The following is a 138817-nucleotide window of genomic DNA, read 5'->3' as shown; positions in this document are numbered from 1 at the left end:
GAGGCACTTTTCCCCAAGAAGCCAAACTCAAGAGCCCACTTGGCAGATGTCATTTTGTAGGGCGCGTTTGGGCCTCTGATGGCAGCCAGGTTAGGAGGAGGGGGCAGCTTTGGTCTGGGAGAAATCCTCGTCCTTATGGAATTTTTGTAGGCAAAAGCCCAGGACGGGCCGCAGGCAAGTTGACTCCGAATGGAGGCACTTTTCCCCAAGAAGCCAAACTCAAGAGCCCACTTGGCAGGTGTCATTTTGTAGGGCGCGTTTGGGCCTCTGATGGCAGCCAGGTTTGGAGGAGGGGGCAGCTTTGGTCTGGGAGAAATCCTCGTCCTTATGGAATTTTTGTAGGCAAAAGCCCAGGACGGGCTGCAGGCAAGTTGACTCCGAAAGGAGGCACTTTTCCCCAAGAAGCCAAACTCAAGAGCCCACTTGGCAGATGTCATTTTGTAGGGCGCGTTTGGGCCTCTGATGGCAGCCAGGTTAGGAGGAGGGGGCAGCTTTGGTCTGGGAGAAATCCTCGTCCTTATGGAATTTTTGTAGGCAAAAGCCCAGGACGGGCTGCAGGCAAGTTAGGCATGTTGGCTTTGAAAGGAGGCACTTTTCCCCAAGAAGCCAAACTCAAGAACCCACAATGCAGATGTCATTTTGTAGGGCGCGTTTGGGCCTCCGATGGCAGCCAGGTTTGGAGGAGGGGGCATCTTTGGTCTGGGAGAAATCCTCGTCCATCTGGAATTTTTGTAGGCAAAAGCCCAGGACGGGCCGCAGGCAAGTTGACTCCGAATGGAGGCACTTTTCCCCAAGAAGCCAAACTCAAGAACCCACTTGGCAGGTGTCATTTTGTAGGGCGCGTTTGGGCCTCTGATGGCAGCCAGGTTTGGAGGAGGGGGCAGCTTTGGTCTGGGAGAAATCCTCGTCCTTATGGAATTTTTGTAGGCAAAAGCCCTGCATGGGCCGCAGGCAAGTTGACTCCGAAAGGAGGCACTTTTCCCCAAGAAGCCAAACTCAAGAGCCCACTTGGCATATGTCATTTTGTAGGGCGCGTTTGGGCCTCCGATGGCAGCCAGGTTTGGAGGAGGGGGCAGCTTTGGTCTGGGAGAAATCCTCGTCCTTCTGGAATTTTTGTAGGCAAAAGCCCTGCATGGGCCGCAGGCAAGTTGACTCCGAAAGGAGGCACTTTTCCCCAAGAAGCCAAACTCAAGAGCCCACTTGGCAGGTGTCATTTTGTAGGGCGCGTTTGGGCCTCTGATGGCAGCCAGGTTTGGAGGAGGGGGCAGCTTTGGTCTGGGAGAAATCCTCGTCCTTATGGAATTTTTGTAGGCAAAAGCCCAGGACGGGCTGCAGGCAAGTTAGGCATGTTGGCTTTGAAAGGAGGCACTTTTCCCCAAGAAGCCAAACTCAAGAACCCACAATGCAGATGTCATTTTGTAGGGCGCGTTTGGGCCTCCGATGGCAGCCAGGTTTGGAGGAGGGGGCAGCTTTGGTCTGGGAGAAATCCTCGTCCATCTGGAATTTTTGTAGGCAAAAGCCCAGGACGGGCCGCAGGCAAGTTGACTCCGAATGGAGGCACTTTTCCCCAAGAAGCCAAACTCAAGAACCCACTTGGCAGGTGTCATTTTGTAGGGCGCGTTTGGGCCTCTGATGGCAGCCAGGTTTGGAGGAGGGGGCAGCTTTGGTCTGGGAGAAATCCTCGTCCTTATGGAATTTTTGTAGGCAAAAGCCCTGCATGGGCCGCAGGCAAGTTGACTCCGAAAGGAGGCACTTTTCCCCAAGAAGCCAAACTCAAGAGCCCACTTGGCATATGTCATTTTGTAGGGCGCGTTTGGGCCTCCGATGGCAGCCAGGTTTGGAGGAGGGGGCAGCTTTGGTCTGGGAGAAATCCTCGTCCTTATGGAATTTTTGTAGGCAAAAGCCCAGGACGGGCTGCAGGCAAGTTGACTCCGAATGGAGGCACTTTTCCCCAAGAAGCCAAACTCAAGAGCCCACTTGGCAGGTGTCATTTTGTAGGGCGCGTTTGGGCCTCTGATGGCAGCCAGGTTTGGAGGAGGGGGCAGCTTTGGTCTGGGAGAAATCCTCGTCCTTATGGAATTTTTGTAGGCAAAAGCCCTGGACGGGCTGCAGGCAAGTTAGGCATGTTGGCTTTGAAAGGAGGCACTTTTCCCCAAGAAGCCAAACTCAAGAACCCACAATGCAGATGTCATTTTGTAGGGCGCGTTTGGGCCTCCGATGGCAGCCAGGTTTGGAGGAGGGGGCAGCTTTGGTCTGGGAGAAATCCTCGTCCTTATGGAATTTTTGTAGGCAAAAGCCCAGGACGGGCCGCAGGCAAGTTGACTCCGAATGGAGGCACTTTTCCCCAAGAAGCCAAACTCAAGAGCCCACTTGGCAGGTGTCATTTTGTAGGGCGCGTTTGGGCCTCTGATGGCAGCCAGGTTTGGAGGAGGGGGCAGCTTTGGTCTGGGAGAAATCCTCGTCCTTATGGAATTTTTGTAGGCAAAAGCCCTGCATGGGCCGCAGGCAAGTTGACTCCGAAAGGAGGCACTTTTCCCCAAGAAGCCAAACTCAAGAGCCCACTTGGCAGATGTCATTTTGTAGGGCGCGTTTGGGCCTCTGATGGCAGCCAGGTTAGGAGGAGGGGGCAGCTTTGGTCTGGGAGAAATCCTCGTCCTTATGGAATTTTTGTAGCAAAAGCCCAGGACGGGCTGCAGGCAAGTTAGGCATGTTGGCTTTGAAAGGAGGCACTTTTCCCCAAGAAGCCAAACTCAAGAACCCACAATGCAGATGTCATTTTGTAGGGCGCGTTTGGGCCTCCGATGGCAGCCAGGTTAGGAGGAGGGGGCAGCTTTGGTCTGGGAGAAATCCTCGTCCATCTGGAATTTTTGTAGGCAAAAGCCCAGGACGGGCCGCAGGCAAGTTGACTCCGAATGGAGGCACTTTTCCCCAAGAAGCCAAACTCAAGAACCCACTTGGCAGGTGTCATTTTGTAGGGCGCGTTTGGGCCTCTGATGGCAGCCAGGTTTGGAGGAGGGGGCAGCTTTGGTCTGGGAGAAATCCTCGTCCTTATGGAATTTTTGTAGGCAAAAGCCCTGCATCGGCCGCAGGCAAGTTGACTCCGAAAGGAGGCACTTTTCCCCAAGAAGCCAAACTCAAGAGCCCACTTGGCATATGTCATTTTGTAGGGCGCGTTTGGGCCTCCGATGGCAGCCAGGTTTGGAGGAGGGGGCAGCTTTGGTCTGGGAGAAATCCTCGTCCTTATGGAATTTTTGTAGGCAAAAGCCCAGGACGGGCTGCAGGCAAGTTGACTCCGAATGGAGGCACTTTTCCCCAAGAAGCCAAACTCAAGAGCCCACTTGGCAGGTGTCATTTTGTAGGGCGCGTTTGGGCCTCTGATGGCAGCCAGGTTTGGAGGAGGGGGCAGCTTTGGTCTGGGAGAAATCCTCGTCCTTATGGAATTTTTGTAGGCAAAAGCCCTGGACGGGCTGCAGGCAAGTTAGGCATGTTGGCTTTGAAAGGAGGCACTTTTCCCCAAGAAGCCAAACTCAAGAGCCCACAATGCAGATGTCATTTTGTAGGGCGCGTTTGGGCCTCCGATGGCAGCCAGGTTTGGAGGAGGGGGCAGCTTTGGTCTGGGAGAAATCCTTGTCCTTATGGAATTTTTGTAGGCAAAAGCCCAGGACGGGCCGCAGGCAAGTTGACTCCGAATGGAGGCACTTTTCCCCAAGAAGCCAAACTCAAGAGCCCACTTGGCAGGTGTCATTTTGTAGGGCGCGTTTGGGCCTCTGATGGCAGCCAGGTTTGGAGGAGGGGGCAGCTTTGGTCTGGGAGAAATCCTCGTCCTTATGGAATTTTTGTAGGCAAAAGCCCTGCATGGGCCGCAGGCAAGTTGACTCCGAAAGGAGGCACTTTTCCCCAAGAAGCCAAACTCAAGAGCCCACTTGGCATATGTCAATTTGTAGGGCGCGTTTGGGCCTCCGATGGCAGCCAGGTTTGGAGGAGGGGGCAGCTTTGGTCTGGGAGAAATCCTCGTCCTTATGGAATTTTTGTAGGCAAAAGCCCTGCATGGGCCGCAGGCAAGTTGACTCCGAATGGAGGCACTTTTCCCCAAGAAGCCAAACTCAAGAGCCCACTTGGCAGATGTCATTTTGTAGGGCGCGTTTGGGCCTCTGATGGCAGCCAGGTTAGGAGGAGGGGGCAGCTTTGGTCTGGGAGAAATCCTCGTCCTTATGGAATTTTTGTAGGCAAAAGCCCAGGACGGGCTGCAGGCAAGTTAGGCATGTTGGCTTTGAAAGGAGGCACTTTTCCCCAAGAAGCCAAACTCAAGAGCCCACAATGCAGATGTCATTTTGTAGGGCGCGTTTGGGCCTCCGATGGCAGCCAGGTTTGGAGGAGGGGGCAGCTTTGGTCTGGGAGAAATCCTCGTCCTTATGGAATTTTTGTAGGCAAAAGCCCAGGACGGGCCGCAGGCAAGTTGACTCGGAATGGAGGCACTTTTCCCCAAGAAGCCAAACTCAAGAGCCCACGTGGCAGGTGTCATTTTGTAGGGCGCGTTTGGGCCTCTGATGGCAGCCAGGTTTGGAGGAGGGGGCAGCTTTGGTCTGGGAGAAATCCTCGTCCTTATGGAATTTTTGTAGGCAAAAGCCCAGGACGGGCCGCAGGCAAGTTGACTCCGAATGGAGGCACTTTTCCCCAAGAAGCCAAACTCAAGAGCCCACTTGGCATATGTCATTTTGTAGGGCGCGTTTGGGCCTCTGATGGCAGCCAGGTTAGGAGGAGGGGGCAGCTTTGGTCTGGGAGAAATCCTCGTCCTTATGGAATTTTTGTAGGCAAAAGCCCTGGACGGGCTGCAGGCAAGTTAGGCATGTTGGCTTTGAAAGGAGGCACTTTTCCCCAAGAAGCCAAACTCAAGAACCCACAATGCAGATGTCATTTTGTAGGGCGCGTTTGGGCCTCCGATGGCAGCCAGGTTTGGAGGAGGGGGCAGCTTTGGTCTGGGAGAAATCCTCGTCCTTATGGAATTTTTGGAGGCAAAAGCCCAGGACGGGCCGCAGGCAAGTTGACTCCGAATGGAGGCACTTTTCCCCAAGAAGCCAAACTCAAGAGCCCACTTGGCAGGTGTCATTTTGTAGGGCGCGTTTGGGCCTCTGATGGCAGCCAGGTTTGGAGGAGGGGGCAGCTTTGGTCTGGGAGAAATCCTCGTCCTTATGGAATTTTTGGAGGCAAAAGCCCAGGACGGGCCGCAGGCAAGTTGACTCCGAAAGGAGGCACTTTTCCCCAAGAAGCCAAACTCAAGAGCCCACAATGCAGATGTCATTTTGTAGGGCGCGTTTGGGCCTCCGATGGCAGCCAGGTTTGGAGGAGGGGGCAGCTTTGGTCTGGGAGAAATCCTCGTCCTTATGGAATTTTTGTAGGCAAAAGCCCTGGACGGGCCGCAGGCAAGTTGACTCCGAATGGAGGCACTTTTCCCCAAGAAGCCAAACTCAAGAACCCACTTGGCAGGTGTCATTTTGTAGGGCGCATTTGGGCCTCTGATGGCAGCCAGGTTTGGAGGAGGGGGCAGCTTTGGTCTGGGAGAAATCCTCGTCCTTATGGAATTTTTGTAGGCAAAAGCCCTGCATGGGCCGCAGGCAAGTTGACTCCGAAAGGAGGCACTTTTCCCCAAGAAGCCAAACTCAAGAGCCCACTTGGCATATGTCATTTTGTAGGGCGCGTTTGGGCCTCCGATGGCAGCCAGGTTTGGAGGAGGGGGCAGCTTTGGTCTGGGAGAAATCCTCGTCCTTCTGGAATTTTTGTAGGCAAAAGCCCAGGACGGGCTGCAGGCAAGTTGACTCCGAATGGAGGCACTTTTCCCCAAGAAGCCAAACTCAAGAGCCCACTTGGCAGGTGTCATTTTGTAGGGCGCGTTTGGGCCTCTGATGGCAGCCAGGTTTGGAGGAGGGGGCAGCTTTGGTCTGGGAGAAATCCTCGTCCTTATGGAATTTTTGTACTCAAAAGCCCAGGACGGGCTGCAGGCAAGTTGGTTTTGAAAGGAGGCACTTTTCCCCAAGAAGCCAAACTCAAGAGCCCACGTGGCAGGTGTCATTTTGTAGGGCGCGTTTGGGCCTCTGATGGCAGCCAGGTTTGGAGGAGGGGGCAGCTTTGGTCTGGGAGAAATCCTCGTCCTTATGGAATTTTTGTAGGCAAAAGCCCTGCATGGGCCGCAGGCAAGTTGACTCCGAAAGGAGGCACTTTTCCCCAAGAAGCCAAACTCAAGAGCCCACTTGGCATATGTCATTTTGTAGGGCGCGTTTGGGCCTCTGATGGCAGCCAGGTTAGGAGGAGGGGACAGCTTTGGTCTGGGAGAAATCCTCGTCCTTATGGAATTTTTGTAGGCAAAAGCCCTGGACGGGCTGCAGGCAAGTTAGGCATGTTGGCTTTGAAAGGAGGCACTTTTCCCCAAGAAGCCAAACTCAAGAACCCACAATGCAGATGTCATTTTGTAGGGCGCGTTTGGGCCTCCGATGGCAGCCAGGTTTGGAGGAGGGGGCAGCTTTGGTCTGGGAGAAATCCTCGTCCTTATGGAATTTTTGTAGGCAAAAGCCCAGGACGGGCCGCAGGCAAGTTGACTCCGAATGGAGGCACTTTTCCCCAAGAAGCCAAACTCAAGAGCCCACTTGGCAGGTGTCATTTTGTAGGGCGCGTTTGGGCCTCCGATGGCAGCCAGGTTTGGAGGAGGGGGCAGCTTTGGTCTGGGAGAAATCCTCGTCCTTATGGAATTTTTGGAGGCAAAAGCCCAGGACGGGCCGCAGGCAAGTTGACTCCGAAAGGAGGCACTTTTCCCCAAGAAGCCAAACTCAAGAGCCCACTTGGCATATGTCATTTTGTAGGGCGCGTTTGGGCCTCTGATGGCAGCCAGGTTAGGAGGAGGGGGCAGCTTTGGTCTGGGAGAAATCCTCGTCCTTATGGAATTTTTGTAGGCAAAAGCCCAGGACGGGCCGCAGGCAAGTTGACTCCGAATGGAGGCACTTTTCCCCAAGAAGCCAAACTCAAGAGCCCACTTGGCAGATGTCATTTTGTAGGGCGCGTTTGGGCCTCTGATGGCAGCCAGGTTTGGAGGAGGGGGCAGCTTTGGTCTGGGAGAAATCCTCGTCCTTATGGAATTTTTGTAGGCAAAAGCCCAGGATGGGCCGCAGGCAAGTTGACTCCGAATGGAGGCACTTTTCCCCAAGAAGCCAAACTCAAGAACCCACAATGCAGATGTCATTTTGTAGGGCGCGTTTGGGCCTCCGATGGCAGCCAGGTTTGGAGGAGGGGGCAGCTTTGGTCTGGGAGAAATCCTCGTCCTTATGGAATTTTTGTAGGCAAAAGCCCTGGACGGGCCGCAGGCAAGTTGACTCCGAATGGAGGCACTTTTCCCCAAGAAGCCAAACTCAAGAGCCCACTTGGCAGGTGTCATTTTGTAGGGCGCATTTGGGCCTCTGATGGCAGCCAGGTTTGGAGGAGGGGGCAGCTTTGGTCTGGGAGAAATCCTCGTCCTTATGGAATTTTTGTAGGCAAAAGCCCTGCATGGGCCGCAGGCAAGTTGACTCCGAAAGGAGGCACTTTTCCCCAAGAAGCCAAACTCAAGAGCCCACTTGGCATATGTCATTTTTTAGGGCGCGTTTGGGCCTCCGATGGCAGCCAGGTTTGGAGGAGGGGGCAGCTTTGGTCTGGGAGAAATCCTCGTCCTTCTGGAATTTTTGTAGGCAAAAGCCCAGGACGGGCTGCAGGCAAGTTGACTCCGAATGGAGGCACTTTTCCCCAAGAAGCCAAACTCAAGAGCCCACTTGGCAGGTGTCATTTTGTAGGGCGCGTTTGGGCCTCTGATGGCAGCCAGGTTTGGAGGAGGGGGCAGCTTTGGTCTGGGAGAAATCCTCGTCCTTATGGAATTTTTGTACTCAAAAGCCCAGGACGGGCTGCAGGCAAGTTGGTTTTGAAAGGAGGCACTTTTCCCCAAGAAGCCAAACTCAAGAGCCCACTTGGCAGGTGTAATTTTGTAGGGCGCGTTTGGGCCTCCGATGGCAGCCAGGTTTGGAGGAGGGGGCAGCATTGTTCTGGGAGAAATCCTCGTCCTTATGGAATTTTTGTAGGATAAAGCCCAGGACGGGCTGCAGGCAAGTTGGCTTTGAAAGGATGCACTTTTCCCCAAGAAGCCAAACTCAAGAGCCCACTTGGCAGATGTCATTTTGTGGGGCGCGTTTGGGCCTCCGATGGCAGCCAGGTTTGGAGGAGGGGGCAGTTTTGGTCTGGGAGAAATCCTCGTCCTTATGGAATTTTTGGAGGCAAAAGCCCAGGACGGGCCGCAGGCAAGTTAGGCAAGTTGGCTCCGAAAGGAGACACTTTACCCCAAGAAGTCAAACTCAAGAGCCCACTTGGCATATGTCATTTTGTAGGGCGCGTTTGGGCCTCCGATGGCAGCCAGGTTTGGAGGAGGGGGCAGCTTTGGTCTGGGAGAAATCCTCGTCCTTATGGAATTTTTGTAGGCAAAAGCCCAGGACGGGCCATAGGCAAGTTGGCTTTGAAAGGAAGAACTTTCCCCCAAGAAGCCAAACTCAAGAGCCCACTTGGCAGGTGTCATTTTGTAGGGCGCGTTTTGGCGTCGGATGGCAGCCAGGTTTGGTGGAGGGGGCAGCTTTGGTCTGGGAGAAATCCTCGTCCTTATGGAATTTTTGGAGGCAAAAGCCCAGGACGGGCCGCAGGCAAGTTAGGCATGTTGGCTTTGAAAGGAGGCACTTTTCCCCAAGAAGCCAAACTCAAGAGCCCACTTGGCAGATGTCATTTTGTGGGGCGCGTTTGGGCCTCCGATGGCAGCCAGGTTTGGAGGAGGGGGCAGCTTTGGTCTGGGAGAAATCCTCGTCCATCTGGAATTTTTGTAGCAAAAGCCCTGCATGGGCCGCAGGCAAGTTGACTCCGAATGGAGGCACTTTTCCCCAAGAAGCCAAACTCAAGAGCCCTCAATGCAGATGTCATTTTGTAGGGCGCGTTTGGGCCTCCGATGGCAGCCAGGTTTGGAGGAGGGGGCAGCTTTGGTCTGGGAGAAATCCTCGTCCTTATGGAATTTTTGTAGGCAAAAGCCCTGCATGGGCCGCAGGCAAGTTGGCTTTGAAAGGAAGAACTTTACCCCAAGAAGCCAAACTCAAGAGCCCACTTGGCAGGTGTCATTTTGTAGGGCGCGTTTGGGCCTCTGATGGCAGCCAGGTTTGGAGGAGGGGGCAGCTTTGGTCTGGGAGAAATCCTCGTCCTTATGGAATTTTTGTAGGCAAAAGCCCAGGACGAGCTGCAGGCAAGTTGGATTTGAAAGGAGGCACTTTTCCCCAAGAAGCCAAACTCAAGAGCCCACTTGGCAGATGTCATTTTGTGGGGCGCTTTTCGGCCTCCGATGGCAGCCAGGTTTGGAGGAGGGGGCAGCTTTGGTCTGGGAGAAATCCTCGTCCTTATGGAATTTTTGTAGGCAAAAGCCCAGGACGGGCTGCAGGCAAGTTGACTCCGAATGGAGGCACTTTTCCCCAAGAAGCCAAACTCAAGAACCCACAAGGCAGATGTCATTTTGTAGGTCGCGTTTGGGCCTCTGATGGCAGCCAGGTTTGGAGGAGGGGGCAACTTTGGTCTGGGAGAAATCCTCGTCCTTATGGAATTTTTGAAGGCAAAAGCCCTGCATGGGCCGCAGGCAAGTTGACTCCGAAAGGAGGCACTTTTCCCCAAGAAGCCAAACTCAAGAGCCCTCAATGCAGATGTCATTTTGTAGGGCGCGTTTGGGCCTCCGATGGCAGCCAGGTTTGGAGGAGGGGGCAGCTTTGGTCTGGGAGAAATCCTCGTCCTTATGGAATTTTTGTACTCAAAAGCCCAGGACGGGCTGCAGGCAAGTTGGTTTTGAAAGGAGGCACTTTTCCCCAAGAAGCCAAACTCAAGAGCCCACTTGGCAGGTGTAATTTTGTAGGGCGCGTTTGGGCCTCCGATGGCAGCCAGGTTTGGAGGAGGGGGCAGCATTGTTCTGGGAGAAATCCTCGTCCTTATGGAATTTTTGTAGGATAAAGCCCAGGACGGGCTGCAGGCAAGTTGGCTTTGAAAGGAGGCACTTTTCCCCAAGAAGCCAAACTCAAGAGCCCACTTGGCAGATGTCATTTTGTGGGGCGCGTTTGGGCCTCCGATGGCAGCCAGGTTTGGAGGAGGGGGCAGTTTTGGTCTGGGAGAAATCCTCGTCCTTATGGAATTTTTGTAGGCAAAAGCCCAGGACGGGCCGCAGGCAAGTTAGGCAAGTTGGCTCCGAAAGGAGACACTTTACCCCAAGAAGTCAAACTCAAGAGCCCACTTGGCAGATGTCATTTTGTAGGGCGCGTTTGGGCCTCCGATGGCAGCCAGGTTTGGAGGAGGGGGCAGCTTTGGTCTGGGAGAAATCCTCGTCCTTCTGGAATTTTTGTAGGCAAAAGCCCTGCATGGGCCGCAGGCAAGTTGACTCCGAAAGGAGGCACTTTTCCCCAAGAAGCCAAACTCAAGAGCCCACAATGCAGATGTCATTTTGTAGGGCGCGTTTTGGCGTCGGATGGCAGCCAGGTTTGGAGGAGGGGGCAGCTTTGGTCTGGGAGAAATCCTCGTCCATCTGGAATTTTTGTAGGCAAAAGCCCAGGACGGGACGCAGGCAAGTTGGCTTTGAAAGGAGGCACTTTACCCCAAGAAGCCAATCTCAAGAGCCCACTTGGCAGATGTCATTTTGTAGGGCACGTTTGGGCCTCTGATGACAGCCAGGTTTGGAGGAGGGGGTAGCTTTGGTCTGGGAGAAATCCTCGTCCTTATGGAATTTTTGTAGGCAAAAGCCCAGGACGGGCCGCAGGCAATTTAGGCAAGTTGGCTCCGAAAGGAGGCACTTTTCCCCAAGAAGACAAACTCAAGAACCCACTTGGCAGATGTCATTTTGTGGGGCGCGTTTGGGCCTCCGATGGCAGCCAGGTTAGGAGGAGGGGGCAGCTTTGGTCTGGGAGAAATCCTCGTCCTTATGGAATTTTTGTAGGCAAAAGCCCTGCATGGGCCGCAGGCAAGTTGACTCCGAAAGGAGGCACTTTTCCCCAAGAAGCCAAACTCAAGAGCCCACAATGCAGATGTCATTTTGTAGGGCGCGTTTTGGCGTCGGATGGCAGCCAGGTTTGGAGGAGGGGGCAGCTTTGGTCTGGGAGAAATCCTCGTCCATCTGGAATTTTTGTAGGCAAAAGCCCAGGACGGGACGCAGGCAAGTTGGCTTTGAAAGGAGGCACTTTACCCCAAGAAGCCAATCTCAAGAGCCCACTTGGCAGATGTCATTTTGTAGGGAGCGTTTGGGCCTCCGATGGCAGCCAGGTTTGGAGGAGGGGGTAGCTTTGGTCTGGGAGAAATCCTCGTCCTTATGGAATTTTTGTAGGCAAAAGCCCAGGACGGGCCGCAGGCAATTTAGGCAAGTTGGCTCCGAAAGGAGGCACTTTTCCCCAAGAAGACAAACTCAAGAACCCACTTGGCAGATGTCATTTTGTGGGGCGCGTTTGGGCCTCCGATGGCAGCCAGGTTTGGAGGAGGGGGCAGCTTTGGTCTGGGAGAAATCCTCGTCCTTATGGAATTTTTTTACTCAAAAGCCCCGCATGGGCCGCAGGCAAGTTGACTCCGAATGGAGGCACTTTTCCCCAAGAAGCCAAACTCAAGAGCCCTCAATGCAGATGTCATTTTGTAGGGCGCGTTTGGGCCTCCGATGGCAGCCAGGTTTGGAGGAGGGGGCAGCTTTTGTCTGGGAGAAATCCTCGTCCTTATGGAATTTTTGTAGGCAAAAGCCCTGCATGGGCCGCAGGCAAGTTAGGCAAGTTGGCTCCGAAAGGAGGCACTTTTCCCCAAGAATCCAAACTCAAGAACCCACAATGCAGATGTCATTTTGTAGGGCGCGTTTGGGCCTCCGATGGCAGCCAGGTTTGGAGGAGGGGGCAGCTTTGGTCTCGGAGAAATCCTCGACCATCTGGAATTCTTGTAGGCAAAAGCCCTGCATGGGCCGCAGGCAAGTTGACTCCGAAAGGAGGCACTTTTCCCCAAGAAGCCAAACTCAAGAGCCCTCAATGCAGATGTCATTTTGTAGGGCGCGTTTGGGCCTCCGATGGCAGCCAGGTTTGGAGGAGGGGGCAGCTTTGGTCTGGGAGAAATCCTCGTCCTTATGGAATTTTTGGAGGCAAAAGCCCAGGATGGGCCGCAGGCAAGTTGGCTTTGAAAGGAGGCACTTTTCCCCAAGAAGCCAAACTCAAGAACCCTCAATGCAGATGTCATTTTGTGGGGCGCGTTTGGGCCTCCGATGGCAGCCAGGTTTGGAGGAGGGGGCAGCTTTGGTCTGGGAGAAATCCTCGTCCTTCTGGAATTTTTGTAGGCAAAAGCCCTGCATGGGCCATAGGCAAGTTGGCTTTGAAAGGAAGAACTTTCCCCCAAGAAGCCAAACTCAAGAGCCCACTTGGCAGGTGTCATTTTGTAGGGCGCGTTTTGGCGTCCGATGGCAGCCAGGTTTGGAGGAGGGGGCAGCTTTGGTCTGGGAGAAATCCTCGTCCTTATGGAATTTTTGTAGGCTAAAGCCCAGGACGGGCCGCAGGCAATTTAGGCAAGTTGGCTCCGAAAGGAGGCACTTTTCCCCAAGAAGACAAACTCAAGAACCCACTTGGCAGATGTCATTTTGTGGGGCGCGTTTGGGCCTCCGATGGCAGCCAGGTTTGGAGGAGGGGGCAGCTTTGGTCTGGGAGAAATCCTCGTCCTTATGGAATTTTTTTACTCAAAAGCCCCGCATGGGCCGCAGGCAAGTTGACTCCGAATGGAGGCACTTTTCCCCAAGAAGCCAAACTCAAGAGCCCTCAATGCAGATGTCATTTTGTAGGGCGCGTTTGGGCCTCCGATGGCAGCCAGGTTTGGAGGAGGGGGCAGCTTTTGTCTGGGAGAAATCCTCGTCCTTATGGAATTTTTGTAGGCAAAAGCCCTGCATGGGCCGCAGGCAAGTTAGGCAAGTTGGCTCCGAAAGGAGGCACTTTTCCCCAAGAATCCAAACTCAAGAACCCACAATGCAGATGTCATTTTGTAGGGCGCGTTTGGGCCTCCGATGGCAGCCAGGTTTGGAGGAGGGGGCAGCTTTGGTCTCGGAGAAATCCTCGACCATCTGGAATTCTTGTAGGCAAAAGCCCTGCATGGGCCGCAGGCAAGTTGACTCCGAAAGGAGGCACTTTTCCCCAAGAAGCCAAACTCAAGAGCCCTCAATGCAGATGTCATTTTGTAGGGCGCGTTTGGGCCTCCGATGGCAGCCAGGTTTGGAGGAGGGGGCAGCTTTGGTCTGGGAGAAATCCTCGTCCTTATGGAATTTTTGGAGGCAAAAGCCCAGGATGGGCCGCAGGCAAGTTGGCTTTGAAAGGAGGCACTTTTCCCCAAGAAGCCAAACTCAAGAACCCTCAATGCAGATGTCATTTTGTGGGGCGCGTTTGGGCCTCCGATGGCAGCCAGGTTTGGAGGAGGGGGCAGCTTTGGTCTGGGAGAAATCCTCGTCCTTCTGGAATTTTTGTAGGCAAAAGCCCTGCATGGGCCATAGGCAAGTTGGCTTTGAAAGGAAGAACTTTCCCCCAAGAAGCCAAACTCAAGAGCCCACTTGGCAGGTGTCATTTTGTAGGGCGCGTTTTGGCGTCCGATGGCAGCCAGGTTTGGAGGAGGGGGCAGCTTTGGTCTGGGAGAAATCCTCGTCCTTATGGAATTTTTGTAGGCTAAAGCCCAGGACGGGCCGCAGGCAAGTTGGCTTTGAAAGGAGGCACTTTTCCCCAAGAAGCCAAACTCAAGAGCCCACTTGGCAGATGTCATTTTGTGGGGCGCGTTTGGGCCTCCGATGGCAGCCAGGTTTGGAGGAGGGGGCAGCTTTGGTCTGGGAGATATCCTCGTCCTTATGGAATTTTTGTAGGCAAAAGCCCAGCACGGGCCGCAGGCAAGTTAGGCAAGTTGGCTCCGAAAGGAGGCACTTTTCCCCAAGAAGCCAAACTCAAGAGCCCACTTGGCAGGTGTCATTTTGTAGGGCGCGTTTGGGCCTCTGATGGCAGCCAGGTTTGGAGGAGGGGGCAGCTTTGGTCTGGGAGAAATCCTCGTCCATCTGGAATTTTTGTAGGCAAAAGCCCAGGACGGGACGCAGGCAAGTTGGCTCCGAAAGGAGGCACTTTTCCCCACGAAGCCAAACTCAAGAACCCACAATGCAGATGTCATTTTGTGGGGCGTGTTTGGGCCTGCGATGGCAGCCAGGTTTGGAGGAGGGGGCAGCTTTGGTCTCGGAGAAATCCTCGTCCATCTGGAATTTTTGTAGGCAAAAGCCCAGGACGGGCCGCAGGCAAGTTGGCTTTGAAAGGTGGCACTTTTCCCCAAGAAGCCAAACTCAAGAACCCACTTGGCAGATGTCATTTTGTGGGGTGCGTTTGGGCCTCCGATGGCAGCCAGGTTTGGAGGAGGGGGCAGCTTTGGTCTGGGAGGAATCCTCGTCCTTATGGAATTTTTATAGGCAAAAGCCCAAGACAGGCCGCCATCCTGTTGGCTCTGAAAGGTGGCACTTTTCCCCAAGATGCCAAACTCGAGAGCCCTCAATGCAGATGTCATTTTGTGGGGCGCGTTTGGGCCTCCGATGGCAGCCAGGTTTGGAGGAGGGGGCACCTTTGGTCTGGGAGACATCCTCGTCCTTCTGGAATTTTTGTAGGCAAAAGCCCAGGACGGCCCGCAGGCAAGTTGGCTCCGAAAGGAGGCACTTTTCCCCAAGAAGCCAAACTCAAGAGCCCACTTGGCAGATGTCATTTTGTAGGGCACCTTTGGGCCTCCGATGGCAGCCAGGTTTGGAGGAGGGGGCAGCTTCGGTCTGGGAGAAATCCTCGTCCTTCTTGAATTTTTCTAGGCAAAAGCCCAGGACGGGCCGCAGGCAAGTTGGCTCCGAATGGAGGCACTTTTCCCCATGAAGCCAAACTCAATAGCCCACTTGGCAGATGTCATTTTGTAGGGCACGTTTCGGCCTCCGATGGCAGCCAGGTTTGGAGGAGAGATGGATTCTTCGTTTCTTTAAGACCCATGGTGTCTCAGTGGCCTCTTTTTTGTGTTAGGAACCATGGTGTCACAATGGATCTTTGCTTCTGTTAGTTCCCATGGCATCACAATGGGCCCTTGGTCCTCTGAGCCCTTATCGTATCAAATTGGTCCCTATGTTCTGTAAGCCTCATTAATATCACAATATCTCCTTGGTTTTGTTCGGCCCTATGGTATCACAGTGGATCATTTGTTCTGTGAGAACCCCTGGTTTCACAATGGAGCCTTAGTCCTATTAGGCATCATGGTATTACAATATATCCTTGATTCTTTCAGGTCCCATGGTGTCACAATGGATCCTTTGTTCTGTTAGGCCCCATGGCGCCACAATGTCCGCTTGGTTCAGTTAGGCCACATGGTGTCAAAATTGATCTTTGGTTCTGTTTTGCCCTATGGTGCCACAATGGCCCCTTTTTTCTCTTAGGCTTCCTGGTGTCCCAATATCCACTTGGTTCTGAGAGCCCTCGTGGTGCCACAATGGACCCTGGATTTTCGCAGGCCCTATGGTGTCATAATGGCCCCCTGGTTCTGGTAAGCCCCATGTTTTCACAATAGCCCATTGGTGCTGTTAGGCCAAATGGTATCACAGTGGCCTTTTGGTCCCATCAGCCCTCATGGTGTTGCAATGGCCCCTTGGTTCTGTTAGGCCCGATGGTGTCACAATGTCACCTTGGTTCTTTGAGGCCCCATTCTGTCACAAGTTTTTTGGGTTCTGATAGGCCCCATGGTGTCACAATAGCCTCTTGTTTCTCTTAGCCCCCATGCTGACACACTGGACCTTTGGTTCTGTTAGGCCCCATGGATTCAAAATGGATCCTGGGTTCTCTTAGGGCCCATGATGTCACAATGTAGCCTTTTTCTGTGAGGCCCCATGGTCTCACAATGGATCCTTGGTCCTGTGAGCTTCTAGGGTGTCACAATGGTCTCTCAATGTCAAGAGACCCCATGTTGCCATAGTGGCCCCATGGTACTGTTAGGGTCCATGGTGTCAGACACTATCCTTGGTAGTGTTAGCCCCCATGTTTACACAATGGCCTCTTGTTTCTGTTAGGCCCCATGGTATCACTATGGCCCCGTGGTTCTCTTAGGCCCCATGGTGTCACAACGGCCCCTAGGTTCCATCAGGCCGCTTGGTGTCAGAATGGCCCCTTGGTTCTTTTAGGCCCCATTTTGTCACAATAGTCCCATGGTTCTGTTATTCCCCATGGTATCACCATATCCTCTTGGTTCTGTTAGGTCCCATCGTGTCACTAGGTCCCCTTTTTCTTTGAGGCCCCATGGTGTCACAATGGCCCCTTATTCCCCTTAGCCGCCAAGGCATCACAATGGCCTTTTAGTCCTGTATGCCCCCAAGATCTCACCATGGCCCTTTGGTTCCATGAGCCCCCACAATGTCGCAATGTCCCCTTGGCTCTGTTAGCCCCCATGGTGTCACAATGGACGCTTAGTTCTGTTCAGCCACGTGGTGTCATAATGTATCCTTGGTTCTCTTAGACCCATGGTTTCACTATGGACTCTGAGTCCTTTTACACCCCATTTTGTCACAATATTCCCTTGGTTCTGTTAGGCTCCATGCTGTCACAATGGTCCCTTGGTCCCATTAGAACCCATGGTGTCACAATATAGATTGGTTTTGAATGCCCCCATGGTGTCACAATGGTTCCTGTGTCCCAAGTTCCCCCTGTTTTCAAAATGGACTCTTGGTTCTCTTTGGCCCCATGGATTCACAATGAATCCTAGGTTCTCTTAGTGCCCATGGTGCCAAAATGTCCACTTGGTTCTCTAAGCCTCCATGGTGTCACAACGTCCCCTTGGTTCAGTTAGGCCACATGTTGCTACTGTGGCCCCTTGGTTCTGTCAAGCCCCATAATGTCACAAGATCCCCTTGGTTCTTTGAGGCCCCAAGGCGGTCCCAATGGATCCCTGGTTCTGTAAGGCCTCATGACATCCCAATAAACATTGATTCAGTTAGCCCTCATGGTGTCACAATGAATCCTTGGTTGTGTAAGGCCTCATGGTGTCACAATGGCCTCCTGGTTCTCTAAGGCACCATAGGGTCAAAATGGCCCCTTGGTTCTCCTAGCCCCCATGGTGTCAAAATATCTCCTTGGTTCTAATAGCCATTGTGGTGTCACAATGTATCCTTGCTTTTGTTAGGCCCCATTGTGTCAGAATTGCCCCTTGGTACTATTAGGCCCCATGGTGTCACAATGGCTCCTTGGTTCTGTTAAACCCCATGGTGCCACCATGGATCCTTGGTTCTTTTAGGCACCATTTTGTCACAATGGATCCTTCAATCTTTTATCCCCCATGGTGTCACAATGCCCACTTGTTCTTTGAGGCCCCATGGCGATCACAATGGACCCTTGGCTCTCTTAGTGCCCGTGGTGCCAAAATGTCCTTTTGGTTCTGTAAACCTCCATGGTGTCACAATGTCCCCTTGGTTCTGCTTACCCCCATGGTGTCTCAATGGAATCTCTGTACTGTGAGACCCCATAGTGTCACAGCAGGCCCTTCTCAGACCAGCCTGATCCTGAGGAGTCTGAAGGAGCAGCAGACACCGAGACAGTCCCTACACGCTCTGTGGTGCTGGCGCTGCTGAGCTGGGGGTCTGTCCTGCCCAGGGTGGGACATTCAGGCAAGACTGATCAGGGACACCCTCCTGCTGATTCACAAGGTGCAGAAAGGACTCCCTGACTTCCTAAAGTCCTTCTCAGAGAAGGCTCAGGGTGTGGCTGGATCCAACCCCAGCCTCAGACTTGGTCAGCACTTTGTGTCTGAAGGGTCATACAGGTGTCATTGAGCCTGGGTATCACTTTGTCCTAAGGATTATGGCTGGTGAACTAACTATAGTTCTGTAAATAAAGTTAGTTTTTTGCTTAAATAACAGCTTTTCAAATTTCTTTTAAGACATCCTAAAGGTACCTGTGGGCAGGTCAGCACACACAGGTATGATGGGGCTGGGTGGGATCGGGCCAGGAATTAGACCCTGATTTTGTGATTTACAGCAGGACTTCTCCTCTGATACCAATTCCCAGTGTTGTGGTGGTGCCAGGTGTGCTGGTGGTGGGTCTGGGACCCTCAAACTGGGATCTGGAACCTCTAAACTGAGGTTTGGGTCCCTCAAATTATGGGTTCAGGTCCTGGACTGCTAAATTGGGTTGACGCACCTTCGAACTGCAATCTGGGTTCTTTAAAGTGGGTCTGGAATTCTCAAACTGAGATCTGGTACCCCCAAACTGTGTACCAAATCAGCAGCCTCCAGCATGATCTGGGATCCTCCCACTGGGGTCACAGCTCTCCACACTGGGACCTGGGCCTCTCAGACTGGGGCCTGGAATCCTCAAATAGGGTCTGGACCCTCCCCCCACCTGCAGTTTGACCCCTGAAAAAACTGGGGGAACAAGTGGGGGATGTGAGGTAGGGGTTTATTTGAGGGTACAAAGGAGGATGGAGAGACCTCAGGGTGGAATTTTGGGTCCACCTTAGGGGGGGGGAGGTGAGTGGGAAGAGCCCAGGATGGAGATTTGGGATCCTCAGGGTTTTGTGAGGTCTCGGGGGGAGAATTTGAGGTTGCCAGGGTGGACTTTTGGGGTCCCAGAGTTGATTTAGCAGGTTCCAAGATAGACTTTGGGGTCCAATATGGATTTTGTGGGTTCCAAGATGGATTTTAGAGTCCCAAGATGTCAGGATTGTCGCCCCCTGGTGGCTGGCAGGACTCCGTGGCAAATTTCACAGACCCCTCAGTGGGCGGCCTTTGGAGTTTGAAGATTCCCAGGGCGGATTTCGGAGTTTCACATACACCACACACCCCCAGGATGGATTTGGGCATCTCTGGTTGGGTTTTGGGCTTCCAGAGTAAGTTTTCAGAGTCCTAGGTTGGATTTTGGGGATCCTAGGCTGGGTTTTCAGGGTCTGGAGATGGATTTTAGGGTTCCAGCACCCGCAGCGCAAAATCCAGAGCGGGGGCACTGTGGGTCAGACACCCCATGGACACCACATCGATGTGGGGCCCCAAAAACTGGGGGAGGGTCCCCAGAACAATGCCCCCGCTGGCCTCCACTGTCACTCCAGGATGTGCAGCCTTGACCTGCGCTGCCACCGCATGCAGCTCCTGGATGGGGACACCGGTTAGCAGGAAGCACTCCCTCCCCAAAATTTGGGTGTACACTGGACATATGGAGGTACAACGAACTCTACATAGTGCAGAATTCCCCCCCAAATAGGCCCAATTCTGCCCAATTTGGGTTCCCCCCACAAGAAACCACCAATTCAGGGATTACTCCACCCACTGAGCTCCAAAATTGGGGTGTCCACCCCCCAAACCCACCAAATCAAGGGTTATCCCCCTTAAACCAGAAACCCAGTAAAAATAGGGGTTTCCCACACAACATTTCCCAATTGCGGCACCGCCCACCACTGACCTCCAGAACAACCCCAAATTTGGGCTCTCCAATCCAAGTGGCAGTCCCCCCACCCAGTATCTCCCAAAATTGTGGCCTCCTATCCAACCCCTCCAATCCAGGCATTTGCCCACTCTCTGACCCCCAAATTACAGTCCTCTCACCTAAACTCCCCAAATCAAGGGTCCCTTCACTCAAAACCCCCCAAACTGGGGTTACCCAACCCTCCAAAATTGGGATTCCCCCTTGTATCTTTGGGGCTGCCCCACATTTACAGCAGATTCACATTTTTCTGGCACAGCCTCACCCTGGGATGTCCCCCATTTTTGCCACTCCCCTCAATTTTGGGGGCTCAGCTGGGAATAACACAACCTGGATCTGTGTGTTTGACCCTCACTTTTTGGGGTGTTCAACCCATTTCACTGTTCCGCCCCCCATTTAAAAGGACCCAGACCCCCATTTTTGGGGTCCAGCCTCACACCTGGAGGATACTCCCATTCTTGGGGGCCCCTGCCAGTCTTTGGGAGCTCACCTGGTGGGGTGCAGAGGTCAAATCTATGGCATTGCCCCCCTGCTTTGGGAGATCTGTGCCCCATTTTTTTAGGGTTTATCCCCATTTTTAGAGTCCAAGCCCCCTTTTTGGGGTCCAGCCACACTTGGGTCCCCACCATTATTGGTCCCCCTCCGAATTTGGGGCTCACCTGGGGGGCCAGGTTGTCCAACAGGACGATGTCAGCCCCAGCCCCAGCAGCTGCCAGCGCCTCATCCACATCTGAGCACTCGACCCCCAGCCGGCGGGTGAAGCCCCCAGCCCGGCGTACCCCCAAAATCATCTGCGGAAGAGGAGGGTCAGAGGGAACCCCAGAGAGACACCCTACTATCAGGCAGGGTAAAATGCGGGCTCCCCCCAGTCATTCACTCAAAATTGGGGTCCCCCCTCTGCCCCCCCCACACTGATCCCCAAAAATGGGGGTCTTGTCCCCCAGAGTCCCCCAATTCAAGGGCGTCTGCTGCCCCCAAAGTTGGGGTTCTCCCAGCTACCGACACCAAAATTTAGTTACCCAACACATGATCCCCCTCCAATTCAAGGGTTACCCCCCAATTTCCCTCACAAATTGGGACTGTCCCACCCATCCTCCCCAATTCAGGGGTCCTCCCACATCAGTCCACACCCAGAATACCCCTATCCAAGAGTCTGTCCCAGACCCCCTTTAAATATTGGTACCCCAAGCCATCACTCCCTCCAAAATAGAGCCCCATCCACCAAAACCCCCATTTCCTCCAAACCTCATATTGCCCCCACCCCACACCCCCAAAATTTGGGTTGTCATGCCTACCACCCAGAACTCACCAATTCAAGGGTCCCCCCTCCCACCTCCCCAAAAACTGGGGTGCTGCTCCCCCAGTCTCCGGGTTTCCCCACCTAGCACTCCATAATCCAGGAGTCCACAAATTCTGGAGTCCTCCCCGCACACCCAGAACCCCGCAATTCAAGCCCCCCTCCCCCATTGTCCCCCCACGTTCGGTGTCCGCACCTGCTCGAGCCCCCCCGCTGCCGCCGCCAGTGCTCGGTGATTGTCCTTGAGGAGGAGGAGTCCCCCCAAACCTCCCCGGTGAGGGTCAACGCCCCCCACGCCCAGCGCGTATTTCTCGGCCAAGCGGAACCCGGGCGTGGTTTTTCGGGTGCCCCCCACGACCCCCGCCCAGCCCTGTGCCCGGGCCACCCCCACAGCCCTCGCGGCCATCGAGGCCACCCCGCTGCAGCGCCCCAAAATATTGAGGGCGACCCTCTCCCCTCCCAGCACCCCCGCGGCCGGACCCTCCACATCGGCCACCAACACCCGCCCAGGGGGCAGCACCGCCCCCTCGGGCACCCTCCAGGTGACCCGGCACCCCGACACCCCGAAAACAGCCTCGGCGAAAGGGACCCCTGCCAGGACACCCCCCGAGTCCCCCCCGCCCTTGCTGAGTAGCTGCGCTCGGGTCGCGGTGTCCCCCACGGTCGCCACCGCGGCGTCCGGCCAGGGCGCGTCCTCGTCCAGCCAGGAGCGCGCCAGGGAGCGCAGGCGGTGCGGGGGCGGTGGGGGGGCCCAGCCCCGAGTGGGGGGCGAGCGAGCCATGGTCCGGGGAAGCCTGGGCAGAGACAGAGGCGTTATTTGGGGGGTTGCGGGAGTGGGATTTAGAGTTATGGGGAGAGGTTGTTGGTGTCCCAGAAGGGTCCCTGAGAGGAAATTTGGCTCCGCAGTGGGATTTTCAGGGAGGTATTTGGGTCTGGAAGGGGTTTGGAGGTGTTGAGGAGGAAATTTCGGTTGGTTTTTGAAGGTTTTGGGGAGGGAATAAAGGGGTCCTTGGGGGAATTTTAAGGGGATGCTGGGGGGGGCTGAGGGTAACAGGAGGGTCCTTGAGGGGATATTGGAATCTGGGAAGGATTTTCAGAGAGATATTTGGGACTGGAGGGGATTTGGGGGGGAGTTCAAGTGTTAAGCGGGAAATTTGAGTTTATCTTTGTGAACCTCAGAGCAACACCTGATCCCTCAGACCCAGATGGAGCAGGGTAAAATGGGGGCTCCCACTTGTCTTTGAATTAAAACTGGGGTCTGATCCCCAGACTGACTGACCCCCAAAAATTGTGGACCTCTCCCCAGAGTCTCCCAATTCGATGGTGTTTTCTGGCCCCAAAGTTGGCATTCAGCCACCTACAAACACCAAAATTTAGAGTTACCCAATATATGATAACACCAATTCAGGCTGTTGAGGAGTTGAAGTGGAAATTTTTGTTGGTCTATGGGGAGTGTGAGGAATATTGGGATACTTGGGGGAATTTTGAGGAGATGCTGGGGAGGCTGAGGTCACAGGAGGGTCCTTGAGGGGATACTGGGTTCTGGGAAGAATTTTCAGGGAGATACTTAGGTCTAGAAGGGATTTGGGGCTTACTGAGGTGCTGAAGGGAAAATTTGGGGCAGTCTTGAGGGGTTTTAGTGTATGTTGGGGTCCTAGGAGGAATTTTGTGAAGGGTCCTGGTGACTCTTTAGTAGGATTTAGGGGGGATCTTCAGGGCTTTTGAGGGTCCCAGGTGGGTCCAGGAGGAGATCTTGGGGTCCTGGGGAGAGCCAGGGGCCATTTGGGAGGTTATTGGGTTTGGGGAAGGGGATTTTGGACAGGTCCTGAGGGGAGGCTGGGGGCCCTAGGAGGGTCCCAGAGGGGATATTGGGGCCCTAAGGGGATTTTGGTGAAGATTTTTGGGTGCAGTGGGGATTTGGGAGGTTATTGTGGTCTTGGGAGTCCAGGAAGGAGATCAAATGTGAATCCCTATGTCCCCTCCTGCCCCTTTCCCCCAGCTCAGGTGGGTCCAAAGTCCTGTCTGGAGTAGCCACATCACCCGCCCCTCCCCCCCTTCCCGAGACTCCCAGGAGAGGGAGGGGTGCCCCACTGACCTGTCCAGAGTTGGAGGCGACTGAAGCCCGAATTGGGAGGTCGGGCGGGTTCTTACCTGGGGTGGGTGTGGCCCGTCTCACCCAAATGCCCGACCCCCGGCTGTGATTGGCTGCCCCGAGGGTCCCCAGACCGTTTGGGGTGGGGGAGGGGAAATTCCCTTTATGGACAGTAAATGAGCGGGTGGGAGGTGTTGGGGACACCTGGGTGGTGCGCCATGGGTGGGGGGGGGGGTGGAGGGGCAGTGTGGTGGTGACAGTGCCAGGGATGAGGTGGTGACAATGTCAGGGTTGTGGTGGCGACAGTGCCAGGTGTGTTCCTGTGGGCGGGGATGGATGGGGCCGAGGGGTGGGGCAAGGTAGGGCTGAGGGCAGAAGATGGAGGTGGGGGGAGGGCAGGGAGGAGATCAAAGTGGCCGAGCCATGGTGGAGGGGACAGCAGAGGTGAGATGGAGATGGCAGTGAGGGCAGGGACAAGATAGAAGACAGACGTGGAGTTGGGGACTTGGAAAGGACATGGACATGGTGTTGGGGTCATGGGGATAGGGATGGCAGCCAGGAGGCGATGGTCAAGGTGACAGATCGTGGAGGTAATGCAAAGATGGCCAATGACACCTGGAGGTGGTGGTGAGAAGAGTGGTCAGATGGCTGAGGTGAGCAGGAGATGGTGGGGGGAGCAGTGAGGGAGGAGACAGGGTCAAGGATACCTGGAGATCACGGTGGTGGCACATGAGCAGGGGACATGGAGGAGGTGGAAGAGACAGGAAGATGGAATTGGGGACACGGAGATGGGCAGTGTAATGTGGAGAGGTGGTGGGGACATGGGGAGGACATGAGGGGGAATGTGGAGATGTTCAAGGTGAACAGGACGTGGTGGTGGGACATGAGGAGGGGACAGGGAGACCATCTCCTTGGGGACATGAAGAGGGTCAAGACCACCTGGAGATGGTCAAAGGGACACAGGAAGTGTGAGTGAGAGGGGACAGGGTGGAGCTGGAGGTGAGGGCAGAGTTCAGGTGGGACATGGGCCCATGGGAATGGGGGAATTGGGGATGCTGGGACAGGGGGCTATGGGGACATAGGGACACATCCTGTCCCCCCTCCCCTTCCAGATAGTTCCTGGCAATGAAGTAACTGGAGGATCCTGCCTGGGAGGACAATGGGTAAAGAGATCTTGAGCACCATCAGACAAGGCATCAGCAACAGCAGCATCAGCTTGAGCGTCATAAGGGGCCACTAGGGGACAAAGGGGGGAACCCCTGGGGCACATCAATACCCCATGGGCACCAACCCAGCTCCCAAGGCCACCAAACCAAATGGCCACCACCCTGAGAGTCACCAGCTTCATGACTACCATTCCAATGTCCATGGCCACCAACTGCACAGCTACCAGCTCTGATGGCAGCCAACCCTTCCATGGCCTCTGTCCCTGTGACAGCTGTAGTGGGGCTAGAGCTGCACAAACAATTTGGCCAGAACAGATAGCCATGCTCCCTGGATTGCAAGAAGTAAGCAAGTCCCCAGGTTTAAAAATTATTATCTGAATTAAAGTTTAAAGGGGGGACCCAGCCAATCCCTTTGAGCCGGGAATGCACCCAGATCATTGGCCAATGAGGTGGGTGGACTTAAGATCTTGGATCAGTCATATCTGTAAGTGTGGGAAATTCAAAGCCATAGTAAAAGAGGGTGAACGTCAATAAATGGGGCTGTTGCTGCACAAACTCGGTGTCTATGTGTGTGTCGCATTCCTGTCGCCACTATCAGCCACACAGGCCCAATACCTGTAGCCAGCAACTCCCCGTGGCCACCAGACCCACATCTTGATGCCTATCAACCCCATGATGACCAACCACCCTGAAGGCCATCAACCATCTCTCCATGGCCACCAAGCCCTATGACCATAATGCTGATGGCTACTAGCCCCCCCAAGGCCATTGACATCCCCATGACCGCCATGCTGATGACCACCAGACCCCATGGCCACCAACTGCACAGTCACCGTGCTGGTGGCCACCATGCCCTGTGTCCCTCCTGTGTCCGCCTGCTCCCCTCTGGCAGGAGGGGCATCGATGCAGAGAATAATGAAGGGCAGGGACACAGAGGCAGATGGAGCCCATCAGCCAGATGTTCACTCAGGGTGGAATCCAGACCAGCAACTGGTTCTCTGACAGGCTTTGAAGGACATGGAGACTTTTGGGGATCACCATGGGGGAAGAGATTGGGAGGTCATCATGGAAAGGGACATGGGGGGACATGGTGGGAACAGAGGATGGATGGAGCCCATCAGCCAGATGCTTACCCAGACCAGCATCTGGCTCTCTGACAGGTTGGGAGGGACATTTGAGGCATTAAGAGGTCACTTTGGGTGGGACAGGGGGGTGAGGGATACCATGAGGGCACAGGAGGACATGGGGTGTGGACACAGGGGACACGTGGGCCAGGGATTGGTTCTCCAAGAGGCCGGGGGGGTACATCAGGGATGTCTGGGGGACACCATGGTGGTGGGACACACAGCGGGACATGGACAGGGGATGGAAGGTGGGGGAGGGGGGTGGGTCGCCATGGGGGAGGACATGAGGGGATGCATTGAAGGGACACGGGAGCATCATGGAGCGCATGGTGGTGATGGTGATGATGATGATGATGATGCAGTTGGGTGTTGAAGATGCTGGTGATGATGATGATGATGATGATAGTATTAAGTGATACAATGGTGATGCTGTTGATGAAGATGGTGTCGAAGTCGAACAAAGGTGTTGGGTGATAATAACGGAGGTGATGGAGTTCACTGTGGTGTTGATGGTGAAGACCAAGATGTGGATGATAGTAATGGTGATGGTGACAGTGATGGTGATGATGGTGTTGTCAGTGTCATGTTGATGGTGTTGGCTGTGTTGGAGTTGACTGTGGTGATGATGGTGTTGATGATGAAGATGATGATGATGCGGGTGGTTTGGTGGTATCAGTGTGGGTGGTGTTGTGTAATGATGATGGTGTTTGTTGGTGTTGGTTGGGGTTGCTGGTGAAGATAATGGTGTGGGTGATGAAAATGGTGGTGACAAAGATGACGGCAGTGATGATGATGATGATGATGGTGATGATGAAGGCGAAGGTGTGGGTGATGAAAACAAAGGTGTTGATGATGAAGATGATGGTGTGGGGGAGTTGCCCTGGTCATGGTGGGGGAGGGAGGGGAGACTCACAGGGTTGAACAAGGGGCACAGAACACACAGAGACACAGGACATGGACATGGGAGCACATGTGGAGATAAGAACACACATGGACATGGGAACTCACACATGGATATGGGAACACGGACATGGACACAGAACATACGCATGGACACAGAACATGGAGATGAACACAGAACATGGAGATGGACGCAGAACACACAGGGACATAGAACGCACACACAGACATGAGAACAAGCACACATGTATACACAGATTTGTTTTGCTGAAAGGGTTTATTGATTATCCCAGGGAAATTCCCAGGACTCCCAGGGGATCAGGAGGATTATCCAGAGATGGTCATCTCCTCATGCTACTGGAGGGGGACGGGACCCGGGTGTCACCACCAGTTCCAGGCCTGAAAGGTAGAACCCAAATCGTGACACCGGTGTTCCCTGGGACATGAGAGGGACCTTGTCCCCACCCCTCTCTTTGCAGGGACCTGCAGCCTGAGAAGGGATTTGGAGCCCTGGGTACACCTGGGACCGAACTTGGCTCCTGAGATCCATGTGACTCCCAGAGCCCCTCACCCTGGAATATCCCAAAACCTCACAGAGCCCTCGCTGCTCTCACAGGGACACTGGGTGTCCCCAGAGCCCCCCAGTACAAGGAAAGCCTTGGGGACAGCTCTGTCCACCTAGCCCCAGGACATGGATCAGGGACAGCCCCCTCCATGTCCCTCTGACATTCCCAAGCTCTTCTCAGCCCAGAGGGCTCAGGGATCTGCCCTGGCCCCCGAGGATTTTTGTGGGGCTGGAGATCCCCCAAGATTTCTCACCAGGGCATCCGGGGGACAGCCAGGAATCACTCCCGCAGAAGCTCCACCTGCTCAGCCACGGGGGGCTGGGGAGAAAGGCAGGGTTAGAGCCACCCTGGAGGATACTGGGGCATGTTGGGAGATACTGGGGCATGCTGGGGTGTACTGGGGTGCACTGGAGGGTGATGACCAGGACAGGGGAAGCTCTGGGCCCAGCAGAACTCTGGGTACCCACCTCAGACCTCTTCACTCGTTGGACGCCGTTCGTTTTCTGTAGAGTGATGGGGAGATGTCACTGGTCACTGGGGTGTCCCCAGTCCCAGCAAGGCATGGGGGGGCCCAACTGGCCCCCAGTTCCCACACTGGTGCCCCAATTCGAGGACTTACCACAATGCATCCACCTATACCTCCTCCTATGACTGTCTGCAGATGGAGAGCAAAGGTTTAGTCTGGAATGGCCCTTGCGGGGCTCAGGGGGTCACAGGTGTACCCAGGCCCTGTGGCTGCCCCCAGTCTGAGGGGGAAAATCCCTTCTGCTCCCCCCAGTCCCACTCCAGGGAGTTTCACCCAATGCTTGTTCCTGCAGAGACCACGGTGGGGATGGAGACAGGGAGAGCGAGAGGAATTCGGGTCCTTCAAGGAGGAGGGGATGGAGTGAGATGTGAGGGCCCCAAAGACAGTGACCTGGGGGGGAGTTGGAGGCCCCACGGAATGGGGCTGGGGGTGTGGAAGGGATGGGAATGGGGGAATGCGGGTGGGGAGGCAGGAATTCCAGTGGGGGAGACCTGGGAGCTGAATTGGGAGGTGGGTGGGGATGGGAGAAAGCAGGGGCAGGGGACCAAAATTGACAGGTTTGGGAGGGGGGTTGGGAGTCCAGGAGGGGGAAGTGGGGACACCACCGTCATGGGCAATGTGAACAGGAAAGGACTGGAGGGAAAGAGGAGAGCAAGTGGACTGGGCATGGTGCTCTTTGCAGGGTGACTGGGGTGCACTGGGTTGGGTGGGAATACAATGGGGTCCCGGGGAAGGGACAGCCTTGGGAAGCTCTGGGGTGTACAGGCACACACTGGGGCACACTGGGATGCCCTGGAGGGTCATGGCCATGAGACTGGAGGGTCTGGGCCCAGAAGAACTGGGGTTACTCACCTTGCCAAAAGCAATGCCACCAGCTTCCTGTGGAGAGACCATGAGATGTCACTGGGGTGTCCCCAGTCCATGTAAAGGCTGGGGACACCAAACTTCCCCTCAGTTCCCACACTGGTGCAGCCAGCTCCAGGACTTACCCCAGCACACAGAGCTCCACTGCCATCCATGGCCTGGGGAAGGAGAGCAAAAGGTTGGTCAGGATTGGCCCTTGAGGTGCTGGGGGGGGGACACAGGTGTCCCCAAACCCCACCCCCCCCACCCCGACCTTGGCTGTCCCCTGCCCTGAGCAGGGGGTGCCTGGGGATTTGGGAACATCACTGCAGGGTGAAAGGCAATGAACAGAGGGGAAAGGCAGGAAAGAAGACCCAGGAAATCATCTAAGGGATTGAGGGGTGCAGGGGATGGCATTTCCCAGTTTGTGCCAGTTCAGACTGGCTTGAGACTGGACCAGTTCATCCCAGTTTGGCTGAGTTCAGCCAAGTGTGCGCTTTAATGAGTTTGGACCTCTTGGTCCCAGTTCAGCCCACTTTGGGATTGGCCTTTGTCCTTATGTGGGAAACTGAGGAGATGCTGGGGAGATGCCCGAGGGGACCAAGATTGGGATGGGATGGGATGGGATGGGATGGGATGGGATGGGATGGGATGGGATGGGATGGGATGGGATGGGATGGGATGGGGAGGCCCAAAAGGACAGGATTTGCGGGAGCAGGACAAGAAATCTCTGGGGCCGTCGCAGGGAGGAGCCAGGTCTGGGCATCCCCTGGGGAAGCCGGACTCTGGCATCGGGAGTTGAATTGCGGCAAGAGGAAGGACAGAGGCAATGGTGGAAAGGAGAAAGCAGCACGGCTCGGGGCTGGGAAGCCCAGCAGAGCCCCTGGATTGGCAAGAGTCCCTAGCCCTGAGTCCACCCCGTGGCCTTGGAGCCTCACCTCGCTCTGTGCTGGGAGGCACAGCAGGATGGAGAAGAGCAGGGCCACGCTGAGCACAGCCACCTTCATCTTCCTCTCGCACTGGGCAGCGCTGGCTGAGGCTGCGGCAGGGCAGGAGCACCTTTATCCCTGCCGGGACTCCTCCCCGGGCCCTCCCTGGCAGCCCCCAGGCCAAAGCCCGGTTTGGCACAGCCCCCAGCCCTGGCCACAAGCCCAGCCCTGGCACAGAGTCCATGCCAGCTGTGGCACGGATCCAGCCCCCCTCCCCGCATCCCTGCAGCTTCCTGCATGGGGCAGCTGCCCCTGGAGGGGACCAGGCACCCGGGGGCCAAGGGGAGCAGGCAGGGATCCAAAGGCAGCTGGGGACCCTGTGGGGACAGCCCCCACTCCAACACAATCCATCCTCCAACAGCCCCCGGCGCCACAAACCCCATTTCCCGCTACCCCTCCCCTCCCAGAGCGTTCCTTGCAGGACACCCCGGAGCTGAGCCCAGCCCCAAACCCGCTGTGGCAGAGCAGGATTGTCCCTGTTCCCACTGCGGCCCCTTGGCTCAACGGGGCTGCACTGACCCCTCTTCCTGGGGCACCAGCACCCCGGGATCAGGGAGAACGGCCAGGGGGGAGCACAGCGGGGGCACGGGCCATGGCAGCAGCTGCGGACCGGCATCTCCAGTCTCTGCAGGTGCACTGGGGAGCACTGGGCACTGGTGGCACTGGGACACCAGGGCTGGCCCTGGGGCAGTGCTGGGGTGGTGGCGCTGCCCGGCTCCAGCCCATTGCTGACCCTGCAGCCCCAGACTGCTCCAGGCCCCCAGGGGAAGATCCCTGCCAGAGCCCCTGGCACAGCCACGACCACCGTGTCCTGCTGGATCAGCCCAATCCCGCTCTGCCGTGCTGGCCCGGCCATCGGCTCCCAGGGGCTCTGTGCCCAGCAGGGCTGTGGCTCCGGACTGGGCTGGCACCGGGACACAGCTCCCGCAGCACCCCCGGCCCCAGGGATGGCCCTGTCCTGTCCTGCCCTCATCCCAGAGCTGGCCCCAAGCTGGAGCTGACCTTCCCAGCCCAGGGCCCTGCTGCTGTCCCAGCTCAGAGGCCCCTGTCAGGGTGACCCCCGAGGGCACAGATCAGTGACAGTCCCTGCCAGGGCTCCCAGGAGCTGCCACTGCCTCCATTCTCCACTGACATTCCGTGACATTTCCAGGAGATGTTCCCTCCTCACGGGACACTGGCCTCACAGAAGGGACCTGTTGTGGGACAGGTGGGAAAATCCTTCAGGCACCTGACTTGACTGTTTGTGTTGGATCTTCCTGAGGAGACAGCAGTGACCTGGAAGATTTTCCTTTTGTCTGTTGGTGCTTTGTGCCTCCTTTGTTGGAGAACTGAGGAGTGTTGATCCTGGATGGATCCAGTGGAGGTAAAGCCACTCACCAGATGGATTTACCTCCCCTGGACACTTAAGGTGCCGTTCCAGATGTTCCCAGCATGGCATCTCTCCATCAGACACCAAACTGGAAATTTTCCATGTTTCAGTGAGCTGCTGATCTGGAAACAGGAGGACGTCTGTGCAGAGTCCATGAACCCCATGCTGGGAACATCTGGAATGGCACCTTAAGTGTCCAGGGGGTGGGATCCTGGACCCCTCCAGGATCAACGCTCCTCAGTTCTCCAACAAAGGAGGCACAAAGCACCAACAGACAAAAGGAAAATCTTCCAGGTCACTGCTGTCTCCTCAGGAAGATCCAACACAAACAGTCAAGTCAGGTGCCTGAAGGATTTTCCCACCTGTCCCACAACAGGTCCCTTCTGTGAGGCCAGTGTCCCGTGAGGAGGGAACATCTCCTGGAAATGTCACGGAATGTCAGTGGAGAATGGAGGCAGTGGCAGCTCCTGGGAGCCCTGGCAGGGACTGTCACTGATCTGTGCCCTCGGGAGTCACCCTGACAGGGGCCTCTGAGCTGGGACAGCAGCAGGGCCCTGGGCTGGGAAGGTCAGCTCCAGCTTGGGGCCAGCTCTGGGATGAGGGCAGGACAGGACAGGGCCATCCCTGGGGCCGGGGGTGCTGCGGGAGCTGTGTCCCGGTGCCAGCCCAGTCCGGAGCCACAGCCCTGCTGGGCACAGAGCCCCTGGGAGCCGATGGCCGGGCCAGCACGGCAGAGCGGGATTGGGCTGATCCAGCAGGACACGGTGGTCGTGGCTGTGCCAGGGGCTCTGGCAGGGATCTTCCCCTGGGGGCCTGGAGCAGTCTGGGGCTGCAGGGTCAGCAATGGGCTGGAGCCGGGCAGCGCCACCACCCCAGCACTGCCCCAGGGCCAGCCCTGGTGTCCCAGTGCCACCAGTGCCCAGTGCTCCCCAGTGCACCTGCAGAGACTGGAGATGCCGGTCCGCAGCTGCTGCCATGGCCCGTGCCCCCGCTGTGCTCCCCCCTGGCCGTTCTCCCTGATCCCGGGGTGCTGGTGCCCCAGGAAGAGGGGTCAGTGCAGCCCCGTTGAGCCAAGGGGCCGCAGTGGGAACAGGGACAATCCTGCTCTGCCACAGCGGGTTTGGGGCTGGGCTCAGCTCCGGGGTGTCCTGCAAGGAACGCTCTGGGAGGGGAGGGGTAGCGGGAAATGGGGTTTGTGGCGCCGGGGGCTGTTGGAGGATGGATTGTGTTGGAGTGGGGGCTGTCCCCACAGGGTCCCCAGCTGCCTTTGGATCCCTGCCTGCTCCCCTTGGCCCCCGGGTGCCTGGTCCCCTCCAGGGGCAGCTGCCCCATGCAGGAAGCTGCAGGGATGCGGGGAGGGGGGCTGGATCCGTGCCACAGCTGGCATGGACTCTGTGCCAGGGCTGGGCTTGTGGCCAGGGCTGGGGGCTGTGCCAAACCGGGCTTTGGCCTGGGGGCTGCCAGGGAGGGCCCGGGGAGGAGTCCCGGCAGGGATAAAGGTGCTCCTGCCCTGCCGCAGCCTCAGCCAGCGCTGCCCAGTGCGAGAGGAAGATGAAGGTGGCTGTGCTCAGCGTGGCCCTGCTCTTCTCCATCCTGCTGTGCCTCCCAGCACAGAGCGAGGTGAGGCTCCAAGGCCACGGGGTGGACTCAGGGCTAGGGACTCTTGCCAATCCAGGGGCTCTGCTGGGCTTCCCAGCCCCGAGCCGTGCTGCTTTCTCCTTTCCACCATTGCCTCTGTCCTTCCTCTTGCCGCAATTCAACTCCCGATGCCAGAGTCCGGCTTCCCCAGGGGATGCCCAGACCTGGCTCCTCCCTGCGACGGCCCCAGAGATTTCTTGTCCTGCTCCCGCAAATCCTGTCCTTTTGGGCCTCCCCATCCCATCCCATCCCATCCCATCCCATCCCATCCCATCCCATCCCATCCCATCCCATCCCATCCCATCCCATCCCATCCCATCCCAATCTTGGTCCCCTCGGGCATCTCCCCAGCATCTCCTCAGTTTCCCACATAAGGACAAAGGCCAATCCCAAAGTGGGCTGAACTGGGACCAAGAGGTCCAAACTCATTAAAGCGCACACTTGGCTGAACTCAGCCAAACTGGGATGAACTGGTCCAGTCTCAAGCCAGTCTGAACTGGCACAAACTGGGAAATGCCATCCCCTGCACCCCTCAATCCCTTAGATGATTTCCTGGGTCTTCTTTCCTGCCTTTCCCCTCTGTTCATTGCCTTTCACCCTGCAGTGATGTTCCCAAATCCCCAGGCACCCCCTGCTCAGGGCAGGGGACAGCCAAGGTCGGGGTGGGGGGGGTGGGGTTTGGGGACACCTGTGTCCCCCCCCCAGCACCTCAAGGGCCAATCCTGACCAACCTTTTGCTCTCCTTCCCCAGGCCATGGATGGCAGTGGAGCTCTGTGTGCTGGGGTAAGTCCTGGAGCTGGCTGCACCAGTGTGGGAACTGAGGGGAAGTTTGGTGTCCCCAGCCTTTACATGGACTGGGGACACCCCAGTGACATCTCATGGTCTCTCCACAGGAAGCTGGTGGCATTGCTTTTGGCAAGGTGAGTAACCCCAGTTCTTCTGGGCCCAGACCCTCCAGTCTCATGGCCATGACCCTCCAGGGCATCCCAGTGTGCCCCAGTGTGTGCCTGTACACCCCAGAGCTTCCCAAGGCTGTCCCTTCCCCGGGACCCCATTGTATTCCCACCCAACCCAGTGCACCCCAGTCACCCTGCAAAGAGCACCATGCCCAGTCCACTTGCTCTCCTCTTTCCCTCCAGTCCTTTCCTGTTCACATTGCCCATGACGGTGGTGTCCCCACTTCCCCCTCCTGGACTCCCAACCCCCCTCCCAAACCTGTCAATTTTGGTCCCCTGCCCCTGCTTTCTCCCATCCCCACCCACCTCCCAATTCAGCTCCCAGGTCTCCCCCACTGGAATTCCTGCCTCCCCACCCGCATTCCCCCATTCCCATCCCTTCCACACCCCCAGCCCCATTCCGTGGGGCCTCCAACTCCCCCCCAGGTCACTGTCTTTGGGGCCCTCACATCTCACTCCATCCCCTCCTCCTTGAAGGACCCGAATTCCTCTCGCTCTCCCTGTCTCCATCCCCACCGTGGTCTCTGCAGGAACAAGCATTGGGTGAAACTCCCTGGAGTGGGACTGGGGGGAGCAGAAGGGATTTTCCCCCTCAGACTGGGGGCAGCCACAGGGCCTGGGTACACCTGTGACCCCCTGAGCCCCGCAAGGGCCATTCCAGACTAAACCTTTGCTCTCCATCTGCAGACAGTCATAGGAGGAGGTATAGGTGGATGCATTGTGGTAAGTCCTCGAATTGGGGCACCAGTGTGGGAACTGGGGGCCAGTTGGGCCCCCCCATGCCTTGCTGGGACTGGGGACACCCCAGTGACCAGTGACATCTCCCCATCACTCTACAGAAAACGAACGGCGTCCAACGAGTGAAGAGGTCTGAGGTGGGTACCCAGAGTTCTGCTGGGCCCAGAGCTTCCCCTGTCCTGGTCATCACCCTCCAGTGCACCCCAGTACACCCCAGCATGCCCCAGTATCTCCCAACATGCCCCAGTATCCTCCAGGGTGGCTCTAACCCTGCCTTTCTCCCCAGCCCCCCGTGGCTGAGCAGGTGGAGCTTCTGCGGGAGTGATTCCTGGCTGTCCCCCAGATGCCCTGGTGAGAAATCTTGGGGGATCTCCAGCCCCACAAAAATCCTCGGGGGCCAGGGCAGATCCCTGAGCCCTCTGGGCTGAGAAGAGCTTGGGAATGTCAGAGGGACATGGAGGGGGCTGTCCCTGATCCATGTCCTGGGGCTAGGTGGACAGAGCTGTCCCCAAGGCTTTCCTTGTACTGGGGGGCTCTGGGGACACCCAGTGTCCCTGTGAGAGCAGCGAGGGCTCTGTGAGGTTTTGGGATATTCCAGGGTGAGGGGCTCTGGGAGTCACATGGATCTCAGGAGCCAAGTTCGGTCCCAGGTGTACCCAGGGCTCCAAATCCCTTCTCAGGCTGCAGGTCCCTGCAAAGAGAGGGGTGGGGACAAGGTCCCTCTCATGTCCCAGGGAACACCGGTGTCACGATTTGGGTTCTACCTTTCAGGCCTGGAACTGGTGGTGACACCCGGGTCCCGTCCCCCTCCAGTAGCATGAGGAGATGACCATCTCTGGATAATCCTCCTGATCCCCTGGGAGTCCTGGGAATTTCCCTGGGATAATCAATAAACCCTTTCAGCAAAACAAATCTGTGTATACATGTGTGCTTGTTCTCATGTCTGTGTGTGCGTTCTATGTCCCTGTGTGTTCTGCGTCCATCTCCATGTTCTGTGTTCATCTCCATGTTCTGTGTCCATGCGTATGTTCTGTGTCCATGTCCGTGTTCCCATATCCATGTGTGAGTTCCCATGTCCATGTGTGTTCTTATCTCCACATGTGCTCCCATGTCCATGTCCTGTGTCTCTGTGTGTTCTGTGCCCCTTGTTCAACCCTGTGAGTCTCCCCTCCCTCCCCCACCATGACCAGGGCAACTCCCCCACACCATCATCTTCATCATCAACACCTTTGTTTTCATCACCCACACCTTCGCCTTCATCATCACCATCATCATCATCATCATCACTGCCGTCATCTTTGTCACCACCATTTTCATCACCCACACCATTATCTTCACCAGCAACCCCAACCAACACCAACAAACACCATCATCATTACACAACACCACCCACACTGATACCACCAAACCACCCGCATCATCATCATCTTCATCATCAACACCATCATCACCACAGTCAACTCCAACACAGCCAACACCATCAACATGACACTGACAACACCATCATCACCATCACTGTCACCATCACCATTACTATCATCCACATCTTGGTCTTCACCATCAACACCACAGTGAACTCCATCACCTCCGTTATTATCACCCAACACCTTTGTTCGACTTCGACACCATCTTCATCAACAGCATCACCATTGTATCACTTAATACTATCATCATCATCATCATCATCACCAGCATCTTCAACACCCAACTGCATCATCATCATCATCATCACCATCACCACCATGCGCTCCATGATGCTCCCGTGTCCCTTCAATGCATCCCCTCATGTCCTCCCCCATGGCGACCCACCCCCCTCCCCCACCTTCCATCCCCTGTCCATGTCCCGCTGTGTGTCCCACCACCATGGTGTCCCCCAGACATCCCTGATGTACCCCCCCGGCCTCTTGGAGAACCAATCCCTGGCCCACGTGTCCCCTGTGTCCACACCCCATGTCCTCCTGTGCCCTCATGGTATCCCTCACCCCCCTGTCCCACCCAAAGTGACCTCTTAATGCCTCAAATGTCCCTCCCAACCTGTCAGAGAGCCAGATGCTGGTCTGGGTAAGCATCTGGCTGATGGGCTCCATCCATCCTCTGTTCCCACCATGTCCCCCCATGTCCCTTTCCATGATGACCTCCCAATCTCTTCCCCCATGGTGATCCCCAAAAGTCTCCATGTCCTTCAAAGCCTGTCAGAGAACCAGTTGCTGGTCTGGATTCCACCCTGAGTGAACATCTGGCTGATGGGCTCCATCTGCCTCTGTGTCCCTGCCCTTCATTATTCTCTGCATCGATGCCCCTCCTGCCAGAGGGGAGCAGGCGGACACAGGAGGGACACAGGGCATGGTGGCCACCAGCACGGTGACTGTGCAGTTGGTGGCCATGGGGTCTGGTGGTCATCAGCATGGCGGTCATGGGGATGTCAATGGCCTTGGGGGGGCTAGTAGCCATCAGCATTATGGTCATAGGGCTTGGTGGCCATGGAGAGATGGTTGATGGCCTTCAGGGTGGTTGGTCATCATGGGGTTGATAGGCATCAAGATGTGGGTCTGGTGGCCACGGGGAGTTGCTGGCTACAGGTATTGGGCCTGTGTGGCTGATAGTGGCGACAGGAATGCGACACACACATAGACACCGAGTTTGTGCAGCAACAGCCCCATTTATTGACGTTCACCCTCTTTTACTATGGCTTTGAATTTCCCACACTTACAGATATGACTGATCCAAGATCTTAAGTCCACCCACCTCATTGGCCAATGATCTGGGTGCATTCCCGGCTCAAAGGGATTGGCTGGGTCCCCCCTTTAAACTTTAATTCAGATAATAATTTTTAAACCTGGGGACTTGCTTACTTCTTGCAATCCAGGGAGCATGGCTATCTGTTCTGGCCAAATTGTTTGTGCAGCTCTAGCCCCACTACAGCTGTCACAGGGACAGAGGCCATGGAAGGGTTGGCTGCCATCAGAGCTGGTAGCTGTGCAGTTGGTGGCCATGGACATTGGAATGGTAGTCATGAAGCTGGTGACTCTCAGGGTGGTGGCCATTTGGTTTGGTGGCCTTGGGAGCTGGGTTGGTGCCCATGGGGTATTGATGTGCCCCAGGGGTTCCCCCCTTTGTCCCCTAGTGGCCCCTTATGACGCTCAAGCTGATGCTGCTGTTGCTGATGCCTTGTCTGATGGTGCTCAAGATCTCTTTACCCATTGTCCTCCCAGGCAGGATCCTCCAGTTACTTCATTGCCAGGAACTATCTGGAAGGGGAGGGGGGACAGGATGTGTCCCTATGTCCCCATAGCCCCCTGTCCCAGCATCCCCAATTCCCCCATTCCCATGGGCCCATGTCCCACCTGAACTCTGCCCTCACCTCCAGCTCCACCCTGTCCCCTCTCATTCACACTTCCTGTGTCCCTTTGACCATCTCCAGGTGGTCTTGACCCTCTTCATGTCCCCAAGGAGATGGTCTCCCTGTCCCCTCCTCATGTCCCACCACCACGTCCTGTTCACCTTGAACATCTCCACATTCCCCCTCATGTCCTCCCCATGTCCCCACCACCTCTCCACATTACACTGCCCATCTCCGTGTCCCCAATTCCATCTTCCTGTCTCTTCCACCTCCTCCATGTCCCCTGCTCATGTGCCACCACCGTGATCTCCAGGTATCCTTGACCCTGTCTCCTCCCTCACTGCTCCCCCCACCATCTCCTGCTCACCTCAGCCATCTGACCACTCTTCTCACCACCACCTCCAGGTGTCATTGGCCATCTTTGCATTACCTCCACGATCTGTCACCTTGACCATCGCCTCCTGGCTGCCATCCCTATCCCCATGACCCCAACACCATGTCCATGTCCTTTCCAAGTCCCCAACTCCACGTCTGTCTTCTATCTTGTCCCTGCCCTCACTGCCATCTCCATCTCACCTCTGCTGTCCCCTCCACCATGGCTCGGCCACTTTGATCTCCTCCCTGCCCTCCCCCCACCTCCATCTTCTGCCCTCAGCCCTACCTTGCCCCACCCCTCGGCCCCATCCATCCCCGCCCACAGGAACACACCTGGCACTGTCGCCACCACAACCCTGACATTGTCACCACCTCATCCCTGGCACTGTCACCACCACACTGCCCCTCCACCCCCCCCCCCCCCCCCCCCACCCACCCATGGCGCACCACCCAGGTGTCCCCAACACCTCCCACCCGCTCATTTACTGTCCATAAAGGGAATTTCCCCTCCCCCACCCCAAACGGTCTGGGGACCCTCGGGGCAGCCAATCACAGCCGGGGGTCGGGCATTTGGGTGAGACGGGCCACACCCACCCCAGGTAAGAACCCGCCCGACCTCCCAATTCGGGCTTCAGTCGCCTCCAACTCTGGACAGGTCAGTGGGGCACCCCTCCCTCTCCTGGGAGTCTCGGGAAGGGGGGGAGGGGCGGGTGATGTGGCTACTCCAGACAGGACTTTGGACCCACCTGAGCTGGGGGAAAGGGGCAGGAGGGGACATAGGGATTCACATTTGATCTCCTTCCTGGACTCCCAAGACCACAATAACCTCCCAAATCCCCACTGCACCCAAAAATCTTCACCAAAATCCCCTTAGGGCCCCAATATCCCCTCTGGGACCCTCCTAGGGCCCCCAGCCTCCCCTCAGGACCTGTCCAAAATCCCCTTCCCCAAACCCAATAACCTCCCAGATGGCCCCTGGCTCTCCCCAGGACCCCAAGATCTCCTCCTGGACCCACCTGGGACCCTCAAAAGCCCTGAAGATCCCCCCTAAATCCTACTAAAGAGTCACCAGGACCCTTCACAAAATTCCTCCTAGGACCCCAACATACACCAAAACCCCTCAAGACTGCCCCAAATTTTCCCTTCAGCACCTCAGTAAGCCCCAAATCCCTTCTAGACCCAAGTGTCTCCCTGAAAATCCTTCCCAGATCCCAGTATCCCTCAAGGACCCTCCTGTGACCTCAGCCTCCCCAGAATCTCCTCAAAATTCCAAGTATCCCAATATTCCTCACACTCCCCATAGACCAACAAAAATTTCCACTTCAACTCCTCAAGAGCCTGAATTGGTGGAATTATGCCTTGGGCAACTGTAAATTTTGCTGTTTGCAGTAGGGGGAACGCCAACTTTGGGGCAGCAGAAATCGTTGAATCTGGGGATTCTGGGGGAAAGGACCCCGACTTTCGGGGGGGGGGGGGGAAGTGACAACATCTGAATTTTAAGTGAATGACTGGGGGGAGCCTCCATTTTACCCTGCTCCATAATGGAGCATCTCACTAGGGTTCCCCCTGACCCCCCACTTCCCCAGATGATTTTGGGGGTATGCCGGGCTGGAGCATTCACTAGCTGGTTGGTGGTCAAGACCTAAATATGGATGAGGCACTGGCAGTTGATGGGGTGACACTGTGCTGCTGGACAACTTGGCCCTGCATGTTGAGCCCCAAAATCAGATGAGGGCCAGTAATTGTGGGACTCCAACAGAATCAGGCCTTTCATCGGGATCATAGACCTGGGCTGGCCAGAACATGCCAGGCTTCACTGGAGACCTGTGAGAAGAAGAAAATATTGCAGGGTTAGGGCCAGGCTGAGCGAAGTGCCAGGTCCCTCCTGCACACTCCCACCTGCAGCGGCACCAGCTCAGCTGCACGGTGCAGAGCCTGCCGGCACACAGGGCTTCAAGGACACCCCGAGTCACCAGTGCCACGGGCACCCGACCACCACCTGCCAAACCATGCAATTCGGGACAGCTGAGAGCCCCTTCTGGCCACAAACCCCACGGCTCAGCCCAGAACCGCACCTGCCCCACGCGGCAACGGGGCAGATCCCAACCCGGGCCCCGCACTCCCCAAACCGCCCCCGAGTCCGGCCCGGCCACTCGGTGCCAGCCTTAGCAAAAGCTCCACTGCTGCACGGACGGACGGCGAGCTTGCCGGGCCTCAGAGTAATTCTAGAGCTAAAGCGGTGAGAGACATCAGCTCCGCTCAGATAATACATGCCAGCGCTCATCCCGGGCCCGGCAAGCGCCTCCTCCGGCCCGGCCCTCCCGGCCCAGAGCCGCTGTTCCCAGCGCGGGCCGCTCCCCGCGCCCGCAGCCGGGCCCCGCCGGCGCAGCCCTTGGCACGGCGCTGCAGCCGGCGCCGCTGCTGCCGGGCCAAAACCGCCCGGGCGGAGCCGCCCTGGCACGGCGCTTCCCGCGGCCCCGGCTCGGCGCTGCCCGTCCTGAGGGAGGCCTGCCCGTCCTCCCGCCCTGGGCCGCCTCGCCCGGCCCGGCCGCTCCGCCCTGGGCCGCGCCGTTCCGCCGCCGCCGCTCCCCAGCAGCGGCCCCTTTTCCACAGCCCCGGCACCGCCACCCGAGGGGGCTCCGTGCCCGGGGGGGGCTCCGTGCCCGAGGGGGCTCCGTGCCCGGGGGGGTTCCGTGCCCGGGGGGGGGGGGGGGGGGGGGGGGGGCTCCGTGCCCGTGGGGGGCTCCGTGCCCGGTGGGGCTCCGTGCCCATGGGGGGCTCCGTGCCCGCGGCTCACCGCCGTTCCCCGCAACGAGACGCCCCCCAGCTTTCCTCGGGACCCCCTCTTTCCCCACAGATCCCCCCTTTCCCCGGGCCCGTTCCTCACCACGCGGCCCCTACCACCGTCGCTTCCGCTCGAAGGGACATCGGCCCGCGCTGCGGCGGGAGGAGCCGCCGGCAGGATCCGCCTCCGTGCGCCCGCATTGGCCTGCATGGCCATCCGCACCGCCTCCATCACCTCCCATCCACCTCCCATCCACCTCCGGGCGGTCGTTCAGCGCCGTCCACCTCCCTCCTTTTTCCCCGTCCCCCTCCTTCCCCCTTTGGCTCCCTCCGTGCACATACCGTCCCCATTCATCCGTCTCCACCCGCCCAGGCGCCCTTTTCCCCATCCGCCTCCACTCTCGTGGCACCCTTCTCCACCCCAGCCGACTCCGTCCGCGCTGTCTCCTTTCCCATTCCCATCCCGATCGCTTTCGTCCCGAGGGGAAAATATCTTCACAAAGGACTCGGTGTGGAAACAATGGCTGTGCGCTTCTTCACTACTGTCATAGAAATGCGTGCTAGTGGCTTCTACATAGATCTTAATGTCTCTGTGAACATGCACCCGGGCAAGTTTGTTACAGGACCCAGGAAACTTGACCCAGACAATTTGAGCTCCTGAACTGGAGGGTAATAAGACAAAGGGGTCCACAAAAAATAGATTGCAGACGGTGTGAACTTCTGGTGGACCCGCAGAACCGAGACAGCCTGAACTTCTGAACTTCAGGGGAAAATGGTGACACAGGTTTAAGGGGGGATATGTGGTTCAGGAAGGTTGTACCTTCCTGGTGGCTCAGCTAGTGGCAAAAGGAAGAGGGCTACATGCCATGGAGTTGAGAATGAAAAGAGGCTGGGCCGCACCCTCCAAAACCCAGAGAGAGATCCCATGGGCAGATGGCCCAGTGGGCTCTCTCCCTTTATTTGAATAAAGTTGCAGGACTCTTCTGTCTCCTTCGTGGACTGAGAGGAATGACGGATTTGTCTTTACAAACAAGCTGTGGTTCTGCTGGTAGGTGAGACTAGCACTGAGACATAAAAGAAACAATTCTACTGATCCATGAACGGAGAATAAAAAAAGATATTTGCCTTTACAAACGAACTGTAGTTTGCTGATAAATAAAATTGGATATTGAATGATGAAAGAAGCAATGGGGGGTGGCAACCATGAATTCTATAAGAATTAAAAATTAAAAGGGAGGGTTGTACATTAGAGGGGAATCTCAGGTATCAGGCGTTCTGAGAAGTCTGTGCCTCACAAGTCTGTGCCTCTCACAGCTCACCTCAGCTCTTGTGGAAAGAGAGGGGGAAATTCAGCCAGGAAATTAGGGTAAAAAGGAGGACTGCATCCCTCAAAAATTGGAGGGATCCCAGGGAAATGCCCCATGGCCTCTCCCTTTATTCGAATAAAGTAGAAGGACTCCTCTGTCTCCTTTTTGGGCATGAACCTCTGGTGTTTGTGGGTCAATTTTCCTGACAGACATCGGCTTTTTGTAGTGCGGCTTTTCTGAACAGTCCCCATCCACTTCCATCCCCATGCCATCCTCCCCTGTCCATTCCCTCCAGCTCATCCCATGCTGGGACTGGCACATGGCAGTGGATCCAACCAGAGCTTCTGAGGAGTGCAGGATCAATTTTCCTGACAAACCTAAAACTTCCCTGACACAGGTCGAGGACGTTTCCCCTTGTTCTGTCCCTTGTTCTCTGGCAGCAGACCCCAATCACTTCCTGCACTCTCCGTCAGGGACTTGTGCAGAGCCAGAAGGTTCCTCCTGAGCCTCCTTTTTCTTAGGCTGAGCCCCCACCCCTCTCCCTCAGCCGCTCCTGGAGTGCAGCCCCTGCCCCAGCACCCCTCCTCTCTCCGGACGCGGCATTCCACTGATCCCAGGGTGAAAATCTAGCAGGATAAAGCCTGTGCGAGACCGCCATCAGTTGCTTTTCCCTGCTGGTTTGAGCCGAGAAGTGTCTGCCCAAGGCAGCGACCCGGGCCCGTTTCTGCCACATTAACCCGAACTCGCCGTGAGAAACCCGCGAGGGAGACCCGAACCCATCAAGAGGTAATTTCACACGGGCAAAGGTTAATGCCAGGGAGATCGAAGCAGCCTATTCTCTGTCATCCTGACAAAACGGGACAGAGGAGGGTGAGGGGCGCGGAAGAGACATCGGACGGCTCCGTTCGGTGGTACCGCTCCGTTCCGGGGGTACCGCTCCGTTCGGGGGGTACCGCTCCGTTCGGGGGTACCGTTCTGTTCGGGGGTACCGTTCTGTTCGGGGGGTACCGCTCCGTTCCGGGGGTACCGCTCCGTTCTTGGGGTACCGCTCCGTTCGGGGGGTACCGCTCCGTTCGGGGGTACCGTTCTGTTCGGGGGTACCGTTCTGTTCGGGGGGTACCGCTCCGTTCGGGGGTACCGCTCCGTTCTTGGGGTACCGCTCCGTTCGGGGGTACCGCTCCGTTCGGGGGTACCGCTCTGTTCGGGGGTACCGTTCTGATGGGGAGGTACCGCTCTGTTCGGGGTCACCGCCTTGTCCTAGGGGCGGGGGATGGTGCGACCTCCCCGTCCCGCCCCTCTCCGCCCCGTCCCGCAGCTCCGGTACCGCCACCGCGATGTCCGCGCTCAGCGCTGGCCGGGTGAGCGGGACACGGGGGGCACAGGGGACACGGGGGAATCAGGGGAGGAGGGACGGGGCTGGGGTCGTGCTGGGGCTGCCAACCTCAATCCCGGGGGTCTCGAATCGGGGTCGGTGCGCGCTGCCCCTCCCGCGCCGCTCCGTTCCTCCCCCCGGGGTCGGTGCCCGTCCCGTTGGAAATTGGGAACTTTCCTTTTATCGGGATCTATCGGTCTCCCTCCCTGGGAACTGCGTCGGCACTTCCAGGTCTCCCCGTCATTCATGAATTAGGGGAAAGGTGAAGGGCGCTGGCTCCGCCGTGTCCATCCGGTGTCCCTCCAGTGCCCCTCCGGTGTCCCCCGGTGGGAGTGGCCACCTGCCTCAAGTGTCACGGTGACAGCGGGAGCGGCGGGGGCAACTGTGCCCGAGGGCAGGGGATCTAATGGATGACATTCCTGGCACTGGGATTTGAGGTTCGGTGCGGTCAGAGCAGCTGAAAGGCACCAGGAGCTGGGTCTGAGCGTGGAGCGGACAGCGAGGCTGATGGAGTGAGCAGGTGCTTGCCCAAATCCTTGCGCAGAATCCCAGACTGGTTTGGGTGGGAAGGGACCTCAGAGACCACCGGTCCCACCTCACTGCCAACTTGGAGCAACTAGACCAGGTTGCTCCAAGTCTGATCCCACCTGTGTGGGAACACTCCCAGCAGTGGGGAACCCCCACTGCTCCAGTTCTCATCCCTGTGTGAGAACTTTGGTCTTTTGTCACTCTGTGTTTCCCCTGGGGAGATCCTCCTGCCCAACCCTGACCTTCAGCTGAGCAGGGGTGTTGGTGTCTCCAGAGTCACCTCAGTGATGTCCTTGACCTCTCCCCGAGACCAAACATCTCCAACACAAACTTGGCAGCTCCTTTGGGGAGTGTGTCACCTTCAGCCTTGTTGAGAATCCTGGGCTTTTCCTAGTTTTGTCTAAACGTTTTGGTGGAAATGCTGCATAGGACTGGATCATCCTTAGGAAAAACAAAAAAACAAAAAAACAAAAACCACAAAAAACAGCAAAACCAAAGCCCAAATAAATAAACTCCCCATGATTACAATACAGCTGTCTTTTTTTCTACCTCATCTTTTTGTCAGTTATATTTCAAACAATGTCTAAAACACCTGGGAGGGTTGTTTCCTGGTGTGGTGTTGTTTTGTTTTCCTTACACACCCGAGGCAGCAGTTTTAGTAAGAAAACTCAGGCAAAAAAAGGAAAAATGGGTGAGAAAGAACAGTTTTGCAACACTTGTGTCTTGTGAAATCCCCAACAGATAAAACTTCACCTTGTGGACACCATGGAATGCTGACTCAGCATTCCATGCTTGCTCCCAGCTCTCCCCACAGCTCACTTTTTGGCTTTACAGATATTTTCAGTGTTTTCTGACAATACCTTTTTTCCCTGTGTGCCACCCGTCACAGCCTGTGTCCCTTGCTGTGCTGTGGGACAGGCTCCTCATTCTGGTCTGGGATATTCCCTCATTCTCATGGTCCTTTCCTGCTGCAGCTGCTCCGGACACTGGTTTGGCCCAGCTGGAGGTCACACTCCAGCAAACCTGCCCAAAACGTGCACCTGAGCAAACCTGGGAACGGGTTCAGCTTCGGTGAGTGCACCAGGGCTGGGAAGGGAGGGAACAGGGAGGGACAAATGGCACAGCAGGGCAAAAAAAAACAAACAAAGGACCAAAATAAACAGACAAAAAAAACCCCCAAAACGCACCACAAACCCCAATGAAAAAACCAACCAAAAACCCCAAGCAACAGTACTACAGTTCAGGAGGAATTTCCAAGACAGATGTTTATTTGGAATAGATTTCTAATCTTTTTGTAAAAACTATTTGAAAACCAAAAGCCCTTTTTCTCTCCAGCTCAGGTCAGTGAGGGCAGTGGGTGATATTTCAGAGACTTCCTTCTTTTTCATTACTGTCTTGAGCTTTTTTATGAAAAAAAAAAAAAAGCCCTGTTGCCTTTTAAACCATTAGAATAACCATGAGCTGCGCCAGGTGAACATGGTAGGTCTAGGGATGTGACACAGAAATTTCTCCACACCTGAGCCATTACAGCAAATTTTCTGGGGCAACAGCAGATGCTGGCTTTGGTAAAAAACATTTTATTACCTGGCACTTTCTGCTCCATTTCCAGTAGTTTTTGAATAATTTTATAACTAATGCTTTTGTGGGTATTGCTCAGTGCTCAGAGGGGTTCAGAGGGAAGGAGGAAGTTGAGTTTCTTTATTTTGCCCTCTTTTTTTCAACAGAACTGACAGATGAACAGAAGGAATTCCAAGCTACTGCCCGGAAATTTGCTCTGGAGGAGATTATTCCTGTTGCTGCACAATATGACAGGACTGGGGAGGTAAACCCACCCCACAGGAGGAAAAAACAGATTTTTCTCTTAACCCAAAATTTGAAATTTTACCTGTGATAGACAACCATGATTTTCCTTGTTTCAGTATCCGGTGCCACTCATCAAACGGGCCTGGGAGCTTGGGCTGATGAATTCACACATCCCAGAGAGCTGCGGTGAGTACGATCCCTTTCCATCCCTAAACCAAAACAAAGAAAAGGCCTTGGAGGGGATTGCAGTGTGAAATTATGGATTGCATATAAAATTATCTGTAGCACCCTGGAGTAATCCCAAAGAGATCTGTGGGCAGGTTAGCACACATGGGTGTGACAAGGCTGGATGGGATCCGGTGAAGAATTAAATTCTGATGTAGTAATTTATGACCAGATTTTCTTCCATTATCCCCATTCTTATGATCCCCACATCAGGAATTCAAGGGTTTCCTTTGATCCTACCTCAGGATGTAGGGATTTAAGGGCTCATTCCTGAGGATCAGTTCCCAGTTTAACCAAGGCGCAGCGTAACCACAGATAAAAAATGTTAAATTTCAGATTCCATGTTTTACCAACCAAAGTGCAGTTGGGAAGTGACCAGAGCAGGCCCTGTTGGGTCTTTTTGACTGATGTGGTGTATTTGTTATCAAAAATTGAGTTTCTGCAGCAGAGCCTGAGAATCACGGGAAGGTTTGAGCAGCCTTTAAAAGTCCCTTTGTCTGACCACCAGCAGTGAAAGGGAGGGGCCAGATGGGTGCAAAACATTTGAAATTCAGAAATTAATTTCAAAAACCATCAGGTTTCATAGTGGGAAATCATGAGCACAGTTTGGCTGAATATCCATATATATCCTGGAAAAGGAGGTATTGATGAGGCTGATGGTGGCTGTGGAAAAGTTGAGGCTGGTGTGAAGAGCTGTGGGAGAAGGCCATGGAACCAAGTACTCAAATGAATTTCAAAATAGGAAAAGAGACGGTCACAGGAAAGGGAAGAAGTGATTCAAATTTCCTGGGTAAAGTGGTATCTGCTGCACTAATCCCTGCCTCTGGAAAGAGGGATTTGAGGGATATAATCAGAGCCCGTGTAGCCCTTTAAAGCAGTGACAAATCCTAGTGGCACCTTCTGGCCATTTTGTGCCACTTGTCCCACCTTGAGCACAAAATTAACCCTCGTGAGAAAGGTGAAGTGGGATTTTTAAATCATCTGATTTCAATGAAAAGAAAGAAAGTAACAAAAAATACCAGTCTGGAAGCACACTATTTCCCAAGGGAGAGCATCTGATGGAACTCGGTGCCCATGGGGGACGTTTGGGATAATAAATGCTTGCAAATCATTAATATTGTGCACTTGAGACCCCACTGAGTTGCTTCCTGTCCCCCTACAGGTGGGCTGGGGTTGGGCACCTTCGAGGCGTGTCTGATCACAGAGGAACTGGCATATGGATGCACTGGGGTGCAGACAGCCATCGAGGCCAATTCCCTGGGGGTGAGTCCTGCATCCATCTGGAACTGGGACTGGGGCCTTCAAACTGGGCTCTGGTTCTCCAGACTGGCCTCTGGGCCCTTCAGGTGATGGGTTAATGCTCTGCACATTCCCTTCCAGCAAATGCCAGTAATCATCGCTGGGAACGAGCGGCAGCAGAAAAAATACTTGGGCAGGATGACAGAGGAGCCCCTGATGTGTGTGAGTGTGGCCAGGGAATTGCATTGATTAATTAATTAATGATAGAGGAACCCCTGATGTGTTTTTGATCGGGGAATACCCATTACTTTAGTAACTAATTAATGACAGATGAACCTCACATGTTTGTGTGACCAGGATTGGTCATTGCCCACAATTCCACAATGATTTTCTGTTTTCCTGTCGAATTTTACCCTTTTCTGCCACAGAGATGGGGCGACTGAGAGGCATTTTAAAAAACATTTATTTCATTTTCAGTCTCATACGAAGGGTGAGACAATACAGATGACATAACAATCAGAAGCCAACTATTTCCTAATTACAATACATTGTAAGTGTTTCTTGGCCTAACAGCTTTTGTCACATCATGCTGTAGAATGCCTTAAAGCCAATCATCAAAAATCACCTCTCATGGGTTCTGTTACAACGCATCTTTCATAGTTCTATTTCTCCAAAGTATCTTGTCTTATTTGCAAGGCCATCCTTTGAAACTTTTTTCTAGCTCCATTTCTCTCTCAACAATATCTGTCCTATTCCATGGCATTTCTAAGTCAGCATTTCTTATCTCAGAGTTTGTACACAGATGTGTGAGCTTTCTGTCAGGCCCTGAGAACTTTCTAAAAATCCATTTCCCACTTTTTTTCCCAAACCTAGAATGTATATTCCTTGGGATATGGGGGTTGTTCTTCCAGGCTTACTGCGTGACAGAGCCAGGCGCGGGCTCGGATGTGGCCGGGATCAAAACACGGGCGGAGCGGAAAGGGGATGAATATGTGATCAATGGGCAGAAGATGTGGATCACCAATGGTGGCAAGGCCAACTGGTGCGTTTATTGTGGGCATACTGGTCTGTACTGGGGTTTTTTTAAGGGTGTGTGGCAAACCAGAGTGTTCCAGTGTGTCACTGTTGCCTGGAAAGGCTGATGTGGAACAGAGATTAGACAGAGAAAAAGGGATAAAAAGGTATTCACTGAAAGGATCCACCTTGGGCAGTGCAAGAGCCTGGCTGGGGCTACACTCCAATCAAATCCAAGATGGATCCCGGTCACGAGTTTTTACACTTTTATAAGTTTTGGTTCATCTACATATTAAGGTTAATTATTCAACCACAGCCCCAGGCTATAAAGTCTCAGCTCCCTGGCTTGTTCCCCTTCCCTCGCCATTGTTTCTGCTTTTTGGGTACCAGTTATCTTTGATTCTCTATCTAGAAAGGAACTGTTTTGTGTTACTACCCTGTGAAGAGGGCTTACTAACACCTAATATAAACTTTCAGAGTTGCACACTAAGCAGCAGAGATTCTGAAAAACATAAAAGCTAAAACCCAAGGCATCATCACCAGTTCAATGGGAAGAGGTACCAGCAGCCCCAGTGCTGTGGGTGCCCAAAGAGGGAACAGGCTGATGACATCAGAGCTCGATGATGTCACAGCTCCGGTTGGAATGCCGCTCCTTTGGGCTGAAACCCTTTGGGACAGGGAGTTACTCAGAGTCAAGTCCAAAATGCTCAAGATACCGAGCCCTGACCTGGCTCCCAGACAGGGATCAGCTGCTTCTGACTCAGCTGGGAACGCCTCCCACTCACAGGGAAAACAGAAAAACTCTGGGATTTAAGTGTCTGAAGGTAATGCATTTCCAAGGAGTCACAGAGCTTGGGCTGTGCTGCAGGGTCTGGGGAGGGCAGCACAGACCCTTCCTCAGTGCTTACACTCTCCCCACCCCACCCCAACACACAAGCTCTTCTCAGTTCAAGAAGAAGAACATTATACATTTGTTCATGAAAGTTGGGATTTCTCACTGTTTAATTTTTTGCCCGAGGCAGAACCATCACAGAGACTCTCCCAGCACATTCCTGACCCCACTAAATGGGATTTACAGCAATTGCTGACAAAAAAAAATCTCATTTACAAATGATACTGGGAAGAGTGAAATGGAAATACTTTCAGTTGTGAAGAAAAGGCCTTGCACACAATGCTGCATTCCCTGTACAATAACCCTTAGACATGTGCAGGGAACTGGCTTATTTTGGAGTATTTGGGAGGCTGAGTGGTATACTGAGACTTAGAACACATGGAAAAGGTGAAGAAGCTTTGCATTTTTACCTGAGGGAATTTCATTAAACCTTAATTTTGCAGGAAGAGGTGCCCAGACAGCACTGACATTACTCACACTCCTTCCACTTATTTTTTGTTGTTGTTGTTGTTGTTTTGGTTTGGTTTTGTTGTTTGGTTTTTTTGTTTGTTTGTTTGTTTGTTTTTTAAGAAGGGCCAATTAAAAAGTGCTGTTACCTCACCACTTGATTTCCTGTAGAGCACAGATATGGACAAAACCACTCAGTATTTTTACCATGAAGTGTCTGGTTGTTGGGGATGAGTTGATCCTCCATCTCTGTCCTCACCAGGTACTTCCTGCTTGCCCGCACTGATCCTGATCCCCAGGCTCCAGCCAGCAAAGCCTTCACAGGCTTCATCGTGGAAGCTGACAGCCCTGGCATCCAGATTGGCAGGAAGGTAATCTTCAGGAATTTTTTGCTCCTTCCTGAACCAATAAATGATGGATTGCCATGAAAGGAAAATGGCTGAACCTTGTCAGGGCTCATAGACAGGGATATTGGAATTCTTACAGTGCCTAGAAACTGTTCATAAGGCACATTTAATAATTATATTTGCATACATATATATTTATGAAATTATATGTGAGATAATATATTTATATAAATACTATTTTATAATATTTAATAATATATAATTATATATTTAATTATACATAAAATTGTATATGCTATATATAATTACATCTATATTACACTACAATATATATTATAATAATAAATATAATTAGATTTAATGACAATAGAATTATAATTCTGTGAGTTCAGATAAAGAATTACTCAGAAGGGCCTAAAGCAGATAATTTTTCCCAGCTGCAAAAGAACGTTTGAGAACATGGAATTGCCAAGGATGTCTGGGGAGGGAAGGTGTTGGCAGAAATTTCCCCAAAACCACTTGGTTTGCTGCAATTTCAGCTGCTACTGCCCAAGTAAGGCACCATGGAGGCCCTGGTTTTCTCTCTCTTTGCTTACATTTGGAACCTGAAAACCTGATTTATTTATGAATTTGTATTTTGGCAGCACAGCTGAGTCTCACAGCTGCTGCAAGTGGGTTCTTGACTGTTTTCTCTCCCATGTGAGAGGACAGAATTGAATTATATGTAGAATTGAATCTTCCAGATGATAAATTGAACCAGAAACATCCTGAGGAGGTATTCCAGCCCTAGAATTGATCTGTCACGTGGAGGCAGTGACCTGCTCAGGTGTGACAGGTCAGGGACTTACTGGGCTGGGGAGGCCAAACTGGTATTCCTTGTCTCTCTGGGTTTTAGCTAAAACTGAAGTGTTTTGTTTTTTTTTTTTAATGTAGAAAAGCTTCCTTTATTCTTTAAGCGAACAAAAGGCTGGAATTGGTTGTACCTGGGAAGAATCTGACTCAGTGGGATCTCCCTTTCCCAGGAGCTGAACATGGGCCAGCGCTGCTCGGACACGCGCGGGATCGTCTTTGAGGATGTGCGAGTCCCCAAGGAGAACGTGCTGATCGCCGAGGGCGCCGGCTTCAAGATCGCCATGGGCGCCTTCGACAAGACCAGGCCTCCAGTGAGTACCAGGAATAGGCTGTTGACAGAACAAAACAGGAATTTCTCCTGCTCATCCCGCACTGTGCCCGCCCAGGTGGCAGCAGGGGCCGTGGGGCTGGCGAGGAGAGCGCTGGACGAGGCCACGAGGTACGCACTGGAGAGGAAAACCTTCGGGAAACCCATTGTGGAGGTGAGTTTAGAGTTACCCATGGGAGAGTGTCTTGGTTTGAAAGACAGGTGTCTGCTAAGAAAGGCAGGAGCCTCTCTTTGAAATGGAGAATGTAAACCCTCTCTTTCCATATTACTATAATTTTGAAATTAAGGGGCTCTCTGGCAAAATTACAGGAATAGGAATAACAGTTCTTTACTAGGAAAAATTAAAATAGGAGTATAATGATATTAAAAGCAAACCCAAAACGCTGACAGAGTCAGAATCCAAGCTGACACCCCATCAGTCACTCAGGGTGTTGGCAGCAGTCCCATTAAATGGTGGCTGCATCCTCCTGCAGTGACAGATGTGGTTCATTTGGAGCAGTGCTCCTGTAGAAGGTGCAGTTTCCCTCCAAAGGTTCAGTGATGATATGGAAAGGTCCAGTTTTCCTCTGGAATCCAGTGAGAAAAGGCTGCTGTGGTGTTCCAAATCTCAGTTTTTATCTAGGTAGGAAATGTTTGGCTCCTCCCCCTGGCTGGAGCATCTCTCGATGGGATGATGGAATTTTCTCAGCCATGCAGTGGGACTCAATGGCTCATTAACAGGAGATACTCCCTGGAGGAAGGATGGGTTGTGGGAAAGATAAAGAACACTGCCCCACCTGGTTTGAACTGATGGTGATAGAATCCCTACTTTTGGTCACATCCTGTATTGCAACCTAAGACGGAGAGTCTGATCCAACACAGATCCCAGTTCCACAGAACTCCTTCAACGCAACTTCCCAAGTGCACTGAATTTGCAAATTAAGAAATGAAGATGAAATTATATATTAGGGAAGATTTATTCCCAGAAAGGCCTGGCTCTGGTGGAGTCCCCATCCTTGTGGCACTTGGGGACACAGTTTAGTGATGATCATGTTGGTGCCAGGGTGAGGCTTGTCCTTGATGATCTTGTCCAAGCCCAATGATTCCATGACCCCAAGCAGAACGCTCCTTCCCCTATGGTGTCGCAGCGCACTGTGGCTCACCTGATGTTATCTCCACTCTCCCAGCACCAGGCCGTGGCATTCCTGCTGGCTGAGATGGCCATGAAGGTGGAGCTGGCCCGGCTGGGCTACCAGCGTGCGGCCTGGGAGGTGGACGCTGGCCGCCGCAACACCTTCTACGCCTCCATTGCCAAGGCCTTCGCCGGTGACGTCGCCAACCAGGTGGCCACTGATGCTGTACAGATCTTTGGGGGCAATGGCTTCAACACAGAGTATCCTGTGGAGAAGCTCATGAGGGATGCTAAAATCTATCAGGTGAGCAGGACCGGGTGAAGGGTCTCCATGGCAATGCAGGCAGTCAATACAAACTAATTAATTGCTGGTTAATTGCAATCAGGATGGACACAGCCTAAAAAGATTTGGAGACTGAAAGGGATTAAATCAGCGAAGTTCTCAGCTTTCTACTCACTGGGGAAGTGGTTTGGCTGAGATGTCACCAGCACTGAGGCCCACAGATTAATTAATTAGCATTAAGTACCCTCTGTGTGCTGCAGAAACAGCCATGGGGCACAGTCCATGGTGATTCAATTCTTCAGATATTTATCTATTGGTTTATTTTCCAAAATAACAAAACACAGTCATATTTCCTCATTTTCAGCCCACGGATGCCCCTAATCCACAGGGCTTTTTCTGCAGTGTTATTGCCAAGAAATTATTACATGCCAGAATTCCTCTGCTGGTTCAAGTTTGTTATTCATCAGGAATGAATTAATTTCATTAGGAAATCCAGCGACCTTCACCTTTCCCCTATTTCCAACTTTGACCATGACTGGCTGGAACTGATCCAAACTGGTCTCGGGGAACACATATGGACCCTGACCTGTCAGCAAGTGACCACAGTTGCTGAGATTCCAGGTGGCTGACATTCCTTTTACAGCTGACTTTAAGATTCCAACTGTTCTCACCAGCCAGGAATTTTTCCCCAAGGACAGAAAGCAGAAGTTTGGAATTGAAAAGTTCTCAGTCCTGATTTCAGTCCTGCCAGTGAGGAACTGAACAAACTGTGAGACTTTGTCAGAATTGGGCTCTTTTCCTGTTTTGGGTTTTGTTTTGCACCAAGATCCTCCCTCACACAGCTCCATCGTCAGTGCATAGCTAGGCATACTGAGGTTTTGAAATTGTTCAGATTACTCTGATTTAGTGTGAAATTTTTGGGTGGTTTTGCCTGTTCCACTCTATCTCTGCAAGAACCTGGAAAAGGGGTTGGATCTTACAATTCCAGAAGCTTTACTTGGAGAAGCTTCGTGCAGTTTGGGGAATATTATCCTGATTTTGTGACTGCAGAGAAAGTGGATTTACAGGTATGGGAATGATTTGCCAAAGCAACTTCAGGCAGGATTGGGAGCTGAAACACTGAAATCCCCAAATTCTGCTGTCCTGGAGCCACCCTGGGCTCTACCTAGAGGACCTGTGTATCTCTCCTGTGCTGAGCACACCCAGGTGTTTGGGTACCTCGGGAATCCCTGGATCCTTGCTGCACTGAACACACACCTGTATGTGCTTATAGCCTCTTGCAGGTCATTGTCACACTAATTTTTCCAAGTTTTCCCTCTTCCTGCCCCTTGCTTGGTGCAGGGAGGGGTCACAAGTGTGCAGACTCAGGTCAAACACCTTTCCCAGATGCTGGCTCACCTGTCTCTGGTTTTCCCTGCAGATCTATGAGGGCACAGCACAGATCCAGCGAGTGATCATTGCCCGTGAGCACCTGGGCAGGTACAAGGCCTGAGGGATGCAGCAGCTCCAGGCCTGGTATTCCAGTGAAAGGGATTGTGATGCAGTTCTCCATTAGAAAAACATGGGAAAACCCCTTTTCTATCAAACTCCTGTTTTGTGCCTGATCCAGCGCAGGCTCTGGGACCCCATCCATCCCCATAGCCCATCCCACTGACTGATCATCCCAAACATCCCTAAATCCCACAGGGATCATATCGCTCTTCCCAAATCTCCCTTTGGCTTTCAGCAGCAAAGGAGATAAAACCCTTCCCCAACAAAGCTGGATGAGCAAAGAGTGAAACAAATTGTAATTTTTTAGAATTTATTTTTGCCAGTGAAAACAAAAATCCACCACTTCCCAGGGGTTGGACTTGGGGCGTTTCCATGTTTTTAATGGCACTGATTTGCTTCCTTTGTTTATTCCTGGGGCTTGGGTAATGGCAACTGGATCAACCTTGGGGAACTTAGAAAACCTGAATTTTCCTCCTATGGAAGGGCCCAGCTGGCTCTGGCACTTTGGCTTCAGGGCCCCAGTTCCCAGGATCCATAGGAAACACTAGACTGGGAGCCTTTCAACAGTCACATACAAAGAAAAACTAAAGTAAATCCATGTTTCTCCTGCCTCGAGCCAGATTTCTTTTTTATGGGTGAGTCGTAATGCTGGTGTCTTACAGGTGCTGCATATGTCCGGGGAGGAAAAGAGAAGGATGGGGCATTGGGAACGTGAATTCACTGATCCTGTGGAAAAGTGTGCAGGAAATGGGCTGGGTTTGGGCATTGCAGTGTGGGCTGAGCTGGGTCTTGCCCTGATGCGCTGATATGGGCCAGGAACGAGACTTGTGCAGTGCAGAGGATTTCCCTGGAAAAGGCTGGACTGGAGTCACTGCCAGGTCCCAAGAAATGCTGTTGGTGTGGATGGGGCAGGAGAGGCTGATGCTGCACTCCTCAGAAGCTCTGGTTGGATCCACTGCCATGTGCCAGTCCCAGCATGGGATGAGCTGGAGGGAATGGACAGGGGAGGATGGCATGGGGATGGAAGTGGATGGGGACTGTTCAGAAAAGCCGCACTACAAAAAGCCGATGTCTGTCAGGAAAATTGACCCACAAACACCAGAGGTTCATGCCCAAAAAGGAGACAGAGGAGTCCTTCTACTTTATTTGAATAAAGGGAGAGGCCATGGGGCATTTCCCTGGGATCCCTCCAATTTTTGAGGGATGCAGTCTCCTTTTTACCCTAATTTCCTGGCTGAATTTCCCCCTCTCTTTCCACAAGAGCTGAGGTGAGCTGTGAGAGGCACAGACTTGTGAGGCACAGACTTCTCAGAACGCCTGATACCTGAGATTCCCCTCTAATGTACAACCCTCCCTTTTAATTTTTAATTCTTATAGAATTCATGGTTGCCACCCCCCATTGCTTCTTTCATCATTCAATATCCAATTTTATTTATCAGCAAACTACAGTTCGTTTGTAAAGGCAAATATCTTTTTTTATTCTCCGTTCATGGATCAGTAGAATTGTTTCTTTTATGTCTCAGTGCTAGTCTCACCTACCAGCAGAACCACAGCTTGTTTGTAAAGACAAATCCGTCATTCCTCTCAGTCCACGAAGGAGACAGAAGAGTCCTGCAACTTTATTCAAATAAAGGGAGAGAGCCCACTGGGCCATCTGCCCATGGGATCTCTCTCTGGGTTTTGGAGGGTGCGGCCCAGCCTCTTTTCATTCTCAACTCCATGGCATGTAGCCCTCTTCCTTTTGCCACTAGCTGAGCCACCAGGAAGGTACAACCTTCCTGAACCACATATCCCCCCTTAAACCTGTGTCACCATTTTCCCCTGAAGTTCAGAAGTTCAGGCTGTCTCGGTTCTGCGGGTCCACCAGAAGTTCACACCGTCTGCAATCTATTTTTTGTGGACCCCTTTGTCTTATTACCCTCCAGTTCAGGAGCTCAAATTGTCTGGGTCAAGTTTCCTGGGTCCTGTAACAAACTTGCCCGGGTGCATGTTCACAGAGACATTAAGATCTATGTAGAAGCCACTAGCACGCATTTCTATGACAGTAGTGAAGAAGCGCACAGCCATTGTTTCCACACCGAGTCCTTTGTGAAGATATTTTCCCCTCGGGACGAAAGCGATCGGGATGGGAATGGGAAAGGAGACAGCGCGGACGGAGTCGGCTGGGGTGGAGAAGGGTGCCACGAGAGTGGAGGCGGATGGGGAAAAGGGCGCCTGGGCGGGTGGAGACGGATGAATGGGGACGGTATGTGCACGGAGGGAGCCAAAGGGGGAAGGAGGGGGACGGGGAAAAAGGAGGGAGGTGGACGGCGCTGAACGACCGCCCGGAGGTGGATGGGAGGTGGATGGGAGGTGATGGAGGCGGTGCGGATGGCCATGCAGGCCAATGCGGGCGCACGGAGGCGGATCCTGCCGGCGGCTCCTCCCGCCGCAGCGCGGGCCGATGTCCCTTCGAGCGGAAGCGACGGTGGTAGGGGCCGCGTGGTGAGGAACGGGCCCGGGGAAAGGGGGGATCTGTGGGGAAAGAGGGGGTCCCGAGGAAAGCTGGGGGGCGTCTCGTTGCGGGGAACGGCGGTGAGCCGCGGGCACGGAGCCCCCCATGGGCACGGAGCCCCACCGGGCACGGAGCCCCCCACGGGCACGGAGCCCCCCCCCCCCCCCCCCCCCCCCCCGGGCACGGAACCCCCCCGGGCACGGAGCCCCCTCGGGCACGGAGCCCCCCCCGGGCACGGAGCCCCCTCGGGTGGCGGTGCCGGGGCTGTGGAAAAGGGGCCGCTGCTGGGGAGCGGCGGCGGCGGAACGGCGCGGCCCAGGGCGGAGCGGCCGGGCCGGGCGAGGCGGCCCAGGGCGGGAGGACGGGCAGGCCTCCCTCAGGACGGGCAGCGCCGAGCCGGGGCCGCGGGAAGCGCCGTGCCAGGGCGGCTCCGCCCGGGCGGTTTTGGCCCGGCAGCAGCGGCGCCGGCTGCAGCGCCGTGCCAAGGGCTGCGCCGGCGGGGCCCGGCTGCGGGCGCGGGGAGCGGCCCGCGCTGGGAACAGCGGCTCTGGGCCGGGAGGGCCGGGCCGGAGGAGGCGCTTGCCGGGCCCGGGATGAGCGCTGGCATGTATTATCTGAGCGGAGCTGATGTCTCTCACCGCTTTAGCTCTAGAATTACTCTGAGGCCCGGCAAGCTCGCCGTCCGTCCGTGCAGCAGTGGAGCTTTTGCTAAGGCTGGCACCGAGTGGCCGGGCCGGACTCGGGGGCGGTTTGGGGAGTGCGGGGCCCGGGTTGGGATCTGCCCCGTTGCCGCGTGGGGCAGGTGCGGTTCTGGGCTGAGCCGTGGGGTTTGTGGCCAGAAGGGGCTCTCAGCTGTCCCGAATTGCATGGTTTGGCAGGTGGTGGTCGGGTGCCCGTGGCACTGGTGACTCGGGGTGTCCTTGAAGCCCTGTGTGCCGGCAGGCTCTGCACCGTGCAGCTGAGCTGGTGCCGCTGCAGGTGGGAGTGTGCAGGAGGGACCTGGCACTTCGCTCAGCCTGGCCCTAACCCTGCAATATTTTCTTCTTCTCACAGGTCTCCAGTGAAGCCTGGCATGTTCTGGCCAGCCCAGATCTATGATCCTGCATTATGGAGTGGCTCCAGAGCTGCAGGTCCCTGTGGGACAGGTGAGGTTTGTGGTGATCCAGGTGCTGGTGATTTCCCGGGGCTCCCGGGCTCCCAGGACTTTGGGTGTGCAGTCAGATCTGCAGCCCTTGGGAAGGCTCCCTGGGGCTGTCCTGGGGTCCTGTCAGTTCCCTAGCGAGAAATTTATGGAGAGGGAAAGGAAGGGGGCTACAACCTCTTGTTAGTCTGGGTCCTTTTGTATCTGAAGTCCAGATTTTACTTTTGGTGCTCTATTTTCTGCAGCAATTTAAACATTCTGTTGTTTTTATTAAAACTATTTTTTGTTTCATTTTTGCATCCTGGGAGACACAATTATCATCGTGTGGGGAGAAGAGCAAGCTCAGGAAGAAGAAGGATGGGGGAAAGGTGCTTTTAAGACTTGTTTTACTTCTCAGTATTCTCTGACTTTTTTGGCAGTAACTTCACATATTTTTCCCAAGCCTGTTTTTCCAGTGATCAGTGAGAGACTTCTCCCATTCTTATCTCAAGGCATAAGCCTTTCCTTAGATTTTCTCTCCCTGTTCAGCTCTGCACAGTATCTGTCATCCAGCCAGCATCAGCTCACAAGATGGATTCTGTGACACTTTGTGGTGGTGTGGTTTTCTATCTCTTGAGATAGTTGTGTGCAACTACAAGGAGGCAAAATAGGGGATCTTGAGTCCCTAGATTCAAAATAGTCTCATTTCCATGTGGGTGTGATCCTGCTAACAGAGGTACCATACGTTTCCTCTGTTCCTGGGAGCAGTGGATCCTTTCAGAGGTGCTGACACCACCAGGCAGGACCCCCATGAACCCTTCCCAACATTCATCCAGCTTCCTGCATGGAGCAGCTTTGCCTGGAAGGGCTGAGGCTCTGGGTGTGGCTGGGGTTGAGGAGACCAGCCCTGAGCCCTGGCCATGCTGTGCTGGTGAATGCACAGCTGCAACATGAAGCTACCCACCAGCAGCTCCCAGAGGCAGATCTGCCCATCTCCAGTGCAGCCTTTCTGTCCAGAATTCCCCTGGAGCTGACCCCAGCCTCAACCCTGACATTTCCAGGTGTCACTCATGACTCCTGTCAAACACCTTGGCTCAACGGGGCTGCACTGATCCCTCTTCCTGGGGCACCAGCACCCCGGGATCAGGGAGAACGGCCAGGGGGGAGCACAGCGGGGGCACGGGCCATGGCAGCAGCTGCGGACCGGCATCTCCAGTCTCTGCAGGTGCACTGGGGAGCACTGGGCACTGGTGGCACTGGGACACCAGGGCTGGCCCTGGGGCAGTGCTGGGGTGGTGGCGCTGCCCGGCTCCAGCCCATTGCTGACCCTGCAGCCCCAGACTGCTCCAGGCCCCCAGGGGAAGATCCCTGCCAGAGCCCCTGGCACAGCCACGACCACCGTGTCCTGCTGGATCAGCCCAATCCCGCTCTGCCGTGCTGGCCCGGCCATCGGCTCCCAGGGGCTCTGTGCCCAGCAGGGCTGTGGCTCCGGACTGGGCTGGCACCGGGACACAGCTCCCGCAGCACCCCCGGCCCCAGGGATGGCCCTGTCCTGTCCTGCCCTCATCCCAAGCTGGGTTTGACCCTCAGGCTGGGCCCAGGTTGGAGCCCTGTTCAGGATCCCTCCTGGAGCAGGAATCCCTCAGGACATAGGGTCCCCACAAGGGCTGGGCACAGGTGTGACTGTGATTGCCTGTGACCTGTGCAAGCACCTTTTTGTGCAGATCCCATCCCTGCCTCTGGAGCAGTTCTGGTGGTACCCCAGGCCAGGCACTCCAGTGAGATGTAGCTGCTCATGGAGCCCCAGCTGCTGAAATGTTTCCTGATACTACAGGAGTTGAGGGCATGTCTCTATCATGGAATAAAGGACCCCAGGAATCCTGAGGTGCTGGAAGGGATCTGTGACCCAGGGACAGAAGGTGGTTGTGCAGGGACTGGACCCCCACACCTGAGTTCCCACTCCAGGTCAGGAGCTGAGTGATCTTGAGATGATCATGAGATGACCATGACCATGAAATGAACAACAGTGACAAGGAGATGGCCACAACACAAACATGAGATACCTGAGACAATGAGATGACCACAACATGACCAAGACCAGGAGACAACCGCAACAGGACTATGCCACGACCACGACCCAAATCCATCTCTTGAGTCTGGGAAGGACAGCCAGGGTGTCCTGTTTACCTGAGTCCATGACCTCTGTTTTTGGCTTCACTGGATGATTCATTACATCCCTGCCCACACGTTCATGTTTCCCAGGCTGGGAACAATCTCAGCATCTCCAGGGCCAATAAGGGTTTGGGTCCAGCACTCTAAGCGACACTGGGACCAGGACCGCAAGGACCATTCGGAGCCACCCTGCCCCTAGTTGACCCTGGAATGACCTTGACCTCAGCCTGACTCTCTGCTCTGTCCCACCCCGGTTCACCACAGCACGGGGGAGTCACCATCAGCTTTTATTACCCACCAATAAAAGTCCCATCTGGGACCCCCAGACTCTAGGATTCCCTAGCCCCAGCACTCAGAGGACCCTCCCCACCCCCACCCCACCCCCCCCCCCCCCTCCAGTCCCCTCAGCCACGCTGCGGCCGCAGCTTCATCTCGGTGAAGGGGATGGAGACATTGAAGCCTTTCCAAGGGTACCAGTGGATGCCCTGTTGGGAAGGGGGGGTTCAGAACCCTTGCAGACTTCCAGAGAGCCCCCCCCAGTATACCCCCACACAGAGACCCCCACAGACTCTGGATCCCCATAGACCCCACAGACCTTCATGGTTTGCTATGGGCACTCGTGGACTCTTACAGATTTTCATAGACTGACCCCCCAGAGACCATATAGATCCCCACAGGCTCTAGAACCACATCGACCCCGTTTTCCACAGAGCCCTATGGAACCCTGTAGACTCCCATTAAGCGTTCCTTAAGAGACCCTTACATACCCTCCACAGATTCCCTCATATACCCCCAGACTCCCCATAGTCCTATAGCCCACCCAAAGGCCCCGTAGACCTCCCTATGCACTCCCATACCCCCCAAGCCTATAGACTCCTTAAAATGCCCAACAGCCCCTTGCAAAGTCCCCTCGACCCTCCAAATTCCCTCATAGCCCCTCCATACCCCCAATCCCCTACTCCATGGCCCTGGTACCTGGTGATCTCGGGGGGTCCCGTAGCGCCCATTCAGGTTGGCGTAGTGGCAGTTGCGGTACCACCAGGCTCCCCCATAGGCCACAGCACAGGGTGGGGGGCGGGGGCGCCCCGATGGGTCCCGGTGGTCCCGAGGGTCCCGGGAGTCCCGGTCCCGTGTGGAGAAGGGGCTGCCCGAGTGGTAGGAGAGGGCGTCCCCTGCGGGGGATTCTTGTCAGGAACCCCAAACCCACTAGGAGCCACAAAAACTCACCAGAAACCCCCAGTACCCCCAGGGGCTTCAGAAAGTACCACGGATTCTCAAACACCCCAAGGACCCCCAGAACCCCCAGGGATTCCCAAAACACCCCAGGGACCCCAAAACCTATCAGGGACACCCCAAACCCACCAGGAGCCACCAAAACCCATCAGAAACCCCAATACACCCAGGCACCCCAAAACCCACCTGAAACCTCAACACCCCCAGGGACCCCAAAACTCGCCAGGGACTCCACAGACCCCTGGCAGCCAAAAGCCCCAGGGATCCAAAATCCCACTAGGACCCACAGAATTCCCCAATATCCCAAGGACCCCCGCGCACCGGCGGTGCCGCTGTACGCTCCCACTCGGAGCCGATATCGCTCCTCGGCGCCGCCGACAGCGAAGTCGCGATAGATCGCGAAGGCGGAGTCGCGGGCGGTCCGCAGATCAATGCGCAGCTCCGTGGGGGTCGCGGCCGTCAGCTCGTGCAGCGCCTCGTTGCCTGCGCCCCAAAATCATCCGGTACCCCTGGGAGCTCCTGCAGGGTCCCCTCGAGTTTCCCCGTACCCCCCCCCCCCCAGCTCCCCCAGACGCCTGGGGACCCCTCAAGTGCCCCCTGGACCCCTCGAGCCCACCCTGAACTCCTGGATGCTCCCCCGCGAAACTCCTGGAGACCCTCGAAGTCCTTCCCGGACCTCTGGGCCCCCCCGAATTCCTTTAGATAGTGCCTAGTTCCCTGCGCCCCGAAACCTGCTTCCCAACTGCCTGGACCTCCCCCGGATCCTATGAGTCCCTCCCCTCCCCTGGGGAGCCCCCAGGTTCTGGGGTCCCACCGAGTACCCCCTGCTGCCACCCCAGGAGCTGGCTCTTCTCAAAATCCCCTCTGTCCCCCAAACCCTCGGAATGCCTCCACTGGCCCCATCTCCCCTCAAATTTTTATGGGTCTCCCTCAGCCCCGGGTCCCCCCAGCCCCCCAGGGCCCCCCCTTACCGAGCCAGAATTCGCCACTGATGTTGCCAAAGCCGCGGGCGTAGGACTCCCACCCCCGCCAAAAGTCGGTGCCTCCATCCTGACGGCGCTGGAACACCTAGGGGGGAAGGGTCAGGGGCACCCCAAAACCCGATCCCCCATACTTCTATTTCCCTCCCATAAACCCTATAGAATGCCCCGTCAGCCCCTCCCAGTTCCCCTTCCACTGCCTCCCCAACATCCCTCAACCTCCCCAGTGCCCCCCAACACCGCCTGCTTCTCCTGCAGGACCCGCCTATTGCCCCCAAAGACCCTCATTTCTCCCCCAGAATGTCACATATCCTCCTATAAACCCCCTGTAGGAGCTCCCCCCAGCAGTGTGCCTCAGTGCTCCCAGGCCCACCAGCCAGCCGCCGCCATCTGTCTCCATGTCACAGAAGACCCTGAGGGGTCGGGCCGGGTCCCCCCGGAGGAAGATGAGGGTCTCCCGTGACGGGCCTGGCCCGTTCAGCTGCTCCTCAGTGCAGTCCCGGGGATGCGGGTGAGGGAGTGGGGCTGGGAAGAGGATATGGGGGTCCCCTCAGACACCCCAGGGTCTTCTGGGGACTCAGGGGTGCCCCTTAACCAAATGGACACAGAACCCCCACCCAATAAACGCCCCCCCGCCTGGACCCAGCCCACACCCCCAATATTCACACCCCACAAAGGATCCAACCCTCCCAAAAGAACCCGGGCACCCCCCCCCCCCAGGCTGCCCCCCCAAAGAACCCGGAGACCCAGGCACCCCTTCACTCCAGGACACCAACCCCCAAAACCCCAAGTGACCCCCCTCCCCCAAAAGGACGCTTGGATGCCCCCCCACCCCCCACCATAACCCAACCCCTCACCTGGATTTCCCTCTCCCATGGACCCACCCATGCCCCCAAAGGACCCGGGGGTCCAGGTGCCACCCCCCCAGTGATCCCTCCACACCGTCTAGCTCCTCCCACTCACGAGTGTCAAAGGTGGCCTCGAGGGGGGCAGTTTGGGGATCTCCCCCTCGGCCCCACAACCGCACCCCATAGCGTCCCGCCGGCTCCAGCCCCCAGAGCTGTTGCGATGTAGCCTCAGGAGGCAGCCACAGGGTCTGGGGGCACGAGGGGTATTGGGGTATCCCAGGAGGACAGTGGAGTCCTCAGGGACGTGTTGACATGCCCAAAGGCATTATTTGGGTTCCCCAGAGGTGTACTGGGGTGTCATTAGCAAAGGAGGTTAATGGGATACCCTGAGGTGTTGTCCCCAGGGGGGTATTGGGGTCCCCCGAGGAGATACTGGGGGGGAGACCCTGGGTGTTCCCAAGATTTTTTAGGGTCCTTTGGTGGGTCATTACCTGCTGGGCCCCCCCGGGGGGGCCATACTCCAGCTCATAGCCATCAGGGGGGGCATGTGGGGAGTCCCAGTGCAGCCAGGCACTGCGGGGCCACACAGAGCCCACCCAGAGGGTCCCTGGGGTACCTGGGGAAGGACACACTGCTGACACCTAAAACGGCCCAGCTGACACCCCAAAATCCCCCACTGATACCCCAAAAACCACTGTTGTCATCCTAAACACTCCCCTGACACCCCAAATCCTCCCATGCCCCCCCCAGCCCTGCCCTCACACCATGCTCAATGGACAAGCCCCAGTTCCCCTGAATTTTCCCCAGATTCCTAAGACCCAGTTCCCCCTAGTCATCCTCAGTCTCCAGTTTCCCCCAATACCTGCCAGACCTCTTTCCTCCAGTATCTCCCAGTCCCCAGCTCCCCCCAGTTTCCTCCAGTTCCCTGAGTTCTTCCCAGTGCCCAGTTTCCCCCAGTCTTTGCCAGTCCTCAGCTCCACTCCAGTTCCACCTATACCCCAGTTCTACCTATACCCCAGTTCCATGCAGTTTGACCCAAGCCCCGGATTATCCGAGGCCCCAGTTCCAGTCAGTCCCTGGAGCTCTTCCCAGTTACTCTCAGTCCCCAGCTGATCAGAGTCCTTCCAGTTGTTACATTCCTGCAAATCTCCAGTCCACTCCAATCCCTATTTGCCTCCAGCTCCCACTTTCCCCCTGAATCCCCAAGTCCTCAGAGACCCCGTTCCCCACTCCCAGCCCAGTCCCCTATCCAGCTCCATTTCCTGAAGCACCCTGGGGAAATCCCTGCAGCCCCTCACCAGTGATGGCCTCAGTGGAGACATGGTCAATCCTTTTCCCTCCCCGCAGCCCATAGAGGTGAAAGCGGTACCGATGGGATGGGGACAGCCCCGGCACCGTCACTGAGCGCAACTCTCCATCAATGGGCAGAGCCTGGGGCTGGCCCTGGGCATCCCGATACTGCAGCATGAAGGAGTCAAAGGAGCCCTCGAGGATGCTCCACTGCAGCCCCACAGAGTTGGGGCCGATACTGGAGACCTTCAGCTCTCCCAGTGCTGCACGTGCCGAGGGGGCCTCTGATGGAGGGACCTCAGCTTGGGAATGTGCAGTTTGGTGAACCTCAGATGTGGGGATCTCAGTTGGGATATCCATTGAGGATGAGGGCAGATCCTCTGGGTCGGCTGTAGCAACAACAGAGAGGGGACACTGACGGGTGTGGGCATCGGTATGTCCATTCATATGTCCATCCATCCACCCATCTATCCACTATCCATCATGCACCATTTCCTCCTGGTCCCTTCTCACCATTCCCTCCTCACCCATCACTGAACACCCATTGACCCCAGCCCCATCCTGTCAACCACTGATTCTTCCATGGACTTACTGAGCAGCATCTGCCATCATCCACCATCTTCAGCATCATCATAATCAACATCATCCATCATCTTGATTCATCCAATATCCACCATCATCCATCCATCCATCCATCCATCCATCCATCCATCCATCCATCCATCCATCCATCCACCCACCCACCCACCCTCCCATGGTCCCAGCCATCTCTCCAAGTCCAAGCTGTCTCCAGTTTCTCTGCCCAATTCTACCCATTGCTTGTTCCCCTCCACATCTCCATCCCCTATCAGGCAGTCACAAATCCCAGAAAATATCCACTCAATGACTGATACTTCCTGCCTGCCTATTGACCAACAACTCATCATCCATATATCCATCAATGTACCCAACCCTCCATCCCATCCTTTCACTCTCCACTTCTGCAGGCATCCAATGATGTTCATGCCCATCCTTCTACTCATGACTCCATCCAACCCTCCAGGCATCCATCCATAATCCAAGTTTTTCTCCATCTTTCCATCAATCTCTCCATCCCTACTTCCATCTCCCCAGCCCTTCCACCCTCTGACCTTCCTCTTCACCTGTAACAACATCCATAGAGACACGGTCAATCCTTTTCCTGCCCCGCAGCCCATAGAGGTGGAAGCGGTACCGATGGGATGGGGACAGCCCTGGCACTGTCACCGAGTGGGACCCGCCATCAACAGCCAGGGCCTGGGGCTGCCCTTGGGCATCCCGGTACTGCAGCGTGAAGGAGTCGAAGGAGCCCTTGGGGACAGTCCACTGCAGCCTTACGGAGCTGGGGGTGACACTGGAGACCTTCAGCTCTCCCAGCACCACTTGTGCCAGGGTGACCTCAGATGGGGTGGCTTCAGTTGAGGGGTCATTTCCTTTGGGGTCCTCAGGTTGGGGCTCCTCTGAGGGCAAGAGCAGCTCTTCTGTCTTGGCTCTGGCTGCAATGCAGACAGGATGATGAGGTGTGTGAGAATCCATGTCCCTATCCATATGGCTGTCCATCCATCCATCCATCCATCCATCCATCCATCCATCCATCCATCCGTTGATTCATCCTCCATCCACTCATTCCTGTACCTCTCTATACCACTCATTCATCCACATGTTCCTCCATCACTTGACCCTTCCATCTCTCCCTCTGTCCATCATCCTTCATCCCTTCATTCACCCACCCTCTCCCCTCTGACCTTCCCCCTCACCTGTGATCATATCAGTGGAGACATGGTCAATCCTTTTCCCTCCCCGCAGCCCATAGAGGTGGAAGCGGTATCGGCGAGATGGGGACAGCCCCGGCACCGTCACTGAGCGCAACTCTCCATCAATGGGCAGAGCCTGGGGCTGGCCCTGGGCATCCCGATACTGCAGCATGAAGGAGTCAAAGGAGCCCTCGAGGATGCTCCACTGCAGCCCCACAGAGTTGGGGCCGATACTGGAGACCTTCAGCTCTCCCAGTGCTGCACGTGCCGAGGGGGCCTCTGATGGAGGGACCTCAGCTTGGGAATGTGCAGTTTGGTGAACCTCAGATGTGGGGATCTCAGTTGGGATATCCATTGAGGATGAGGGCAGATCCTTTGGGTCGGCTGTAGCAACAACAGAGAGGGGACACTGACGGGTGTGGGCATCGGTATGTCCATTCATATGTCCATCCATCCACCCATCTATCCACTATCCATCATGCACCATTTCCTCCTGGTCCCTTCTCACCATTCCCTCCTCACCCATCACTGAACACCCATTGACCCCAGCCCCATCCTGTCAACCACTGATTCTTCCATGGACTTACTGAGCAGCATCTGCCATCATCCACCATCTTCAGCATCATCATAATCAACATCATCCATCATCTTGATTCATCCAATATCCACCATCATCCATCCATCCATCCATCCACCCACCCACCCACCCACCCACCCTCCCATGGTCCCAGCCATCTCTCCAAGTCCAAGCTGTCTCCAGTTTCTCTGCCCAATTCTACCCATTGCTTGTTCCCCTCCACATCTCCATCCCCTATCAGGCAGTCACAAATCCCAGAAAATATCCACTCAATGACTGATACTTCCTGCCTGCCTATTGACCAACAACCCATCATCCATATATCCATCAATGTACCCAACCCTCCATCCCATCCTTTCACTCTCCACTTCTGCAGGCATCCAATGATGTTCATGCCCATCCTTCTACTCATGACTCCATCCAACCCTCCAGGCATCCATCCATAATCCAAGTTTTTCTCCATCTTTCCATCAATCTCTCCATCCCTACTTCCATCTCCCCAGCCCTTCCACCCTCTGACCTTCCTCTTCACCTGTAACAACATCCATAGAGACACGGTCAATCCTTTTCCTGCCCCGCAGCCCATAGAGGTGGAAGCGGTACCGATGGGATGGGGACAGCCCTGGCACTGTCACCGAGTGGGACCCGCCATCAACAGCCAGGGCCTGGGGCTGCCCTTGGGCATCCCGGTACTGCAGCGTGAAGGAGTCGAAGGAGCCCTTGGGGACAGTCCACTGCAGCTGCACAGAGTTGGGTGTAACATTGGAGACCTTCAACTTCCCCAGCACCACCTGTCCCCTGTCAGCCTCAGTTTGTAGCTGCTCAGTTTGAGGCTGCTCAGGTTTGTGGTCCTCAGGTTGGGGCTTCTCTGAGTGTAGGGTCAGCTGGTCTGGCACTGCTGCATCTGTGATAGAGAGGGGATGATGATGGGTGTGAGAATCAACATGTTCGCTGAACCATCCATCACGCCATCCATCCATCACACCATCACATCATCCATCCATCCATCCCTCCATCCACACTTTCATCCCCTGGACCATTCATTCCAGTATTCGTCATCCACCATCCCTCAATCCAACTATGTGCCTTTCAGTGTGGCTTTTCCTACAATTGATTCATTAGCTTCTCCCTTCATTGGATCATTCAGCAATCGAACTATTGGAGCTGTCATACCACCTGCCCCAACACCCATCTTCATCATCATCATTGTCATCATCCATACATCCTCCATCCATTATTCTTCCATTCTTTACCCATCCTTTTTCCTTCAGTCAGTCCTTAAACTCATTCTCCAACCCCCTTAACTGCCCTCTCCTCACAACCCCCACCCCAATACCCCTACCCTTACCCAGGGCACACCTCTCACCTGTGATGACATCAGTGGACACGTGGTCAATCTTTTTCCCACCTTGCAATCCATAGAGGTGGAAGCGGTACCGGCGGGATGGGGACAGCCCTGGTACCATCACTGTGCGGGACTCGCCATCGATGGGCAGGGCCTGGGGCTGGCCCTGGGCATCCCGGTACTGCAGCATGAAGGAGTTAAAGGAGCCCTTGGGGACAGTCCAATGCAGCCCCACAGAGTCTGGGGTGATGCTGGAGACCCTCAGCTCCTCCAGCACCGCCTGTTCTGGCAGGGCATCAGATGAGGTGGCCTCAGTTTTGGGCTCTTCTGAGGGCAAGGGCAGCTCCTCTGGCTTGGCTGCAGCTGTGATGGAGAGGGAATAGTGATGGGCCTGGGCATCTGCTTGTCCATAAGCAAGTCCATCTATCATCCACCCAACCACCCATCTATCTATCATCCATCATCCAGCACTTCCATCCATCCATCCATCCATCCATCCAGCCATCCAGCCATCCTACATCCACTGTCCATCCATTGCCATTTCATTGTCCATCCATCATCCATTGTTCATCCATCTTCCATCACCCACCATCATCATCCTTCCATCATCACGATTATCATCATCCTTTCATCATCACAATTATCATCATCATCAACATAATCATCCATCCATCCATCCATCCATCCATCCATCCATCCATCCATCCATCCATCTATCCATCCATCCATCCACCTTGCTAACACTCCCACGCATCCTCCACTACCAAGCTGGAAAACTGGGGAGAAGTGGAGCCACCTGGGAATGGAGGGACCAGTGATGGGTGATAGACAGATAATGGATCTATCCAATTAAATAATGGTGATGATTATGATGATGGATGATTGTGGGTGTTTGCTAATAGGCCAGTGGAAGGGTCTATGGTTGGTTGGATGATGCTGGTGTCGGTGGGTACTGAATGGAAAGTAGGGATGGGATTGGGATGGTATCCTTTGATTGCTCCACCTCTCCATCCTTACAGCTACCTCTCTAACCCTTTCACTTTCTGAACTTCTTCTCACCTGTGACGATGTCAGTGGAGACATGGTCAGTCTTCTTCCCACCCTGCAGCCCATAGAGGTGGAAGCGATACCCATGGGATGGGGACAGCCCCAGCACTGTCACTGAGTGGGATCCACCATTGATGGGCAGGGCCTGGGGCTGGCCCTGGGCATCCCGGTACTGCAGCATGAAGGAGTCAAAGGAGCCCTCAGGGACACTCCACTGCAGCTGCACGGAGTCCGGTGTGACACTGGAGACCTTCAGCTCTCCCAGCATTGCCCACACCAAGGGGAACTCAGTTTGGGGGTGCTCAGGTTGGTTGTCCTCAGTTGGCGGGGCTTCTGTTTTGGGCTCCTCTGAGGGTGAGGGTGGCTCCTCCAGCTTGTTTGTGGCTGCTATGCAGAGGGGACAGTGATGTGTGTGGCTGTCCATGTGTTCATCCATATGTACATCCATCACCTACCCAACCGTCCCCTCACCCATTGTTCATCACTGCCATCCATCCCACCACCCACCCAACACCCAACCCAGCCCCCCACCTAATACCATACTAATTTCTCTGTTTCTTTCCCTCCACATTCCCCCATTGCCTCCATCCCTCCCAGCCCCCATTTCCATGGACAGTCTTCTGTCCATCAAGACATGCATCTAGACAGCAGGAACTATCCATCCATCCATCCATCCATCCATCCATCCATCCATCCATCCATCCATCCAACCTTCCCAACCATCTACCCATCCCACCCAGGAGCCTCTCATCCTTCAATCCATCACAAACTATGCATCATCCCTCCCCCCCACTCCACAGCCCACATCCATTCTCCATCCATGCATCCAACAATCCATCCATCCATCCATCCATCCTTTTCCTTCAACCCTCCACATCTCCCTTTAATCTGGCATCTCTCTATCCCCACATCCATCCATCCATCCATCCATCCATCCATCCATCCATCCATCCCACCTTCCCAACCACCCATGCACCTACTTCCTTCAGTTTGGAAAGGAACCCACCCAACATCCAGACCAGAATCGTAAAACCATTCAGTTGTTCATCTTTCATGGATAGAAAATTATGATGATGATGGATGGTGATAATGGATATTAATGATGGTCATGGATTGTTGATGGTTGATGATGATGATGAATCATGATGGATGATGGCGGGTGTTGTTCAATAGGTCACTGGAAGGGTTGATTGTTGACTGCATGATGCCAGATTAGAAAAGTGCTTGATGTGGGGTGGGGATGGGAATGGAAACCTTTGGTTCATCCATCCTTTGATGACTCTACTTCTCCATCCCTCCATCTACCTCTCATCCCTTCTATCCTATGACTTTCTTTCTCACCTGTGATGGCGTCAATGGAAACATGGTCAATCCTTTTCCCACTGTGCATCCCGTAGAGGTGGAAGCGGTACCGGTGAGATGGGGACAGCCCTGGCACCATCACCAGTTGGTACTTGCCATCAATGGGCAGAGCCTGAGGCTGGCCCTGGGCATCCCGGTACTGCAGCATGAAGGAGTCAAAGAAGCCCTCAGGGACACTCCACTGAAGCCCCACAGAGTCAGGTGTGACACTGGAGACCTTCAGCTCTCCCAACACTGCCCGTGCTGAGGGGGCCTCAGCTCGGGGGTGCTCAGCTTTGTGGTCCTCATCTGTGGGGGCCTCAGTTGTAGAGGCCTCATTTGTGGGGTCCATTGAGGGTGAGGGCAGATCCTCTGGGTCGGCTGCAGCAACAACAGAGAGGGGACACTGACGGGTGTGGGCATCGGTATGTCCATTCATATGTCCATCCATCCACCCATCTATCCACTATCCATCATGCACCATTTCCTCCTGGTCCCTTCTCAACATTCCCTCCTCACCTGTAACTGAACACCCATTGACCCCAGCCCCATCCTATCAACCACTGACTCTTCCATAGACTTACTGAGCAGCATCTGCCATGATCCACCATCTTCAGCATCATCCATTATCCATCATGTTGATTCATCCAATATCCATCCATCCATCCATCCATCCACCCACCCACCCTCCCATGGTCCCAGCCATCTCTCCAAGTCCAAGCTGTCTCCAGTTTCTCTGCCCAATTCTCCCCACTGCTTGTTGCCCTCCACATCTCCATCCACAATCAGGCAGTCACAAATCCCAGAAAACATCCACTCAATGATTGATACTTCCTGCCTGCCTATTGACCAACAACTCATCATCCATATATCCATCCATGCATCCATCTCTCTCAAACTCAGTGTTCATAGGGGAATCCCACAGTCCACCTATCCAGACTTCTTCAACCACTGACCCATTCATCATTGTGTTTGTTCAGTCACCATCCACCCAACCCTTCATTCATCTCATTGTCATCCAGTTCTTCAGGCATCCAATGATCCTCATGTTTATCTGTCCATCCTTCTACTCATGATTCCACCCAACACTACATGAATGCGTCCATCATCCATTTCTCCACCCATCTCCATGTCAATATCTCCACCTCTACAACCATCTCTCCAACTCTTCTCCCCTCTATGATTTCCCATCACCCGTGACAACATCGGTGGAGACATGGTCAATCCTTTTGCCTCCATGCAGCCCATAGAGGTGGAAGCGGGACAGCCCAAACTGTGTCACTGAGCGGAACCTTCTATTGGTGGGCAGGGGCTGGTCCTAGGCATCCAGTTATTGCAGAATAAAGGAGTCAAGGAGACCCTCTGGAACACTCCACTGCAGCTCCACAGAGCTGGGGGAGACACTGGAGACCCTCAGCCCTCCTAGCACTGCCTGCACAAGAGAGGTCTCAGATGGGGGAGCCTCAGTTAGGGGGTCCTCAGGTTGGGGCTCCACTGAGGGTAGGGGGAGCTGCTCATGCTCTACTGCAGCAGCAATGCAGAGGGGATAGTGATGGGCATGGGAATGTTGTGTCCATCCAAACATCACAAACACTTTCAATTCCTAGATAATTCATTTTGACAACCAACATCTACCTATCCATCCATTCATGGAAACATTTAGAGATTAAGTTATCCATCCATCTATCCCACCACTAAGTCTACCTCACCAGCCCTTCCCCCAAACACCCATTCCACCATGCCTTGATTCAGCCATCTCTGCACATATCCTTTACTCTTCATCAATACATCCACCCACCCTGCTTCTCAATGACCTTCCCCCTTACCTGTCATGACCTCGGTGGAGACATGGTTAATCTTCTTCCTGCCCCGCAGCCCGTAGAGGTGGAAGCGATACCGGCGGGATGGGGACAGCCCTGGCACCATCACTGAGCGGGACTCACCATCGATGGGCAGGGCCTGGGGCTGGCCCTGGGCATCCCGATACTGCAGCATGAAGGAGTCAAAGGAGCCCTCAGGTACATTCCACTGCAGCCCCACAGAGTTGGGTGTGACACTGGAGACCTTCAGCTCCCCCAGCACTGCTCGCGCCGGGACTGCCTCAGATGCAGGAGACTCAGATTTGGGCTTCTCCTCCTGGGGCTTCTCTGGGGGCAAGGGTTCTTCACTAGCTGCATTGGAGGGGAGATGGTGATTGGCATGGGCATCCATGTGTCCTTCCAAATGTGCCCGCACCACCTGCTAAGTAATCCATCCATCTAATCCATCCATCCAATGACCCAATTAACAAACCCACCTGAGTATCTCCATCCATTTTTGATCACCCACCCAACTCTTCCTCCATCAATCCACTCATCCATCGCTTCCTTTAACCCTGCATCTATCAATACAATTACCAGCTGTCCAATCATCCTCAACAATCAATCCTTCCCTTCATTCATCCATCCATCCATTCATCCTTTCAACTCCAACTTATTTTGGGAAACAACTTCTACCCATCCATTGATTTATCAACTAATTTAAAGACCAAGTCATCCATCCATCCATCCATCCATCCATCCATCCATCCATCCATCCATCCATCCATCCTTCCCATCACACACCCAATATCCAACAAAATCCCCCAGACTATTCCACATCCATCTGTCTCTTTCTTTCCAAAACTCTCCATGCCTTCACCCTCCACACCCCCATTGCCCATGGACAATATTCCTTTCCTCCATCATTGAATCCTGCCTTGATAGTTACAGGATGAGGGAAGCATGGAAGGATAGATTAATGCATGACAATTGATGGATGATGTTGATACATGTTTGATGAAGATGGTGGGTTACAATGGATACTTGATGGATTGCTGCTAGTGATGATGGATGATGGAAGGTGCTAGTCAATAGGATGGTGGAATTGCTGATGGTTGATCAAATGGTGCTGAGTCAATGGCTGCTCGCTGGTGGGTATGTGATGGGCATGGGATCCCTTGATGCCTCCATTTTGTGATCCTTGCATCCCACGTTGACCTTCGGCCTCACCTGTGACAGCATCGGTAGAAACACGGTCAGTCCTTTTGCCTCCACGCAGCCCATAGAGGTGGAATCGGTACCGATGGGATGGGGACAAGCCCGGCACCATCACCGAGCGAGATGTGCCATCAATGGGCAGGGCCTGGGGCTGGCCCTGGGCATCCCGGTACTGCAGCGTGAAGGAGTCGAAGGAACCCTTGGGGACAGTCCACTGCAGCTGCACAGAGTCTGGGGTGACGCTGGAGACCCTCAGCTCCTCCAGCACCACCTGTGCTGGAGCTGCCTCAGATGTGGGGGCCTCAGTTTGGGGTTTCTCATGCTGTGGTTCCTCTGTGGGCAGGGACAGTTGCTCTGGCACTTGAGAAGCTGTGATGGAGAGGGGATGGTGATGGGTGTTTCCATCCAAACATCCATTCCCCGTACACCAAAGAACCCATCCATCCACACTTCCATGCTTCCATATTCATTCTGGACTATTCATTTTGGCACCCATCATTGATTCATTCATCCGTCCATCCATCCATACATAAATCCATCCATACAGCCATTCACCCATCCATCATTTCAACTGCAAGACGGTTTATTTTGGCAAATAGCAACTACCCATCCATTGATTTATCCACTAATTTAAAGACCAAGTCATCCATCCATCCATCCATCCGTCCGTCCATCCACACCACCACTGCATACATTCCTTCAAACACCCATTCCCCACTCAACTATACTTTTATCCCTGCATCTCTCCATATATCCGTTATTATTTATCCATCCATTCACCCACCCTGCTTCCCAATGACCATCCCCCTTACCTGTCATGACCTCAGTGGAGACGTGGTCAGTCTTCTTTCTGCCCCGCAGCCCGTAGAGGTGGAAGCGATACCGGTGGGATGGGGACAGCCCTGGCACCGTCACAGAGCGGGACTCACCATCAATGGGCAGGGCCTGGGGCTGGCCCTGGGCATCCCGGTACTGCAGCATGAAGGAGTCAAAGGAGCCCTCAGGGATGCTCCACTGCAGCCCCACAGAGTTGGGTGTGACACTGGAGACCTTCAGCTCCCCCAGCACTGCTCGTGCTGGGACTGCCTCAGATGCAGGAGACTCAGTTTGAGGCTTTTCCTGCTGGGGCTCCGCTGAGGGCAAGGGTTCTTCACTAGCTGCATTGGGGGGGAGATGGTGATTGGCATGGGCATCCCTGTGTCCCTCCAAATATCCATCCCACCCCCCATGAGGCAATCCATCCACTCACCCATATATCAATCCTTTGGATCAGCCAACCATCCATGCATACATCCATCCATACATGCATCAATTTTTCCCACCACACACCCAACAAAACCCCCTAGACAGTTCCATGTCCATCTCTCTGTCTTACCACGTCTCTCCACGAGTTCACACCCCACACCTCCATTTCCCATAGGCAATCTTCCATTCATCCATTGCTGAATCTGTCCTTGATGGACAGAGGATGAGGGAAGCATGGAGTGATAGATGCATGAATGATAATTGATGGATGATGGCGATACATGGTAGATGAAAATGATGGATGACAATGGAGAGTTGATGGATTGCTGCTAGTGGTGGTGGATGAAGAATCATGGATGGTGCTAGTCAGTAGGATGGTGGATTTGCTGATGGTTGATCAAATGGTGCTGAGTCAATGGCTGCTCGCTGGTGGGTATGTGATGGGCATGGGATCCCTTGATGCCTCCATTTTGTGATCCTTGCATCCCATGTTGACCTTTGGCCTCACCTGTGACAGCATCGGTAGAGACACGGTCAATCCTTTTGCCTCCACGCAGCCCATAGAGGTGGAAGCGGTACCGATGGGATGGGGACAAGCCTGGCACCGTCACTGAGCGAGACGTGCCATCAATGGGCAGGGCCTGGGGCTGGCCCTGGGCATCCCGGTACTGCAGCATGAAGGAGTCGAAGGAGCCCTCAGGGATGCTCCACTGCAGCCCCACAGAGTTGGGAGTGACACTGGAGACCTTCAGTTCCCCCAGCACCGCTCGTTCTGGGACTGCCTCAGATGCAGGAGATTCAGTTTGAGGCTTCTCCTGCTGGGGCTCCGCTGAGGGCAAGGGTTCTTCACTAGCTGCATTGGAGGGGAGATGATGATTGGCATGGGCATCCATGTGTCCCTCCAAATCTCTGTCCTACCACTCACTAACTAATCCATCCATGCCATCATCCATCCATCCATCCAATCTTCCTATCACACACCCAGTGTTCAGTGCAACTTCCTAGACAATTCCACATCCATCTGTCTCTTTCTGACCACCTGTCTGCACACTTTCACTCCTCCCACCCCCATTTCCCACAGGCAATCTTCCATTCATCCATCAATTAATCCATCCTTGATGGACAGAGGATGGAAGGATAGATGGATGCATGACAATTGATGGATGATGTTGATACATGTTTGATGAAGATGGTGGGTTACAATGGATACTTGATGGATTGCTGCTAGTGATGATGGATGATGGAAGGTGCTAGTCAATAGGATGGTGGAATTGCTGATGGTTGATCAAATGGTGCTGAGTCAATGGCTGCTCGCTGGTGGGTATGTGATGGGCATGGGATCCCTTGATGCCTCCATTTTGTGATCCTTGCATCCCACGTTGACCTTCGGCCTCACCTGTGACAGCATCGGTAGAAACACGGTCAGTCCTTTTGCCTCCACGCAGCCCATAGAGGTGGAAGCGGTACCGATGGGATGGGGACAAGCCCGGCACCATCACCGAGCGAGATGTGCCATCAATGGGCAGGGCCTGGGGCTGGCCCTGGGCATCCCGGTACTGCAGCGTGAAGGAGTCGAAGGAACCCTTGGGGACAGTCCACTGCAGCTGCACAGAGTCTGGGGTGACGCTGGAGACCCTCAGCTCCTCCAGCACCACCTGTGCTGGAGCTGCCTCAGATGTGGGGGCCTCAGTTTGGGGTTTCTCATGCTGTGGTTCCTCTGTGGGCAGGGACAGTTGCTCTGGCACTTGAGAAGCTGTGATAGAGAGGGGATGGTGATGGGTGCTTCCATCCAAACATCCATTCCCTGTACACCAAAGAACCCATTCATCCACACTTCCACACTTCCATAGTCTGGACTATTCATTCTGGCACCCTTCATCAATTAAACCATCCATCCATCCATCCATCCATCCATCCATCCATCCATCCATCCTTTTAACTCCTAGACAATTAATTGTGGCAACCAACATCTACCCATACATGCATTCATTCATTCATTTATAGATTATATCATCCATACAGACATCCATCCATCTAGTCATCCATCCATCCATTCCTCTACTCCTCCACCACTCCATCCCTTACTCCAAACACCCATTTCCCTTTTCTCTTTCTTTTTATCCCAATATCTCCCCACATATCCATTACTCCTCACCATTACATCCACCCACTATTCCGCCCAATGCCCTTCCCCTTTACCTGTCATGACCTCGGTGGAGACATGGTCAATCTTTCTCCTGCCCCGCAGCCCGTAGAGGTGGAAGCGATACCGGTGGGATGGGGACAGCCCTGGCACCATCACTGAGCGGGACTCACCATCGATGGGCAGGGCCTGGGGCTGGCCCTGGGCATCCCGATACTGCAGCATGAAGGAGTCAAAAGAACCCTCAGGGATGCTCCACTGCAGCCCCACAGAGTTGGGAGTGACACTGGAGACCTTCAGCTCCCCCAGCACTGCTTGCGCCGGGACTGCCTCAGATGCAGGAGACTCAGTTTTGGGCTTCTCCTGCTGGGGCTTCTCTGGGGGCAAGGGTTCTTCACTAGCTGCATTGGAGGGGAGATGGTGATTGGTATGGGTATCCCTGGTTGCCTCCAAATATCCATCCCACCCCCCATGAAGCAATCCATTTATTCACCCACATATCCATCCATTGGATCAGCCATCCATCCATCCATTTTTCCCATCACTCACCCAGCATCCAACAAAACCCCCTAGACATTTCCATGTCCATCTCTCTGCCTTACCACATCTCTCCACAACTTCACCCTTCCCACCCCCATTTCCAATGGACTGTCTTCCATTCATCTATCAATGAAACACTCCTTGATGGACAGAGTATGAAGGAAGCATGGAAGGACAGATGAATGCATGATAATTGATAGATGATGGTGATACATGGTGGATAAAGATGATGGGTTACAATGGATACTTGATGGATTGCTGCTAGTGGTGGCGGATGGTGGGTCAAATGGTGCTGAGTTAATGGTTACTCGCTGGTAGGCATGTGATGGGCATGGGATCCCTTGATGCCTCCATTTCATGACCCTTGCATCCCACGTTGACCTTCGGCCTCACCTGTGACAGCATCGGCAGAAACACGGTCAATCCTTTTGCCTCCACGCAGCCCATAGAGGTGGAAGCGGTACCGATGGGATGGGGACAAGCCCGGCACCGTCACCGAGCGAGATGTGCCATCAATGGGCAGGGCCTGGGGCTGGCCCTGGGCATCCCGGTACTGCAGCGTGAAGGAGTCGAAGGAGCCCTTGGGGACAGTCCATTTCACCCCTACAGATTTGGGTGTGACACTGGAGACCTTCAGCTCCCCCAGCACTCCTCGCACTGGGACTGCCTCAGATGCAGGGGACTCAGTTTTGGGCTTCTCCTCCTGGGGCTCCTCTAGGGTCAAGGGTTCTTCACTAGCTGCATGGGAGGGGAGATGGTGAGTGGCATGGGCATCCATGTGTCCTTCCAAATGTGCCCCCACCACCTGCTAAGTAATCCATCCATCTAATCCATCCATCCATCCATGATCCATCCATCCAATCTATCCCATCACACACCCTGGGTCCAAAACAACTCCCTAGAAAATTCTACATCCATCTGTCTCTCTCTTACCACATGTCTGCATGCCTTAACCACTCCCACCCCCATTTCCCATGGACAATATTCCTTTCCTCCATCATTGAATCCATCCTTGATACATACAGGATGAGGTAAGCGTGGAAGGACAGATGGATGCATTATAATTGATGGATGATGGCGATACATGGTAGATGAAGATGATGGATGACAGTGGAGAGTTGATGGATTGCTGCTAGTGGTGGTGGATGAAGGATGATGGATGGTGCTAGTCAGTAGGATGGTGGAGTTGCTGATGGTTGATCAAATGGTGCTGAGTCAATGGCTGCTCGCTGGTGGGTATGTGATGGGCATGGGATCCCTTGATGCCTCCATTTCATGACCCTTGCATCCCACGTTGACATTCGGCCTCACCTGTGACAGCATCGGTAGAGACACGGTCAATCCTTTTGCCTCCACGCAGCCCATAGAGGTGGAAGCGGTACCGATGGGATGGGGACAATCCCGGCACCGTCACCGAGCGAGACGCGCCATCAATGGGCAGGGCCTGGGGCTGGCCCTGGGCATCCCGGTACTGCAGCGTGAAGGAGTCGAAGGAACCCTTGGGGACAGTCCACTGCAGCTGCACAGAGTCTGGGGTGACGCTGGAGACCCTCAGCTCCTCCAGCACCACCTGTGCTGGAGCTGCCTCAGATGTGGGGGCCTCAGTTTGGGGTTTCTCATGCTGTGGTTCTTCTGTGGGCAGGGACAGTTGCTCTGGCACTTGAGAAGCTGTGATAGAGAGGGGATGGTGATGGGTGCTTCCATCCAAACATCCATCCTCCACGTACCAAGCAACCCATCCATCCACTCTTGTGCTTTTTTCCTTAACCTTCCTGCTCCCCTGTGATGGCCTTTGCGGATACGTGGTCAATACTTATCCCAGTGTGCCACCCACAAAGCTGGAAGCAGTACTGATGGGACAGGGACAGCCCTGGCACCATCTCTGTGTGGGACCTGCCATCAGTTGGCATGGCATGGGGCTGGCCCTGGATATCCTAGTATTACAGCATAAAGGAGTCAAGTGTGCCCCCACAGACATTCCACAGCTGCTGCAGAGTTAGGTGTGATCCTAGATACTCTCAGCTCCTCCACCACTGCTGCAGCAGGCATTCCCCAAATAGATGTGACTTAGTTTTTTTTCTTCTTCTGTTGAAGTTCCTCTGAGGGCAGGGGTAGCTTCTCTGGCTCTGCTTGAGCTGTGATGCAGAGGGGATGGTGATGGCTGTGGAAATACCTGTGTCCTTCCAAATGTCCATCCCACCACTCACCAACCAATCCATCTGTCCAACCATCCACCCATCCTTTCATCTCCTGGACCATTTATTCCAGCCCTTACTATCTACCCATCCATCTATCCATGCATCATACCATACACCTGTTCCTTCAACTCCCTTAATCTCACGTTGCATTGGGTCACCCTAGCACCCAGCCACTGATCTGATATGTCAAACCACCAACGAAATGCCCCCAGCAAAAAGAATGCATCATCCATCTCCCATCCATCCATCCATCCATCCATCCATCCATCCATCCATTGGACCTTCCATCTCACCTGTGATAATGTCAATAGAGACACGGTCAGTCTTCTTCCTGCCCCGCAGCCCGTAGAGGTGGAAGCGATACCGGTGGGATGGGGACAGCCCCAGAACTGTCACTGAGCGGGACCCACCATCAATGGGCAGGGCTTGGGACTGGCCCTGGGTGTCCCGGTACTGCAGCGTGAAGGAGTCATAGGAGCCCTTGAGGATGTTCCACTGCAGCTGCACAGAGCTGGGTGTGACACTGGAGACCTTCAGCTCACCCAGCACTGCCTGCACAAAGGGTGCCTCAGATGCAGGGGACTCAGTTTGATGTTTTTCATGTTGGGGCTTCTCTGAGGGCAGGGGCAGCTCTTCTGATTCTGCTGCAGCTGTGATGGAGAGTGGATAGTGATGGGTGTGAGAATGCCTGTGTGCTTCCAAACATCCACCCTGCACCCATCAACCAACCCATCTGTTCATTCACAGGACACACCAGGCACCTTTTCCTTCATCTCCTTCCTTCGTCTCACCTTGCACTTGGTCATCCAACCACCCAGCCACTGATATATGTCGAACCAGCAACAAAACGTCTCTAACAACAATCACACATCATCCATTCATCCATCCGTCCATCCATCCACCCATCCATCCACTCCTGCACCTCTTCTATCCCTTCCTCAAGGCACCCATCCCTCCATCCCTTGATCCCTCCATCTCTCCCTCCACCCATCATCCTTAATCCACCCACCCTCTGCCCCTCTGACCATCCCCCTTACCTGTCATGACCTCGGTGGAGACATGGTTAATCTTCTTTCTGCCCCGCAGCCCGTAGAGGTGGAAGCGATACCGGTGGGATGGGGACAGCCCTGGCACCGTCACAGAGCGGGACTCACCATCGATGGGCAGGGCCTGGGGCTGGCCCTGGGCATCCCGGTACTGCAGCATGAAGGAGTCAAAGGAGCCCTCGGGGATGCTCCACTGCAGCCCCACGGAGCTGGGGCTGATGCTGGAGACCCTCAGCTCCCCCAGTACTGCCTGCACAGGGTGGGCATCAGATGGAGGGGTCTCAGTTTGAAGTTTCTCATGTTTTTGCTCCTCTAAGGGCAGGGGCAACTCCTCTGGCTCTTCTGCAGCTGTGATGGATATGGGATGGTGATGGGTGTGTCCATCTGAACATCCATCCACACTTTAATCTCCTGGATCATTCATTCTGGCTCTCATTCACTCATCCATTCAAGTACAGTTCTTTGCATGCATGTTCCCTTTTCTCCTTCCTTTAGATCATCCAACCATCTAACCACTGATATGGTACATCAAACCTCCAACAAATTGCCTCAACACCCATCATCCATTCACCATTGATCATCCTCATCACCATCCATCCATCATTACTCATCACAGTCATCATCCATCCATCCATCCATCCATCCATCCATCCATCCATCCATCCATCCATCCTCTCTCCATCACATGTATCACAGAATCTTCTGAACTGGATGGGACCCACAAGGATCATCAAGTCCAACACCTGTGCTCATCCCATCCATCACCCCCCACATCAGTACCTGTGCTCCCCATGTGCCTCCATGGCTCTGTCAGCTTCACCCCATCCATGTCCCCCCATTCCAACACCAGCTCCTGGTTTCCACTCTCCCCTGCAGCCAGAGAGTGTGTTACAGGACATCCCTGCCACTCCATCTTTGTCATTGCCCACTCCAGGATGTCCCTCCCCCTGTCTCTGGTTATCCTCCTACTTCTCAGGATGTCTTTCCACCAATCCTCCCCATCCTCCTTATTCCCGTTCCCACATCCTCTCCATCTCACCTTCCCTGGGAGGCCCCTTCCCTGTCCTGTCCCACTCCCCACTCCTACCATCCCCCCACCACCTCCCTCACTGTGATGTCCCTTTCTCCCCATCCCCCTGCTCCACTCTCCAGGATGTCCTTCCCCTTGTACCCCCCATTCCTGAGGTATCCTTTTCCCCCATCCCCCTCCTCAATGCCCCCACCCCCTCCTGGTTCAGACATCCACCTGTGGGTCCCTGTCCTCTCCCATGTGCTGGGTGTCGGCGCAGGATGTAGGCCAGGATGGCACGGGCCACCCCTGGCACTGTCTGGTTGCCACGGAGTGGGTAGTTGGTGGCCCTAAGGTGGCTCTCCAGACGCTGAAGCAGGGATCCACTGTACGTGGACAGCCGGGCCACCAGGTCCTGCAGGGAGGGGATGCCTGGGGACAGGGGGGACACTGGGGACCATGGGGGTGGAGTGGACCCTGGAAACACTGGGGACTCTGGCAATACTGGGAACTCTGGGGACACTGGTGACACTGAGAAATCTGGTGACACAGATGACTCTGGGGATTCTAGTGGCACGGATGACTGGGAGGATCCCAGGGACCCTCGAGCTACTGGAACCTTGGGGGACGCTGGTGACCCCAAAGACATGGGTGACCCCAAGGGCAAGTCTGGTGATATGGGTGACACCGGCGATCCCGGGGACCCCAGCAATCCTGGGGACTCTGGGGGTCCTCGGACTGATGGTGCCACTGCTGGGGACCCCAGGGAGCCCTGAGGCAACCCTGGGGACCCCTCATAGTGGGGCACAGGTGGGATGAGTGCTGTGGAGCAAAGGGGACCCATGTCACCAGTTGTCACAGAGAGTCCCTGGGGGACATCCCTGTCCCAGTCCCTGGGCCATCCCCAACCCTGTCCCCACATCCATGTCCCCTGTATCCAGGCCCATGCTACCCCTATCCCTGTTCTCCTGGCATCCCTGTTCCCATCCTTGTCCCCACCCCCTTGGTGATGTCATCGCTGTCCCCAATCCTATCCTTGTGCCATCCCATCTCTATTGAATGCCACACTGTCCCCATCCCTGTGCCATTCCCACCCCTGTTCCATTCCTGACCACACATCTGGGCTGTCCCCTGAACTGTGGCACTGCACTGTCACTGTCCCCATGCCTCTCATCCCTGTCCCCATGCCCATGCCAGCCCCAACCCCATCCTTGTCCCCTTGCTATCCCTGCCCCCATGGTGATCCCTTGCCACCCACTGTCCCCATTCCTGTCCTTCCATCCCATTCCTGTCCCTGCTGCATCACTCTGTATGCACCTGCCTTGTCCCCAGGTGTCCCCACCTGTGCACAGGTGCAGGGGCCCAGGCCCTCTCTCTATCCTCATCCCCATACTATTCCCACCCTATTCCTGTTGCCCCACCCCCTTCCCTGTTCCCAAGGTGCTCCCAGGCGTCCCTGTGGTGTCCCAGGTGTCCCCACCTGTGCGCAGACGCAGGACCCCGGGTGCCCCCAGATGCGGCCCCCGCCGGGCTTGGACCAGCAGCTCGAAGGGACGACCTGGGGACAGCCCTGTCACTGAAAAGGCGACAGCAGAGCTGGGCAGTTCGTGCGTTGTCATGGCCACAGGGTCATCCTGGGGACAGGGACAGTGTGAGGGGATGGGGGGAAACCATGGGGACACCAGGGGAAGACATTGAGGACACACTGGGGACACCTTAGGAACATGCTGAGAACTTCAGGGACACATTGGAAACATGTTGGGGACATATTAAGGGCACAGTGTGGAGACTCGTTGGGGATGTTTTGGGGTTACATTGGGGACACCATGGGAACACAATAGGTGGTGGAGACATAAGAGGGAACACTGCGGACACACTGGACACAGGCTGAGGACATCATGGGACATACTGGGGTCACACTGGAGACATGCTGGGGGGATGCACTGGGCACATGTTTGGGACACATTGGGGAGGGCTTATGGGGGACACATAGGGGAAACCACTGAGGACACCATGGGGACACATGGGGATGATTTGGGGACATATTGGGGTCATCTCATTGTGGCCACACAGGCAGCACTGGGGTCTTGCTCCTTCCGTGTCCCTGTTCCCCTCTGTGTCCCTGTCCCATCCCCATGCCCCCACCCCCGTGTCTCCTGTGTCCCCACTCACCAGGGGGACAAGTGTCACCCGGTAGCCATCAGGAGGAACAAGGGGCTGGGGCCAGGTGATGCGTAGGGACGTTGGGGTGCGGGAGGCCAACCGTGGTGTCACCCAGGGCACCTCTGAGGGGACAGTAAAGGGACACCATGGGGACACCATGGGATGGGGATGCCCTGGGATGGGTGACGCTCTGGGGACACCACAGGACCACCCTGGGATGGGGCATCTAGGGGATGGGGACACCCTGGGAATACCCTAGGACATGCTGGGGACACAATGGGATGGGGGCACTCAGGAATGGGACACTGGGAATGGCACATAGGGACACTCAAGGACACACTGAGGTGGCATGAGAACCCCTCATGGATGGGGAGAGAAGTGGGGGTGTACTGGGAGCACTGGAGGAACTCTGAAGGGCACTGGGGAACAGTTGGGTATGCACTGGTGTCACAGTAGTGGACCCCCCCAGGATGGGAGGGGAGGAGGGGGGCATTGGGAGCACTGAGGTGCTGTCACTGGGAAGTCACTGGAGAAACACTGGGGGGCACCGGGAGCACTGGGGAGCCACCGACGTCGCAGCAGAAATCCCTTCCCATCCCGGGGTACACGCGGAGGTGCCACAGGGGGAGCACTGAGGGGCACTGAGGCGGGGAAGATGGGAGGTCACTGAGGGGCAACGGGAACACTGCGGGGCCGTGAGGACGCACCGATGTCGCAGCGGGTCCCGCCCCAGCCCGGAGCACAGGCGGGGGTGGCACAGTCGGGGCCGCTGAAGCCCGGGAAGCAGCGGCATCGCCCGCGCTCGCACCGGCCCTGGTCACTGCAGCCGCGGGGACACGCGGGGGCCGGGGCCGGGGCCGGGGCCTCGCCCGAGGCGGGGGGACAGGGGCAGCCCCCGCCGGCCGGGGGGGCACAGAGCTGCACCGACCGGCCTGGGGGACACGGGACACGAGCGTGACCAACCCCCCCCCCCCCAGTTACCCCTCAATGACCCCACCAATGACCCCCCAGTGACCCCCCTAGTGACCCCTTAATGACCCCCCTCGTGACCCCTTAATGACCCCCCAGTGACCCCTCAATGACCCCCCCAGTGACACCCCCATGACCCCCCCCCCAGTGACCCCCCCATCACCCCCCCAATGACTCCCCAGTGACTCCCCCACTGACCTCCCACTGACCCCGGCAGTGACACCCCAGTGACCCCCAACTGGACTCCACTGATGCCCCCAATGACCAAAAGTATCATCATGACCCCAATGTCCCCACAAATGACCACCTCAGTGACTCCCAAATGACTCCCCAATGACCCCCCAGTGACCCTCTATGTCCCCCCTGTCCTTCATTCTCCCCTGCCCCTGTGTCCCCTCCATGTCACTGACCTCTGTTACCTGTCCCAGCCTAGGGTTCTGCCATGTCCCCTCACTGTCCCTATGAGCCCCGTGTCCCCCTGCCCTCCCTGTGTTCCCCTGTCTTCCCCGTGTTCTCCCTCCTTGTCCCCTGTTACCTGTCCCGGCCTGGGGTCCCCCCGTGTCCCCACAGTGTCCCCTCAGTGCCTGCACGTGTCCCTCGAGCTCCCGCAGCCGCCTCAGCACATCCGTCAGCGCTGCCCCACACGTCTCGGAAGGGGGCTCGGGGGGAGACGTGGCAGGGGACACTGAGGGGGACACTGCCTCACCCCACAGCACCAGTGCCAGCAGAAGGAGCCGCAGTTCCAGGGTCACCAGCATCGTCCTGGGGGAAAACAGGGGGGACGTGGGGATACTCAGAGGCAACCACGAGGGAACACGGACACGAGAAACACAGGGACAACCGTGGGGAGAGCTAGGGCACACAGGCACATGACATGAGGATGCAGGGACATTCATGGGGACATCCACGGGGACACACAGGCACCAATAAAGGACATAGGGATAGCTGTGGGGACGTCCAAGGGAAAGAACCCACGGCGAGGATGTGGAGACATCCTGGGGTCACACAAGGGACACACGTGAAGCACAGGGAACACCCATGGGGGGATGCAGGGGGACAGGGACATCTTGGGGACACCCATGGTAACACAGAGTGGGGAAGAGGGACATCCAGGTGACACCACTGGGGACATTCCCTGGGATGCATGAACACCAGCAGGGGACATAGGAACATCTCTGGGGACACCTGAGGGACACAGGGACACACACGAGGGGGTCACGGGGAGACTCATGGCAACACAGTGACAGTTGTGGGGACATGAGGGACACTTGGGGGGACATTCCTGGAGAAATACAGACACCCCAAACCACAGCACCTCCCAGTAATGCCAGCTACTCTCCAGTAGACACCAGTGACCCTCTCAGTAACTCCCAGCGATTCACAGTTCCTCTCAGTCCCCCAAACCCCACGGTTCCCCCAGAGCTACCAGTGCCCCCCCTTCCCCCAGTGCACCCCAGTTCCTCCAGTCTCCCACAGTGCCCCTTAGCTCCCCCCACTTCCCCCAGTCCCCCTGTTCCCACGGAGCCTCCAATTCCTCCCCGTCCCTCCCAGTTCTCACAGCGCTCCCCAGTCCCTCCCAGTGCCCCCAGTTCCCCCCCGTTTGCCCCAGTTCTCTCACTGCCCCCCAGTCCTGCCCAGTTCTCCCAGTCACATCTCAGTGTCGCCCCTGTGCCTCCCCAGTGACCCTCCAGTCCCCCCAGTTGCCCCAGAACCTCCGGCCGGTCCCGCTGCGTTCTCGCTCTGGGTCGGGTGGGGTGGCCCAAAGGGAGGCGGGGCAGGGGGAGGGGCCTGGGCCACTCCCTCCCCGCCCCCCCCAGGGGAGCCGCCCCCACCCGTGTTTGGGACGTCGCCATGGAAACCAAACAACCCAGATGGAAGGGCTCCCAGTGCTCCCAGTGACACCAGTAACGTGCCTCAGGCTGAGCCCCAGCTCATGAGAACCCCAGTGCAGTCCATCCCAGTGCTCCCAGTGACACCACTAACACAGGACACCTCATCCCAGTGCTCCCAGTGACACCACTAACACAGGACACCTCATCCCAGTGCTCCCAGTGACACCACTAACACAGGACACCTCACCCCAGTGCTCCCAACAGCAGCAGTAAACCCAGGGCCACCTACCCTCCAGCCCCCAGTGCTCCCAGTGACACCAGTAACATGGCACAGCATGACCCAAGGCTCCCACTACCACTAGTACGGCCCATCCCAGTGACACCAGTAACCCCCAAAACCCCCAGTGACTCCCAGGAACACATTCTGATGTTCCCAGTGACACCAGTAAGACGGCACAGTTCACCCCAGTCCTCCCAGTTACACCAGTATAGTCTGACCAAATGCTCTCAGTACCACCAGTAATGCGGCACAGGCCGACCCAGGGCTCCCAGTTAACACCAGTATGGCTCATCCCAGTGCCCCAGCACAACCCCTCCCAGTGCTCCCAGTCCGGGCGTGGCCATGACTCACTGTCCCGGCAGCAACAACAACAGCGGGGGGGTCTCCTGGGACCCCTCAAAAGGCCGGGGGGAGGCAGACGTGGGAGGGAGCAGAGTGCTGGGGGTACCCCGAGTCCACCCCATATCCTACCCTGGTCCTCCCCCTTCTCTCCCCTCCGCGTTCCTCCCCACCACGTGTGCCCCCCGCCCCCGCCAAGGAATTTTCTCCATCAACACGATGAGCTCATGAACGGGGAGGGGCCGCGGGGCCCAGCCGGGGGCGGGGGGGTCCCGGCCCCAACCCCACTCCCGACGAGTCTATTGCTTGATTTATCGATTTATTGATGTATAAATCTGCAGATTTATTGATTGATTTCACACTCAAGTCACTGTCACAGACCTGGCCCCGAAGTCATCCCGTCCCCCACGGTGTCCCCATCCTTGTTCCCCATGTCTCCACTGCCCCTCCCCTCCCTCACCCCTGCCTTCACAGTCCCCATCCCCCGTGTCCCCCTCCCAGCCCTAGTCGTCCCCCTCCCCATTCCCTGTGTCCCCCGCTGTCCCCCATGGGAGGGTCCTGAGCTCCTCAGGGCCCCCCAGCTCCCGCAGCCGTCCCCCCTGCAGCAGGACCACCCTGGGTGCCCGCTGGGCCAGGGCCACCTGCCCTGTGACCAGCAGCACTGCCGGCCCCTCCCCTGGCCCGGAACCACCGGGACACAGCAGCTCCTGCTCCACCTGCAGGGACACGGTGGGCTCAGGGCACATGGGGACACGGGGGGACATGGGGGTGTCAGGGGGCCCCAGGGTGGGAAGCATAGTGAGGGACCTGGGGAGTGGGGACAGAGGACATCGGGTCCACAGGGACTCTGAGATTGGGGTCATGTGGGGTGATAGGAGGACGTGGGGATCCAGGGGAGGTGGGGACATTGAGACGAAGGGGTCCATGGGATCTGGTGGCCCAGACGACCCCAGGGCACGGGGGACCTCAGGGGACGTGGGGGGGCAGCAACCAAAGGGACACAGGGAGTGGGAACAGAGGGGACCCAGGCGACACGGGGTATATGGGGGACACAAGGACTGGGGACCCAAACGACACAGGGAGTGGGAACCCAGAGAACGTGAGGACAAGGAAGGCACCTAGGGACCAAAGGGACACGGGGGCAGGGACCCAGGAAACTCAGTGACCTCAGGTGACATGAGGGGCAGCAGCCAAGGGGACATGGGGAGTGGGGACCCAGGGGACATGGTGACCATGGGGATGTAGGGCATATGCGGGACATGAGGACTGGGGACCCAGGGGACACAGGGAATGAGGATCCAGGGGACAAGGGGACCCAGGGGACCCAGGGACAGGGCTGTGACCTACCTGGTGTCGGATCACGGGATCGAGTGCCTGCGTGGGCTCATCCAGCACCAGCACTCGGGGGGTCCTGAGCAGGGCCCGGGCCAGCGCCACCCCTTGTGCCTGTCCCCCTGAAAGCTGCATCCCCCGCGGGCCCACCTCTGGGGACAGAGGGGACACCATGGGAACACCACAAGGACAGTGTGAGGACACTGCATGGACAGACTGGGGAGCCACGCTCACTGTGCACCCACCTCTGCAGGGACAGGGAGGGGACAGGGAGGAGGCAGAGGAGACACCAAGGGGACACTGTGGTGACAGCATGGGGACACTGAAGGGACACCATGGAGACAGATTTGGGACACCAAGGGGAGACACGGGGGACATGCAGAAGCTACACCCCCTGCACCCCCAGCCCTGGGGTGCATAGGGAGAACAGAGATGGGGCAGCAAGGGGACAGTGAGGATGCAGAGAGAACATGGAGGGGACATCATGGGGAGACCATGGGGACAGTCAGGGAACAGCGTGGGGATGGAAAGAACATGGTGGGGAGACTGGGGACATTTACAGACACCTTGAGGATGGTGACAGTAGGGCACACTACGGGAGCATCATGGGGTCACAACAGGGGAGACATTGGGGAAACTGGGGAGACCAAGGCAACACTTTGGACACATTATTGGGACACTTGTAGGACATCTTTGGAACACACTGGGGACACTACAGGGGGACCATGGGCACACTTGCTGTACCTGTTTTGTAGCCATGTGGCAGCTGTTCAGCCCAAGTGTGCACCCCCACCCGCCGAGCCGCTGCCATCACTTGTGTCCCCTCCTTGTGACCCCAGCCCAGCATGATGTTGGCACTGAGGGAGCGAGACAAGAGGGATGGGCACTGCGGGACACCAGCCACCTGCGGGGACATGGGGGGACATGGCACCACACAGGGATTTGGCAGGGACAAGGAGGGGATATGTGGAGACATGGGGTAGTGACAGGGTTGTGGTGAGGCTGGCTGATGACATAGGGATGGCTGTAAAGAACTGTTGGGAACACAAGAGTGACCTGGGGGTGGCAGTGGGGGTGTGTTGAGGACATAGGGTGACATGGTGGTCATGGCTGTTGGGACAATGGGTGACCTGGGGGTAGCCATGGTAATCCACTTGTCACACAGGGGTGGAACTGGGGACCCAGGTGACACAGAAGTGGAACTAGGGACTCGGGAGATGGCACTGAGGCACCCACTGATGACCTTGGGGTGGCAGTAGGGGCCTGTTGAGGACCAGACGCAGACCCAGGGGTGGCTGTGGGAACCCATTGGGGACAACAGGGTGGCCATGGGAACACAATGGAGAGGTTTGGTGACAGGGGGACAGCAGCAGGGGCTGCACGGTGACCCAAGGGTGGCTGTGGCAGTCCCGGGGGTGGCCCGTGTTGGTTACCTGCCGTCGCAGAGCAGGGTCCGAGTGAGGGGTCAGGGGAATCCCGTCCAGCAGCACCGCCCCGCCCGCCAGGGGGCGCAGCCCCAGCGCCGCCGCCACCAGGGAGCTCTTCCCGCCGCCAGGGGGCGCCAGCACGGCCACAACCTCCCCGGGGCGCAGCGACAGCGACACCCCCTGGTGGCAGGAACAGGGATCGCAGCCGACACCTCCCCAGCGGCCACGTGTCCCCCCCCATGTCCCAAATATCCCCTTGCCCCCCCACGTCCTAAACATCCCTGTGTACCCCCAAGGCCCCAATATCCCCTTGTCCCCCCATGTCCCAAATATCCCCTTGCCCCCCCCATGTCCCCAATACCCCTATGTCCCCCCATGTCCCCAATATCCCTGTGTCCCCCCCGAGGCCCCAATATCCCCTTGCCCCCCCATGTCCCAAATACCCCTGTGTCCCCCCCGAGGCCCCAATATCCCCTTGCCCCCCTGTGTCCCATGTTCCCCCATATTCACAATACCCCCATGTCTCCCCATGCTCCTGTGCCACTAATCACCTTGAGAACTGGCTCAGACTGGCCAGGGTATGACATCCAGACATCCTTGAGGCACAGGCCTGGAGTCCATGTGGTGTCATGGACCCGGGGTCTGACAGGTGACGGTGGCCCTGCCGGTGCCACCGTCCTGGCCTGCTCCAGCAGTTCCAGGAGTGTCTCCGAGGAGCCAACGGCCTTGGCCAGGAATGGGAGGTACCTGAGCACGCCCTGGGGACATGGGCACATTGGGGACACGTGGACATGAGGAGGACACATGTGGACATGAGGTGACATGGGGGAGCTATGGCATGGCCTGGGGACATGAGAGGACTTGGAGGACACAAGGGACATTGGGGATACAGGAGACAGTGGGACATGGGGGATGATGGAGACATGGGGAGACATGGCAGAGCCTGGGGACACAGGGGAGCATGGGGACAGGGAGAGACACAGCCAGGTAGGGATGGGGCTTGAGGGCATGGAGGGGACACAGCAGGGTTATGTTAGAGACCGGGGGGGCAAAACACAGCTGGGACAAGCTGGGTACATGGCAAACAAGCACAGGGACATGGATGGGGACGCAGGGAGCTGGTGAGCACATGGCAGGTGCACACTGGGACATAAGTGAAGGAACCTGGGCACATGGAGGGTACACAACAGGGAGGGGCTGGGGAAACAGGAGACAGGGACAGGCCAAGGGAGCATGGGGACATGGAGACATGGTGGGGGGACATGGGACACAGGGAATGGGGTTGGGGACAGGAGAGGACACACTGGGGACACGTAGGGGACACTCTCATCACCTCCACAGCCCTGGTGAAGTGTAGCTGGCACATGAGGATGGCCACCAGCTCCCCAGGGGTGACAGTCCCCGCAGCCACCAAGTATCCACCCAAGAGGAGCACTGCCAGCTTCAGAGCCAGTGCAGGGAACTGGGGACACAGGAACACAAGGTGTTAGCCCAGCTTCACGTCACTGTGTCACCCAGCCCCATGCTACCATGTCCCCTTCCCCAGGCCACATTCTCATGCCTTTCCATCCCAGGCCACCATGTTTCCATGTCCCCTGGCCCTACACTGCTGCTCCCCGTGTCCTGCCACCCCCATGCCACCATGTCTCTGTGTCCCCTGTGGTCCCTGTTCCCCAGCCCCTGTCACCACCACATCTCCCATCCCTGAATCCCCATGTCTTCATCCCCCTGCCACCACATCCAATGTGACCTCCTGCTGCCACATCCCCACGTCCCCTATTTCAACACCACCACATTCCCACGTCTCCCAGTCCCCTCCCACCATGTGCCCTTGCCCCCGGACCTGTGCCAACACATCCCCCATTCCCAGGCCGCTGTTCCTCATCCCCCTGTGCCCCCAGTGGCCCCATACCCCACTGGCCCAGCAGCCAGCCGCGTAGGCCAGTGCCTCCCTCTTCTCCAACTGGTGTTGCTGGGTGAGGCGCTGCTGGACCCGTGTGGTAACACCGGCCTCATGCCCAAAGGCCCGGACGGTCCCAATGGCCTCCAGTGACTCCAGGGCCACTGCGGTCATTCTGGCCTCCGCCTCCTGCACCTGCCGTGCCAGGTCCTGGGGACACAGGGGACAGGGGGTCACCCGGGGGTCACAGTGGAGACACGGGGACACAGAGAGGCCACCACAAGGATGGGGGGACACGGGGTGGATGGAGGATCGCCACAGGGTCACCATGGGGTCACAGAGGGAACAGGGGGATTACATCGAGATCAGCACAGGGGGGGCAGGGAAGTCACCTTGGGGTCACCATGGGGATGGGGCGTGGGGGGACAGGAGGAGGTGACAGTGGGCATGGGGAAGTGACAACAGGCACAGGAAGGGGACAGGAAGGACTTGGAGAGAACTCAAGGTGCGGGGATGTGACAAGGGATCCAGGGAGATGACACTGAGGACAGGGAAATGACAAGGCACACAGGGAGGTGACGAGGGCGCCTCACACCCCATGTCCCCTCAGTACCTGTTGGATGCCTCCGACAGCACGTGGCAGCAGCAGGAAGAGGGGCAGTGCCAGGAGGGTGAGCAAGCCCAGCAACGGGGACAGCCAGACCACCGTGGCCAGCATTGACAAAGCCCGTGTCAACTCCCACAGCCACGGCACCAGCGTATGGGCCAGCGCCGAGTGCGCTGCCTCAGCGTCCCCTGTCACCCGCTTGGCCACCGCACCTGGTGTGTCCCCCAGGCTGCCCCCCGGCCCGGGCACGTCCCCATGCAGCACCGCAGCCACCGCACCGCGCTGGAGCCGGTCCCGTGCCTGTGTCAGCGCCACAGCTGCCATGCTGTCACAGGCCAGCTCAGTGATGGCACTGCAGGGACAGCGGGGTCTCAGGAGGGTGTGGGGTCACTGGCACCTCAGGGTGTCCCCGTGGCTCTGGTGTCACCCACCTGACAAGCCCCACCAGCACAAGGGGCAACACGGCCGCCATTGTGTCCTCCTGTGCCACCTGGTCGGTGACACGGCCTGTGAAGTACGGGGCAGCCACCTCACCTGTGGGGACTCAGCATCAGTGTGGGGAGCCCCACATGTACCGAAACAGAGTGGTGGCCCCTGAATCAAGGGCTGAGGCCTGAAAACTGGGTCCTGAACGCTCCCAAAACTGTGTGTTGAGTGCCAACATTGGACCCTGATTCCTCAGACTGGGTGCTCGCTACCTCTAAGTTGGGTCCTGATCCACAAATTGATTTCCGACCTGCCTTGAATCAGATCCTGCCTCCCCCAAATTGGGTTATAACCCCTCAAACTGCCCCTGCAACCTCCCCATCTGGTCCTGCCCCCCCCCCCCCCCAAGTTATGTCTAAACCCTCCAAATCGGATCCCCAAGCCCCTCAAAGGGGTCCTGCAATCCCCAGGGTGGGGTCCCCACGTACCGAAGGCAGAAGCCAACATCAGCCCCCCCACCAGCGTCCAGCGCCCGCGCTCGGGGGCCAGCAGGGCCACGAGCCGGCGTATCTGGGGTGAAAACATCAGGGGGCAGGGTGTGGGTCCTGCTGGGTCCTGGTCTGGTCCCGGTGGGTCCCGGTCCTGCTCCCGGTTGGTGTCGGTTCTTTTAGCGGTTGGTTCCGGAGGGTCCCAGAGAGTCCGTGAGGGTCCCGGTACTTCTCCCAGAGTGTCCTAGTCTGGATCTTTTAGGCCCCTGGTGCGGCTCATGCCGCCCCGATCCCACCCGGTCCCTTCCCGAAGGCAAGCCGCGATTTCCCGGAAAGACGAAAAAGGGCGCGCGGGGGGCGGGGCGGGGCCGGCGGGAATCCCCTGGAATCCCGGACCTGGCACGCCCACACGCCTGGAATGAGCACCTGTGATTGGTCAGCGTGGAGGTGACATCATCAGTTGCCAGGTAGAGGGAGCCGAGGCTGGTTGAGAGCAGGAGGAGGTGATGCCAGGAGGGGGCGGGGTTTTGGGCGGGGTTTGGGCGGGGTTTGGGCGGGGGAGGGTGGGAGGGGCGGGGTAGAGCGGGACAGGTGAAAGCGAAACCCTAACGGATCGTTGGGAGCTACCGAGGGGCTGAACTGGGAGCACTGGTGTGGACTGGTGAGTGCCCCGAGCTGGACTGGAGACACTGGTGTGGACTGGGGAGCTGAGAAGGCTGGACTGGGAGCTGAGAGGGCTGGACTGGGAGCACTGGTGTCGACTGAGGAGCGTCCCGCCTGCACTGCAAAGTGCCTCGTCTGGACTGGGGAGCGCCCCGGGCTGGACTGGTGTGGACTGCTGAGCTCAGGGCGCACGACTGGTAGCGCCGAAGTCTAGACTGGGACCACTGGTATAGACAGGGGAGCATCCCAATCCTAACTGGTTTTAACTGGTGAGTACACAGGCCGTTGATCATTCCCACACAGGGAGCGCTGGCCTGTACTTGTCCCGTCATGGCGCTGCCATCCGCTGGTCTCCTGCCCGGGCTTCTGCTGGTGGCCGATGCTCTGGCACTGGTGTTACTGGTGCCGCTGGTACCTGTGCTGGCTCCGCTGGGCGTGGCGGGCGCGTGGCTCGAAGCCGCCTTGCGCCTGCCCGTCCTGACCGTGGCCACCTGGCTACTAGCCCCGCGCCGTCCCCCCGGAGCCACCGCGGCCGCCCTCACGGTCGCCGCCACCCCCGCAGCCTTCGGAACCTTCCGGTACCTTCTGGGGCCGCCCGGGGCTGGCCCGGGGCTGTTGGCGGCCGCCTCGCCCGCCTGGCTCGGAGTCGCCCACGCAGCTGCCGCACTGGCCCTGCTGGCTTGGGCCGCACCCCCGGTTCCCGGCGGTGTCGCCGAGACCCCCGACCACGTCCCCAAGGCTCCTGGCACCGTCTGGCGCGTTCTGGCACTAACCTGGGAGGAGCGGAACGTCCTCGGAGCTGCCGTCTTCTGCCTCGTGCTGGCGGCCATCGGTGGGTGACGTGTGGTGACAGGCGCCGACACTCCAAATTTCGGTTCTGCACCCCCAAATTAGGAACCTCCCAATTTGGACCGAACCCACCCCCCCAAAATGGGATGCTGGCCCATAAAAACTGAGTGCAGAGTGCCTAAATAGGTGATGACCACCTAAAATTGAGTGTTGACCCCCCCAAAATTGGGTGCTGACCCTCAAACTTAGGGTCTGATGCCCAAAAATGGATGTTGACCTCCAAGATACTGGGTTCTGATCTCCCATGTTTAGGTTCTGGCTCCTAAAATTGTGTGCTGAAACCCCCAAAATTAGTACTGACCCCCTAAATTGTGTTTCAAACCCCTAAATTTGGCAGTGGACAACCAAAATTGGGTCCTGCCTCCTTTAAATTGTCTCCTGTCCAAATCGTGTCCTGCCTTCCCAAACTTAGATCCCTACTGCCCAGATTGGGTCCTGCTCCTCACAGATCAGGGTCCCCCTGTGTCAATGGTCACACCCGTGGTCACACGATCTTGGTGACACCCAGGGGAGACATCAGGACCCTATGTCACTGGGAAGGTGCTGGATGCCATCGGAAGTGGGGATGGACTCACCACCGGAGCTGTCGGGATGGTGGCGGCTGCTGGAGCCACCAGGTGGGTTACAGCATTCCCGGGGCCTGTCCTCATGTGCCCAGTGTCCCTGATGTCCCCGTGTCCCCGTATCCCCCCAGTGTGCTGTTTTCTGGGTGCCGTGGGTGCTTATTCCTGCTGTTGAAAGCACATCTCCGTCAGAAGCTGAGCCTCCGGCTCTTTTCCCACCTGGTGCACCAAGACTTGGATTTCTTCCAGGGAACGCCGGCAGGTAATGGGGCACGGCCCAGCCCCACCCCACCCCATCCCATCAATCCCGACAGCCCAGTCCTTATCCCAGCATTCAGTTCCATCCCCACCATCCCAGCCCCCAATCCCCATCCCATCCCATCCTGTCCTATCTGTCTGTTATCCCATCCCACCACTCCATCCCCATCACTCCCATTCCCACTCTCCCATCCCATTCCATCCTATCCCATCTTCCTGCCTTCATTCTACCCCAATGTCCCATCCTGTACCAATCCCACTTTCCCATTCTATCCACTTTCCCATCCCCATTGTTCTCATTCCCATGCTTCCATCCCATTGCATGTCCCCATCTCCATACCCATTCCCACCATTCCATCCTATGATCTCGATTCCCACCATCTCATCTCCACCCTGTCCCATCTCATCTTCACCCTGTCCCATCCCATTCCACCCTGACCATCTCCATACCAATTCCCACTATTCCATCCCACTGGTCCCCATCACATCATTCCCGTCCTGTCCCCATCCACCATGATCCCAACTTCTTTTCCCACCCTGCAGCTGAGCTCTTGGCTCGGTTTTCCATGGAAGTGCCACTGGTGTGCTTGGCAGCACCAGCTGGAGCCAACCAGCTGTTCCGAAGCCTGGGAATGGCCCTGGTGGTGGGGGCATTCATGGTGGGGCTGGCACCGGGACTGGCGCTGCTGGCGCTGCTGGAGGTGCCCCTTGGAATCGCCGCTCACCGCATCCAGAGTGCCCGGAAGCGGGTCAGGAATACAGGAGGGAAAGAGTGGGAAGGGGACGCAGAGGTGGGATAAGGGGGTGGGAATGGCAGAGCTGGGATGGAGGCCAAGGGAATGGGATGGTGGGAATGCTGGCATGGGAATGGAATGGTGGAGATGAGGATGGCACGGCACGGCACGGCATGGCATGGCATGGGATAAAACAGGGAGATGGGTTAGGATGGTGTGGCTGGATTGGGCCCAGATTGATGGGAGTGGGGATGAAGACCAAAGGAATGGGAACGAGAATGGTGGGGACGGGGATGAGACGGTGGGGATGGGGATGGTGGGAGTAGGACTGGTAGAATGGGTGGGAATGGTGGGGGTGGGAGAGAGGGGTGTGGGATGGTGGGACTGCAATAGTGGGCATGCAATGGATGTGGTGGGATGGCAGTGCTGCAGACAGGATGTGAATGGTGAGCCAGGAAGGTGACCTGGGAAAGTTGGAGACCCTCCAATGCTGCCACAGGCACTTCAGCGATCCATGCTGGAAGCATCTGCCCGGACAGCCTCGGGGGTGCAGGAATCTGTTGCTGCCATCGAGACAATCCGTATCTTTTCGGCGGAGGGGGAGGAGGAGGAGCAACACAGCTGCAACCTGGCCAAGGAGCTGAGGCTGAGGGAGCAGATGGAGCTGGAGCTGGCATTCTTCACCCTTGTCCACAGGGTCAGAGGGAACTGGAAATTGGGACACCAGGGAATGGGGATGCCAGGATCAGGGATGAGGACACTGGGAATGGGGGCACTGGGATCAGGAATAGGAAACCAGCAGCTGAGATGGGGGGCACTGAGAGCAGAATGAGGACACCAGGAATGGGGACACCAGAACAAAGACATTTGGATCACAAATGGGCATGCCAGGAATGGGAATGGTGACATTAGAAGCAGAATGGGGACACTGGGACAAAGGTTGGGAACGTCAGGATGAAGAGTGAGATGGGGATGCCAGGAGAGGAATGGGGACACCAGGAGTGGGTTGGGGGCACCAGTATCCCTGTTCCCACCCACAGATGCTCCAACTGACCATCCGGGTTCTAGTGCTCTTCCGGAGCCACCAGCAGCTCCGAGATGGATACATCACTCCTGGGGTCCTTGTCACCTTCCTGCTGTACCAGGACACGGTTGGCAGCCATGTTCAGGTGATCCATGGAATCCACATGTCTGTCTATCCATCCGTGCTTTTGTCCATCCCGGTGCCATCCTCTTCCTTCTCCCCAGGTGCTGCTCTATGCCTTCAATGTATTCCTGACCAATGTGGCTGCCGGAGAGAAGATCTGGGAATACCTGGATCGGAAACCCACAAGGGATGTTGGGGGGACACGAGAGCCCGCTGAGCTTCAGGGCCATGTCACTTTTCAGAAGGTCTCCTTCACGTATCCTGGGAATCCAGAGCGCCCTGTGCTGAAGGTGGGTCTAGGGGGACGTGGGGTTTCCCAGGGGTGGGAATTCTGGCATCACCTGTCCCCATCCCACAGGATGTAACCTTCGAAGTGCGTTCTGGGGAGGTGACAGCACTGGCAGGGCCCAATGGAAGTGGGAAGAGCACGGCCGTGGCACTGCTGGAGCGTCTGCGGGATCCTGAGAGTGGGAGGGTGCTGCTGGATGGGATCCCGCTGCCAGAATATGAACACCAGTACCTGCACCGGAAGGTAGGAGACAGTGGGAACACTGGAAATGGAATGGGGACAATGGGGACAGGGGTGGGGACACTGGAATGGAACTGGGACCAGGGAGGCATGGGTAGCACCATCAGGAGCAGGAATGGAACACAGCATCACAGCATCATTGGGGCTGTGGCAGGTGGTGCTGGTGGAGCAGGATCCTGTCCTGTTCTCCGGAACGATCCGTGAAAACATCATGCTGGGGCTGGAGCACTGTAAAGAGTCAGAGCTGGAGGAGGCTGCCACTGCTGCTGGAGCCATGGACTTCATCCGGGGGCTGGAGCAGGGCTGGGACACCGGTGAGAGCTGGGGGAATATCAAGGGAATCCTGGGGCCTGGAGCTCCATCCTGGGGTTGAAGGGGGACTGGGACATTGGTGAGAGCTGGGCGGATGGGGCACCCCTAGATTGCATCCCCCTTATCCCAGGATCTTCTGGCAGAGGTGGGAGAGCGTGGTAGGTGGCAGATGGTGGAGTGTGGGGAGATCCCTGAGGTCAGATCCCACTGATCCCATGGGATTGCTCCCACAGTGGTGAGGGAGGGAGCGTGGGGGGTAGGGGAAATTGGGGGGAACCTCTTGGGCTGGGGTCCCCACTGATCCCAGGACCCCCCCCCCCCCCAGAGGTAGAGAAGCACAGGGTGTGGGGAGAAGAGGGGGAATCCCAGGGCTGGATCCCACTGATCGCATGGGATTGCTCCCACAGAGGTGGGGGAGCATGGGGGGCGGCTGGCAGCAGGGCAGCGGCGCCGTGTGGCCCTGGCCCGGGCTCTGCTCCGGCGTCCGGCCGTCCTCATCCTCGACGAGTCACTGGATGATAGAAACGAGGGGACGGTGAGTGGGGTGGGATGGAGGGTTGGTATAGGGGTGCAGTTGATGAAAATGGGGTGTGATGGTATGAAAGTGGATGGATGGGATGGGGACTGGCGAGATGGGGTGGTGGAAATAAGGGATAATGGGTTGGAGTGGGAATAATATGATGAAGACAGGGATTGAATGGGGTGGTGTGGGTCAGCAAGGTGGAGAAATAGGACAGGATGGTAGGATGGGAATGGTGAGGATGGGATGGAGACCAGGGATGTAGGATGGCAGGAATGAAGAATGAACGGTTGAAGACGGATGGGATGGGATGGGATGGGATGGGATGGGATGGGATGGGATGGGATGGGATGGGATGGGATGGGATGGGATGAGGTTTCTCTGGCCCCAGGCACAGCGCTGGGTGCGCACTGGGCTGGCCCGGACTGTGCTGGTCGTGTCCCACCGGCCGTGGGTGCTGGATGCTGCTGATCGCCTCGTGGTGCTGGAGCATGGAGCTGTGGTGGAGACTGGAACACCAGCTGAGCTGCGGGAACGCTGCGGGGCCTACAGCCGTCTGCTCCTTGGTGGAGGCAGCACTGGGGGACCTGAGACCCCCAGGATGGGCAGCAAGAAGGGGGCTGCATCTCGCGGGGAATAGAGGGGAATTAGCCCCAATGTCCCCATTCCTGGTGTTTGTGTCCCCAGCCAGCTCCTTCTGTCCCCAGTCAGTGTCCTGTGAATTCCTTATCCCAACGCCATGTGTTGCCCTGGTCCCTGTGTTCCCCCAGGTCTGCCCATTCCCTGGATCTCTGTGTCCCCTGGATCCCCTCTCCCCATGTCCCCTGGATCCTTCCCTATGTCCCCCATGCACAGATCACCCATATCCAAGCCCCACCATGTCCCTATGATCTCTGGTCCCTGTGTCCCCCATGTCTGCTTCTGGACATGGGATGCAGAGTGGGAAATAAATCCCAAGGGATGGATCTGGGTGTGGGTGTCATAGCCTCATCCCACTGCTGCTGCGCCCCACTCCAAGCTCTTGGTGTCCCCAGTCCTTTCCCAGTGTCCCCATCCCTACCCCCACTGTCTTCATCCCAGTTCCCTATGTCCCCTTTTCTATTCCTGGTTCCCAGAGAGGAACTGCTAGGCACTGGAGGAGGGAAGTGGGATTTATTGGTGTTTTCACACCAGAATTAAAATTTTTGTATTTATGTTTAATTACTTGGAATAATTGTAATTCTTGTGTTGAAAACATGGGAAAACAGGAAGTCAAACTCTTGGCAAGGGCTGCAGCGTGATGGGTGGGAGCAGCAGTTTGCTGCAATCTGCCAGCAATTTGTAGCTTTCTGCAGGGAGGGGGAAGGGGTTGGACCTGCCACCATGGATCGTTCAGGTGGTGATTCCTGCTAGGATGAGAGTAAGAGTTGGTGTCACTCTATCCCCATCCCAAGGGCCAGATCTGGCTCTAAAAAGAGCAAGAACTTCTCTGGAATTCCACCAGATCCTACTGTATCTATTGTGCCCCAATCTTGCTCCATATCAATACCACCTTATCTGCTTTGGAATCCACTGTTCTGGAATCCCTCTCCAATGCTGCTCTATCCATCCCACCTGATCCTGCTCTGGAATCCAGACCAGGTACACTTTAGAATTCTACCTGATCCCGATCTGGAATCATGCCCTTATCTGGAATCCTGCCCTATATTCCTTCTGGAATCCCATACAGATCCTGCTCTGTACCTGTGATCAAGAAACTAGTTTCTCTGCCTGTTTCTGCAGAACGAGAAGATCTACGAGACTCCAGCATGGATCATACACCAGGATTCCTCTGCATGAAGGTGATCCAAAGCTGGATCTGCCACTGGTACTCACTGGCCACCGTATTGTATCCATTCCTCTCCCTTTTCCCAGTGAACATAAAGCATGATCAGCAACCACAGCACAGGATCCCCAGATCACTGCTGGGCAGATTGATGCTCATGCCCAGCCACCATCCCATGTGTTACCAGACTGGGCCTTCGAGATGCTGAATCCAGTGAGGATCATGACACAGCAATGATGGACACAGCAACCATCGCTGGGATGAGATTCCAGCTTGATTCCAGCTCTGGGAAGCACAAGATGGTGAGAAGGGGAAGGGGAACCCCCGCCCCACTGCTTTGCATTCCCAAATTCCTCATCCCCACATACCCAGTTAACAGATTCTGCATTCCTAGCCTTTCTCCAGATGAAGATCCCAAACTCCAGCATTCTGGGATGCTCCTCCTGGCAAGGGTGCTGCTCCCACTCTCCTGGCAGTGCCTCAGTTCTGGCCCAGGTCTGGAAGGTGCCATTGCTGTTGGGAATGATTCCACCCCACTCAATCTCCTCATCCTTGATTTCCTCCCCTTTCATCCAGGTGATCCTGATGGTCCTGGGGCAGAATCCGTACATGTGGCAGGACAGCGTCAGGGTCCCATGTCCCACTTCTCTGTACACATGGATGTCAGGGGTTTCTGGGAATGGGATAATGCAGAAATCCATCCATGAAATTCTAATGGGAATGGGAAAATGGTGAGATCCACCTTGTCTTGGTTTGAAAGACAGGTGTCTGATGAAGAAGGAAGGAAGGAAGGAGCCTCCCTTGAAATGGAAAATGTAAACCCCTTCCATCCAAATTATTATTATAATTTTGAAATTAAGGGGCTCTCAGGCAAAAAAAAAAAAAAAGAGAATAGGAATAACAATTATTTACCAGTGTGTATAATAAAGCAAACAAACAACAACTACAGCATTAACACCAAACACAACCAGGAACCCAGGGACAGTTTTTTTGGCCGCGGGTGCTTTCCCCTTTGGTGCAGTTCTGGTCACAGCCAGCAGGTGCGATGATTCCCCCGGCAGGAAAATTAATCCACAAACACCGGAGGTTTATGTCCAAAAAGGAGACAGAGGAGTCCTTCTACTTTATTCGAATAAAGGGAGAGGCCATGGAGCACTCCCCTGGGATCTCTCCAATTTTTGGAGGATTCAGTCTCCTTTTTATCCTGATTTCCTGGCCGCATTTCCCTCATTCTTTCCCTGTTGCCTGAGGTACTTGTGAGGCACAGACTTCCCAGAACGCCTGGATACCTAAGATTCCCCTCTAATGGATAACCCTCCCTTTTAATTTCTAATTCTTATAGAATTCACGGGTTTTCCCTATTGCTTCTTTCATCTTTCACTCTCCAATTTCGTTTATCAGCGAACCTACAGTTTGTTTGCAAAGGCAAATATCTTTTTCCATTCATCAATCAGTGGAATCCTTCCCACTGTTTCTTTTAACTCTCAGTGCTAGTCTTATTTAGCAGCAGACCCACAGCTTGTTTGTAAAGACAAATCCACCATTGCTCTCATCCTGCAGGACTCTGAGGAGCACCAGCAATGGAAGGAATGAGCAGAAATCCCCGGGTGGTGGACAAGATGTGTCAGAAGCTCCAAAGCAGTAGCTGGAACTGCAGGATGTCCTGGCAGGACAGGGGGTGCAGAGCCCAGCAACAGAAGAAAGCAAGCTCCTGGCTGGGTTATGCAGGTGGCAGCGAATTCCTTTCCCTCCAGCATGTTATAAATACATATTATAATATTGGCTTTCCACAAATATTAAAATGGATGCTCTATATATAATGTTAAAAGTAAATTTGCTATAAAGATATATTTTTTTTTTATTTCTGCTATTAGCTAAACTTAGACATAGGAGTGAAATAGCTGGTGTAGTCATGCTTGTGGTGATTGAACTGCCTGCTTGGTTGGGATAACATCCAACGAATGGACGACGAAAACCCCTGCCACTATCAGCACCAAGTATGGACCAAAGCCCAGGATGGAGGTGATAATAAGAACGGACTAAATCCACAGCCAAGAAATGTGCATGCTCTAAAAAGGCAAACCTGAGGAGGAGCCATGCTAAACAGTTCTTAGAACACGTAAACTAGTTTGGTAAAAGTTTGTTCTTAGAACATGTAAACTAGTTTGGTAGAAGTTTAAATATGCATAATTATTTATGAAAATGCAGTAGGCTGATGCTCTGTCAGCACCCACCCCACCAGGGCTATGGGCCCAGAGCTCCCTCTAACCTCCTGTCAGCCCTGACCCCCTAGACTGTCCCCATAGCCCCCATCCTTCCCATGGTGTTCCCTATAGCTCCCAGACCCCCACAGTGCCACCATGGTCCCCACTGCCCACAGTGTTCTCTATAGCCCCCATCCGCCCACAGTGCTGCTATAGTCCCTGCACTTCCCTCGTCTCCCTCTCCGTAACACTTCCTAGAACCCCCATCCCCTGCGCTCCCCGCAGCCCTCCCAGGCACACGTGCACCGAGGTATCCTCCAGCTTCTCCCTCGTGTCCACCACGAAGTCTCAGACGGCCCCAGCCTCGAAGGGGGCTCGTGCCGCTGGAGCAGTGGGACACCAGGTCTACCACCAGGCCCTGCCGGCAGCCCGGGGTCACGGCGGAGGGAGGGGGGGGGTTACTGGGAGAGGCGGCGGGGAGGGGGGGATGTATAGGGAATGGGTCAGTGCCCCAGGGGTCAGCCAGGGCCACGCTGGCCGCAGCACGGACCCGGCACGGACCCGGCACGGTTCGCGCGGGCCGATCCCGAGGCGGGCAGCGCCCTGCCCCACAGCAGCTCCGCTAGGCGGCGCCGTCCCCCCCCCACCGCCCCTGAGGGACCCCGCCCGCCCTCAGCGGCCGCCGAGAGCTGCCGGCCCTGCGGCCTCTGCCGCCCTTTTATCGGGGCCATGGCGAAGGAGAGCAGGTTTAAATTGTTCGTTCCGCCGCGCCTGAGCGCTGGGCAGGTGTCTGTGGGCAGATCCCAGGTGAGCGGTCTGTCGTGGGGCCGTTGAGGGCGCACATACACCACCCCACTCCCCCCCCGTCAGCCTCCTCGGGCTGTGCTGCTCTGGAGGCTGAGGAGGGGGCGAGGGGAATCCGCAGGGACCCTTTCCCAGGGACGCGGGGGGGACAGAGCCGTGGCCGGGCAGTGCCCCGACAGAGCCTCGAGCACACGAGGGGAACACATTGCTGGACTCATTGCTGGACTCATTGCTGTCCCCATGCCTTAGACTGGTGTGGGGAGGGGGGGGGGGGAAGCCTTCGGTTTGAATTTCGAAGACTTTTGATGTTATTTTCTGTCAGAACTGAAGGGGATAATACCGAGCATCTGCTGTGGGTTGTAACTGTACCTCAGCGACGATAAGCCCGCGTTTGATGCGGGCAATTAAAACACAGAGAGCGAGCAGTGACCCCCTCGGATGCTCCCACTAACGCTGATGTCTTGCTCTCACCACATCAAAGTGTGCCAGTGAAATGTTCTGTCCCCACACTGAGTTATGGCAATTCAACAAGTTAGGTTTTTCATGTCGAAGCTCTTTATGAAATATGTTGAAGTTCAAACGGGATACTCTGACAGCTGATGAGGTACGCTGTTTTACAGGACAAACTTCTGTAACTTAAAAACCTTGTAAAAGGGTATTTTCATGCCGAAACATAATCACATACGGTTTAGAACTGCCCTTGGAAGTAGTAAAGTAAAAAAGAAATGTCAACTAATGGTCTTCAAAAGAGTAATGTGATTCCTTGAGTCTTCTACCATGCACCAGTGCACAGACAGGCAGGAGCTGCTGAGTTCCCTGCACTGAAAGCTTCCTCTTTGGCCACAGTCAAAAATAATAATAATAATAATAATAAAGCAAACTGCAGAAGACCAACAGTTAGATAAACCACTGTGAAGTAAGCAAGCAAGTTCCAAAGCCATCACCAAAACCTCGGGCTTTGAAATTGTAGGCAGCTGATTTATTAATGAAAAAAATCTATTTTCACATCATCTATGGGTTTTGTTGTTTCTTTTTCTTTTCTGGATGTTATAATCTTTCTTTACAAATCTACACATAAAAAACTAATTTTTAAATTTGTGCAGGGTTTTAAAAAATGCTCAGATGATGATTTTAAATTGCCATTTGATGCGTCCAACCGTGGCGAAAGCACTGATTTAGGTAAGACTAAAATATTAGCCATGCACATTCTTTAAGTTTTTTGTATTGTCGAGTTTTAATTTTTATGAGTAGTCTTGAAGTTTCATGTCTGTAACAATGTTAAATACAGTTTCACTTTTACTTTTTTTTTTTTTTGGAAATACATTGATCAAAATCTCTTCATGTTTCAGATATAATTTCACAGCAAGTAAAGCTTTGCTCTGAAGTAGATGAAGAGGTCAGCTAAGTATCAACTCTGCATATCTAATTTCTTGGGATCTTTGAAATTTGTTCCCAAATAGTACCTAAAGCATTATTCAGTAGATATTTCAGGGCTAAAGGAAGTAGTCAAAAGGGAATAATGTTTTATGTCTCCTGCTTAAAGCTGAATCAGTTGGAGGAGATATTTTTGAATTAGTGAACATGCCTGGAGACAAATCTTTAAAAATTAAGGTGATCACAGTGCTGTTTGTTTTGTTGCTGTTTTTTTCTTTCTTTTTTTCTTTTTTTTTTAAGTCCCTGTGAAGTCTGCAAGTTTGAATTAGAGTAAGATTTAAACACTTAAGTGTCCTTGTGAAACTGGTTCTGAATGTTCTATTGAGGGGCAGAAGTGCTGAGGTCAGAATATTCTTTGGAAAACTGAAGTAGATTATCCCATTTATCTTGTCTGGCTTTATTTTATCTGTAAAACAGTGAGTTTAGTGGTTTCCTCAAACACTGGATTCTTTTCACAGCTTGTTTCTGCTTTCGCACAACTCATTTTTTTTTTATTTTTTTTTGCAGTAGCTTCTGTACTCTGCAGCTACAAAACACTGTTTGCTATCACGAAATAAACCATATTTCCTGTGTTGCCCCTGCTGATTTTCATATCCCCCATCAGTAGACTCCTTTTAATCCCAGCAGCTATTAGAGTACCATCAGGACTGTAACAATGTGGTGGACTGCACTTGTCCATGTCTTTAAGACCATCTGTCTGGGGATGTCTGAAGGCAGTTTGGGACATTTCATTGTATTTGTGAGTCTCCTGTGTGGTCTGTAATGCCTTTGCATACACACATAGTGGATGCACAAAGATTTAAACTTTGGCTCCTGATCATATATAAACTTACATCACCATCTGTGGAAAAATATTACTCTTGTGGTGTTTCTAAGGGATAAATATGTTATCTACAATGGTATTGCTTAGATAGTATTTGAGATTAAATTGTGGAACCCATTTTAATAGAATACAGAAACAAGGAATGGCTTGTTCTCAAAACTCTACAAAGAGGCTGAGAAGATCAAGCAGTGGAAAGTGACTATGGAATCAGAACTAAGCCAGAAAGAAAAAAAACTCCAAGAAAATATAAAGATTATGGAAGCACAGAATAAAGCCATTCAAGAACTGCAGGCCAGTGTTTTAGAGTATACATTGAATAGATGAAGTTAAGTGCTTCTTGATTTAGTATGACAATAATATTAAAACAATTAAGTGTTAAAGAATGTTGCAGTTTGGTTTGTGCCTTGAGAAAATGGTTATTTTGAGAAGGTATGTGCACCTGTCCTGTAGGAGTGTGTGTATGAAGAATTTAGCCCTGTCTCAGTTGCTGGTAAATTATTGTTCATTAATTATTCTGTCTTTCATGCAAAAGATGACTCAGCATGTAATACCACTTAAATAGACTTCTGTCTACTGATACCCAAAATTACTTTTTCATGTGGCATTTGAGAAGTCAAAAGTGTATTTATAATATATTTTTCAATAACAGTGTCTTTTTGCATTTGTTCCCTATGAAATCAGTTTAAAAATGATAAACTCCATTTGAAACTGGAAGATGTGATCCGTGAAAATGAAGATCTCTTGAAAGAGTAAGTAATGCAACCAAATAGATTATTTTTGTGCAGTTTTCATGTGGGTAGTTTCATATAGCAGTTAAAATGTGAAGGTCGTTTACATTATTACTTCTTAGGAACTTAGTATAAAATATTTCTGTATTAAATATATATATTTCAGTATGTATTTATAGTTAGTATAAAATACTGTGCACTCCTGAGAAAACATGGTATTTTTCCTTCCTTTAGAGCCACTGCTTCAAGGGATCTGTGTAATCTGCTCAAGGAAACCTGCACTCACTTCACAGAGAAGACCAGTAAATGTAAATGCTTTTTTATTTTTGATTTATGACAGTAAAGGTACTTCTAACTTGCTCTAAATTCACGAATGGAAAGAAATTCTCATGCTGTTCCAGATATGTTCTCCAACTGAGATTGGCTGGATGTGGCTCTTAAACTGAGAAATGAATTTTAAAGTGGCTCACAAAATTAGACGTGAAGCCACAGGTCTAACACACGTAAGGTTCATAATGCTAAATCCAGAGGACTCTTGCAAGCCAGTAAAATTGTTTGCTGAAAGGTTGCAAGCCTGGGAGCTGTTTGGGTGGCTAAACACTGCTCCAGGTTTGAGGCAGTGTCAACACCCCTGGTTAGCAGTGATAGTCACTCTAGGGCAGTGCAGGTCTCCTCAAGCCTGCTCAGCCCATTGAAGGATTTCAGTCCCATCCAGATACTGTGAATATATTAAGAGAGATGAAGTGGCACTTCATGCCTGTTTTTAGGCAGTAGAATCTACTCTAAATTCTCAGCACACTTTTAACAAATTTCCAGGGCTGGCATTTCCTGTTTGCAGCAGTTACACATTTGTGTGGAAAAAAGATCTTTTAACCCAAAGGTATAATGAGTAACTAGAATTCTTCTTGCATAACTGAACAAGTCAAGACAGTTGGATAACTTAATAAAATTTAAAAGTTTAAATCCTTGAGGCTTTTAAAACATGTTCTCGATTGGGTATTTTACTTTATATGCAATGTAGAATTGTTATTATAATAATTAAAATTTTACTAACTTGATCCTGGATACTTAAGTAGTGTCTATTTCTTTTTAGCCTTAATTCTAGAAGCACTTGTGTATAGGTGTACTGTTCTTTTTTAATAGCTGTGTTTCTTACTGTTCTCTTCTATAATTGTTTTCTTAGGGAAAAATAGTATCAATTACAAAAGTGAAAGGAAAGAAGGAAAATAAGGGCATGGAGTGTTGTTGCAATTTTATAGTGGCAGTTCTGTGGTCATAGATATCTGCTGATAGAAGAAATTCAGTGCTAAGCCCTACATTACAGTTTATCAGATACTAACAGTTTTGACAGATTCAACAGCATTAATACTATAAGAATTAATATGGTTACGTAAATTGATCCAGAATTACACTTTTCACAGAAAAAATTATACTGGGAAGAAAATTTAAAAGCTGAGTTTGCATAATATTTCAGTGAAATAAGCATTTTCCCTAGATTCTCTAACTTTTGGCACCATATTTCATAATGGCTCATTTAATAAGAAATGAGCTGACAATTCCTTTTTAAATTCGCTATGCAGATTAAGCATAATGACTTGGACAGCTGGCATTCTTTTTTAAAAGAAAAAAAATTTCAGAAGAAAAAAATTTTAAAAATTCTTGCTTTGATAGATGAACAGGAAACAGAAGAAACAAGACAACTGTATGAGGAACTTCATGGCAACGTAGAAGTAAGTGACATAAGCTTGCTGAAAGGAATGTGAGTTCTGTGGAGGTGCTGAGCTGAGTTACATGTTTGTTGGGATACTGTTTGTGTCCATATTGTGTCATGTGTCATGCAGGATGCCAGGTTTTCAGTCCCTTTTCAAATAAAGCACATTCAGTGGGAGAAAGTGCAGCAGTGTGTGGGATGTAGATCCATGTGATCTGTGTGATATGTGCTTAGTGCTGGGTGACTGCCAGGACCTCTGTCTTCTTTTTGGGCTCTGTTTCACTCACCTGGTGATTTCTCAGAATAGCTGGCATTGGCAGCAGTCCCTGGGGAACTTCCAGGGTTTCCAGTATTGAACTTCAAATATTAAATTTTGTTTTTAGAGAATGACGGTGGCATTTGAAGAGCTTCGTGTGAAAGCAGAGAAAGACAGATTGGAAATGTGTTTCAAACGTGAGAATTCTGTTTATTGTGTTTATGCTGCTGGCTCAAAAATTTTGTACTTCATTCACTGCACATGCAGTGTCAGGGCAGACAGCTGTGAAGTGCTGGAATGGTGAGCAGGTCACACTGAGACACTGGGACCCCCTTTTATTCATGCTTCCTGTATTCACTGCCTGGCCCCTTCTGTTGTTGTTCCTTGGGCCGAATTTGGAAGTTTATTTTTTAAATAGTCACTCAGAGTCCAAGTTTTGTCTGTGAAGTCTAGAGATCAATATTAATTTCCTGTAGTTAGTTTCCTTAAATGATAATGCACTATTGCATAGCTACATAAACTTCAGCTAAATGCTCTCTGTCTGTATGTGCAGGCTGCTGTGTTCCTGTTTCATTTTCACATGCTCTTTCTGTTAGTTTCTTACAACAAATGGACTAATTCTGTGTAAAGCTGGCAAAAAAAGATATTTTGATTATAAAATCAAACATTGCCTCGGCAGTTACTTTTGGGAAACAAAATGTACAGCTGTACAATTGCAAGCAATCTTAAAGTGGAAGTTGTATTGAACTTGGAGTATATTTCAGCTAGAATGCTAACTGTGGATATTACTGTATCTTGAAAGTAAAAGAAGAAGCAGAAAAAGTGGACAAGTTTGAAAAAGAATGCAAACTGGAAGTCAGTCAGAAGGAAAAGCAGGTTTGCTCAGTTTTACCATCTAATATGTAATACAGCTTTATTTCTGACTAAAGGGGCAATGCAAGAGCCAAGAAGTGTTTCTGGGTATTAGTAGAAAAGACAAAATAAGAGTTGAAGCTGCATTTAAAGTCACATTCTGCTAAGTTTAGTGATGTTTCAGATCTTTAGTCTGCTGGAATTCAGAATTTGATTTTGAACTGGAGAACTTCTTCATTTAGAGTAATGTAAACTTGATCAATATTTAGCTAAGATCAACAACCTTGTCTAACTTGAATGATATCAGTATGTCTGCTTGTCATACCTGGGGGTACAAATGAAGATGAATATTTGTCCCTTTTCCAGACCTCATTATGATAGTTCTTTAATTTTTCTAGATTTCGGATCTTACCACACAGAGAGATGAAAAAGATGGAGTAATAAAAGGCATCCAGGCTCAGCTGCAGGCATCACAGAATAAGATTGCTGACTTAATAGAAGCAAAATGTACGAGTTCTGTCTGCTGTGTTTAAATGTAATTGTTTACAGAAGCATGGGAGACCAAGGTCATGATAGTTTTGTTCTGTTACTGGTTGGCAGCAGAATTTTGGGGCCTTGAAGGCCTTATCTTTGTTTGAAACAGAAGCTGCTTATGACTGGCAGGGTGGTTTTTAGGGCAAGTCAAGCAGTGAGAACTTTTGAAAATTCAAGGGGAAAATATATTGCTTTGGTTTTGCAAATTTACAGTCAGGCAGGTGCCACTGAGGACACTTACTTTTCAGACCTTGATTTTCAATGTTTAAAGCCATCTATACTCAAAGTATTTATAGTATATGATGTCAGTACCATTGGTCTTTGTTAAATTCTATGAATGTATGAAATTTTCCATTTTTAGCCGCATTTTTTAGTAAATATCCTGTTTTTAAAAATATAAACATACATCTTCTTTGCTTAGTACATAAAGAAGAAATGTTAAAGGAATCCCAGGTCAGTCAAGAACATTTGAGGGCAGAGCTGGAGGAGGCTAAAGTTTCATTGCAAAAGGCAGAGGTACACCTTGCTTGTGGCTTTACAATATAAATAGACTAGATGAGTATTTGCATAAATAATTATGGATACTTTAGATGGGAAACAGGTGTAGCTGTTTGTTGCAAAACGTGGTTAGAAATTATATCATGTTTTGAAGGTTACTCAGAAGAACTTAGACACTGAATTCCAGACTACAGTGAAAACATTAATTGAGGTCACCAGAGAAAAGGAAGCACAGGAGGAAGAATGTAAAAAAATTAAGGCTTTGCTTGCAGCTGTGACAGAGGAGTTTGAGATTTCTACTGCCAGTTTGAAAAGCTTGCTGCAAGAGGAGCAAAACAGGTAAATTGAAGAGTTTCAATTGAAAGAGTCATCTTACAGGTTGCAGTCTATGACAAAATCAAATGAAATGAGGCTGAAATTTGGAGAGTTTTGGATACAGTGGTCTAAATGCAGAGAATTTAATGTAATTTTTTTATTTGTGCTGGTTGATACTGGTCTATAAAAAGTAAATTTTTGCTCCTTCCAACTTCCATAATTCCGTCTTTTAAGATATACAAATTTCTGTAAGTATATATTTGTTTAGTTTTATGTCTACTGTTCTGAAGTTGTAAAAGTGAAATTTGATATGTGCTGCAGGCTGATGTGTTATCTGACTGTTGAAAGGTAAACGTTGTTAAAGTGCTTGTGGCAGGACTTTGTCCTGTTGCCCTTTAAGTTTCAAATGCAGTGCTTTGTACTATACATTTGGGGTTTTTAATTTATCATTTTCTTAGATCAAAGAAACATGAAGATGAGTCAGAGCTGCTTGCCTTGGAGCTCCAAAATAAGTCTGCTGAACTGGGTAAGGCTTGTAGAAAGGCAGAAAATGAGCTAGGCAGTAATAAAAATGTTTTCTAATGTCCTCTGGAAATGGATTGTCTCTAGTACTTGGAGAAATTATTTTGCAGTACCTATACCTGTCAGGAATGCCTAAATTTATTTTTTACTCATCTGACTCCCTTTTCTTTGGTGGTCATTGGTACTTGCAACAGCCAAAGGGCAATGCTGTGCAGAGCTCCAATAGTAAGACCATCCATGCATGAATTCTCATGGAGGTAATTTTGGTTTCCAGCTAAGACCAGTGTAGCACTGCAGGTGCCAGGAGTAGCAGACAGGACTTCTGTAGCTTGTAGCAGAGATAAAACCCTCCCATTAAGGTTTCTGTAGACGTTCCCCATGCTGGATGTGGCAGGGGTTATCTTTAAATACTGCTTTGATATCATGTGGTTTCTAGGGATGTGGTCCTTAGCCCCCAGAGTAAGAGCTCTGCCTGCAGGACTGCTTTCCTGCTGTGCAGCACATGGTACTAGATCTCGCCTGACAGATGAGAAATAGAATTGGATGTTGTCCTGGTTTGAAAGCCAGGTGTTTGCTAAGAAAGGCAGAAGCCTCCCTTTGAAATGAAAAGTGTGATCCCTCCTCTCTACAAATTATTATAATTTTGGAATTAAGGGAGCTCTCAGGCAAAGATATGGGGGTAGGAATAACAGTTCTTTACTAGTATATTTAACAAGACAAACAAGAACAACAACAGCTATGAAATTAGCCACAAACAGAACAGTAACTCGGTCCCAGTGTTTTTTGGCTGCAGGCACCTTTTCCCTGAGCTGCAGTTCCCGGTGCTGGGGGCGGGCGGGTCCCGCAGAGCCGCAGGAGGGCTGGGGGTGATGGCAGAGCTGTCCCAGGGGGAGAGAGGGAGATGGAGAGAGAGCTCTCCGCTCACGGTGTCATCCCGGTGCTCAGCAGAGTGCTGGATGGTGGCAGGATAAAGCGAGAAAAAAACCAGCAATGAGGATGGCTCCCGGCACTGGGATGGCAGGGATGGGGCTGAGGCGGTGATCGTCCTTCTTCTCTGAACTCCGCAGGGAAATGGGCCGAGCCAGAGCCTTCCTTCTCCTCTTCTGGCTGTTGGAATCTCCAGGGGTTTCCCTCCCACCTTCCCCCTGTCATTAGGGCCCATTCAACAGGTATCTTAGCATGACAATGGGGAAAATTCCACAGAGGGAAAAGGGAGAGAACCAACCCCCAACAGATGTTTCTGTCTGCATTGAGGGCATCCAAAGAGAAGTGTTCAAAAGTGCACTGCTAGTGCTTGTCTGGAATGAGGCAGGGTGAGACCTTTGAGAATTACTTGCCAAACATGACCTTGGTGTTGAGTATTTGCAGAATATACCAGTACTGTGAATGTGCATGTAGAAAACGTTTGGAAGTTAGTAATAACTGGTTTCCTTTTTCAGCATATCCATGTGATACTCTCAGCAGTTCAGATGTTTTTTTCCTGGAACAATGCAGAGCCATCAATACTTGGAGAATACTCTGGTTTTACTGTCCATGGTTTATTTGAAGCCATAATTGTGGAAAACATAATAGGCTCTGAATTTTATTTAAGATAAATAATCAGTTTTTCTTCAGATATGGATTTACTAATGTCTTTCTTAATGATTTTTTTCAAGTTTACATTTAGATTAAGTCATAAATCACCTTTACAGTATCTGAACTTAATCCAGTAAGTTCTTGAGAACTGTGTATTGCAGAAGAGTAAATGTTTTATTTTGCCTGCTAAATATGAAAAATTATTTCTCTTCCATTAATTTTACATTACATGTGCTGTAGAAGAGATGACTAAAGTAAAATGTGACAAAGAACTGCAACTTGAAGAGCTGTCAGAAACTCTGGTAAATATTCATTTTATTAATCTCATGGCATTTGGTCTTCATATGAAATTCCTCTTGCACTGTAAGTATCTTATATGCCATAAATAAGCACAGTCCAGTCTACCTTAACATTTCTGTGAAACTTTCTCACACACAGTTTCAGTGTTTTCTTTGAAGAACTTGTTTCTAGCCACTGTTCTTCTGGCATCTGTGTTTTAGCTTTTCTTGTCTCCTGTGTTTTGGCTTTCCTTGTCAAGGTTTTTGGTTATTTCCTTCTTCATTAATGCCCATTCAAATGCCACTCCCTCTGGATAGAAAGTTTTCTCATTTTTTTCTTACTTACAGGAAGGTAATTAGCTCTGGCCCCTGTGAACCCTACTGTACTGTGACAAAGGCCTATTTTCTGTCACAGGAGTCTAAGCTGTATGAAATACACTCTTAATAGAGGTTTATTTTGATTTTGATTTTTTATTTTCAAGTCTAACAAGAACCCATATCAACTAAAGTTAAGGTAGCGTGAAATCAGGTGTGCATTTTACCATGTCTGCTTGTAATGCTCTCCAAATCAGAGAGGCCTGAAATAGGGCAATAGAAACATGTTTTTATAAATAGTCAGGTTACACATCATAACTTGAACTAGCCCACAGAGCAGTGTCCCACCCTGAACTGCTCTGCTGACATCAGTGACAGCAGGAGATCCTCTGTCCTCCTTTGTAGAGGAGCCTGGCTGTTGCCCCTTGCACTCGTACAGTGGCTGTACTAAGGATGAAGACACAGCCCTGCTGATTGCCTTCCTTTTCTATCCTATAGAACTGGAATTCTCCGATGTTTATTGAATCTTTTTTTATTATTTTATTTAGACTATTTATATAGCCTTTTTTATTTAGATGAATGCAAAAGCTTGAAGTCTGAAGCAAGTATCTTTATTTAATATTATGTCCAAGGAATCTAATTTAGTAGTTTTGCAGACTAGGTAATTAAACTCGCAGCAGAGGACATTTACAGCACCGGTGTCAGTGTTCACTATCTCAAACCACTTCATATCCCACCAGAGATTTGCAAAGATACAGTCTGGATAATCCATGGCATGGATTTTGTTTGGTTCTTCTGAAAACCTTGTGCTGTTAGTTGATGTCTGATAACGACCATGAGTTGTAATTTACACATCTATGCTCAAAACTCTTCTTTTTCTTTTTGCAGAAGGAAATGCATGATTTGAAAGTACAGCTGACTACTACAGCTGAAAAGGAGCAAGATTATTTAAACCAGCTTTTGACTCTGAAAGCAGATCTTGAACAAGAGGCGTATGACCATTTTGAAAATACAGTATTTAATTTTTTTTTTGGTGTTATATAGAAGTTACTTTAATACACAGTGAAATGAGCTGTAATTGTTTTCTAATGGAAGTTTTGAACCACACAGTATGACATTAATTATATACTTACCTTTGTAAATGACACTTTCTCTATTTGTATTATTCTCTGGAATATGTAGTTGTTCCATATCTCTTTGACTTTTTTAACAAGAAGAGAAAGTTTCTGAATTAATTGTTAATCCTGCTTTGAACTACATCATCTTCCCTAACCATTATATTTATATAAAAGTTGACTCTGGTTTTCTCTACTTCTTCTGTCAGCTTTTTATATCACTGTGACTTTGCTGCAAAGCTTGTATTTGTAGATAAAGGCCTGGACTTTTTTTCAGCATGGAGTTAAACTTGATAATGGGTATATTTAACTTAAAAGGAGATTTCAAAATGTATGTTCTTATTCCTCTTATTCCTCCATTTGTTTTAAATCAGGTTAAAGAATGAACAACTAACAGTGTATCTCAATAAGATTTCACTCGAGAAAGAACAAATAGCACGAGAGAAAAATGATGTGGCTGCAGAACTCCAGAAACTGCAAGAAAAACAAGAGGCAAGTTGTAAACTTCCAGCTTTTTTTAAAGGACAGTGCTCAATTTTAGAAATCAGATGATAAACTGCAACATGACATGGTTCTGTAGAGTACCTAAACTATTTTTTATGTTTGAATTGGAAAGGAAGTGTATTTACACTTGTGAGTAGGGCAGGTCAGTGTGCTTTGGATGTCTGATTTTTTTAAGAAGTCGCTTTGAATTTTATTTCTTTGCTGACATGGGTCTTTATTTAGGACAGTGAGAAAAAAGAAGAAAATACAAAGCAGTTAGTTGTAAACCTAGAAGAGGCAAATGGCCAGCTAAGGCAAGTAAAAACAAATATTAATATCTGATCTTGTTAAGGGAAATAGATTCTGATAGTTGTGTTCATACGATGCTTTCTGGAATTTTTTTTTCATTAATGGTTTTCTAGATTATGTAGCTAAACAGAAACTATTCATTATTGCTGTTGGCCAAGTGGTTTTCTCAGATTAGAAGTACCTATTGCTACAGGAACAATGTTTGCCATCATTTTGTTTTACATATAAAGAGCTGTCCTGTTTTGCATTAGACATCTTAGGTGTGAAAGAAATGAAAACGGGAAGTTCAGGGTTATGGATTAAATGTGACAAGGCAAAACTGGACAAGTGTTACTCTCTGCAGAAGTTTTTGTACCATCAGTTCAATAGACAGGCAGCCTCCCATGTTTCATAGCTGCATTACAATATTCCAGGTTAGGATGCATTTTCCTTAGGTTAGGTGGAACATCTCCTACTGAAAAAGAAGTATAGACAGTTCACATATTGACTTACTAGGCATGTTGCTTCACTTTAAGAATATTTTCACTCAACAGCTTTTGAAGTTCCCATCAACATTAGCAGCTGTTTTTAGAAAATAAAATACGAGTTCATTAGTACTGAAAATAAGTTAAAGGTAATAAGTAATATTTACTAATACTAATATTTACTAATGCTTGTTAATATGGCCCTTAGAAATGAATTGGAGTCTTTGAAGGAGAAAATGGCAAAGACAGATGAAGAGATTAAAAGTAAACTGGATGAAAGAGAAGAAAACGTATGTCACATCATGAGAATATGTTACAGAACATGTAGGACAGAATTTAAATGTAAAATGTTTGTTGGGACTTTTTCTGGAAAGCTCTGCCTGGGGAACGTGGTCTCTGCCAGAGGATTTTTTTCTTTCATAGCTGCTGCCAGTTGTGACATTTTATATCCACAGGCTGGACCCTATTATTTTCAAAGACAAGCACAATCACTGGGATGTTTACTCTTTGCTTGGAAGTTGAATATTAAAGATTTGATTGATTTCAGGCAAACAGAGAACCTGCTTTTCTTTTTTTTTTTGTTTCTTCATATACCCACTGGGTGATGGATAAGCTCTGCATTAACTTCTTATATATAATGTGAGTTTTAGCTTAAATAGATTCAAATATTTTTACTTCATTTGTTTCAAAGCAACCTGGGGTTTTTAGCATTAAAATGGGTTTCATAATTTTATTGTCAAAGTCAAAGATTTACGATTGTAATTTCAGGTTAAGAGTATTGAAAGTGAAATTTCAAGAAAGGAAAAGCAGTTGAAGATTCTAGAAAATAATTGGGAAAATTATTTTTTTCATGGATTGTAGGAACTTCAAGTGTATTTTTGAAATTGTGAAGATACTGTTGTTGTTTTTTTTTTTTTTTTTCTTAATTCTATAACCACTAAGGAACTGATTCACTGCTATTAATTAACATCTTGTAGTACTTTATGGCTAAAACTCCAATCATTCTAACCCCTCAGCTTGTGTTCCAGTCCCATCAGAATAAACCAGACTGGTGCAAGTGCACGTTTGAGAATGTTGACAGGAATTGCTAACACAGGGAGTAATTTGTAGGACTTAACTAATTAATGTTTGGAATATCTCTTTCAGGTGAATAACTTAAAGAAACAGGTGGAAAATAAAACCAAATGCTTTGAAGAGTTGCAGCAGGAGGTGTGTAGAGGTTTTGAAAGTCACAAATACATAAACACATGTTATTTTGGGGTGATGTTTCAGCATTTTTTGTCTGCTGTGATTCTTTAGATACACCTATGTAATTTAAAAATTTTCCTTTCTTATCCTAACTGAGCAAATTAAGGAGTCATCTTTGGAATCACTTGATCTGTTAAATTAGTCTTATTTTGAAAAAAAGAAGTTACAAAAATAATATCTTCAATAAATATTTTTTTTCTTTTTTTTATTTACTACATAGTATTATTTATGTACTTGTAATAGGGACATATCACTAGTAGAAAAGAATTCTGCACTAACACAAATTGTAGTAACTTCACTGTAAAACTATATATAACTTTTATTTTTTTGTCATGATATCTTCACACCCTCTCTCAGAAGCATCTTAGTTTTAATTCCCATTCTGCCCCTTATTTGTTATTCCCTGTGGTTGCTCAGGAGGAGCCTTTTTTAAACTCATGATGAAGTAGTATTATCACAGTAATTATTTGAGCATTCTTTTGTTTGGAGAATTGTTCTGGAACCTGAACTGCACAACAGAGAGTTACAGAATGAACTCCATTCAATGAAAGCTGGAATTTTCTGACATTCTTGACACAGTTAAACCATTACATAATTCTGTTAACTTATTAAGGTACAGTGCTTGTTTTGTTTTATTTCAACAGAATAAGGTGCTGAAAAAGAAAATTACTGCAGACAGCAAGAAAATCAGTATTTATGAAGGGAAGGTAGGTATAAATAACACCTCGTAGAAGATGAGGTGAGTGTTTTTAAGTCCCAGTGTAACTAATGATAATACTTGTTAAACACATTCTCAGCTGGTTTGTAGATCTGGGATACAGCTTTTGCAGGAATGAGATCACAGTTTTTAGAAGATGCTTCCATTTTTAATCCTTGGGCACTGACTATTGGGCATTTAAAAGAGATGGACTTCACATCGAAATTAATTATGTGTCTAATCAGTTCCTTTCTTTCTTTTCCTTTTGTTGATAGTGGACTGAACAGTAACCCCATTGTGACAGAAAACCATTTAAAACATACTTGTATCACTCACTTCAGGCTGCTCTTGGAATGTGTTCTGCAGTGGTAATCCTTCTGATGGGAATAGTGTCCAGCTTTGGGTACTGCACTTAAAGAAAGAAGTGGACTTTTTTGAGAATATTCATATGAGAAACTTAGAGGAAAAACTGTAATCAAAATGCACAACTGGGAGGAAAATGTACCATAAAATCTGTGAAAATCTTATATAGATTTACAAGAGGGAGAATAAAATCTCCATCTGTATTTGGTTTTTTTTCCAAGGATTTCACAGCATTTAGGGTGACTTCTTAGGGCAGTCTTTCCCATTCTGCTGTTGCCATTGTTTCTTTGAGTATTTTCTAACTCACCTCAGGCCAAAGTTCAATTCTTCATTAAAAAAAAAAAAAAAAGAAAGCTTAATTTTTAAATAGGAAACACTTTAATCATATACCTGAAAAGTAACAGTGTGTTTCTGCTCAAAAATAAGAGGTAAAAAAAAAAATCATTAACATATTAATTCCTAAACAAATAACAGCAGCAATTCTGCATTCTCAAAAGGTGAATAAATTGCAGTTAGAGATGGAAAATATGATCAAGCAACATAAGGAAGCAGTTGACATCTATCAAAAAGACATAGAAGCAAAAAAAGTAAATGAAAACAAACTTCATGAAGAGGTGAGAGGTGTTAATTTTTACTGCAGTTTAGATTTTTTTAAATTAAAAATGTTTTTATGGAGCATTATTGACCAGTCCTTGCTCTTACATTTCAGTCTTATCAACATAAATGGAATTTCTTGTGTATGCCTGTGAGCAAAACTTTAGTACATTAGGTGCTTAAGGTGAAGTATTTGAGTATGCCTTTAAAAACAAGAACCCAGTGAAAAATTCTTTCTTTCGAGATACAGTTCAAAGAAATTCAACCTTTGGTATAAAGTCGACATAGCTAAATTAGAGTATAACTTCTCCCATATTAGTATTTTTCTGCCCACATAGTTTTTGATGGTAATACTAAGAAATGTTAGGGCAGAGTGCTTGAAATGGCATTTTGGTTAAAAGTGAACTTGCCTGCCATGGCTGCACCTTTAATCTTACCCATTTTAACAATCTGCATAAAAGACCACAGATTTGAAAAGGATCTTAAAAGCAAATGAAGTCCAGGGACTACATTGCACCCACAGGGGGGAAGAAGAAACTAAACTAAGATTTAAAAAAAAATATATTGTTATGTTTATGAATGAAATGCAATTTACTGCTAACAGGTAGAAAAGATGAGGTTGCTTTATGAGGAAGCAACAATGATACAGAGAGAAACTGATATTCGATGTCAGCACAAGATAACTGAAATGGTGGCACTTATGGAAAAGCACAAGGTAAGAGATTTTACTGATTGCTGGGATTTGTAATATGTTAATAACCTTTCAAAACCAGAAAAGAGGCCTGAATCTGGGAAAAGGAAGCTGAACACATGCTTGACTTTTCATCACCTAAAATTGAATTCACTTGATGATTTTGAAAACATGCCTATGGGAGATAAATCCAATTTCTCTAACTAAACTTCTAGGATTTTATTTATTTTTTTTTTTTAATTCAGGCATCCTTTGATACCATCTGAATGCAGCAATTTTCAGTTTTAGTTTGGCCTCTTTCTCTGATTACTTAGTGACTGTCAGCAGTTCAGCTTAACACATTTTAGTTTACTTTTCCATTCCTCCCTTTTGCAATATCTTTAGGAGATCCCATTAATAAAAACAGCATGGCTGGCTCTTAAGTGCTGAACACGTATTGCATAGAAGTAAAACTCTCTGCCAGTCCATAAAGTTACAGTGCATTGAGCATTTTCTGATTTTCAGTTTCTGCAGAAGCATCAGTGTTTGTTCACGATGCTTTCTGAATCTTCTGAAGAGCCTGGTTTGAAAAAATGACTGTTGTTTTAAGACTGGATAGATGTATAATTGTAACATTTAAATGTTACAAGTCACGTTTTGAGTTTGTTGGTTTGGTTTTTTTTTTTAACACAGAACGAATATGATAAAATGGTTGAAGAAAAAGATGCAGAGTTAAGAGTATATAAAATTAAACAGCAAAAGCAGTTATCATCAGAAAGAACACTGGTAAGGAGTATTTTCCAATGTTAAAAACCTCAGTGGAGGGGCTGAAATGTCCTTGTGTAGTGGTTTGATACTGGCTAAGCTCCAGGCACGCACAAAATAAAACAACATTCACTCGTTTTTCTCTGCTATAGTTGAGCAGAGGAGAGAAAAATTGAAGGGCTCATGAGTTAAGGATTAGGAGGAAAACACTTCAAGTCTAAAACAGGTTCAAACTGAAATAGTATCAAGAACATTTATTATTAATAGAATTAAAAGTGGGTAATGAGAATGAAAATAAATCTTTAGAACACCCTTTTTTCCCAGTCCCTCCCTCTTGCCCACCGGCAGTGCAGGGAGACAAAACCTGTGATCTTTAGTCAGTTTGTCACTTCTAAAAGTCGTTTCTCAGTTTGCTTAGGGAGTTTCTTTTTCTTACCGTGCTGTGGGGTCTTTCCCAACAGGGACAGTTCTCTGTGAACTTTCCCAGTGTGGTTTTGCAACATGAGTCCCTCCCACAGGCAAACAGTGTTCCCACAACTCTTTTGCATGGGTCATTAGTTCATGGGGTGTATTCTTGGAAGGATGAGGTGTTCTGGTGTCCTCTTCTCTCTTTGTTTGAGTTTCTCACTAGATGGCAGCTTTTCAGCATCCACTTGCTCCAGCATGGGCACATTGTTTCATGGGCTGTGAGTGGATCTCTGCATTCCCCCATGTGAATTCCAGAGAGACAGTTTGTTGTATTGTAGTCCTCACTTTGGCTTGCAGAAGAAATCAGCTCTGATGTTTGGAGCACTTCTTTTCCTTCCTTCCTTCCCCTCACTAACTTTAGTGTCACCATGTTCTTTTCACGCGTCTTCACTTTTTCCTTTTCTCTGGTTCAGGAGAAAATTGTTGTCTGCAGATTTGTTTTTTCCTCGAGTTCTATCAGTTGAAAAGTTCTGACAGGGTTTTACAGCTCTGAAAGGTTGGTCTGAGGTTTCCAGGGATGAAAGACCAAGAAACTGGGTGTGCAGGGACTTTTATACAGGGGAGGTTCTAGAGGAGGGTACAAATTCTTAACCAATAGGGGGAAGACAGGAGAGGAGCACAAGGTGGGGTTTACAATACATAACCCAATGAGGAAACACGGTGGGGGGAACAATTTCAACAGATCAGTGGGGCTTCAAAGAACGGGGAATTGACAGGGAAGTTTCCAGACTAAAGGGTAGGTAAAAGGTGAGATTGACAATGGAGGGAAAACAGGGAACATTCTGGATCAAGGGGCAGGTTTAGGGCAAGATGGACAACTAGCTGGGAAGGTACAACTTAACAATGCAGGTGGGAATGGAACAAGTGTTTGAGAACACACTGCAACATCTCCCTAAAACCTTCAGGGATAAGAGCACACTGCAACATCTCCCTAAAACCTTCAGGGATAAGAGCACACTGCAACATCTCCCTAAAACCTTCAGGGATAAGAGCACACTGCAACATCTCCCTAAAACCTTCAGGGATAAGAGCACACTGCAACATCTCCCTAAAACCTTCAGGGATAAGAGCACACTGCAACATCTCCCTAAAACCTTCAGGGATAAGAGCACACTGCAACATCTCCCTAAAACATGAGGGATAAGAACACACTGCAACATCTCCCTAAAACCTTCAGGGATAAGAGCACACTGCAACATCTCCCTAAAACCTTCAGGGATAAGAGCACACTGCAACATCTCCCTAAAACCTTCAGGGATAAGAGCACACTGCAACACCCGTCACTGCCGCACCTTTCCACACCTCAGGACAAGAAGAAAAAGTGGGTGCGGTATTTTTTCTTCCTTAGGTGTGCCATCACAGAGGCATTATCAACTTTTTAAACTGGGTCGGGGATGTGTCCATTGTCAATGCCTTCAGAAATTGGCTCTGCTGGACACAGAGAAGAAGCTTTCTCTCTCAGAAGCCGCTTCTGTGGCTTCCTCCTGTGAAAAACGAGGTTCACTTTCCTGGTAAATTTTAGAACGTTTAATAGAAGACAGTAAGAGACAAACAATAAAGCAAAAGCTTATAAGGGTCAGGTGCTTGACCTTGAGCCAAGAGCACACACTAACTCAGGAAACACTTCTTTAAATGCCTCAACATGTTGCATATTCATAGATCTTCATGCATTATTCAAAAACATTTCCCCCCCAGCCTGTAAATCAACTTCTTTTTCTTTCCCTGGGGTTTTGGTGTCCGATAATCCAAGAATGTGAAGGATTTCATGAGTATCTTTTTTTTTACCATTCTCTGAGTTAGTTACATGAAAAAAAGCTTTTTACATCACAATGTTTTAGTACAATATATATATAAATATATATATTTATCACACTAGTATTTCTAAGTTTTGTTAATAACAGAGTGAAAAAATTATATTAATACAGCAAAGTTTTACAACATTATACATACACATTCATTTTAATATTTATGAAAAGCCAGTTATATAATGTGTACTTTTAACACTCCACCCCACTGAGAGCCAAGCTGTGTTAAACCAACACACCTTGAAGTATAATATAATTATAAATGCCATATTTTACTTCTTCCTGTTGAATATTTGGGGAGGGGTTAACTATCTGCTTTAGTGGGACTGAACAGCAAAAACCAGTCTACTAACTTGTTTGCTTTTATTTTCTTACAGATCTTATTCTGGGCACTAAAAATTTCAAATGTTTCTAAAAATAAATTGGAGTAGCAGTGTGTGTTTGTGTCTACTCTTCCAGATAATGTGTCGTGTTGTGACTTCACAGTTTGAATAGGAAACTTTTGTTTTAAATAGTTGGATTCTGCCGTCTCACCCCGTTCTCCCAAGTGTTTTAAGGTCTTACCATGAACACCTGTGATAAACTACCTGTTTCTTATAGTATTTCAGTTTTTAATTCTAAACAAGCTAAAGCAAAGCTTCAAGTATAGGGTTGAAAAACAGAATTATCTTTTGTATCTAATGAGTATCCCTATTAATTACTGTTTCACTTTGGACTGTTTTCTTTTTTCTGGGTTGGGCATAGTTAACCCTACCCTTTATTTAATTTTTAGGAGAATGAACTGTCATGTTTGAAAAGTGAACTGTCATCCCTTAAGGAGCAGCTGAAAGCAGAAATTGAAGAAAAGGTGGAGTTTTTCACTAACTGAGCAGTGTGGGTGAGAGGTGTGCCTGGGCTTCTGCTGTAGAAGTTGTATAAGGAATGAAACTCAATAGAAAAACAGTGACTTTTGAATGCTGCAGTTGTACTAAATCTGGTCATGTATTTGTGTGATCTTTGTAACAGTCTGTGATTATAAACTGTATTCTGTAATTACACCAAGAAGATTTTTAACAACTGAATTCAAATAAATATTTACTTCCTGTCACATAACTCTTTCTTTAGGAGAATCTTGTAAAACAGCGCTCTCGAAATTTGATTCCTGAAAGTGAAAAGAAACACAAGGTAACTTCAACTTTTTAATTGGTTATAGAATTTGGTAGTATTTATATGTGTAGAATCAATTGAAGTGCCGTGATAATTTATTTGCATTCAGCAAAAGACAATAAGACACTGGAATGCTTTTCACTTAGAACTTTTTAAATTATGGAGAATACAAACTTATGTTCCTGAGACTCCTAAATCTTGTTTAGATCTAGACAGTGAATCTTTTCATGTAAGAAATAGAAAGTCTCCAAATTATATTCCTATGGAAGTCAGCGTGGTGGAAAAGAAAAATAAGTGTCCTTTATTATCTGCAGGAAGTCCCTTGGGCAGTCCAACACTGAAGTTTTGTAACTCCTAACAGTGAATTTTTCTTGTTGTATTTTTCTGCCTATATTTCTTATTTGTCTGTAGATGCTTAATTATTTTTTTTTTCCCTTGGGATAAGCAGGGATTTTAAAGGGTGATACCATTCTATGGAGATACTAGACAGCAGTTTATAGAAGGGCTCCCAACGTGTCATTTTTCTTGCTTAGTTGTTGCTTGATGTCTCTAGGATTGTTTTACTTAGTCTTCAAAAGTGTCCATTTGTAAAAGCACTTTTTTCTCAATGGAAGGGGGGCAAAAAAAGCTTATATAGCTGTAAAAATTGTCGAAGTATCAAAGTATTCCTGACTGCAGAACTTGCTCTTCTTCCCTGTCATGAGTTTGCTTGTGGTTTTCATATTGGAACAATAAAATCCACTACTGTTTTGATGTTATCTTTCTAAAAAAGGACTTCACTGGAATATTGCAATGTTTCTCCAGCTTCTGGTGAAAGGACTATTTTAAGTAATACCAATCTTGATAGCACTATCATCTTTCTGTGAAAGCCTTTTCCTGCAGTTTTTCTAGTTTCCATTTTCTTAGATATTTGATGGAGTCCACATGTAGTGGCTGCAGTTCAGAATAACCAAAATTTCTGCAGATAAACATGAAGAACAATGTGCCATGAAACTCGAACTCTTCCACAGCTTCCTGTTCTTTCTCCTAGTTTGGCAACCAAATAAAGGATATTTCCACCCCACCCCACTTTGTTTGGGTCTTTACTTCATGTGTGAATGGAAAGATAATAGTTCCACCATGTCTCTCAGGTGTCTTCTTGGACACTCAGACATGAGTTTGGGTTTAGATTCTATACTTACCCCATAAAAATATAATTTAAAAATATAAAAATTTTATTTCACAGACATCATATATTATAAAGACTCCTCCAACAGATAGACTGCCAAGTGGAAGAAGCACAAACCCACCTTCAGAGCAGAGCACAAGGAAAAGGCAAAAAGTGCTTCTCCAGCTGGATAGTCAGTCAGACAGCTCTGAGCACACTGACCTCCTGGTAAGAGTCAGAGAGCAAATCATGTGCTGAACAGTTCTTTGTGCTCACTGCTGGGCCTAAGAGTGAAGATAAAGGGTTTGGGCTTCCACATTCAAGCCAATATTTGTGTGTATATTTTTATTTAATTGACTCTCTCTCGAATTGTGGTTATATGTACATATATGTACACATGTTCTTTTTATTGAACTGTTATGCCTCATAACAACATCTTAATGTTTTTCATAGTTTAATATCCTTAGGGGGAAAGAAAAAGCATTTTTAATATAGTGTGACTAAATAACTTTTTAATTTATTAGAGCATAGTCTCAGAAGAAGAAATGTTTAAAAACTTGTACAAAGATCATCCACAGGCTTCACAATTATATTCCACAGCACCAAAAAAGGTATGTTAGCCTTTCATGAGATTCAACCAAACAGTTAATCAGATCGTTTAGAGAAACTAATGGGTGGCTTTATTTTCCTTCCTAGCCACCAGCTCCACCCAGTGTGAAATCTCCAGGCTCTGCACTGAAACTCAAAACCATGAGGAGAATGCGTGAGGTGGGGTGGGCTGCCGTTTCCAAAATGGACAGGAAAAGAAAAATTAAAGAAGCTGTACAGCTCTTTGCTTAAAACACAGAGATACCCAGTGCCCTGGCATTGCTTACTGCTGCCACCACAGGGTTGTCACTCTCTCAGAGTTAGTACTTCGTTGCATTTTTCTGTCCTACTCAGTGTGTTTAATACTGTTTTCATTTCCTTTGCACATATAAATTTGTAGATCTATAACTACATCCCCATGCACAGCATTTTCCACATTTCCTCCCTTGTGCTTCAGAATGTTTGGACATAAGTTATCCAATTTTAAATTTTGAAAAAAAAAAAAAATATAACTACATAGAAAGTTGTTTCAAAGCTGTTTCTGTCATTAGAAATTTCTGGTTTTAAAGGACTTCTTTAAATTTACTGGTTTTGTTATACATAACATTTAATGAAAGAAGTGTAGGTATTAAATGTATGCACTTTCACCTGAAGTCCTCTTGTTTCTTCCATTTTAATGGCTGTTAGACCTGTCTTTTTAGACTGTTTTGTTTTCAGTATGTTAAAATGGTTTTGAAATTTCTAAAATTGAAGTTTCAATAGAATTACTTGTATTTAAAAATATTTCAGCTTCATAAAGAGTAAAATATGCATGTAATAAGATCATTAAAACAATGTTAAGATGCCATTAAATTGTTTATCTGAAATATAAAGTGTGAGACTAAATGTTGTTGCTTTACATATTTGAACACAGACCGAAATCACCAGCCAGCCTTCTTAGGGACAAGCAGCTTCTGCCACAGAAGTGTGGGGATAGATTAAAACATCTATTTCTGTATTAATCTTGATTTCACAACAATGACAAACCCCGCTTCAGAGCCTAGAGATAATGAGAAAACTACAGGAACTTCTTCAAATACAGTGAAAAATCAAAAATCTCAGATTTGTCTGACATGGGAAGCAAAACACATTTTTTCCCTTCTTTTTGTGTATTCTTATGAATAGGCCAGTAGTTTGGATTCCTTGTGTTGAGCTGTTGAGTAATGATGCAAATAAGATTTTTTTATTGTACGTAACTAACAAATATTGTGCAAAGATCTGGAAGAATATACTGTGCTTTCCCCATGACCACTTGAAAGCAAAAAATTGAAGTCTATGCTGCCCACTTCTAGACTCAAACAGTAATTAATCAATTAGAACCTTGGTATTTTCTAGAGACATGAATCCATGGTATATCACATAATTCTGATACCATGAGTGTGTCCTGTGAGGTGGTGTGCAAATCACCCGAGCTATTGCAAAAATATTTCCCGCAACGCTCCAGAAAGCTTGCAGGAAATGCAAAGAGCAAGAAAGGCTGTAAAATGATATCTGCCTCTTTCTGTGCCTGAGGGTCCCTGTAAATGTTGCCGTGACAAAGTCCACAGCTACATCTCTCTGTGTCTTTCTCTGGCACCTGCCCCTCATTCCGGGTTTGCTGAAGCACCCGACAGGGGAGAATCCAGAGAGTGAGAGACCAAACAGCTCCTGGGCTCAGACACAGGCAGGTCCCTAGGGGAAGGAAAAGCTGCACAAGGAAGCAAAACCAGGAATTCACTCCCTGCTTCCCACAGGCAGGTGGATGTTCATCTCTCCCCAGGTAAGCAGGGTTCCATTCCAGGCAACAGCGACTTGGGGAGAGAAATGCCATCACCTCCAGCATCCCCCCCTTCCTGCTTCTCCCCCTTCTTTCCAGGCTGACTCTTCTTCTACATGATCTGGGAATCCCCTGTAGCCAAGTCAGGGTCACCTGTATGCACATACAGGGTTGTCTAGTTAATGGGATCACTGCCTTCCTTCGACTTCCCGTGCCCACGTTTTGTGTTCAGAAGGATGCAGTAATTGAACAACCTTCTATTGTAAGCCTAATCTCAGGACAGTTAGTTAAACATTTGTCACAGCACTCAGGACCAATTCAAATAGGTTTAATCCATCCTGGACAAACTCATACATCCCTAAACGTTTCTTTCTTCCTTCCCACACGGTTGCATTTGTAACTTTTAGCATCTGACTCTGAGACTTACGGGAGTGGAAGTCATAAGCTTTCCCTTGGCACCTACATATACTAGTCACATTATATACACGTGGTATTGCACTGACTCCAGTAGTAGCTGTAGCTGTAGCAATGGTCACAAAAGCCACAACTGTCCAGGCTGCACCTACTTGGTTATCCATTACAACTACAACCCCAACAATAAAGCAAAAGCTTATAAGGGTCAGGTGCTTGACCTGGGACCTCGGGGACTTTGGTGCTGCCGGGGGCGGGGTGCAGGGGACATAAGGGGAGGGACAGGGACACAAGGAGGGGAGCAGGGTCACACGGGGGAGATGGGGATGGGGACACGCGACAGTGGACGGGGACACGTGCAGAGGTACAGGGACACACGGGGGGGACACGGAAGGGAGACGGGAACACACGGGGGTGGGGGTTGGGGAGGGGACGACACGATGCCACCGGGACATGTCACACGGGTGGGGACGCTGCCACCAGGACATGCCAGCCCTAGAAGCCACCAGGACGCGCATCGGGCCAAAAGCCGGATGCGGTGACAGCCAGGCGGGGCCGTGTGACCCGCGGGTGACACCGCCCCCCCGACCCTTGCCCTGTCCCCAGCCTGTCGCCAGGAGTGGCTCCATGGCGGTGGCCGCCGCTCTGGGTTCCCTGGCCGCGGTGGCCCTGGGCACCTTCGTGGTGGCCCAGCTGCTGCGGTGGTTCTGGGATGCGCTGGTGGCTGTCACCCGATTCCGGGCCACTTGTCGCCAGCTGAACAAGTTCCCCACCCCGCCCTGGCGCAATTGGCTGCTGGGACACACCGGCATGGTGAGGGGACAGTGGGTGACACCTGCGGGGACAGCGGGGACGGGGGTGGAGGCACCTGCAAAGAAACAATGGCGACATGGTGGTGGCACCTGAGAGGGGTCAGAAGGAATGGGGTGGTGGCACTTGGGGGGATAGTGGGGACAGGGGTGGTGGCACCTGCGAGGGGACAGTGGGGACAGAGGCGTGTGTCCCCAAGGCAGGCAGTGTCCTGAGGACACACATGTCCCCAAGCCTGTCTGTGCCCCCAGTGGCACACATGTCCCCTGTTGTCCCCAGGGCCAGAGCACAGAGGAAGGCCTGCAGCAGGTGGACACCTTGGTGGCCCGGTACCGTCATGGCTGCCTGTGGTGGGGACTTCCCTGGCTGCCCATCCTGCGCCTCTTCCACCCCAGCACCCTTCGGCCACTCCTCAGTGCCTCAGGTAGGACACAGGACACCAGATGTGTCCTCAGGGCCACCCATGGATGTCACTGCACCTGGCACAGAGACCTGGCAGTGCCCAGGCAGTGGCCACCAACCCAACCCCACAGGTCCCCAGAGGTGTCACCATGGCCAGGCCAAATGCCACATCACAGTGGCCACCAACATGTCCTTGAGGTCCCCCAAGGCCACCCAAAGGTGTCACCATGTCCAGCCTCTGATTGTCCTCCAACCCCCATCCTTTGGTGGCCATGGGTGCTGGGAGAGGGTCCCCACCTGAGGATTAGTGGGTGTAGACAGGGTGGCCTCACCCCAGTGTCCCCACCCAGGGGACCTGACCCCACCCCAGTGAATCCCTGCCCACCCCCTCCTTGTGTCTTGCAGCTTTTGTGGCCCCCAAGGACAAAACTTTCTATGGCTTCCTCAAGCCCTGGCTTGGTGAGTGGAGAGGGTTTGGGTGGGGGCAGCACCCCTGGGTGCCCCCAGGATGGAGCTGGGTGTCACACAGATGGGGACAGCACCCCTGGGTGTCACAGGGGCAGTGGGGACAGGGTCAGCACCCCTGGGTGCCCCCGGTGGATCCAGGTGTCACATGCGAGGACACAGCAGGTTTTGGGGACAAAACCCTTGTGCGCCCCCAGGGGATCCGGGTGTGTCCCATGGAACGGGGGCAGTGGGGGACGGGGACACCCCGTGGGTGCCCTGGGCAGACCCCGGTGTTCCCTCCCCAGGGGAGGGGCTGCTGCTGAGCGGCGGGCAGCGCTGGGCGCGGCACCGGCGGCTCCTGACCCCCGCCTTCCACGGGGATGTTCTCCGGACTTACCTGGGGATCTTCAACCAGAGCACCCGTGTGCTGCTTGTGAGATCCCAGAGTCCCCACCTGCACCCCAGATCCTGACCTGCACCCCAAACCCTGAATCCTGCACCCAAAATTCTGTGCTGCACCCACTGCTGCACCCCGAGTCCTGTCCTGCACCCTGAGTCCTGTTCCTAGCCCTAACCCAAATCCTGTCCTGCCCCATACCCCAAACCCAAACCTGCCCCCAAACCCCAAACCCACCCCTCATTCACCACCACATCCCTGTCCCACACCCCTACCACAACTCTTGCCCCTCTCCCACTCTGTCCCATCCCCCAATTTATCCCCTGACCCTGTTCCCTCCCTGACCCTGGCCATCCCCACAGGCCAAGTGGGGGGCAGCAGCAGTGGCAGCTGCTGGGGGGCCGGTGCAGATGGAGGTGCTGCAGCCCCTGAGCCTGCTCACCCTGGACACCCTCCAGAAGTGCATCTTCAGCCATGAGAGCCACTGCCAGGAGTGAGTGTCACCTGTCCCCACAGGCCATCCTGCCGGCCGTGGTGACCCCACCATTGTTCCTGCTGGCCATCTGGTGGCTGTGCTGGCCCTGCCATGGTCCCTGTTGACCATGCTGATGATACTACACAGGCCCCACCATAATCCCCACCGGTCATCCTGGGGGCCATGGTGACCTCGCCATTGTGCCCATTGGCCATCCTGGTCCCATCATTGTCCCCGTTGGCCATTCTGGCCCTGCAATTGTCCCTACTGGCCATTCTGGTGGTCCCAATGGCCCCACCATAGTCCCTGTTGGCCATTCTGGTGGCCACAGTGTCCCGGACTGTGCCCGGTTCCCACAGGCGGCCCAGTGAGTACATCCAGGCCATCCTGGAGCTGAGCTCCTTGGTGGTCCGGCGCCAGCTCCGGCCACTCCTCCACCCATGGTGGCTGTACAGACTCTCCTCTGATGGCCGGCGCTTCGCCCGTGCCTGTGCCACCGTCCACACCTTCACCGCTGATGTGGTGCAGCGCCGGCGCCGCGCACTTGCCCACCTGGGCCACCAGGCCTGGCTGGATGGCCACCGGGGACGCAGCATGGACTTCATCGACCTCCTGCTGCTCACCAAGGTGGGGCTGGTGTGGTGGCCATGGGGACATGGGTGTAGTCAAGAGGGTGGTGATGGCCATGGGGAGATAATGGTGGCCATAGGGTAGTAGCCATGGGGATGGTGGTCAAGGGGGTGGTGGTGGCCATTGGAAGGGTTAGCCATAGACCAGTGGCCAAGGGGATGGTGGTGCCTGTAAGGTGGTGGCCATGGATGGGATTTGGCCCTAGAGCGGTGGTCCCAGGTGGCCCATGGCTCATGTCACCCCTGCAGGATGAGAATGGCCACACCCTCTCGGATGAGGACATCGCGGCCGAGGCTGACACCTTCATGTTTGAGGGTGAGCACAAGCTCCCAGGTGTCAATGGGGAGGAGCCACTCCAGTGTCCCCTCACTTATCCAGTGTCCCCACAGGCCACGACACCACGGCCAGTGGCCTGGCATGGCTCTTCTACAACCTGGCCGGCCACCCTGAACACCAGGAGCGGTGCCGCCGAGAGGTCCAGGAGCTCCTGGCCGGCCGGGACACTGCAGACATTGAATGGTAAGATGTCCCCAGGGCCACGCCTGGCCATGTGGCTGGGGGACACGGTGCCACTCCTGCTTGTCCCCAGGGAGGACCTGTCCCAGCTGCCCTTCACTACCATGTGCATCAAGGAGAGCCTGCGGCTGCACCCTCCTGTCACTGCTGTGTCCCGGCGCTGCACTGAGGACGTCCCCCTGCGTGACGGCCGTGTTATCCCCAAGGGTATGGCGTGGCCAGGGTGTCCCCAGTGTCACTACCCACTGCTGTCACATGCTGTCCCTAAAGTGGCCATTCCCATCCCACCAGGGGTCATCTGCCTGATGAGCATCTACGGGACCCACCACAACCCAGAGCTCTGGCCTGAACCTGAGGTAGTGCCACCCTATGAGGTGTCCCTGTCACCATGGTGGTGACAGCTGTGTCCCCACGGTGTCACTGTCACCCCAGGCATTCGATCCCCTGAGGTTCAGCCCAGAGAACAGCAAGGGACGGAGCCCGTCGTCCTTCATCCCCTTCTCTGCTGGCCCCAGGTACATGGTGGGGCAGGGACAGGAGAGTCCCCACGTGCCACCCCCGTCTCTGTCTGGGTTCACAGTGGGTTGACAATGACAGTGGGGATCTGGTGGCAGGAACTGCATCGGGCAGAGCTTTGCCATGGCTGAGATGAAGGTGGTAGTGGCACTGACCCTGTCCCGGTTCATGCTGCGGAGGGACACGGCGAGGCCACCCCCGCGCCGCAAGCCTGAGCTGATCCTGCGTGCTGAGGACGGGATCTGGTTGCTGCTGGAGCCACTGGTGGGAATGTCCTGAGGAACACGGGTCACCAGGACATGGGGACAACCCGCGAGGCAGGTGTCACAGCCACGGGAGGAGCGGGAAGTAAACGGTAGTGTGAAGGGGACAGTATCGTGGTGCTGGGGATGTGTTGTCCTTGGTCATGGGACATCTCATGGCATGGACGTGACAAGCCATGGACTTGTCCCCCAGGCCACTGGTCACCATCTATGTCTGTGACCCCCCATGCCCGAGATCTCCACCCACACCCATGTCCACACCCACATCCACGTCCACATTCATATCCCCTCCATGTCCCCACCCATGTCCCACAGTGTCCCCATCCATGTCTTAGTTCAATGTCTTTATTTTTACCCCAATGTTGGGTGAAGGGATGAAGAAAAATGAAGGAAGATCAAGGCCAAAATAAAAGTATTTACCTGTCCATGCTGGCTGAGTATGCATGTGCTTGGGTGGGTGGGTGGGTGGAAAGAACGTTTTTAGAGGGCTTTCCACTCCATTGTCTCCAAAAAACTTGGAGTTTTTGCCCCGGTCCATCACCATTTGCCTGTGGAAGATGCCTGTGGCCCAGAGAGAAGTAGAATCATGGAATGATTTAGGTTGATAAAGACCTCCAAGACCATCCAGTATTCCTCGATGCCACCAGAAGAAATGATCGGATGCAAAAGGTGAAATTTCTGGGGGTCAGAAGTAAAATTCCCTGTCCCAAATGAATTCCTGACATCACGCTGCATCCCGATGGATTTTTGGCCTGCTGCACCCAGGTGCCCATGGGGAGCCAGGAAGACGTGCAGATCACCAGCCAGGTGCGTTCCCAACACGGGTGACCAGGACCACGGATCACCAAGTCCCTGCCCAACGAGGGTCACTGGGGAGAATCCAGTGGGGTTCTCCAGGGGGGATGGAGCTGGAGCAGAGCACGAAGCTCTTGCCGCACTCAGGGCACTCCCAGGGCTTCCCTTGGTGGTCCCTCCATTGGTGCTGGGGCACGGCAGAGTTCTGGGAGCTCTTCCCACACTGGGGACACCGTTAGGGTCTCTCCCTGGTGTGGATCTGCTGGTGGGTGACGAGGGTGGAGTTTTTCTTAAAGCCCTTGCCACAGCTGGGGCAGCGGAAGGGCGTCTCTTGTGTGTGAATCTCCTGATGCTTGAGCAGCCTGTATCTGCTCTGAAACCTCTCCCCACACTCAGCACACTCATAGGGCCTCTCCCCAGTGTGGATCCTCCGGTGGGCAACCAGGCTGGAGCTCAGGCTGAAGCTCTTCCCACATTCTGAGCAGTTGTAGGGGCATTCCCCAGCATGCATCGCCTGGTGCATGATCAGGCCAGAGCTGTCACAGAAGCCCTTCCCACATTCCCCACACACGTAGGGTCGTACCCCAGTGTGGATCATCTGGTGCCGCGTGAGGTGGCAGCTCTTCCTGAAGCCCTTCCCACACTCCCCACACTCATAAGGCCGTTCCCCCGTGTGGATCATCCGGTGGCGGATCAAACTGCAGCTCAGGCTGAAGTTCTTCCCACACTGCCCACACTCGTAGGGCCGTTCCCCGGTGTGGATCCTCTGGTGGACGATCAGGTGGGAGCTGACACTGAATCCCTTCCCACACTGCCCGCACTCGTAGGGCCGTTCCCCAGTGTGCACCGTCTGGTGGCGGATCAGATCAGAGCTGTCTCTGAAGCCCTTCCCACATTCCCCACACTTGTAGGGCCGTTCCCCCGTGTGGATCATCTGGTGGCGGTTCAGGTTGGTGCTCGTGCGGAAACTCTTCCCGCATTCCAAGCACTGGAGGGGCTTCTTGCCGTCGTGAAGCTGCTCATGGACCCCCAGCTCAGAGCTCTGGCCAGACCTCTGGCTGCCTTCCCGGCCCAGGCTGGGTCTTTTCTCCTGGGATCCCCGGGATCTGCGTTTGCAGCCCCTCCTGGTGCAGGATCTCTGGGGATTTTCCTCCCCGTTGGATTCCTGCGCCGTGGAGCCGCCGCAAACGTCCTCTTCCACGAGGTTCAGCTGCGGGGATTTCTCCTCCTCAGTCTCCGTCCTCAGCTCCTTGTCTGGGGGAGGAAGGACAAGGAGAGGATGGGATTTGCCTCCGTGCCACAGGGAAGGGGAAGGAGATCCCCCCAGCGTGACCCCGGCAGGACGGCGTCGGCAGCGGGGTTGTCCTGCAGCTGGGGGCCCTGCTGGGATGGGAGATGGAGCAGGACAGAGGGGGAAAGGGGCAGTGAATTCCTCCTCACCTGCCTGGGGCTCCCGGGCCATCTTCCTCTTCCTCACGGCCTTGTCCTCATCCAGATCAGACTTCGAAATGGGAAATCCTGGTTTGGGGCAACAACAAGACGTGAGTGCATTGGCTTTGAAGGTTTTGCTCTCCAAGTCCATCTCTAGAAGTCACCGGGTGTCTGGTGTCCAGAAAAACCTCCAAAAATGAAGTAGGAGTCCAAAAACACTCTGCCAGGAGCTCCCTGTTTGCAGTGTCCTTACTTTGGGGTTATGGGGCTGCCTGTTCTCAGAGCTCCTGGGGATCCCCCCCTCTCCCGGGCCCTGCTCAGGCACTCTGAGGGCGTTTTGGGGGTCCCAGGGCTCATCCTGCCCTGATTCTGACGCGGCTCCCAGGGGTCCTAGGGTCCCCTTCTTCAGCATCCCCCCACTCCAGGCACTCAGGCCTTTCCCCGCCAACACTTTCAGCCTCGGGGGGTCCGGACCCCACTCATCTCCAGGCTCCGCCGCCCCCCCGGGCTGCCGGGGGTCCCCCAGCTCTGCTGTCGCTCCCCACGCCCCCCTCCCGGGGGTCCCCAAAACCGAGGTCCCGCCCTGCCGGGACCGGGCGATCGCCACGTGGGCCCCCCAAAATCCCCCCGGGGGCATTTACGGCTCAACTTCGGACTCCTGCAAGAGCCGAAAACATCCCCTCCTCCTGGTGTCCATAAAACAATATCTCTCCTCGGGACACCGAAATGCATTTGGGACTCCATTCCGGAATCGGTGAGGCCCGAACCTCACCACCCCCACCATCCCCCACCCCATCCTAAAAAAAAAAAAAAAAAAAAAAAAAAAGAAAAGAAAAGAAAAAAAATGAACTAAGAAAACCAACGAACCGTGCTCGGCGTGCTCGCCCTGAACACCGCGATTCTCCCTCTGCTGCTGCTCCTCCTCCTCCTCCTCCTCCTCCCCTTCCTCTCTGCCTCCTCCTCCTCCCGCTCCTCGCCGCAGCCCCGGCTTTGGGGAGGGGGCTGCACCCCCTGAGCCTGCAGGGGACACGGAGGAATTGGGAGTTAGGAATCGAGCATCGCGAAACGCTCTGACTAACAGGGGGCCGACAGGACTGTTTGTTTGCTGGAATTCACGGCGCTCACAGGAGCAGGATAAAGAGATAAAGAGATAAAGAGATGAATAAAGGGCTGGAATGCGCGAACAGGGTGGAAGGACAAGGGCACCTCTGCATAAGGGGGGACTCCTCAGACCCCTGAAACCAGGAAAACTGTACCAAAGTCCAGAAGATGACCAAAGGACTGAAAAGCACATGCACAAGGAGGCAAGGTGAAAAGTTCAACGGAGAGGAAGACTGTTTACTTCATCCCAAAGACCCCCAGACGAACCTGCAGTGACCAAAAAGGAGCAGTGCGCAGTCACAAAGAGGCGTTTTAATATGAAGCGGGGTTAGGAAATGAATGCGCATTAGGGGTTCTGTGCAATCCGAGTTTGTAGGGAATAAAACGAGAGGCGCAAGGCAAGGTGTGCGTGTTTTCGGAGGAGCTATCCCCCGTGCATTCAGCGCTGAATAAACACGTACCTACTGCTAGAACTCACTTTGTGCCTTACTGAGAGTTTTTCCGCGCTTCACAGGGATGGGCGGGGGGCTCAGGGACCACCCCCCCCCCCCCAATGCAGATCCGTCCGTGCCGTCCCCTTCCCCCCCGAGCCCAAATTCGGCTCCCGGGGGTCGCTGGATGCGAGGGGGAGGCGCAGGTGGGGTGGGAGTGGGGAGCGCTGGGCGCTGCGGCTCTGCCCGCTGTTAGAAATCCGTACGATGGGATCGGCTTTTCCAAAACGTTCAGGTAAACGCTGTATGTGTAGAGATAAAATAGGGTGCAAAATACGGTTTTCTTTAAAAGTAATACAGGCTAATCAAGTGTCTTGGTGATAAATAAACTACCTAGTTGTGAAAAACGAGGTTCACTTTCCTGGTAAAATTTAAAAGGTTTGATAAAAGACAATGAGAGACAAACAGTAAAGCAAAAGGTTTTAACAGCCGGGTGCTTAGCCTAGACAATGAGAGACAAACAATAAAGCAAAAGGTTTTAACAGCCGGGTGCTTAGCCTTCAAGGCAGATCACGCGCTAACTCAGGAAACACTTCTTTAAATGCATCAACATGTTTCATATTCATAGACCTTCATGCATGATTCAAAATCATCCCACTCTTTTTTTTTTCTTCCTTTCCCCCCCCCCCCCTTCTTGTGTCTCAAGCTTCTTTTCAGTGCACTCCCTGATAATGGAGATCAATAAATTCCTTCTTGGAGTTTGGTGCTCCTCATGCCTGTCTTCATCCAGACAGGATAGTCCTAGAATGTGAAGAGTTTTCTTTTTACCATCCTCTGAGTTAGTTACGTGAACAAAAGCTTTTTACATCACCATGCTGTAGTCCAAGAAAAATATATCTATTTATCACTACTACTGCTATTCCTCGGTTTTGTTAACAGCAGAACTAAAAGAAACAATATTAATCCCGCATAGTTTTCCAAAATTACACATACAGCGTTCATCTCACGCCTGTCCAGGGACAGGAGCTTTGGTGGCTCCTAAAGCCTCCCTCCTTCCCTCCTGAGAGCAGTGGGGCGTAGTGAGGATGACTGGGAGGGGAGGAAGATTGAAGGGACTCGTGATGCTACCACGGAGTACCTGTGACTGCTCCCGACCTCTCTTTAGCAGCCCAGAGTCTTCTGGGACGTGACCACGGAGTGCCTGTCACTGGCAGTGACCTCCTGGCTCCTTAGAAGCCCCAGAGAGCCCTGAGATGTCACCGTGGAAGCCTTGTGAGTGCAGGTGAGCTCAGGGCTCTTTAAAATCCTGTCTCGCTCTGGGATGTGAGGATGGAAGCCTTGGGAGGGCTTTTGACCTGGGTGCTCTTTAGTAGTTTATAGAGATCTGGGATGTCACCATGGAGCCATTGTCAGTGCCGGTGACATCAGAGTTCTTTGGCAGGGTAGAGACACGTGTGATGTCAGCACAGAGCTGCTGTCATCGCCTGGGACCTCACTGTTCCTTAGGAGCGCAGCAACCACCGGCACGTCACAGTGGAGCCCCTCTGAGTGCCTGTGACAAAGAACTTCAGCAGTCTGGAGCCCCCTGGGACGTTCCTGTGGAGTTCCTGTGATGTGTGACCTCATGGTTCCTTCGCAGACTTTGACACACTTGGAAGGTCACCGTGGAACCCCTGTGAGTGCCTGTGGCATCCCAGCTTTTTATCAGCATGGAGACTTCTAGAATGTCACCGTGGAACCCCTGTGAGTGCCTGTGGCATCCCAGCTTTTTATCAGCATGGAGACTTCTAGAAGGTCACCGTGGAACCCCTGTGAGTGCCTGTGACATCCCAGCTTTTTATCAGCATGGAGACTTCTAGAACGTCACCATGGAGCCCCTGTGAGTGCCTGTGACATCCCAGCTTTTTATCAGCATGGAGACTTCTAGAATGTCACCGTGGAGCCCCTGTGAGTGCCTGTGGCATCGCAGCTGCTTAGGAGCCTGGAGACACTTGTGATGTTACCATTGTGACAGCCTGTGAGGTCAGTGTGGTTTGGCAAATGGGAGACTCCTGGGATGTCCCCATGGGGCACCTGGGATTGCACATGACCTCAGTGCTCCTTCAGAATCGTAGAGCCCACTGGGATGTCACCACGGAACCTCAGCGAGTGCCTGTGCCAAATGGGCTCCTTGGCAACAGAGGCACCCCTGCTGTCCTCATGGACACTGGTGACTGCTTGGGACCTCACAAGTTTCTGGAAGGTGAAGGAGGTCTGGCATGGAGTCACCGTGGCCTCATGTGACCTCAGCAGCCGAGAGAGACTTGAGATGTCACCACGTACACCCTGTGCCTGTTTGTGATCTCTACTTTTGAACAGGCTGGAGACAGCTGTGATGTCACTGTGGACTGCAGTGCTCGGTGGTGGTTCAGGGAGGTGAGGGTGGGGGAAGGTCTCACTGAGGGCTGCTCAGGTACTGAGGCCACAGGGACAGCACCAGAGCCCAGGCCTGGGAAACCCTTGTGTCCCCCATGGGCCAAGTCTGATGCCAGGAACAGGTATGCCCTGTGCTGCCATGGGAGGCCACGTCGTCCCTCTGGGACAGGGGACAAAGTGTAGCCCGTGTCCCCAGCACTCCAAGTCTGGTCGTGGAAGGCTGGGACTACCCACTGGGGTGTCACGCGTGGTCTGCCTGCCACCAGCATGGGAGGCCTTTCTTCCTATGCCCAGGAGACCAGGTCTGTCACCAAAACAATCAGAGCAGTGGTGCGAATGGCCACAATGCCAGCACGGGATCACCTCGTATTGCCAAGCTTGCATCGGGCTCAGCAGGGTCTTCTTTCCCCCCTGATTCCACCAAGCCTCTTCCCGTGGCTGTGGTTTCATTGGATAGCAGGTAGAGACAGTGGGAATCTCGTTCATCCATTCACGCACGTCACTAATGAGATGATGAGGCATTTGGCTATTTATCTGTCCTGGTTTAGGGCAAATTTGGGGGAAAACCTCCAAAGGAAGCAAACCCAAGTGGCCCCTCCTCCAACCAAATGGAGAGAAGTGGAAAAAACTTGTTTGTTCAACAAATAGGTAAAGCACTGCCCAGCACAAAAAAAATGAGCAATACCAAACAACAGAACCTCTCCCTGCTCTGAAGAAATGACAAATTCAGAAAGTCTCTTTCTTGTGGGTGGTGGCTCAGCTCAGTCTGTTCTCAATCCCTCTGGGGCTGGAAAATGACACTACCTGGGCCAGGCCCTGGTGGGCCACAGGTGTGAGCTCCTGGTGCTTCCCCAGCTCCCCAGTCCAGAGCAGGTTCAAATAATTGTAGGGAAAAAGGAAAAAAAAACATCCGGGGAACTTCTGTGCTTCAGTTAGTCACAACTGAAAACTAAAAGCAAAGGAGAGCTCTCTCCTGCTGTCCAGCACAGTGCCAGGCTGGGAGGTGCCAGCAGGGTCAGAGATGTGGGGAGGGGACAGTGAGAGAGTGACAGGATGTGCAGATGGACACAGGCACAAGACAACACCTCGGGGGGAAATCTCTTGGAAATTTGGGGGACTATTGTTTGTAAAATACAGAGAGACATATTTAACACATTCTTGACATATTAAGATTTTTTTTTTAACAACAAATTCTTTTGTATAAATCCAGAATTTTGCAGGGAAAATGTCTGAAGAGAAAATTTGT

General features: G+C 52.7%; 8 protein-coding genes and 2 non-coding genes across 10 annotated transcripts; 5 read left to right on the top strand and 5 right to left on the bottom strand.

Annotated features, from left to right (window-relative positions):
- Window positions 1–19006: 19006 nt before the first annotated feature.
- QPRT (quinolinate phosphoribosyltransferase) lies at window positions 19007–24281 on the bottom strand. The gene is made up of 6 exons (XM_062512176.1): window positions 24204–24281; window positions 24061–24148; window positions 23620–23851; window positions 21017–21752; window positions 20183–20314; window positions 19007–19192 (listed from the first exon to the last, which is right to left on the bottom strand). Exons 1-6 carry the CDS (start codon window positions 24279–24281, stop codon window positions 19007–19009), a joined length of 1452 nt encoding a protein of 483 aa, XP_062368160.1.
- Window positions 24282–39651: 15370 nt separating this feature from the next.
- On the bottom strand, window positions 39652–39735 carry LOC134055774 (small nucleolar RNA SNORD45). Its single transcript, XR_009934109.1, has one exon. It is a non-coding gene; the product is annotated as a small nucleolar RNA SNORD45 (small nucleolar RNA).
- A 3678-nt stretch (window positions 39736–43413) lies between these two features.
- Window positions 43414–53467, top strand: LOC134055734 (medium-chain specific acyl-CoA dehydrogenase, mitochondrial-like). The gene is made up of 12 exons (XM_062512175.1): window positions 43414–43418; window positions 44324–44505; window positions 45159–45256; window positions 45354–45423; window positions 46625–46725; window positions 46843–46923; window positions 47613–47743; window positions 49317–49425; window positions 50424–50564; window positions 50640–50735; window positions 51748–51996; window positions 53396–53467. Exons 1-12 carry the CDS (start codon window positions 43414–43416, stop codon window positions 53465–53467), a joined length of 1335 nt encoding a protein of 444 aa, XP_062368159.1.
- A 3078-nt stretch (window positions 53468–56545) lies between these two features.
- On the top strand, window positions 56546–56629 carry LOC134055773 (small nucleolar RNA SNORD45). The gene has a single exon (XR_009934108.1). It is a non-coding gene; the product is annotated as a small nucleolar RNA SNORD45 (small nucleolar RNA).
- A 3027-nt stretch (window positions 56630–59656) lies between these two features.
- LOC134055733 (tenascin-X-like) lies at window positions 59657–86899 on the bottom strand. Its single transcript, XM_062512174.1, is given in 34 exon segments — window positions 59657–59737; window positions 60228–60424; window positions 60807–60968; window positions 61457–61553; window positions 61839–62014; window positions 62429–62561; window positions 62805–62929; window positions 63612–63905; window positions 64746–65054; window positions 65379–65672; window positions 66485–66820; window positions 67319–67621; window positions 68357–68731; window positions 69686–69979; window positions 70880–71179; window positions 71512–71781; window positions 72697–73071; window positions 73515–73803; window positions 74451–74756; window positions 75351–75633; window positions 76149–76435; window positions 77019–77293; window positions 77924–78262; window positions 79122–79478; window positions 79866–80222; window positions 80655–80744; window positions 81121–81705; window positions 82364–82517; window positions 83056–83168; window positions 83754–83978; window positions 84551–84777; window positions 84991–85010; window positions 86479–86513; window positions 86848–86899. Coding segments are annotated over 34 exon segments (8115 nt in total).
- A 70-nt stretch (window positions 86900–86969) lies between these two features.
- Window positions 86970–92919, bottom strand: LOC134055726 (antigen peptide transporter 1-like). Its single transcript, XM_062512166.1, has 10 exons — window positions 92647–92919; window positions 92164–92266; window positions 91739–92084; window positions 91138–91335; window positions 90559–90687; window positions 89777–89983; window positions 89232–89405; window positions 88543–88702; window positions 87814–87950; window positions 86970–87182 (listed from the first exon to the last, which is right to left on the bottom strand). Exons 1-10 carry the CDS (start codon window positions 92741–92743, stop codon window positions 86970–86972), a joined length of 1764 nt encoding a protein of 587 aa, XP_062368150.1. The 5' UTR covers window positions 92744–92919.
- A 330-nt stretch (window positions 92920–93249) lies between these two features.
- Window positions 93250–99540, top strand: LOC134055755 (antigen peptide transporter 2-like). Its single transcript, XM_062512202.1, has 12 exons — window positions 93250–93307; window positions 93613–94141; window positions 94667–94775; window positions 94853–94983; window positions 95523–95728; window positions 96213–96410; window positions 96754–96882; window positions 96962–97150; window positions 97219–97392; window positions 97544–97703; window positions 98109–98236; window positions 98613–99540. Exons 2-12 carry the CDS (start codon window positions 93640–93642, stop codon window positions 98859–98861), a joined length of 2175 nt encoding a protein of 724 aa, XP_062368186.1. The 5' UTR covers window positions 93250–93307; window positions 93613–93639; the 3' UTR covers window positions 98862–99540.
- A 3418-nt stretch (window positions 99541–102958) lies between these two features.
- SYCP1 (synaptonemal complex protein 1) lies at window positions 102959–124988 on the top strand. Its single transcript, XM_062512173.1, is given in 31 exon segments — window positions 102959–103058; window positions 103515–103528; window positions 104137–104212; window positions 104383–104429; window positions 105417–105581; window positions 105972–106039; window positions 106253–106326; window positions 107690–107748; window positions 108113–108182; window positions 108788–108861; window positions 109236–109344; window positions 109793–109887; window positions 110024–110208; window positions 110643–110710; window positions 112522–112583; window positions 113763–113866; window positions 114364–114481; window positions 114716–114786; window positions 115454–115535; window positions 116014–116074; window positions 116390–116454; window positions 117138–117200; window positions 118051–118167; window positions 118752–118862; window positions 119511–119603; window positions 122628–122702; window positions 122960–123018; window positions 123164–123343; window positions 124229–124376; window positions 124673–124759; window positions 124845–124988. Coding segments are annotated over 31 exon segments (2844 nt in total).
- Window positions 124989–127569: 2581 nt separating this feature from the next.
- Window positions 127570–131414, top strand: LOC134055738 (cytochrome P450 4F3-like). Its single transcript, XM_062512178.1, has 12 exons — window positions 127570–127755; window positions 128032–128176; window positions 128560–128613; window positions 128907–129034; window positions 129361–129491; window positions 129833–130100; window positions 130352–130418; window positions 130493–130622; window positions 130693–130826; window positions 130911–130975; window positions 131052–131134; window positions 131234–131414. Exons 1-12 carry the CDS (start codon window positions 127570–127572, stop codon window positions 131412–131414), a joined length of 1572 nt encoding a protein of 523 aa, XP_062368162.1.
- Window positions 131415–132428: 1014 nt separating this feature from the next.
- LOC134055731 (zinc finger protein 239-like) lies at window positions 132429–133775 on the bottom strand. Its single transcript, XM_062512172.1, has 2 exons — window positions 133634–133775; window positions 132429–133447 (listed from the first exon to the last, which is right to left on the bottom strand). Exons 1-2 carry the CDS (start codon window positions 133773–133775, stop codon window positions 132429–132431), a joined length of 1161 nt encoding a protein of 386 aa, XP_062368156.1.
- Between the last annotated feature and the right edge of the window lie 5042 nt (window positions 133776–138817).

This window comes from Cinclus cinclus, chromosome 34 (genome assembly GCF_963662255.1).
Source record: "Cinclus cinclus chromosome 34, bCinCin1.1, whole genome shotgun sequence".
Lineage (NCBI taxonomy): Eukaryota > Metazoa > Chordata > Aves > Passeriformes > Cinclidae > Cinclus > Cinclus cinclus.
The sequence above is the reverse complement of the archived record's forward strand: the minus strand, read 5'-3'. Positions and strand labels throughout refer to the sequence as shown.

Excerpts from the sequence above, each read along its gene's own strand:
- QPRT (XM_062512176.1), bottom strand. The coding sequence starts at position 24,281 with ATGGACATTGGAATGGTAGTCATGAAGCTGGTGACTCTCAGGGTGGTG. Across the intron at positions 21,753-23,619 it reads GCCACCACCGTGATCTCCAG|ACCCAAATACCTCCCTGAAA; the intron begins GTATCCTTGACC and ends AACCCCTTCCAG. Across the intron at positions 20,315-21,016 it reads CAGCGGGGGGGCTCGAGCAG|ATGATTTTGGGGGTACGCCG; the intron begins GTGCGGACACCG and ends CCTCTTCCGCAG.
- LOC134055734 (XM_062512175.1), top strand. Across the intron at positions 44,506-45,158 it reads TGGGAACGGGTTCAGCTTCG|AACTGACAGATGAACAGAAG; the intron begins GTGAGTGCACCA and ends TTTTTTCAACAG. Across the intron at positions 47,744-49,316 it reads AATGGTGGCAAGGCCAACTG|GTACTTCCTGCTTGCCCGCA; the intron begins GTGCGTTTATTG and ends TGTCCTCACCAG.
- LOC134055726 (XM_062512166.1), bottom strand. The coding sequence starts at position 92,743 with ATGTTTTCACCCCAGATACGCCGGCTCGTGGCCCTGCTGGCCCCCGAG. Across the intron at positions 92,267-92,646 it reads GATGTTGGCTTCTGCCTTCG|GTGAGGTGGCTGCCCCGTAC; the intron begins GTACGTGGGGAC and ends GAGTCCCCACAG. Across the intron at positions 87,951-88,542 it reads GCCACATGGCTACAAAACAG|AGGTGGGCCCGCGGGGGATG; the intron begins GTACAGCAAGTG and ends CTCTGTCCCCAG.
- LOC134055755 (XM_062512202.1), top strand. The coding sequence starts at position 93,640 with ATGGCGCTGCCATCCGCTGGTCTCCTGCCCGGGCTTCTGCTGGTGGCC. Across the intron at positions 96,411-96,753 it reads TCTTCACCCTTGTCCACAGG|ATGCTCCAACTGACCATCCG; the intron begins GTCAGAGGGAAC and ends TCCCACCCACAG. Across the intron at positions 97,151-97,218 it reads CAGAGCGCCCTGTGCTGAAG|GATGTAACCTTCGAAGTGCG; the intron begins GTGGGTCTAGGG and ends CCCATCCCACAG.
- LOC134055738 (XM_062512178.1), top strand. The coding sequence starts at position 127,570 with ATGGCGGTGGCCGCCGCTCTGGGTTCCCTGGCCGCGGTGGCCCTGGGC. Across the intron at positions 127,756-128,031 it reads TGCTGGGACACACCGGCATG|GGCCAGAGCACAGAGGAAGG; the intron begins GTGAGGGGACAG and ends TGTTGTCCCCAG. Across the intron at positions 128,614-128,906 it reads CTTCCTCAAGCCCTGGCTTG|GGGAGGGGCTGCTGCTGAGC; the intron begins GTGAGTGGAGAG and ends TTCCCTCCCCAG.
- LOC134055731 (XM_062512172.1), bottom strand. The coding sequence starts at position 133,775 with ATGGACTTGGAGAGCAAAACCTTCAAAGCCAATGCACTCACGTCTTGT. Across the intron at positions 133,448-133,633 it reads GGCCCGGGAGCCCCAGGCAG|ACAAGGAGCTGAGGACGGAG; the intron begins GTGAGGAGGAAT and ends TTCCTCCCCCAG.